The 121,896-nt window shown below is 40.2% G+C and overlaps 1 protein-coding gene across 5 annotated transcripts; it reads right to left on the bottom strand.

Annotated features, from left to right (window-relative positions):
• Positions 1-1,468: 1,468 nt before the first annotated feature.
• On the bottom strand, positions 1,469-97,932 carry TUBGCP5 (tubulin gamma complex associated protein 5). 5 transcript variants are annotated; one of them, XM_038532555.1, is made up of 23 exons: positions 97,696-97,932; positions 96,212-96,265; positions 95,995-96,103; positions 84,459-84,555; positions 83,806-83,885; positions 83,033-83,168; positions 70,448-70,562; positions 69,826-69,915; positions 68,570-68,663; positions 67,589-67,835; positions 65,005-65,207; positions 62,983-63,098; positions 61,668-61,939; positions 60,414-60,612; positions 59,641-59,829; positions 58,458-58,640; positions 52,878-52,962; positions 52,654-52,774; positions 51,901-52,079; positions 50,045-50,170; positions 49,382-49,470; positions 40,828-40,928; positions 1,469-1,713 (listed from the first exon to the last, which is right to left on the bottom strand). In XM_038532555.1, exons 1-23 carry the CDS (start codon positions 97,839-97,841, stop codon positions 1,517-1,519), a joined length of 3,228 nt encoding a protein of 1,075 aa, XP_038388483.1. In that variant the 5' UTR covers positions 97,842-97,932; the 3' UTR covers positions 1,469-1,516. The 5 variants fall into 5 exon arrangements, with proteins under 5 accessions (XP_038388483.1, XP_038388482.1, XP_038388484.1 ...); XM_038532554.1 differs by having other exon boundaries at positions 1,471-1,713; positions 61,671-61,939; positions 70,448-70,565; positions 97,696-97,931; XM_038532556.1 differs by having other exon boundaries at positions 1,471-1,713; positions 61,671-61,939; positions 97,696-97,931.
• Positions 97,933-121,896: the final 23,964 nt, after the last annotated feature.

The raw sequence follows: 121,896 nt of genomic DNA, 5'->3' as shown, positions 1-121,896 counted from the left end.
GGGTAAAGTATTCTTGGCAGCACATTTTCCCCATTTAGCATGTTAAATATATCATGCCAGCACTTTCTGTCCTGCCAGCTCTCTGTGGAAAGGTCTGCTGCCAGCCTTATGTGTCTACTCTTGTAGGTAAAGACTTCTTGTCCTGAGTGGCTTCCAGGATTTTCTCTTCATCTCTGAAATTTGGAAGCTTCACCATTGTATATTGAGATGTCCTATTTTTATTGGTTGGGGGGTTCTCTATGCCTCCTGGACTTGAATGCCTGTTTCCTTCCCCAGATTGGGGAAGTTCTTAGCTATGATTTGTTCAAATAACTCTTCTGCCCCGCCTCCCTTCATCTTCTGGGAGCCCTATATCTGGTTGTTATTTCAATTTATGGAATTGCTCATTTCTTGAAGTCTCCGTTCATGATACAGTAGTTGTTCTTTTATTTCTATAATAAGGGATTCTCTAATGTCTTCTATGCTTTTTCAAGCCCCACTAGTATCTTTATAATCATTGTTTTATTTTTTTAAGATTTTTATTTATTTATTCATGACAATACACATAGAGGAGAGAGAGAGGCAGAGACACAGGCAGAGGGAGAAGCAGGCTCTATGCAGGGAGCCTGACATGGGACTCGATCCCAGGTCTCTAGGATCATGCCCTGGGCTGAAAGCGGTGCTAAACCGCTGAGCCACCCGGGGCTGCCCTAATCATTGTTTTAAATTCTAGTTCAGTCATCCTATTTATATCCAAATTGATTAAATCCCTGGCAGAGTGTGCTCTCTCCTGTTCTTTCTTTGTGGTGAGCATATGGGGAATTTAAGAAACAAAACAGATAAACATAGAGAAAAGGACGAAAAAATAAAATAAGATGAAATAGAGATGGTAACAAACCATAAGAGATTCCTAAATATAGGAAACAAACAAGGTTGCTGGAGGGATAGTGGGTGGAGTGTGGTGTAACTAGGCGAGGAGCTTTAAGGAGAACACTTGAGGGAGTATATAAGAATCTGGCAGATACAAAAGAAAAGGGATGGTTTAAAAATTACCCGCACATCCTTGGACACTTGTCCCACTGGGGGTGAAGTTTAGTTTCCTTCTCCGTGAATATGAGACCTCAGTGACCTGCTCATGATGAAGGAAATGCAGGGAAGTGATACTCTGTGACTTCCGTGGCTGGCTTTCTGCTGTCTCTCTTGGGACACGTATCCTGGGAGCCCTGGGCCACTACCTGAGAAACCAGGCACTGCGAAGGCACCGTGCTGCAGAGACCGCGTAGAGGCCGCTATGCCTTGTGTCTCCCCAGCCCAGATGTCGGGCACGTGGACGAGCCTTCAGATGCATCCTGCCCCAGCTTCCAAAGGCTGAAGCCTAAAGCAGGGGGAGGCAGAGACAATCCTTGCCCCACCCCAGCCCTGCCCAGGAGATTGCGTCCTCAGAAACATAACAAATATTTTATTGTTGTTGTTTCAAGCCACTGAGTACTGCAGCGGGGAATCTGCAGTCCCCGTATTGGACCTCAGGGGAGTGTCATTAAATCAGCAAAGGTGCAGGGACGTGTTGGGATGATGAACCCTGATTCGAGATGATTTGGGTTTTTGTAGAGGTTCTGACATACTTCCACAGCTGACAGCAAGACTCTGGGGAAAAAAAAATATTACATGGCTTGTCCTTTTTTTCCCGGAATTTAAATATTATGTAGAACTTCAGAGAATAACATATTCCAGCACCTGGGGGGGGAAAAAAAGGAGAACACTTGAAGTAATGAACATTTGGTGTTATGCAACTGGTGAATCACTAAATTCTACCTCTGAAACTAACAATACAGTATATGTTAATTAAATTGAATTAACTTCTAGAAAATATTTTATTTATAATGGGCAGCCTCGGTGGCTCAGCGGTTTAGCACCACCTTTGGCCCAGGGTGTGATCCTGGAGACCCGAGATGGAGTCCCACATCGGGCTCCCGGCATGGAGCCTGCTTCTCCCTCTGCCTGTGTCTCTGCCTCTCTCTGTGTGTGTGTGTGTCTGTCATGAATAAATAAATGAAATCTTAGAAAAAGAAAATATTTTATTTATATATTTTAGAGACAAAGAGTGAGAAAGAGTATGAGTTGGGGGTGGTGAGGGAAGTCAGTGGAAGAGGGAGAAGCAGATCCTCACTGAGGAGGGAGCCTGGTGTGGGACTTTATCCCAGGACCTGAGGTCATGACCCAAACCAAAGGCAGTGGCTTAACCAACTGAGCCACCCACATGCCCCAATGAAATTGAATTTAAGTCAAAAAATTAAAAAAACCTCAATTGAGGAATGGGCAAAGGAGTTGAATAAATATTCTCCAAAAAAAAAGATCTGCAAATGCATAATATGCACAGGAAAAGATGTTCAACATCACTAATCATTAGTGAGATGCAAATCAAAGCAACAATGAAATTACACCTTACACCCATTACCAAAATAACCACCTGCTCTTCCCACTCCATAACCCATAAAAAGAGAAAATAACAAGTTTTGTGAGGATGTGGAGAAATTGGAACTCTTGTGCACCATACGTGGGGATGTAAAATGGTGCAAACACTGTAAAAACAATACGGAGGCTCTTCAAAAAATGAGTCATAAAATCATCATATGATCTAGCAATTTCACTTCTGTACATATATGCAAAATAATCGAAAACAGCGTCTCAAAGGGATAGTTGTACAACCACGTTTATATTAGCTTTTTTTTTTTTTAACCATAGTCAAAAGGTGGAACTAACCCAACTATCCATTGACAGATGGATAAACAAAATGTGGTATGTATATACCATGGAATAATATTCATCCTTAAAAAGAAATGTGAATTCTGACACATGCTATGTGGATGAACCAGGAAGACAAAATTCTACATGAAATAAGCCAATCACAAAAAGACAAATATTGTATGATTCCACTTTCATGAGTTATCTAGAGTAGTCAAATCCATAGAGCTAGGAAGTAGAAGGGTGGGATAAATGGGATTTATCCTAGGAATGCAAATATTTAAACATACAAAAATCAACTAACATCACTATTGATAGATTAATACAAAAAATCACACAACCAACTCAATGATACAGAAAAAACATTTGATCAAGCCCAATAACCTTTCATGATAAAAAACATTTAACAAACTATGAATAGAAGTGAACTTCCTCAACACAATGAAAGGCATCTATAGACATCCCCATACAGACTGGATACTTTCCCTGTAAGATCACTTCTATTCAACATTGTACTTAAATTCTACCTAAGACAATTAGAAAAAAAGAAAAGGAATTCACATTGGAAAGGAAAAAATAAAAACCATCTCTCTTAGCAAATGACATAATCTTGTGCGTAGAAAATCTTAAAGACTCCACTAAAAAAATTACTAGAACTAGTAAATGAATTTAGCAAGGTTGCAAGATACAAAATCTGTATCTAAAAATTAATTGCATTTATATACGCTTGCAATGAACGATCTGGAAAGGAAGTGAAGAAAACAATTCCATTCACAATAGCATCAAAAAGAATAAAATACTTAGGAGTAAATGTAACCAAAGAGGTTAAAGACTTGTACACTGAAAAGTTTAAAATGTTGATGAAATGAATTAAAAATAATCTAAGTAAATTCTATCAAGGCATCTGCTCTAGGATGATGGGCAACATGATAGAATCAGTTAAACCTATGAGCACAGGCACATTTTGTTTTTGTTGTTGTTCTAAAGTGAGTTCCTTGATCAGAAAGAATGCTGTGTGTAATACCATAATGTCAGATAAGGTGTGTCTATTGTGGAAAACTTTGGAAAAAAGACAATTTGCATCCAGAAAACATTTTCCTTATTGAAATATTTTTGCATCCTTTCCTTCTATTTCTCTTGGCCAGACCTGTGTCAAACTTACTCTTGTATATTTCTGTCTTGCAGGCACTGGACTCAAACATTCTTTAAAACTGTTTTCACCTCTGCCTCCCAAGCTCCAAATCTGCTCAGCCACTTTTATCACCATCTCATGGAAGGGTACCACTCTTCATCCAGTTGCTAAAGCCATATAATGAGGTCTTGTTCTTCTTCTTTTTTAAATGAAGACACATTCTTGACTCCTCTCCTCATCCTCCATTTGTAATCAAATTCTGCTGAGATTTGAGTCTAGTATATAGGTTTAGATGGAAAGAGCAGTTTGGGGGTGTAAGTCCTGACAAAGATCATCAGTGCCTCTCAACGCAACTATCTCAGGGGGGGACTATTACAGATGTCCCTTTGGCTCATTCTTTACTTTACTTTCCTCAATTTCTCTGTGCAGTTAGGAGCAATCATTTAACTCCATTTTATTCTTTATTTTTATTGAAATATTCTAACAAGCACTTGGGCACCTAGAAACTCACCTCCTAATGTTATTCAATTATAGATATCCAGCAGTGAAATTTGAGTAACTGTCCTGCCACATGATTCTATGGATTACAGAGTCATAATCAGGGTTATCAGTGCCTTTAAATCTAACCAGTGGATTGCCTGGGTGGCTCACTGGTTGAATGGTTGCCTTTGGCTCAGGGCATGATCCCGGGATCCGGAATCGAGTCCTGCATCAGGCTTCCTGCATGGAGTCTGCTTCTCCCTCTGCCTATGTCTCTGCCTCTCTCTCTCTCTGTGTCTCTCATGAATAAATAAATAAAATCTTTTAAAAAATCTAACCAGAGAACCAATTCCAGATAACCCAGAAAACAATTCAGAGAATTTAATCTTAAGATTCTGTTTCTTTGGAGCCATGTTTAGTATCAAAATATGTATCAATCAGAGTTAAATCAGAAAGGCAGAAACACTAGGAGATATATGTGCATATATAACACCTAGATTAAAAGATTCATTACAAGGAATTTGCTTACCTAATTGTTCAGACTGGAGCTAAACAAGTCCAAAATGTGTAGGACAGGCCATCAGGAGGGGAAGTTAGCTGGGAATTCTTGGGCATGGGCCAATGCTGTTGTTCACATACTGTCAGAAAGAGATGATTACAAGCAGACAAAAGCTGAATTTGGTGTTCACAGGTAATTGGCAAAGGAAGTGACAGCTAAGTAAGGGAGAACAAGTGCAGAGTTACATGCTAAGAGTCTAGTTCAGACACAGGGGAAGGGAAAATAACATAAGATGAAATCAGATAGAGACAAGCCTCAAGAGACTCATAACTATAGGGAACAAACTGAGGGTTGCTGTGGGGGAGGTGGGTGGGTGGTGGGGTAACTGGGTGATGGGCATTAAGGAGGGTACTTGATGTAATGACCCTGGGTGTTATATGCAAGTGATGAATCACTAAACTCTAATTCTGAAACTAATAATACACTATATGTTAATCAAATTTTATTTTATTATTTATTTATGTATTTTAAATATTTTATTTATTTATTCATGAGAGACACAGAGAGAGGCAGAGACACAGGCAGAGGGAGGAGAAGCAGGCTCCATGCAGGAAGCTCGATGTGGGACTCTATCCTGGGACTCTGGGATCACACCCTGAGCTGAAGGCAGACGCTCAACCACTGAGCCACCCAGGCGTCCCTCAAATTGAATTTTATATACAAAACTAACAAAAAGAGTCTAGGTCAGAGAATGTCTAAGCGTCTTTTACAGGTCTCCCTCTGATTAAGTAACGCCCACAAAGATATTCTCCTTTACTTACAGTCAACTAACTAGGAACTTTAATTACATCTGCAAAATTATTTTCATCAAAATAAATTATTTACATCAAAACTCATCATACTAAAATACCCAGACTTGGGACCTTGGATTCAGCAACAGTAGAAAGGCTGAGCTCAAAGTTGAAAGGCACGGGCAAATTTTATTGGGGCAACAGCTACAGGTAAGGGGTGAGGCATAATCAGGACAGAGGTGTCAGACTCGCTCCTCCAAAAATAGCCACAGAAAGTTTTAAAGGGGCTGAGGTGGGAAAGGAGTGGTGTGTAAGCATGTAGGGGTGGGGAATACAGGAATTGGGCATACAGTTGTAGTTGACAGAACATGCTTCTTCATAAATTGTAGGTTTCATTTGCATGTTAACTCTCCACCTTTGGGTGTGATTTTTAACATTAAAATGAGAGGAAAATATCAGAAAGGGAGACAGAACATGAGAGACTCCTAACTCTGGGAAATGAACTAGGGGTGGTGGAAGGGGAGGAGGGCGGGGGGTGGGGGTGAATGGGTGATGGGCACTGAGGTGGGCACTTGACGGGATGAGCACTGGGTGTTATTCTATATGTTCGCAAATTGAACACCAATAAAAAATAAATTTATAAAAAATAAAGAAGAAAATAGAAATAGCCTATAATTCTATCACCCAATGCTAATCACTGTCAATGTTTTGATTTGGTATTATTTCATAACCATTTCTCTACTATATGTAAATGCTTTTCAAATATTTGGATCAAACTTGAAAAAAAAATGAGAGGAAAAATCAAAGAAACGTCAGATTTGGTGACCATCCTGTCTCAGATCACATAGAACTTGTCTGGGCTTGTTTCTTGGTTCCAGCTCTGCTCTGCCAGAAAAGCAGTAACAGCCAGCAGGGAATGCCCTGGGTATATAGAGGCTTGTTCTCAAGGTCCTTGACTATATCATTACCATCGTCAAAGTCTTTATTTCTTCATTCCAATCTCCATAACTGGAATAATCAGCTACATGAAATTTCTGTCTCTCCTTTTCATTAATTCTGCATGCTACTCCCAGATTAATCTTTCTGAAATGTTGCATTTCTGTGACTGTAGTTACAAGTCAAATTTCAATTTGAGATGTATAGACAATGAATAATGTAGCTTAAATATAAATATGCTTGGAAAATATTAATGAAAAAAATCAGAACTATCAATTAATAGAGCAGTTTTCTAAAACTTTGAATTAGTACTTTTTAAAATTTAGGATCAGTTTTTTTTAATTGGGTTGAAATTCACACAACATAAAATTTTTATCAAGAAAGAATGCTGTATTTTGTCAAATGCTTTTTCTGCATCTATTGAGAAGATTATATGGTTTTTATCTTTTCTTTTATTAATGTCGGTTATCACATTGATTGATTTATAGATGTCGAACCACCCCTGTGGCCCCAGGAATAAATCCCACTTGGTTGTGGTGGATAATCCTTTTAATGTTGGATCCAATTAACTTGTATCTTGGTGAGAATTTTTGCATCTAAGTTCATCAGAGATATTGGTCTGTAATTCTCCATGTTGGTGGACTCTTTGGTTTTGGGATCAAGGTAATGCTGGTCTCAGAGAATGACTTTGGAATTTTTCTTTCCGTTTCTATTTTAAAAAATATTTTCAAAAGAATAGGTATTAATTCTTCTTTACAAGTTTGGTAGAATTCCTGTGGGAAGCCATTTGGCCCTGGACTCTTGTTTGTTTGGAAATAGTTGAGTACTGATTCAATTTATTTGCTGATTATGGGTCTGTTCAGGTTTTATACTTTTTTTAGGGTGAAATGCACTGTTTCAATTTTGCTAGTTTGTAAGTTTCTAGGAATTTGTCCATTTCTTCCAGATTGTTAATTTGTTGGTATATAACTGCTCATAATATTCTCTCAAAATTGTTTCTTTTTCTTCAGGGTTGGTTGTGATTTCTATTCTTTTATTCATGATTTTTTACTTGGGTCCTTTCTCTTTTATTTTTGATAAGTTTGGCTAGGGGTTTATCAATCTTGTTAATTCCTTCAAAGAACCAGCTCCTAGTTTCATTGCTTTGTCTTATTGTTTTTTGTTTTTATATCATTGATTTCTGCTCTAATCTTTATTATTTCTCTTCTCCTGCTGGATTTAGGTTTTATTTACTGTTCTTTTTTCACCTCTTTTAAGTGTAAGATTAGGTTGTATATTTGAGACCTTTCTTATTTCTTGAGGAAAACCAGGATTACTACATACTTCTATCTTAGGATGGTCTTTGTTGCTTCCCAAAGGTTTTGGACTGTTATGTTTTCATTCTCATCTGCTTCCATGTATTTTAAAAATTCTTCTTTAGTTTCTTGGTTAACCCATTAATTCCTTAGTAGGATGTTCTTTAGCCTCCATATATTTGTGGTCTTTCCAAATTTTTTCTTATGGTTGACTTCAAGTTTCATAGTGCTGTGGTCTGAAAATATGTGTGGTATGATCTCAATCTTTTTGTATCAGTTGAATCCTGATTAGGTAACCCAGTTGTGATCTATTCTGAAGAATGTTCCATGTGCACTTGAGAAGAATGTGGCTTCTGCTGCTTTAGAGTGAAATGCACTGAATATGTCTGTGAAGCCTTCTGGTCTAATGTGTCATTCAAAGCCTTTGTTTCCCTGTAGATCTGCTTAGATGGTTTGTTTGGAAGATCTGTCCATTGTTATGAGTAAGGTGTTAAAAGATTATCAGAGTATTATTGTATTATTATCAATGTGTTTCTTTAATCTTATTATTAGTTGGTTTACATATTTGGGTGCTCCCAAGTTAGGGCCACAAATAGTTATAGTTCTTTGATCTTCTTGCTGGAGAGTCCCTTTTATTATGAAATAGTGTCCTTCTTTATTTCTTATTACACTCTTTGGTTTGAAATCTAGTTTGTCTAAGGATGGCTATTCTTTCTTTTGATGTCCATTAGCAAGGTAGATGGTTGTCCAACCCTCACTTTCAATCTGGAGGTGTTATTGGATCTAAAATGAGTCTTTTGTAAGCAGCATATTGATGGGCCTTTTTTTTTAATCCATTCTAATACCCTCTGTCTTTTTATTGGGACATTGAGTTCGTTTACATTCAGAGTAATTAATAAAAGATATGAATTTACTGCCATTGTATTACCTGTAAATTCATTGTTCCTAGAGATTGTCTCTCTTTTGGTCTTTGCTCCTTTTTGTCTCTTTCTGCTCAAAGGGTCCCCTTTTATATTTCTTGCAGGGCTGGGTTAGTGTTCAGGAATATCTTTATTTTTTGTTTGTCCTGGAAACTCTTTATCTCTCCTATTCTGAATGACAGACTTGCTAGATAAAATATTCTTGGCTGTATAAATTTCTCATTTAGCACATTGACTATATCATGCTAGTCTTCTCTGGCCTTCCAGGCCTCTGTGGACTGGCCTGCCACCAGCCTTACATGTCTACCCTTGTAGGTTAAGGACCTCTTGTATTAACCTTCTTTCTGAATTTTCTCTTTATCTTTGTGATTTCCAAGTTTCACTATTATATGTTGTGGCATCCAAGTTTCACTGTTATATGTTGTTAATTTTTAGGGGAGTTCTCTGTGCTTTTTGGACTTAAATGCTTGTCTCCTTTTCCAGATTAGGTAAGTTCTCAGCTATATAATTTGTTTAAGTAAAATTTCTGCCCTCTTTCCTCCACTCTATTTTTTCTGGGACTCCTATAATATGGATATAGTTTTGCTTTATGGATTCACTGAGTTCCCACATCTACCTTCATGATCTAATAGTTTTCTTTCCTTCTTCTTTTCAGCATTATTTTCCATATTTTTATCTTCTATGTCAGTGATTCACTCTTCTGCTTCATTCATTTTATGGCCTCCACTTGAGACTGCATCTCAATTATAGCATTTTAAATTTTGGCCTGACTAGATTTTCATTCTCTAAGCTCTATAGTAAGGGATTCTCTAGTGTCTTTTATGCTTTTTTTTCCAAGCCCAGCTAATATCTGTATAATCAATTGTTTAAATTATTGTTCAGACATCTTACTTATATCTGTATTGATTAAATCCCTGGCAGTGAGTACTACGTCCTATTTCTTCTTTTGAGGTGAATTTCTCCATATTCTCAGTTTGTTCAGAAATTAAAAGAGGAGAGAAAAAAACAACAACTAAAACAAGAAGAAGAACAACAACAAAACACACATAGAAAAAGCTGGATCCTTGGGTATGTCTTGGTATGCTTGTTAAACAAAACTGGATATCATAAAGAAGATATAGATAGATAGATAGATAGATAGATAGATAGATAGATAGATATAATATTGCTTAGCCATTGAAAAGAATGAAATCTTTCCATTTGCAATGGATATGATGGAACCAGAGGATATTATGATAAGCGAAATAAGTCAGAGAGAGACAAATACCATATGTTTTCAGTCATAGTGGAATTTAAGAACAAAACAGATGAATACAGTGGAAATGAAAGAAAAATAAAATAATAGGAAGACAGAAAGGGAGGCAAACCATAAGAGAATCTTAACTATAGGAAACAAACCAAGGGTTGCTGGAGGGGAAGTGGGTGGCAAGATAGTGTAATTGGGTGATGAGCATTAAGGAGGGCACTTGAAGTAATGAACACTGGGTTTTGTATGAACTGATGAACCACTGAATTCTACCTCTGAAACTAATAATACAGTATATGTTAATTAAATGGGATTTGAATAAAAAATTAAAAGAAAAACTGAATCCCAAAATAAGAAAGAAAACTATATCTACATCTATATATAAAGAAAGAACAATGAAAGGAGACAAAATAGTAATAATGTATAAAGTATATATAAAATAAAAATTAAAAAAGAATAAAAAATGGATGAAATAAGAAAATAACTGAAATAATAATAAATGACTAAAGAATAAAAATACAAAGAATGCTAGATGCTGTTTCTCCCTAGAGCTGAATGTTTGCAAGCCTCTATGATCAGTAAACTCACTGGAAGTGAGTTGTTTGTGCTGGTCTGCTAGGAGAAGGGCCTGTTGTGCTGATTCTTGGGTGGCAGTGCACCTCCAGGTTGCAGGGAGGCATGACTTGGTGTAGGCAGCTCCAGATACCACTAGATAGTGATATTTTGCTCCCTGAAGGCTTTCAGCACTGATAGGTGAGATGAATCTAGTGGCACCTGCTTTCTAGCCCTGGAGTTGAAAATTTGCACTGCCCACTGTTCAGTGAACCCTCACAGAAGACCAGTCAATAACTCTTGTCTCCCCAGTTGCCATCAGAACTCTATGTTCACCCTGCATGTGTCTGAGCATTTTTATCTCAGGCATGCCACTGAGGTTCAAAACTCCAAGTTTTAGAGACTCTTCTGGCCAGTCCTGCACTGTTCCTTCTGGGGAAGTTCTTGCCATGCTTCTGCCTTTTGCTGGAGCCATCCATGTAAAACAGTCATGGGACCGTGCAGCAGTTCACAATTTATGGCAACATGGAGCAGAAAGCAGGCACCTAGACTTGCTGTTCTCAGCTGGCTTCTATGATCCTATGCTTGAGAACTGTGATGCACTTAGGCATCACCCTCTTCTTTCTGGCACCCAGGGAATCCTGAGACCACGCTGCCATACCTGGGATTTCACCACTCGAGCACCTTTAAGCCAGTCATCTCTCCTATTGTAGCAGACTTCTAAAAGTTCTGATTTTGTGCTCCATTGATTATAATACTTTGTGGTAGCCTCCTTAAGCAGTCCCCTTCCCCACCACTGTATCCTCAGCTGTATCACACTGGATTCAAGTCTCTGCACCTCCTGCCTTCCAAATGGTGATCACTTTTCTACTTGTAGACTTGCAACATTTTTCTGAAGCCTCTGATTTATCAGGTATTCAGAATGATTTGATAACTGGTTGTATTCAAAGGATGAATAAATGGATGGGTAAACTTATGGTCCCCCTATCCCTCCACCATCTAACTCCTACCCCTGTAAGTTAAGGACCTTTTGTCCCTAGCTGCTTACAGAATCCTCTCTTTATCTTTGTATTTTGCAATTTTCACTATGATATGTAATGGTGTTGATCTCTTTTTATTGGTTTTGAGAGGAGTTTTCTGTGCCTCTTGGACTTGAATGCCTGTTTCCTTTTCCAGATTAAGGACGTTTTCAGCTATAATTTATTGAAATGAACGTTTTTCAAGCCCAGCTAGTAGTCTCATGACTGTTGATCTGAATTCTTGGTTCAGATATGTTGCTTATATATGTTTTCAGCAAGTCCCTGGCTGTGATTTCTTCTTGACCTTTCATTTGGGGGAGAGTTCTTCCATCTTGTCATTTTGGCTAAATTTCTGTCTTTTGCTTGTCATGAAAACTTGTTACCTGCATCTGAGAGTAATACTATATTAAAATGGGGTTCGAGTATCTGAGTGGCTCCGTCTGTTAAGTGTCTGACTCTTGATTTCTGCTCAGATCATGATTTCAAGATCATGGGATTGAGCCACACGTTGGGCTCCCAGTGGGGAGTGTGCTCAAGATTTTCTCTCTCCTTTTGTCTCTCCCTCCTCTCTCTCTCTCAAATAAATCAATCAAACTTTTTAATAAGGGGGAATGGTGTCATACACTGTCCAGGGCCTGGTACTTTAGGAATTTCTGGTGTATGCTGCAAGCACTCTGCTGTTGCATTTTGGCTGTTATTTCTCACTGGTCAATACTCTGCATAGTTTCCCCTTGCTTGCACTGTGGAGTTTTTGGAATTTTAACTAGGTGTGCTTTATTTGTTGAAATAAGCCTGGAAAAAGAAAAGAAGGAAAAAAGCCTGATCCAAGAGAGAGAGAGAGAAAGGGAAAAGGAACAGCAGCAGCAGCAGCAGTAACAGTAACAACAACAACAACAACAAACCCTAAACTGACAATCAAAAAATAGCCTGATTCCAAGGAAAAAGAAATCTGATCCCTTATATATATGGTAATATATATATATATATATATATTCTCTCTCTAGAAAGAGAGAGAGAAGGAAATGTAAAACTAACAAACAAAAAACTATAGCCTTATTTCAAAGCAAAAAAAAAAAAAAATACAGCTTGGTCCCACCAGAACTGCAGGTGATGATTTGAAGCACTGTATGATCAGTAGACTTGGTGCATGCAGGTTGCTGCCTGTGATGGTATTCTGAGGGAGAGGCCCACTTGCTGGTTCAGAGTTAGTCCTGCTCCAGTAAATATGCACTTTCCAGGCACTGGGGGATGAGGTTTGGTATAAGGAGCTCCCACTTCTATGGGGAGACACTGTGTAGTTCTCTATATTTGGACCATGTTGGTTGGGAGGGGAAAATGGTGCCACCCCACTCTTGTCCCTGGACCAGGGATCTCACACCTCTCTGCTGTACAGGAAGCCCTCCCAGAAAAGTGAATGCTGTTAGTGTACCTGGTGCCACACCTCTCGTGTGTTTTATCTTTAGCACGTTGTTGGATTCAAAACTCCAAGTCTTAAAGGACTGGCCACTTTGCAGATTTGCTCCTTTCTCTGGAGAACAGCTTCCCTGCCATGCTGTGTCTAGTGTCCTTTGTCCCAGAAAAACAGTCCCATGCCTGCATAATGCACAGAATGTATGTTGTAGCACTGCAAAAAGCATTGACCAGATTAGCCACCCTCTACGCACACCTCTGTCCACTGCCAATGAAAGGCTGTTTGCTGGCACCTGCGGGGTCTTTTGTCCTTGGAGGGGCAATATACCCTCTTCCAAATGTATTCCAGGAGGGGGAATGTTCTCTACTATGCAACTCAGGAGATCCCTGCATCACTTTGTGCAGGAGCCACAGCTCTGTTCCAGCAAAAGTTTAACACTTCCAAAATTCCAAAGTCTGAGCTCTACACACTATTTGCAAAAACCCTGTGACACTCAGTTCTTACCAGTTGGTGGTACAGACAGGTTTCCTCCTTATGTGGACCCAGTGCCATACTGTCTCAACTACTCTTTCTCTCCCTTTTCTCTCTGTGGAAAGGGCCCCATCCCTTCCATGGTGTGGCCGTTTTTCTCCACCTCAATTCACTTCTACATATCTCACACCTGTCACACTGTCTCCCTCCCACCAAGGAAATCTTTCTTCCAATCCTCAGAGTTATTTTCTGGGTGTTCCAAGTGATCTGACCTCAACACAGCTTTGTTCAAGGGGCAAGGAAAACCCAGGGTCCCCCTACTTCTCCACCATTGTAACTCCTCTCTCTTAAATAAAGTTTTACATGCTGTCTTCCCTAAAGGTTGACAGATTAGGCTGTCTGAAAAATGGATTTTTACGTACCTGGGAAGTTTAAAAATGGAAAATAACTTTAACCAATATCAATAAGTATAAAGTCAGATTTGACCTAGGTCAATTGTTGGTACATAACATTAGTTGACATTTCTGAGCAATTTTTGTGAGCTAGCCAGTAATATCTTAAGTAAAATTATGCTTCCTCTTTAAAATTTCCAAATTTTCTTTGTAGACTTCTTGGCATGTTTCTAGTACTAGTGACTCAACACTATTTATACCACTTACTTTTAAAAGAAACCATCGGACCCCCAAGTAAACTCAGAGCTGAGAACTAGGATTCCTGCCTACCTAAGATACAATCTCAGTCATCTCACAGCATCAGTATTTTCAGCATGCAGACAGCAAAGCCTGGGAACAACTCCTCCTGGGAGTCAACTAAGATATGGGGCTTTATTTACCCTGAGGTTTTGGAAGAAATTTGGTGGTGGTGGGGGGGGACCTCAGATGTCACAGAATGAACAACTACTTCCAGGTCTCAAGAAAATACTTCGTATAGCCTAGCAACTGTAAGGTATGTGAAGTTTCTTATGATCTGGTCCTATTAAGTAAAAATCTTCCATTTAGCAGTCATGATGGATTTGAGTTTTAAACGATGATAGGCTGACTCTTCCGGTAAAGTTCTTTTTATTATTTATTTATTTATTTATTTATTTATTTATTCATGAGAGAGAGAGAGAGAGATGCAGAGACACAGGCAGAGGGAGAAACAGGCTCCATGCTATGCAAGGAGCCTGATGTGGGACTCGATTCCTGGTCTCCAGGATCACACCTTGGGCTGCAGGTGGCGCTAAACCACTGCGCCACCGGGGCTGCCCCTGGTAAAGTTCTTTATACAGACAAACCTCATAGATAATCACAGGTTTGGTTCAGTCCACAGCAATAAAGCAAATTTTGCAATAAAGCAAGGCAAATTAATTTTTATTTCCTAGTGAACATAAAAGTTATGTTTATACTATCCTGTATCTTTTAAGTGTGTAATAGTAATAGGATTGAGTCTAAAAAACCCAGTATAGAATATAAATAATAGTGAAAGGGAATATAAGGGAAGGGAGAAGAAATGTGTGGGAAATATCAGAAAGGGAGACAGAACATGAAGACTCCTAACTCTGGGAAACGAACTAGGGGTGGTGGAAGGGGAGGAGGGCGGGGGGTGGGGGTGAATGGGTGACGGGCACTGAGGGGGGCACTTGACGGGAGGAGCACTGGGTGTTATTCTGTATATTGGTAAATTGAACACCAATAAAAAATAAATTTATTAAAAAAATAAAAATAAAAAACCCAGTATATATGTTAAATTTATTTAATTTTAAAATTTAAGTTAAATTAATTAACATATAGTGTATTGTTAGTTTCAGTGTTAGAAGTCATTGTAAGAAGTCAGTGATTCATCAGTCTTATATAACACCCATGCTCATTACATACATGCCCTCCTTAATGTCCACCACCCAGTTACTCCTCTCCCCTCCATCAATACTCAATTGTTTCCTACTATTAAGAGTATCTTATAGTTTGCCTCCTTTTCGGATTTCATCTTGTTTTATTTTTTCCTCTCTCCCCCTATGATTGTTTTGTTACTTAAATTCCACATATGAGTGAGTGATTTCACATGATAATTGTTTTTCTCTGATTGACTTATTTCACTCTAATACCCTGTAGTTCTATCCACATCATTGCAAATGGCAAGATTTGATTTTTTTGATGTCTGAGTATTCCATTGTACATATATAACATATCTTCATTATCCATTCATCTGTTGATGGACATCTAGGCTTTGTCCATCATTGCTGCTATAAACATTGGGGTGCAGGTGTTCCTATGGAGCACGACATTTGTATCTTTGGGGTAAATACCCAGTTGTGCAATTGCTGGGTCATAGGGTAGCTCTATTTTCAACTTTTTGAGGAACCTCCAAAGTGGCTGTACCAGCTTGCACTCCCACCAACAGTGCACGAGGGTTCCCATCTCTGCATACTTACCCACAACTATTGTTTTCTGTCTTGTTAATTTTAGTCATTCTGATTGATGTGAGGTGTTATCTTATTTTTTTTTTATTTGTATTTCCCTGATGCTGAGTGATGTAGAGCATAATTCATGGATCTGGTGGCCATTTCCATGTCTTTTTTGGAGAAATATCTGTCCATATCTTTTTTTTTAAATTTTTATTTATTTATGATAGTCACAGAGAGAGAGAGAGAGAGAGAGAGAGGCAGAGACACAGGCAGAGGGAGAAGCAGGCTCCATGCACCGGGAGCCCGACGTGGGACTCGATCCCGGGCCTCCAGGATCGTGCCCTGGGCCAAAGGCAGGCGCTAAACCGCTGCGCCACCCAGGGATCCCATCTGTCCATATCTTATGCCCATTTCATGACCGGATTGCTTGTTCTTTGGGTGTTGACCTTGATTACTTCTTTATACATTTTGGATACCAACCTTTTATCTGATATGTCATTTGCAAATATCTTCTCCCATTCAGTAAGTTGAATTTTAGTTTTGTTTACTGTTTCCTTTGCTGTGCAGAAGCTTTTTATCTTGATGAAGTCCCAATAGTTCATTTTTGCTTTTGTTTCCCTTGCCTTTACAAACTTGTCTCACAAAAAGTTACTATGACTGAAGTTGGAGAGGTTGCTGCCTCTGTTCTCTTCTAAGATTTTGATGGATTCCTGTTGTAGTTAGGCTTTTCATCCATTTAGAGTTTATTTTTGTGTATGGTGTAAGAGAATGGTCTAGTTTCATTCTTCTGCACGTGGCTGTCCAATTTTCCCAGCACTGTTTATTGAAGAGACTGTCCTTTTTTCCAGTGGATATTCTTTCCTGCTTTGTTGAAGATTAGTTGACCATAGAGTTGAGGGTCCATTTCTGGGTTCTCTCTTCTGTTCCATTGATCTATGTGTCTGTTTTTGTGCCAGTACCACACCGTCTTGATGATCACAGCTTTGTAATACAGCTTGAAATCCGGCATTGTGATGCCCTCAGTTTGGTTTTCTTTTTCAACATTCCTCTGGCTATTCGGGGTCTTTTCTGGTTCCATACAAACTTTACTATTATTATTATTATTATTATTATTATTATTAGTTCCACCTCTGTGAAAATATCAATGGTATTTTGATAGGAATTGCATGGAACATGTAAATTGCCCTGGGTAGCATAGGCATTTCCACCATATTTATTCTTCCAATATGGATTGGAAGCATGGGATGTTTTTCCATCTTGCGTCTTCCTCGATTTCTTTCATAATTATTTTATAATTTTTAGTATACAGATCCTTTACTTCTTTGGCTAGGCTTATTCCTAGGTATCTTATGGTTTTGAGTGCAATTGTAAATGGGATTGATTCCTTAATTTCTCTTTCTTCTGTCTCATTGTTAGTGTTTAGAAATGCCACTGATTTCTGGGCATTGATTTTGTATCCTGCCACATTGCTGAATTGCTGTATGAGTTCTAGCAATCTTGAGGTGGAGTCTTTTGGGTTCTCCACATAAAATATCATGTCATCTGTGAAGAGGGAGAGTTTGACTTCTTTGCCGATTTGAATGCCTTTTATTTCTTTTTGTTTTCTGATTGTTGAGGCTAGGAACACAGGGGTGAGAATGGACGTCCCTGGAGTGTTCCTGATCTTAAGGGAAATGCTCTCAGTTTTTCTCCCTTGAGAATGACATTCGCTGTCGACTTTTCAGAAATGGCTTTTATCATACTGGGAAATTTTCCCTCTAACCCTACACTTTGAAAAGTTTTAATCAGGAATGCATGTTGTATTTTGTCAAATGCTTTCTTTGTACCTACTGAGAGGATCATATGGTTCTTGTCTTTTTTTTTATTGATGTCATCTATCATGTTGATTGTTTTATGAATGTTGAACCACCCTTGCACCCTTGCATAGGGTTGTGATGAATAATTCTCGTAATGTACTGTTGATCCTATTGGCTAGTGTCTTGGTGAGAATTTTTGCATCCATGTTCATCAGGGTCTGTAATTCTCCTTTTGTGGTGGGGCCTTTATCTGGTTTTGAGATCAAGGTAATCTTGATCTCTTGAGAGAGAAAGAGAGAGACAGAGACAGAGACATAGGCAGAGCGTGAAGCAAGCTCCCTGCGGGTAGCCTGATTCAGGACTCGATCCCAAGACCCCCAGATGAAGACCTGAGCCAAAGGCAAATGCTCAAAAACTGAGCCACCCAAGTGCCCCAGTAGAATAGGTATTATTTCTTCTTTAAATGTTTGGCAAATTCCCCTGGGATGCCATTGGGCCCTGGACTTCTGTTTCTTGGGAGTTTTTTGATGAATGCTTCAATTTCCTTGCTGGTTACTGGTCTGTTCAGGTTTTCTATTTCTTCCTGTTACAGTTGTGGTAATTTGTATGTTTACAGGAATGCGTCCATTCTTTCAGATTACCTAATTTGTTGGCATATAGTTGTTCATAATACATTTTAAAAATCATTTGCATTTCTTTGGTATTGCTTGTGATCTTTCCTCTTTCATTCATGATTTAGTTAATTTGAGTCTTTTCTATTTTTAATAAATCTGGCTAGGGGTTTATCTATCCTATTAATTCCTTCAAAGAACCAACTCCTGTTTTCATTGATCTGCTCTACAGTTCTTCTGATCTCTATTTCATTGAGTTCTGCTCTAATATTATTATCTCTCTTCTGCTGGGTTGAGGCTTTATTTGCTCTTTACTCTGATTCCTTTAGGTGCGAGGTTAGCTTGTGTATTTGAGATTTTTCTAATTTTTTGCTTGTAATATATTTCCCACTTGGACCACCTTTGCTGTATCTCAAAGATTTTGAACAGCTGTGCTTTCCTTAGTTTCCATGAATCTTTTTAATTCTTCTCTAATTTCCTTGTTGACCCATTCATCTTTTAGTAGGATGCACTTTAACCTCCAGGTGTTTGAATTTCTTCCAAATTTCTTCTTGTGATTTGAGTTCTAGGTTCAAAGCATTGTGGTCTGAAAATATGCAGGGGACAATTCCAAACTTTGGTATTGATTGAGACCTGATTTGTGACCCCATATGTGTTCTATTCTGGAGAAAAGTTCCATGTGCACTTGAGAAGAATGTGTATTCTGCTGCATTAGGATGGAATGTTCTGCATATATCTGTGAAATCTATTTGGTCCAGTATGTCATTCAAAGCCCATGTTTCATTGGTGATGTTCTGCTTAGAAGATCTGTCCTTTGCTGGGTGTGCCTGCTGAGTGTGTTGAAGTCTCCTACTATTAATGTATTATTACCTATGTGTTTCTTTACTTTGGTTATTAATTGATTAATATACTTACTTGGCAGGTCCTACATTAGGGGATATATATTCATAATTTTTAGGTCTTCTTGTTGGATAGACCCTTTAAGTAAGATATAGTGGCCCTCTTCATCTTTTACCACAGTCTTTGGCTTAAAATATAATTTATCTGATATGAGGATTGCTACCCCAGCTTTCTTTTGAGGACCATTTACATGGTAAATGGTTCTCCACTCCCTCATTTTCAATCTGAAGGTGTCCTTAGGCCTAAAGTGAGTCTCTTGTAGACAGCAAATAGATGGGTCTTACTTTTTTGTCCATTTTAATACTTTGTGTCTTTTGATTAGATCATTCACATTCAGAGTAACTATTGAAATATATGAATTTAGTGCCATGGTATTACCTTATACAGTCCCTGTTTCTGCAGATTGTTTCTTTGGGCTCCCTTCTTCTCTTATAGGGTCCCCCCTTAATATTTCTTGCAGAGCTGGTTTGGTGGTCACATATGCTTTCAGTTTCTGTCTATCCTGGAAGCTTGTTATCTCTCCTATTCTGAATGAGTCTTGCTGGATAGAGTGTTCTTGGTTGCATTTTTTGTTTTGTTTTGTTTTAGGACCCTGAATGTATCATGTCAGCCCTTTCTGGTCTGCCACGTCTCTGTGAAGAGGTCTGCTGTTAATCTGATATTTTTCCCCATATAAGTTAGGAATCTCCTGTCTCAAGGTACTTTTAGGATTTTCTCTTTATCTTTGAAATTTGTGAGCTTCACTCTTATATGTTGGGGTGTTGATTGGTTTTTGATTTTGTGGGGGGCTCCTCTCTCTCTCTTGGATATGAATGTCTGTTTCCTTCCATTGATTATGATTTGTTCACATATACCTTGTGATCCTCTCTCTTTCTTTACCTCGTCTGGAATCCCAATAAGACGAATATTAATCCTTCTCAAGCTATCCTTTATTTCCTGAAGCCTTTCCTCATGGGTTATTAATCGTTTTTCTCTCTCAGTCATTTTTGAGAGACACAGACTGAGAGAGAGAGAGAGAGAGGCAGAGACATAAGCAGAGGGAGAAGCAGGCTCCTCACAGGGAGCCTGATGCAGGACTCAATCCTGGATCCTGAGATGATGACCTGAGCCAAAGACAGGCACCCAACTGCTGAGCCACCCACCCAAATAAAATCTTAAAAAAAAAATCAACCATGACTTAAGTAAACTATAACCTAGACAATTCTATAGGGGCCAGGGACAAGAAAATTAAAAAAATGAAAAAAAAAAAAAAAGACCATGAAAGTGAAAAACAAATTTTAAAAAAATAGTAGAAATTAATTTAAAAAAGGGTGGGGAGGAAGTGCTAGGGGAGAGAGAATATAGTCTCACAGAGTGGAACAAGGAGGTGATCCTCTTGATTCTGAGTGTATTTGGTTCTGTATGTTGGAAGGTGCTAAATTCCAAATTTATATAACCAGTAAGACTTACCTAGAGACACAACAGCAACCCTGAAACAGAAACAAGATAAAAGTGGGGGATGGAAATGGAAGGAAGAGAGAATATAATCTCACTGAATGGACCAATGTTGTGCTCCACTTGGTTCTGAGTGTAGTTTGGTCCATATGTTAGAAGATACTAAATTCCAGAATTATAAAACAACACAAGACAACCCCCCATAATTTATATATTTAGAAAAATTAGATTGAATACATTGATAGGAATCCAAAAATGAAGAATATATCTAAGACACGTAATTGGAAATTATGGAAGTCAAAAAGGAAAAAATTTAAAACTGAAGAGTTGATAAAATACTATAGTTATGGCAGGCAAAGAGAAAAAATATTGGAAAATTTTAACCTGAAATATAAATGAAAAATAAGGAAAAAAAACTGGAGTTCTATATACTATTTTCCCTCAGTCCTGGAGCTTTCCAGTGCTGCTCAGTCAAGAACTTGCTCTTCCCCTGTCCTTCCAGCTCGTCTTCTGGGGAAGGGGCCTGCTGTGCTGATTCTCAGGTGTGTGTACCTGGAGATGCCCCGCCCCCTGCTGAGTGCCGGGCTCAGTGGGAGCTGTTTACTCCATGAGGCCCCTGTTCCCTGGTGGCCCTGCCTCTCCCAGGTGAAAAGAGAGAAGAAAGAAAATTAAAATGACTGTGGCCAGATCTCCAGCCTGGGAGCCAAGAGGTCCCTGCACGCACCAAACTGCAGTCTGTCAGTGCACACTGGCCTAGATCCTCCTGGGGGTGGGCACGGGGCATTGATCTGTACAGACTGAAGGGTGCCGAGCGGCATAACTTTCACTGTCTTGTGCCCTCCCTAGTTCCACCTGTCTCGGAGGGAACAGAGGGTAGTCCGCTTCTGGTCACTCTCTCTCTTGGGTAAAGAGAGCTCAGCTGCTGGCCCTCGAACCCAGCACACTTCTCCCAGATGCCCTGACGGGGTTGCCGTGTTTGAGCTCTTTAGGGAGATCTGACTGTGTTTTCCAGTGTGCTGTCTTCCTGGTGCCTCTATTCTTACTGTGTCTCTGGGAACATTGAAACCTCACTGCCCCTCCTAAGATTCTGCCCTATTTCCTCACTGAGCACTTTTCAGTCAGAAGACTTTCTTAGGTGCAGGTTTCTAAAGGTCCTGCTTGTGTGCTGCACTGCTTTCCTAGGTTCCCTCTTCCGCCATTTATCTTCTGATATATCCCCTCTGTTCCTCTTCTCCACCTTCCTACCCTGTCAGAAGCGATCACTCTTCTCTGTCGCATTCCAGCTGTTCTCTCTTTACATCTCAGATTGAATTTGTAGGTGTTTAGGATGGTTTGAAAGTTAAGAGGTAAGTTTGGGGGACCAGGTGAAACGAGGACCCTACTCCTCCACCATTTTGCCTCCATCTCTCTACCTCCTTTAGATGTAATGTTAGTTTGTGGTTTTGAGACCTTTCTTGTTTCTTGAGAAAGTCTTATATTGCTCTATTCTTCTCTCTTAGGACCTTTGCTATATCCCAAAAGTTTTGGACAGTTTTTTTTTTTTTTTTGACAGTTTTGTTTTTCATTTGTTTCCATGAATTTTTTAAAAAAAATCTTTAATTGGCTTTGTTGACCCATTCATTCTTCAGTAGAATGCTCTTTAACCTCCATGTACTTGAGTTTTTTTCTCAGGTCTGCTGCCAGTCTAATATTTCTATCCTTGTGTGCAATAGACATCTTGTCCCAAGCTGCTTTCAGGATTTTCTCTTTGTCTCTGAGACTTGCAGGTTTCACTATTATCCTTCAGGGTGTTCGCTTATTTTTATTGATTTTGAGGGAGGATTCTTGGTACCTCCTGGATTTGGATACCTGTTTCCTTTCCCAGATGAGGTAAATTCTCTGCTATAATTTGCTCCACTATACCTTCTGCCCCCATCTCTCTTTCCTCTTCTTTTGTGGTTTCAATTATCCTAATAACGTTTTCCTTTATGGCATCACTTAATCCTTCGAATTCTTCCATGATCCAGTAGTTATCTTTTTCTCAGCTTCTTTATTCTCCATCATTTTATTTTCTATATCACCCAGAATCATACATTACAGAGAAAACATTTTAAATTTTTTAATAAATTTATTTTTTATTGGTGTTCAATTTGCCAACATACAGAATAACACCAAGTGCTCATTCCGTCAAGTGCCCTCCTCAGTGGCCGTCACCCATTCACCCCCACCCCCCGCCCTCCTCCCCTTCTACCACCCCTGGTTCGTTTCCCAGAGTTAGGAGTCTTCATGTTCTGTCTCCCTTTCTGATATTTCCTACCCATTTCTTCTCCCTTCCCTTCTATTCCCTTTCACTATTATTTATATTCCTCAAATAAATGAGACCATATAATGAAAACATATTAATTTTAAAAGATTTTATTGCTGGGCAGCCCGGGTGGCCCAGTGGTTTAGCGTTACCTTCAGCCCAAAGCCTGATCCTGGGTTTTCTCTCTGGCCAGTCTACCTTTCCCCTCTTTCCACTGGTAGTCTGCATGTCTAACTCCATCTTGGAGGCTGCTTCCCAGAGAAACTAAGTGGTGATGGTTACGGTGTATTCTTCTAGTTTTATTTTTAAAAATATTTGTATTTATTTGAGAGAAAGAGAACATGTGCATGAGTATGAGCAGGGGAGGAACAGACGGAAAGGAAGAGGGACAAGCAGACTCCCTGATGATTGGGGAGCCTGATTCAGGGCTTGATCCCAGGGCCCTGAGATCATGACCTGAGCTAAAGTCAGACACTTAACCAACTGTGCCACACAGATACCCCTTTTTCTCCAATTTAAACTTGCTAATATTTCCTTGGAAACTCTTAAAATCATAAGAATAGGTCAAATATTACAAGTTTTGTAACAGACCAAAATCCATTTCTGTGAAGAAAGTAGTATATAGTGCAGAGATCAGAGGGTCGTTCAGGGTGGATCAACACCATGATGTTGTTCAGAATGCAGGTTCCTTATGGCTTGTCCTGCCACTGCCTTTGATGCTGCCTTGTTTCCATGATCAAACCTGGGTGGCGGGTCTGCCCACAGGAGGGAAGAAGAGAAGAGGCAGAGGGCAAGCAAATTTCTTACATGGTCATATCATAATCTAGTTGTTAAGAGGCTGAGAACTTGGTTAAGGTATTTGCAGTTCTAGCCTTTTTGAAATGCTGAGGTATAATATATCTACAATTACTCACTTAAAAAAATGATTTTATTTGAGAATGAGTGAGCCAGCATCGTGGGTGGGTGGGGGGGGGGTGGGGAGGACAAGGGCAGAGGGAGAAGCAGGCTTCCTGTTCAGCAGGGACCCCTATAAGGGCCTCATTCTCAGGACCCTGGGATCATGACCTCAGCAGAAGGCAGATGCTTAAGCAACTGAGCTACCCAGGTGTCCTAGAATTACTTATTTTTATCAGAGATTTGTCTGAGACTTGATTCAAATTCTATCTAAGAAAAATTTCTACATTACTTCTCTACTTTGGGTTAGGATACAAAAGACACTAAAGACCTTCACTCCTGTGGTTACAAGAAAATACAAAATACAATTTATATTTTTCTGTGGGATTAGTGCAGACTGTCCATACAGAAAACTTGAACTGAATTCCAGAGAGAAATAAGTCCTTTATAAGAAAGTGAAAGGCTTTGCAACTTCCATACCCTAGGATGGATGAATGGTGAATGTGTGGGTTGGCAGTAGGACCTAGTCTGCCATCGGTGCAGGGAATATACTGGGATGAGAAGAAATCAGTTGAGCCTCTGACAAGCAATGTGTTCTGCTAGGATGGATTAGAATGTGAAAATTGCAAATACAAAATCAATCACTTGTTCCAACAATTCCACCCCACTCCCCCAATCCTCCCCAAATTTTGCTAAGGTGGCAGTAAATAGAAACCTGGGACTATAGTCCTGTGTGTTCTCAGAGTGATTGCATTCTGGAGCCCTAACAAACCTAAATCCAAAGGTTAACCAAAAGCATCTGAAAATGCAGCTTAATCCTTCCTACTTCAATTACTCATGAGATAAAAAGGTAGTGATAGTGGAGGTTAGAGTCTGGAAATCCAGGTCAATTCAATATAATTAAAGCTGAAGTCCAGCTGCAATTCAACCCAAGTCTAGAAGGAATCTGAGGAATCCTTTCCTGTCACAAACTACAGGATTCAGATTCTATATTCCAATTCTGATGTGTAAGTGTTTTTTCCCTAAATTAAGTAATTCTCCAACACCAGCTGGCTGCCCCCCAGTTCAATTCTGACACTATTTATCTGCAAGTAGTTTTTGTGGGGACTAAACCCCACAAGAATGCCTCCCCACTCCCACTTCAGACACCAATTGCAAGTCCAGATTGTCACTTCTTCTGACTCACCAGATATAGATCAGAAGTTCCAAAAACCCCCTCCCTATCTGGGTTTGGTTAGTTTGCTAGAGCAGCTCACGGAACTCAAGAGAAACATTTTCCTTTAGTAGGTTACCAATTTATTATGAAAGGATATAATTCCTCAACAGCCAGATGGAAGAGAGCACAAAAGATATATGGGACGGGGCAGAGTTTCTGTACCCTCTGGGCACTCCACATTCCTAGCACCTCCATATGTTCACCAACCCAAAAGCTCTCTCCGAACCCTGTTGGTTTTAGGTATTTAAGAAGGCTTTGTTACATAAGCATGATTGATTAAATCTTGGCCATTGGTATTTGAACTCAATATTCAGCCCCTCCCCCTGCCCAGAACTGGGAGGTGAGACTAAAAGTTCCAACCCTCTAATCACACCAGTTCCTAGGTAACTTACCTGGTTCCTCATCCTTAGGTAAGTTACCCAGGAACTTTACAAAAGTAATCTCATTAACATAACAAAAGACACATTTATTGCTCACATTACAGGAAATCCCAAGGGTTTTAGGACCTCTGTGCCAGGGATAGGACAAAGACCAAATATATGTATTTCTTGTTATAAATCACAATATTGCAAGGACAGACTTGTATTCTCTGGGAAAACAATCTTATACTACAGTGTCCAATGTTCTTTTATAGACATCTAGAATAAAATCTCAAAACCTAAAGACATGTAAGTATGACACATATAAAAAAAATGTCATAATTGAGGAAAAATAGCCAATAGAAGAAAACCAATAGTTGATTCAGAGTTAGCAGACAAGTACTTTGAAATAATTATAGGTGTGTTAGGACGCCTGGGTGGCTCAGCAGTTGAGCATCTGCCTTAGGCCTAGGACATGATCCTGGAAGTCCTGGGATTGAGTCCCACATAGGGCTCCCTGCATGAAGCCTGCTTCTCTCTCAGCCTATGTCTCTGCCTCTCTTTGTCTCTCATGAATAAATAAATAAAATTTATTTAAAAAAATTATAGGTGGGTTGAAGAATTTTCAGGAATAGATGGCATACATGGCAAAGAAAACAGTTATTTCAGGGGCATCTGAGTGGCTTGGTTGGTTAAGTGCCTGCCTTTGGCTCAGGTCATGATCCTGGGATCCTGGGATTGAGGACTGCACAGGGCTTCCTGCTCGGGCCTTCTCTACTCGCTTCTTCTACTCACTTTCTCAAATAAATAAACAAAATAGGTATTTCAGGACAGATATGAGAAATAAAAAAAAAAAGGAACCTTTAGAACTGCAAAAGAAATTCTAAAATTTAAAGCACCATTCTGACTAAAGGTTAATAAACTTGAAGACACGTTACTATAGACATGTTACTATAGACTTATAGTCTATACTATAGACTATAAGAAGAGAGAGACTGTAAATGAAAAAGTATCCATAGCATAGAGGATAAGTTGGTCTAAGGTATGTGTAACTGATAACCAGAAAGATAGGACAGAGTGAATGTGCCAGAAAAAATATCTTAAAAATAGTGGCCTAACCTCTGGGGCATGGGTTCTCAGTCCAAGCAAAGGGAAGACTCATCCAATAGAGAGTTAGTAACTGTAGAGCTTTTGCTACTGCTTTATTACTAAGGACCTGCTCAGGTTGGGTATGGGGAGGAGGACCATAATAAGGGCTGATCAGTGAGAAGCCAGAGAGCCTATTTGTATTCCCAGGAGCCAATCCTGTACTGTTTTGTAGTCAGGTGACTGTCAGGGGTGGAGGGGTGGGGGCTCTATTCACTCCACTGGAAGATGAATGTAACCTACATGGTAATAAAAACAATCATTTCCCCTCTGATCCCAGAAGAGCTGGCTCCAGAAAACTGGGATCATTCTGAATGGAAAATATGTTATGAGTCCAGCATAATGCTGATAACAGAAATTTATAGGGGATTGCAAGAAAATAAAATTACAGAAAAACATCTCTCATAAGATAGACCCCAATTCCCTAATGAAATCAAGTCTTTAAGTAAATTGAATTCACCACAGATTTATCCCAGATTTATCTATCTGGGATAGATAAATATCTATCTGGGATATTTATCCCAGATTTATTTATCTGATTTATCCCAGAAAAGCAGGTTTGGTTCAACATTTGAAAATCAGTTTAATCAACATATTAACAATGGACAAAAACCATCTAGTTGTCTCAATAGATGTAGTATATGAAAAAAAGCCAACGACCATTCACAATAAAAGCTCTCAACAAACTAGCAATAGAAAAGTACTTTCTCAACCTAATAAAAAACATCTTTAAAAAATCATACTTAATGGTAAAAGATCAAATGCTTTACCCCTAAGGTCAAGAACAAGGCAAACCTGTCTGCTCCCAACACTTCAATGCAATATTATACTGGAGGTTCCAGCCAGTGCATTAAACAGGAAAAAGAAATAAAAGACACAATGATTGGAAAATAAGAAGTAAAATGTATTTATTCCTAAGTGACATAATTGTGTATATTGTAGATACAAAGGAATCTCAAACTAGTAAAACTAATAGATGAATTTAATAAGTTCACAAGATTCAAGGTCAATATAAAAAGTATTTATTAGAAAAACAAACTGAAAAATTTTAATTAAGCAAATATAATAAAGTGGTTTATTTGTAGGATAAAACTAGGTGGTGGGTTCATTATAAAATTCTTTGAACTTTCCTGCATGTTTGAAATTTTATAGTATTAGAAGATAAAAGACCATAAAATATAACATTGAAAATATTAAAGGAATGCATTTAATACAAGATACATAAGACCTTTATATCGAAAACTATAAAGCATTGCTCAGAGAGATTAAGGGCCAAAATGAAGATATACCATATATATGAATTAGAAGAGTCTATGTGAATGTCAGTTCTTCCCACCTGACCTATAAAATCAGCACAACCCAAATTAATTCCAGCAGGCATTCTATGACAGGCTGATTCTAAAATTTATAGGAATATAAAAAGGGCCTAGAATAATCAAAGCGATCTTGAAAGACAATATTATAGGACTTTCATTACCTGATTTCAAGACTTTCTATAAAGCCACAGTCATCAAGATTAGTGTGGTACTAGCAAAAAGTACTGGCAAAAAGATAGACAAATAGATTAATGCTATAGAAGAGTCCAGAAATAGACTTATATTGTCTATTTTTTAAAAAACTAAAATATCAAAAAATGTAATGGGGAAAGGAAAGTTTTTAAACAAATGGTGTGAGAACAACTGGATGATTCGAACTATATGACATTCTGGAAAAGGCAAAACTGTGGAGACAATAAAAAGATTTGGGGTTGGAGAGAGGGGAATGAATAGATGGAACACTGGATTTTTAGGGCAGTGACACTATTCTGTAGGACCCTGTAATGGTGGGTACAAGTCATTAATACATTTGTCAAAAACCACAGAATGTATAACACCTAAAGTGAGGACGCCTGGGTGGCTCAATGGTTGAGCGTCTGCCTTTGGCTCAGATCATGATCCCAGAGTCCCAGAATTGAGTCCAACATCGGGCTCCCTGCATGGAGCCTGCTTCTCCTTCTGCCTGTGTCTCTGCCTCTCTCTGTGTGTCTCTCATGAATAAATAAATAAAATCTTAAAAACAAAACAAAACACCAAAAGTGAACCCTAATGTAAAGAATGGATTTTGGGTGGTAATATGTTAATACAAGTTCATCAACTATAGTAAATGTACATAGCTCTGTACATGATGTACAGATGTTGATAGTAGGGGAGAATGTGCATGTGTAGGGCCAGGGAGTATATGGGAAATCTCTGTACCTTCCTTAGTGAATTTTGCTGTGAACCCAAAACAGCCCTAAAAAATAAAAGTCCATTTTTTAAAAAGTAACACATTGCTGACACACATAATAAGCATTTCAAGATCTTTATGTTGAAAAAAAAGAAGCCAGACTTAAAAGGATTCATGATATATGATTCCATTTATATACAGTTAACAACAAACAATTAATGTATATTGATGACTGGAACGGTGGATGCCTCAGGCAGGCATAGTGCCTGAAAAGGGTAAGGGAGAGCTTTCTGGGGTAATGGAAATGTTCTGTAGCTTTTTTTGTTACACAAGTATCTACATTTGTCAAAACATATATAGCTTTAAGATCTGTGCAATTTACTGTGTAAATTATACCTCAATTCTAAAAAGTAAATATTTTAAAAAGTTCAACACAATTAGGGGCACTTGCTTGGCTCAGTTGGAATAGCATGTAACTCTTGATCTCAGGGTTGTGAGTTTGAGCTATACACCAAGTGTAGAGATTACTAAAAAACATTAATTTAAATTCAGCACAATTACATACCATTTGCACACTTATTAAAACAGCAAAATAAAACAAGAAAGTGATAATATTAAAACCTGACATAGATGTAAAGCAACTGGAATTTTCATACTTTGCTGGTGGGAATACAGAATGGTATAACCACTTTGGAAAAAGATTTTGTTGTCTTCTTTTTTATATAATATTATAAATATACTTTACATGGCCTAGCAATTCCAGCTCTAGCATTTACCCAAGAGAAATGAAATTATGTTCACACAAAAACCTGTACACAAATGTTTATAGCAGCTTTATTTGTAAAGGCCAAAAACAAGAGACACATGTCTATCACCTGGTCTATGAATTAACAGCGCCAATTCAAACAAGGAAATACTGTTCAGCAATGAAAAGACATAAACTTGTAACAACCTAGATGGATCTCAAAAACAGTGTTAGGTTAATCCATCCCTAAATGGCTACATATGTATGGTTCCTTATATTCTGGAAAATCAACATAATATGACAGAGAACAGATAAGGTGTTGCCAAGGGCTGGGGCTCAGGGAGGAGACTGACACAAAGGGGCCTGCATGAACTTCTGGAGATGACAAAATGGTTCTCTATTTTGAGGGAGTGGTGGGTACATCAGGATTCATAGACCTGCATATCTAAAAAGAATAACTTTTTTAAAATTACGTTTATTTATTTATCTATTTATTTAACTTATTTGAGAGAGAGAGAGAGAGAGCGCACAAATAGGAGGGAGGGGCGGAGTAGGATGGAGAAACGGACTCCCTGCTGAGCAGGGAGCCTGATGTGGGATTCAATTCCAGAACCCCCGGATCATGACCTGAGCTGAAAGTAGATGCTTAAACGACTGAGCCACCCAGGCATCCCTAAAAAGAATAACTTTTACCCCAAGTTTTACCTCAATAAATTTGACTTTAAAAATAGAAAGTAGGAAGCTCAGGGGGGCAAGATGGCAGAAGAGTAGGATCCCCAAGTCACCTGTCCCCACCAACTTACCTAGGTAACTTTCAAATCATCTTGCAAACTTACGAACTCGGCCTGGGATTTAAAAGAGAACAGCTGGAATGCTACAGTGAGAAGAGTTCACGCTTCTATCAAGGTAGGAAGACAGAAAAAAAATAAATAAAAAAAGCATCCAGCGGGGGAGGGGCACTCGCAAGGACCCGGGCTAAGGCTGCAGGGCAAGAGCCCCCAGGACTAGAAAGCCCAGGCCTGGAGAAGCAGGAATTTTACCAAACTTCCCGGATGGAAAGGCGCTCGCAGAGATCTAGGTAAGGATCCCAGGAGGGGCAGTGGAGCCCCTAGGTTCCCAGGGTCACTAACAGAGGACCTGCGTCCTGGGGGAAAGCGCACCACACACTGAGGGCCGAGATCCATAAAGGGATGGAGCGCGCACCCGGCGGGGTCTTGGGAGCAGCTCACGTGGTGGCTCCTGCGGAAGAGGCTGCATAGTCCTGAGAGTAGTTCAGGCTGCGGCTACGCATGGAGGGGGCTATGCGGCCCCAGGAGCAGGATTCCAGCAGCACAGGCCCCAGAGCCCAAGGTACCGGGGGACACAGCCCAGGATCTGGCGCTCCCCTTGGGACAGGCAGAGGCCAGGAGGACACAGGACAGCAAGGACTCTCCTGCCACGGGCACCCTAAGTAAGCTGTGCAGGCCAGTGCCCTCCACCCCCAGGGGCATCCAGGCCAGTGTGGACTGGGAGCTGCAGTAGTTACTGCAGGAGCTGACTCCGAACTGGAGAGCTGGCAGCCACCAGTGTTGTTATTCCTCCTGGGTCACCCTGTGCCTGGGAGGAGCAAGGCCACCAGGGAGCAGGGGCCTCACAGGCTAAACAGCTCCTACTGAACCTGGCAGGGGCGGGGCAGCTCCCCCAAGTGCACACACCTGAGAATTTGGCTGGAAGGACAGGGGAAGAGCAAGTTCTTAACCAAGCAGCGCTGGAAAGCTCCAGGGGAAGTCAAGGGACTTACAGTATCTAGAATCAGAGGATACCCCTCCTTGTTTTTTTTCCCCCTTTTTCCTTCCTTTTTCCAGTACAACTTGTTTCTAGCCATTCTGCCCTGAGGAAAATGACTAGAAAGAACTCACCACAAAAGAAGGAATCAGAAACAGCACTCTCTCCTATAGAGTTACAGAATTTCAATTACAATTCGATGTCAGAAAGCCAATTCAGAACCACAATTATAAAGCTACTGGTGGCTCTGGTAAAAGCATAAAGGATTCAAGAGACTTCACGATTGCAGAATTTAGATCTAACCAGGCCGAAATTAAAAATCAATTAAATGAGATGCAATCCAACCTGGAGGTCCTAACGTCGAGGGTTAATGAGATAGAAGAACGAGTGAATAACATAGAAGACAAGTTGATGGCTAGGAAGGAAGCTGAGGAAAAAAGAGAAAAAGAATTAAAAGACCATGAGAAAAGGTTAAGGGAATTGAATGACAGCCTCAGAAGGAAAAATCTACGTTTAATTGGGGTTCCAGAGGATGCCGAAAGAGACCGAGGATTAGAAAGTGTATTTGAACAAATCATAGCTGGGAACTTCCCTAATTTGGGGAGGGAAACAGGCATTCAGATCCAGAAGATAGAGAGATTTCCCCCCACCCCCATGAATGAAATAGAGACCAGAAGAACTGTGGAACAGATAAACAAAAACAGGAATTGGTTCTCTGAAAGAATTAATAAGATAGATAAACCATTAGCCAGCCTTATTAAAAGACAGAAAAGAGTCAAATTAATAAAATCACGAATGGAAAAGGAGAGATCACTACCAATACCGAGGAAATACAAACGATTTTAAAAACATATTATGAGCAGATATATATATATATATATATATATATATATATATATATATATATATATAAAAATTAGGCAATCTAGAAGAAATGGACGCATTTCTGGAAAACCACAAACTACCAAAACTGAACAGGAAGAAACAGAAAACTAGAACAGGCTAATAATCAACAAAGAAATTGAAGCAGTCATCAAAAACTTCCCAAGACACAACAGTCCAGGGCCAATTGGCTTCCCAGGGGAATTCTATTAAACGTTTAAAGAAAAACCATACCTATTCTACTAAAACTGTTCCGAAGGATAGAAAGGGAGAGAATACTTCCAAACTTGTTCTTTTTTTTAAAAATAATTTATTTTTTATTGGTGTTCAATTTGCCAACATAAGAATAACACCCAGTGCTCATCCCGTCAAGTGCCCCCCTCAGTGCCTGTCACCCATTCACCCCCACCCCCCGCCCTCCTCCCCTTCCACCACCCCTAGTTCGTTTCCCAGAGTTAGGAGTCTTTATGTTCTGTCTCCCTTTCTGATATTTCCTACCCATTTCTTTTCCCTTCCCTTCTATTCCCTTTCACTATTATTTATATTCCCCAAATGAATGAGACCATATAATGTTTGTCCTTCTCTGATTGACTTATTTCACTCAGCATAATACCCTCCAGTTCCATCCACGTTGAAGCAAATGGGGGGTATTTGTCATTTCTAATGGCTGAGTAATATTCCATTGTATACTTAAACCACATCTTTATCGATTCATCTTTCGATGGACACCAAGGCTCCTTCCACAGTTTGGCTATTGTGGACATTGCTGCTATAAACATCGGGGTGCAGGGGTCCTGGCGTTTCATTGCATCTGCATCTTTGGGGTAAATCCCCAGCGGTGCAATTGCTGGGTCGTAAGGCAGGTCTATTTTTAACTCTTTGAGGAACCTCCACACAGTTTTCCAGAGTGGCTGCACCATTTCACATTCCACCAACAGTGTAAAAGGGTTCCCCTTTCTCCGCATACTCTCCATTTGTGGTTTCCTCTCTTGTTAATTTTCCCCATTCTCACTCGTGTGAGGTGGTATCTCATTGTGCTTTGAAAGAATTAGTAAGATACATAAACCATTAGCCAGCCTTATTAAAAAGAAGAGAGAGAAAATTTCAAACTTGTTCTATGAGGCCAGTATCACCTTCATTCCAAAACCAAAGATCCCACCAAAAATGGAGAATTACAGCCCAATATCCCTGATGCAAAAATTCTCAACAAGATACTAGCCAATAGGATCCAACAGTACATTAAGAAGATGATCCACCATGACTAAGTGGGATTTATCCTCGGGATGCAAGGCTGGTTCAATATTTGTAAAGCAATCAATGTGATAGCTCATATCAACAAGAGAAAAAACAAGAACGATATGATCCTCTTAATAGATCAGAGAAGGCCTTTGACAAAATACAACATCCCTTCCTAATGAAAACTCTTCAGAGTGTAGGGATAGGGCAAACATTCCTCAGCATCTTAAAAGCCATCTAGGAAAAGCCCATAGCAAGTATCATTCTCAACAGGGAAACATTGGGAACCTTTCTCCTAAGATTCGGAACAAAACAGGGATGTCTACTCTCACCTCTGCTATTCAACATAGTACTAGAAGTCCTAGCCTCAGCAATCAGGCAACAAAAAGAAATGACAGGCATTCAAATTGGCAAAGAAGAAGTCAAACTCTCCCTCTTCACAGATGACATGATACTGTACATCGAAAACCCAAAAGACTCCACCCCAAGATTGCTAGAAGTCATATAGCAATTTGGCAGTGTGGCAGGATACAAAACCAATGCCCAGAAGTCAGTGGCATTTCTATACACTAACAATGAGACTGAAGAAAGAGGAATTAAGGAGTCACTCGCATTTACAATTGCATCCAAAAGTATAAGATACCTAGAAATAAACCTAACCAAAGAGGTAAAGGATCTATACCCTCAAAACTATAGAACACTTCTGAAAGAAATTGAGGAAGACACAAGAGATGGAAAAATATTCCATGATCATGGATTGGCAGAATTAATATTGTGAAAATGTCAATGTTACCCAGGGCAATATACACGTTTAATGCAATCCCTATCAAAATACCATGGACTTTCTTCAGAGAGTTAGAACAAATTATTTTAAGAATTGTGTAGAATCAGAAAAGACCCCGAATAGCCAGGGGAATATTAAAAAAGAAAACCATAGCTGGGGGCATCACAATGCCAGATTTCAGGTTGTATACAAAGCTGTGGTCATCAAGACAGTGTGGTACTGGCACAAAAACAGACACACAGATCAATGGAACAGAATAGAGAATCCAGAAGTGGACCCTGAACTTTATGGTCAACTAATATTCGATAAAAGAGGAAAGACTATCCACTGGAAGAAAGACAGCCTCTTCAATAAATGGTGCTGGGAAAATTGGACATCCACATGCAGAAGAATGAAACTACACCACTCTCTTGCACCATACACAAAGATTAACTCAAAATGGATGAAAGATCTAAATGTGAGACAAGAGTCCATCAACATCCTAGAGGAGAACACAGGCAACACCCTTTTTGAACTCGGCCACAGTAACTTCTTACAAGATACATCCACAAAGACAAAAGAAACAAAAGCAAAAATGAACTATTGGGACTTCATCAAGATAAGAAGCTTTTGTACAGCAAGGGATACAGTCAACAAAACTCAAAGACAATCTACAGAATGGGAGAAGATATTTGCAAATGACGTATCAGATAAAGGGCTAGTTTCCAAGATCCATAAAGAACTTATTAAACTCAACAGCAAAGAAACAAACAATCCAATCATGAAATGGGCAAAAGACATGAAGAGAAATCTCACAGAGGAAGACATAGACATGGCCTGCATCAGGCCATGAGAAAATGCTCTGCATCACTTGCCATCAGGGAAATACAAATCAAAACCACAATGAGATACCACCTCACACCAGTGAGAATGGGGAAAATTAACAATACAGGGAACCACAAATGTTGGAGAGGATGCGGAGAAAAGGGAACCCTCTTACACTGTTGGTGGGAATGTGAACTGGTGCAACCACTCTGGAAAACTGTGTGGAGGTTCCTCAAAGAGTTAAAAATAGACCTGCCCTACGACCCAGCAATTGCACTGCTAGGGATTTACCCCAAAGATACAGATGCAATGAAATGCCAAGACACCTGCACCCCGATGTTTCTAGCAGCAATGTCCACAATCGCCAAACTGTGGAAGGAGCCTCGGTGTCCATCGAAAGATGAATGGATAAAGAAGATGTGGTCTATGTATTCAATGGAATGTTACTGAGCCATTAGAAACAACAAATACCCACCATTTGCTTCGACATGGATGGAACTGGAGTGTATTTTGCTGAGTGAAATAAGTCAATCGGAGAAGGACAAACATTATATGGTCTCATTCATTTGGGGAATATAAAATTAGTTAAAGGGAATAAAGGAAAGGAGAAAAAAATGAGTGGGAAATATCAGAATGGGAGACAGAACATGAGAGACTCCTAACTCTGGGAAACGAAATAGGGGTGGTAGAAAGGGAGACAGGCGGAGGGTGGGGGTGACTGGGTGATGTGCACTGAGGGGGCCACTGGATGGGATGAGCACTGCGTGTTATTCTGTATGTTGGCAAATTGAACTCCAATTAAAAAAAAAGTAAAATAAATAAAAACAAAAATAGAAATATGGATGCCTATCTGGCTCAGTTGGTACAGCATGTGGCTCTTGCTTTCAGGGTTTTGAGTTTGAGTCCCACATTGGGTGTAGAGATTACTTAAAATTAAAATTAAAAAAAAATAAAAAGAGAAAGTCAATTTACAAGCCAGTAAATGGAAAACTTAATTTAAATTTAAGTTCAACATATGTCCTAATTCAATGCAAAGAAGCTGACTGACTTGTAAAAGCCAACATACAAAAACAAGGGCATAACTGCACTTCTTCTCATATGCTGGAATACAACATGGAACTCTGATCCTGGTTTATATGCAGATGTATAGGTTCATGACACAGATAATCTATTTTTCATTATGCTAGGTACTCACTCATTCAACAAACACTGAGCACCTACTGTACACCTTGCCCCATGACAGATGCTGACCATAACGTGGTCATATACAGACGTGCTCCCAAGGATCTCACAGTGCAGTGAAGAGCACAAATAAGAAACAAATACATCATTAAAAGGGCATAATTATCAATAAATTAATTACACCTTGTCATCTTCACTATCAGACATAGGAATGTCCATGTTTATCATAATACATCCTAGGGATCCCTGGGTGGCGCAGCGGTTTAGCGCCTGCCTATAGCCCAGGGCGCGATCCTGGAGACCTGGGATCGAATCCCACGTCGGGGTCCAGGTGCATGGAGCCTGCTTCTCCCTCTCTCTCTGCCTGTGTCTCTGCCTCTCTCTCTCTCTCTATCATAAATAAATAAAAATTAAAAAAAAAAAAATAATACATCCTAAATGGCATTTGATTATCTGAAGCCCTATCCTTTGTGTATTTCCTTTATTTTAGACAGCTTGCTTCTCCCTCTGCCTAGGTCTCTCATGAATAAATAAAAATATTAGAAAAGAAAATCCCTTTGCAGAGAGGAGTTAAGATGGTGGAGGAGTGGGGTGGGGAGCTAGACTTGCCTTATCTCTCGAACACAATTAGATAAATATAAAATCATTTAACATTTATTTATTTAAAATAAATAAAGATTATATTTATTTACTCATGAGAGACACAGAGAGAGGCAGAGACACAGGCAGAGGGAGAAACAGGGTCCCTGCAGGGAGTCCGATGCAGGACTCAATCCCAGGACCCTGGGATCATGACCTGATCCAAAGGCAGAGGCCCAACCACTGAGCCACCCAGGCATCCTGAACACCCAAGAAATTGATCTGAGGAGTGAGAGAGCCAAACTGCACTAGGGGTAGAAAAAAACAAAAATCATAGAAGGTAGGAGCTGTGGAGAGTTGACTTGGGGGAGAAAAGAACTACAGGTGCTGCAATGGGAGGGGGGGCCTGATCATGGAGACTGGAGAGAGAGAGAGAGACAGAGACAGAGAGAAACAGTGATCAGCATGCATGGCATTGCACAAGAAAAACTCTTCCCCTAAACCATTGTGGGAGGAAAAGGAAAGGGGCTGACTACCACAAGTACTATTAAGCAGTAGAGCACAAACTCTAAAGTTTTGGATGTCTGTTACATTACCAGGGTTGTTCCTTATGGGTGGGAAGGAGGGTGGAGGCTTGGGAGCAGGCACCATGGTCTCAGGACTCAATTTCCCACTTCAATGCATTTGGGAGAGCGGGTACAACTGCTCCAAGGGCACCACTGGCTGTGCTATTCCCTTGCATGGGAACAAAGGCTGAGGGCAGCAAGCCATGGTGCTATCTATTTGCTGATCTTTACCATAAACTCCAAATGGCTGTGCTGTCACAACTGATTTCTGGGACAAACCGGCAGATGGCAAAAGTATGGGGAGACCCTTCTCCAGAGGAACAATGTGGGTCTGCACCTCAGGGATCTTTAAAGTTGGTGGAGTTTTGAAACCCAGCTCCATGCCTGAAATAAAATACAGAAGTGTTGTGCAACCTGGCAGGCAGACAGCTTGGATGCTGGCAGGGTGGAGCCAGGGATCTGATGGAAGCTGGGGACAGAAGAGAGGTGACTCTTTGCTCTTCTGTGAGAGCTTCCTCAGGAGTGGTGGGTGTGAACTCCCTGCTCAGGGATAGAGGGAGCAGGGCAACACCATTCTGCCCACTGTCCTCCTTTACCCCCGTACATCAGCACTGAATTCATATCGTTCAACAATCATTCTGAATGTAAAATGGACTAAATGCTCCAATCAAAAGACACAAGTATCAAAATGGATAAAAAACAAGACCCATCGATATGCTGTGTGGAAGAGACTAATTTTGGATCTAAAGATACCTCCAGATTGAAACTGAGGGGATGAAGAACCAACTGATCATACTAACAGATCTCAAAAGAAAGCCAGGGGTAGCCATGCTTACATCAGACAAACTACATTTTACTTTTTTTTTCAAACTACATTTTAAAACAAAGACAGTAAAAGCAGCCTTAAGAGGTAAGTACACTGTAATACAGGCCTTTCTCAAAAAGCAAGGAAGGTCTCAAATATACAACCTAATCCTAGAAAAGGATCAGCATATAAAGCATAAAGCCAGCAGAAGAGAATATAGAGCAGAAAGAAATGGTATAGAGGAGTGCATGGGTGGCACAGTTAAGCCAAAACTCTTGTTTTAGGCTAAGGTCCTGATCTCAGGGTCTTGAGATTGAGCCCTACATCAAGCTCCATGCTCAGTGCAGAGTCAGCTTAAGACTCTTTCTCTCTCTCTGCTCCTCCCCACTGTACTTTCTCTCTCAGATAAATACATAAATGTCTGGAAAAAAAGATATAGAAACAACAATAAAAACCAGTAGAACTGATCAATAAAACTAAAAGCTGGTCAGAATGGGTAAAATCAACAACTCAGGAAACAACATGTGTGGGCGAGGATGTGGAGAAAGGGGAACCCTCTTACACTTCTAGTGGGAATGCAAACTGGCGCAGCCAAATGTATAAAAACATGGCGTGTGTGTGTGCGCACACACGCACACATACTGGAATATTACTCAGCCATCAAAAAGAATGGCATCTTGCTATTTGCACCAATGTGGATAGAACTAGAAGGTATTATGCTGAGTGAAGTCAGTCAAAGAAAGACAAATACTATAAGATTTCACTTGTGGAATTTAAGAAACAAAAGCAAATAAACATAGGGGAAGGGAAGGAAAAATAAATAAGAGGGAAACAGAGAGGGAGGCAAACCATAAGAGACTCTTAACTATAGGGAACAAACTGAGGGTTGCTGGAGGGGAGGTAGTTGAGGGGGTTGGATAAGAGCTATTAGAAATGACAAATACCCACCATTTGCTTCAACGTGGATGGAACTGGAGGGTATTATGCTGAGTGAAGTAAGTCAGTCAGAGAAGGACAAACATTATATGTTCTCATTCATTTGGGGAATATAAATAATAGTGAAAGGGAAAATAAGGGAAGGGAGAAGAAATGTGTGGGAAATATCAGAAAGGGAGACAGAACATAAAGACTGCTAACTCTGGGAAACGAACTAGGGGTGGTAGAAGGGGAGGAGGGCGGGGGGTGGGAGTGAATGGGTGACGGGCACTGGGTGTTATTCTGTATGTTAGTAAATTGAACACCAATAAAAAAATAAATTAAAAAAAAAAAAAAAAAGAGCATGATAGGTATTGAGGAGGGCACATGATGGAATGAGCCCTGGGTGTTAGAAGCAAGTGATACTATTTAGTCCTCTGTTTCTACAGATCAAACAGCTACCTTCTCCCTTTGATTTAGCCCATAAAACGTCTGTCTGCCTCACATGGTATTTTGAACTGTTACACCTGCACTTTCCTGGAAGCTTTTGAAATTGCTAAAAAACTCTATCCTCTGATAAGGAAGAGTTACAAAAGCTACACATAATAGTAGGGTATGACTGAGATCTATTCTGCCATCTACTTTACTTAATAATAGTTCTAAATTCTACTCCTGAGACTAGTAATACACTGTATGTTAACTAACTTGAATTTAAATAAGACGTAAAAAAATAACAGAAACAAAGAAAAACTATGTAAGAATTTCTGCAACCAAGCAAAAGGAGAATAGATTTTAAAATGTCCTCTTTTTAATAGCAGTAATTGCAAATGACATAATTCACATTTAAAGGTAAGATACCAACAATGTATCTTACAGTAGGAAATATATAAGTATAAACAGCTTATATACACTTTGCTTTATTGATAAAATTTTATATACATAACCTTGTATACTATCCAATAATTTCCAAAGAAAACATCTGCAAATCTACTTGTCTAGACAGTAGAGAATAGTTTTTAAAATGAATCAGAACAGAGATTCTGATTCCTCAGCTGCATGTGGTGGAATTATATTTGTATAAAGATCAATCTTAGGTATTTACTACATTAAAGATATTTAACTTTGTTCCATTCCAGCCATGAGTGACAGTGCAAGAGATTCCACTGTGGAAATAATACAAAATAAGGTTACAAAATAGGTTTAAATATTTGAAAATAAGGCTTATTAAATACAAATTGAAAAAGTAAGGTTTACTTCATTTTTAAGATTTTAATGCTGAAAACAAAACATCTTGCATTTCACTGAACAAATCACGATTGTCTCCTGTGTCATAGAATCTGGAGTCAGCTCATACAAAATGCTATGTTCTAACCTATGAATGGATCCTCTTTGTGAAACAATCACCCAATGCAAAATGGACAAATAGGTTAATGTTTGCTCTAACACGTGTTTTTAAAAATGTTCAGCTACTCTTAATTAGTACATCACAATTAGAATACACAAAAAAAGGGAAGAGATTAAACCCATACGTTTCTGGAAAAAAAAAAGCTGTGCAAAGATACTACTTAGTCCTGTTTCTACAGATGAAACGTACTACACATAATAGTAGGGTATGACTGAGATCTATTCTGGTTTACTTAATAATAGTTCTAAACCTTTAAAAAAATAAAAGCATCTGATATTCACTTACCACATTGTAATTCTGAAAAAATAAGTCAAAGCATGGCACAACTGCTGAGGGACTTTCCAAGTTTGAATAGATAAAAATTTCTAATTCTTCATGAGATTAGTACCAAAATAATAACATGCAGACTTAGCTACAAGAAAATACAAAAGTAGTAATAATTTAACATGGTATACTCACAATGGGGAAAGGATCCTCTACAGACAGCTTTGTTTAAAATGGTTACAAGAAACATATGGCAGTTTTTAAAATCAGACTCCATTTTCTCTATAGATTCCATTCTAGGAAAGAAAGTAAATTTCAATTTAAGTATATAAAGGGTTAATGAGTAGGTTACAAAATATCTTTAGAGGAATTCCAGATGTACTTCAGTTTAATTGCAAAAGTCTAAAGAAATACAAAATTTCCTGCCCAACCTTAAAATACAAGCTTTCCAAATGTTTGAAGAAAAAGTCATTAGGACATAAAGCTTCCTTTTAGGTGGTACTGAGTTCTGAAGCTGAGATGACTGGGGATGTTCCCTTTCCCATTACACATTTCTTTATTTTCATTTACATACCTTCTTTTGAAACAAAGACTACATTAAAGATATAAAACCCTACAAAAACGGGAGGGAAAAATAAGATAATCAGAGAGGGAGACAAACCATTAAGAGACAAACTGAGGGATGCTGGGGGGGGGATGGGGTCACTGGGTGCTGGGCATTAAGGAGGGCATGTGATATAATGAGCACTGAGTGTTATAGAGGATAATGAGTCACTAAATTCTACCACTGAAACTAATAATACACTATATGTTAATTGAATTTAAATAAAATAAATCATAAAGAATAAAATCTTTAAATTAAATAACAAAACTTTATTATGGGCAATATGCAACATACATAGAAAGAGAGCCCAGAGGACATTCACACATCCACATCCAGCTTCAGCAGGCATGTACCACCTAGGAGTTCTATGCACAGCCAGCCCTACCACACTTAGAAGCAAATTTGAGGCATGACAGCATACTGACGTAAATATTTCAGTGTGTATACATTAAAGATAAAACCCTTTTTCAAACATAGCCACAATATCATTTGCTTGAAAATCCTTAATATTTTAATATAATTTTATATTTTATATATATTATATACATTTTAATATAATCAAAAAACCAGTCAGTACTCAAATTTCAAGTTGCTTTTGAAATTTTTCATTCTTTTGCTTTAAGTCTGTAAGTTAATTTCCATAAACTATAATGGCAAATAATGCTTCTTAAGCCCTCCTAACTCCTGTTATTTTTCTAACAATTTACTTTTGAAGAAATTGAAACAGTTCAATTTTAGACAAGCATATGCAGCAGTGTTATTTTCTCCTTTATCTCACAGTGATATGGAGAGAAAAAGGTGCTTTACACACTATGAGACAGTCATAACAAAGCAAGTAAGACTTTTATTTTTGCTGCAATTATGAATTTTATTATTTATTTATTTTTAAAAAAGATTTATTTACTTATTTATTTATGATAGACATAGAGAGAGAGAGAGAGAGAGAGAGGCAGAGACACAGGAGGAGGAGAAGCAGGCTCCATGCCGGGAGCCCGACGTGGGTCCCGGGATTCCAGGATTGCGCCCTGGGCCAAAGGCAGGCACTAAAACGCTGAGCCACTCAGGGATCCCCTATTTGTTTAAAAAAGGATGAATCTTTATTTAGACTCAGAGGGTTTAGTCCACTACAATACAGAAACATACGGCATTTAACAGTTATTTTGTAAAGGTATAAAATAGACCAATTCTATCTTTTAATTAGATTGTATTTATATTTTAATTGATGTCAATTTAAACTTATTTTGCTAACAAAGGCCTGAGTTTTCATTCTAAGTCCACGAGTACATATTAGAGATCCCATCCTCTTTTTTTTTTAATATATATATATATATTTTTTCTTAATTTTATTTATTTATTCATGACAGATACAGAGAGAGAGGGGCAGAGACACAGGCAGAGGAAGAAGCAGGCTCCACGCAGGAAGCCTGACGTGGGACTCGATCCCGGGTCTCCAGGATCACACCCCAGGCCGAAGGCGGCTCTAAACCGCTGGGCCACTGGGGCTGCCCGTCCCATCCTCTTATTTATTTTTTTATTGGAGTTCAATTTGCCAACATATAGCATAACACCGAGTGCTCATCCCATCAAGTGTCCCCCTTAGTGCCGGTCACCCAGTCACCCCAATGCTCCGCCCACCTCCCTTTTCACCATCCCTTGTTCATTTCCCAGAGTTAGGTGTCTCTCATGTTCTGTCACCCTCACTGATAATTCCCACTCTTTCTCTCCTATCCCCTTTACTCCCTTCTATTTTTTTATATTCCCTAAATGAATGAGTCCATATGTTTGTTCATCTCCGATTGACTTATTTCACTCAGTGAAATAAGTATTTCACTTAATAACCTCCAGTTCCATCCATGTTGAAGCAAATGGTGGGTATTTATCATTTCTAATGGCTGAGTAATATTCCTTTTTTTAAAATTCCTTATTTACTTTTTAATAATAAGTTTATTTTTTATTGGTGTTCAATTTGCCAACATAAAGAATAACAGCCAGTGCTCATCCCATCAAGTGCCCCCCTCAGCGCCTGTCACCCATTCCCCCCACCCTGCCCTCCTCCCCTTCCACCACCCCTAGTTCGTTTCCCAGAGTTAGGAGTCTTTACGTTCTGTCTCCCTTTCTGATATTTTCCAAACATTTCTTCTCCCTTCCCTTCTATTCCCTTGCACTATTATTTATATTCCCCAAATGAATGAGAACATATGTTTGTCCTTCTCCGATTGACTTATTTCACTCAGCATAATACCCTCCAGTTCTATCCACGTTGAACCAAATGGTGGGTATCTGTCATTTCTAATGGCTGAGGAATATTCCATTGTATACATAAAACACATCTTCTTTATCCATTCCTCTTTCGATGGGCACCGAGGCTCCGTCCACATTTCGGCTACTGTGGACATTGCTGCTAGAAACATCAGGGTGCAGGTGTCCCGGCGTTTCATTGCATCTGCATCTTTGGGGTAAATCCCCAGCAGTGCAATTGCTGGGTCGTAGGGCAGGTCTATTTTTAACTCTTTGAGGAACCTCCACACAGTTTTCCAGAGTGGCTGCACCAGTTCACATTCCCACCAACAGTGTAAGAGGGTTCCCTTTTCTCCACATCCTCTCCAACATTTGTGGTTTCCTGCCTTGTTAATTTTTCCCATTCTCACTGGTGTGAGGTGGTATCTCATTGTGGTTTTGATTTGTATTTCCCTGATGGCAAGTGATGCAGAGCATTTTCTGATATGCATGTTGGCCATGTCTATGTCTTCCTCTGTGAGATTTCTCTTCATGTCTTTTGCCCATTTCATGATTGGTTTGTTTCTTTGGTGTTGAGTTGAATAAGTTCTTTATGGATCTTGGAAACTAGCCCTTTATCAGATACGTCATTTGCAAATATCTTCTCCCATTCTGTAGGTTGTCTTTGAGTTTTGTTGACTGTATCCTTTGCTGTGCAAAAGCTTCTTATCTTGATGAAGTCCCAATAGTTCATTTTTGCTTTTGTTTCTTTTGCCTTCGTGGATGTATCTTGCAAGAAGTTACTGTGGCTGAGTTCAAAAAGGGTGTTGCCTGTGTTCTCCTCTAGGATGTTGATGGAATCTTGTGTCACATTTAGATCTTTCATCCATTTTGAGTTTATCTTTGTGTATGGTGCAAGAGAGTGGTCTAGTTTCATTCTTCTGCATGTGGATGTCCAATTTTCCCAGCACCATTTATTGAAGAGGCTGTCTTTCTTCCAGTGGATAGTCTTTCCTCTTTTATCGAATATTAGTTGACCATAAAGTTGAGAGTCTACTTCTGGATTCTCTATTGTGTTCCATTGATCTATGTGTCTGTTTTTGTGCCAGTACCACACTGTCTTGATGACCACAGCTTTGTAGTACAACCTTAAATCTGGCATTGTGATGCTCCCAGCTATGGTTTTCTTTTTTTTTTTTTTAATTTATTTATTTATGATAGTCACACAGAGAGAGAGAGAGAGAGAGAGAGAGAGGCAGAGACATAGGCAGAGGGAGAAGCAGGCTCCATGCACCGGAAGCCCGACGTGGGATTCGATCCCGGGTCTCCAGGATCGCGCCCTGGGCCAAAGGCAAGCGCTAAACCGCTGCGCCACCCAGGGATCCCTTTTTTTTTTTATGGTTTTCTTTTTTAAAATTCCCCTGGCTATTCGGGGTCTTTTCTGATTCCACACAGATCTTAAAATAATTTGCTCTAACTCTCTGAATAAAGCCCATGGTATTTTGATAGGGATTGTATTAAACGTGTAAATTGCCCTGGGTAACATTGACATTTTCACAATATTAATTCTGCCAATCCATCAGCATGCAATATTTTTCCACCTCTTTGTGTCTTCCTCAATTTCTTTCAGAAGTGTTCTATAGTTTTTAGGGTATATCCTTTACCTCTTTGGTTAAGTTTATTCCTAGGTATCTTATGCTTTTGGGTGCAATTGTAAATGGGATGGACTCTTTAATTTCTCTTTCTTCAGTCTCATTGTTAGTGTATAGAAATGCCACTGACTTCGGGGCATTGGTTTTGTATCCTGCCACACTGCCAAACTGCTGTATGAGTTCTAGCAATCTTGGGTGGAGTCTTGGGTTTTCTATGTAGTGTATCATGTCATCGGCGAAGAGGGAGAGTTTGACTTCTTTGCCAATTTGAATGCCTTTCATTTCTTTTTGTTGTCTGATTGCTGAAGCTAGGACTTCTAGTACTATGTTGAATAGCAGGGGTGAGAGTGGACATCCCTGTCTTGTTCCTGGTCTTAGGGGAAAGGCTCCCAGTGCTTCCTCATTGAGAATTATATTTGCTGTGGGCTTTTGGTAGATGGCATTAAGATGTTGAGGAATGTTCCCTCTATCCCTACGGTCTGAAGAGTTTTCATCAGGAATGGATGCTGTATTTTGTCAAATGCTTTCTCTGCATCTAATGAGAGGATCATATGGTGCTTGGTTTTTCTCTTGCTGATATGATGAATCACATTGATTGTTTTACGATTGTTGAACCAGCCTTGTGTCCCGGGGATAAATCATACTTGGTCATGGTGTATAATCTTAATGTACTATTGGATCCTATTGGCTAGTATCTTGTTGAGAGTTTTTGCAAGATTGGAAGTTTTCATTTTAAATTTCTGAAATAGCTTCAGAATATGTATTAATTCTTCTTTAAATGTTTGGTAGAATTTTGCTGGGAGGCTTACCTCTTATTTGTTAGACTCTTGTTTGTTGGGAGATTTTTGATTACTACTTCAATTTCTTTCCTGGTTGTGGATCTGTTCAGTTTTCTATTTCTTTCTGTTTCAGTTTTGGTAGTTTATATGTTTCTAGGCATGCATCCATTTCTTCCAGATTGCCCAATATGTTGGCATATAGTTGCTCATAATATTCTCTTATAATTGCTTGTATTTCTTCAGTGTTGGTTAAGATTTCTCCTCTTTCATTCACGATTTTATTAATTTGGGTCCTTTCTCTTTCTATAATCTGGTTAGGTGTTTATCAATATTAATTCAAAGAACCAGCTCCTAGTTTCGTTGATGTGTTCTAATATGGTTTTTTAAAAAAACCTATAGATCATTGATTTCTGTTCTAATCTTTATTCTCTTCTGCTGGATTTACACTTTATTTGCTGTGCTTTCTCCAGTTCCTTTAGGTCTAAGTTTAGGTTGTGTATTGGAGACTTTTCTTGATTCTTGAGTACTGTCTTGCTATATACTTTCCTGTTATAATTATCTTTGTTTCATCCCAAAAGTTTTGAACTATCATGTTTTCATTTTCTTCCATGTTTAAAAAAAAATTCTTTAATTTCCTGGTTGACCCAGTTCTTTCTTAGTAGCAATGCCCCTTATCCTCCATGTATTTGTGTCACTTCCAAATTTTCTCTTGTGATGGAGTTCACGTTTTAAAGTCGTCTGAAAATAGGCATAGTATAGTCTTAATCTTTTGGTACCAGTTGATATTTAATTTGTGACCCAGTATGTGATCTATTCTGGAGAATGTTCCATGTGTACTTGAGTAGAATGTGTATTCTTTTGCCTCAGGATGAAATGCTCTGGATATAAACTGAAATCCATCTGGTCCAGTGTGTCATTTCAAAGCCCCTATTTTCTTGTTTGATCTTCTTAGATGATCTGTCCATTGCTGTGAGCAGGGTGTTAAAGTCCCCTACTATTATTGTATTATCAATGTGTTTAATACTGTTATTATTAACAGTATACTGTTTATATAATTGTCTGCTCCATAGTTAGGGGCATAAATATTTACAATTGTTAGATCTTGTTGGATAGACCCTTTAATTATGATATATAGTGTACCAATTCTTTTATTGAAGTCTTTGGTTTAAAATCTAGTTTGTTTGATAAAAGGATGGTTACTTCAGGTTTCTTTTTTTATGTCCACTGGCATGATAAATGGTTCTCCATGTTCACACTTTAAATCAGGAGGTATCTTTGGGTCTACAATAAGTCTCTCTTATAAGCAGCATATTGATGGGACTTATTTTTTTATCCATTCTGATACCATATGTCTTTTCATTGAAACATTTAGTTCATTTACATTCAGAATAATTACTGAAAGATTTGAACTTAATGCCACTGTATTACCTGTAAAGTCATTGTCCCTGTAGATTGTCTGTTCTTTTCTGGTCTTTGTTACCTTGGGGCTCTCTGCTCAAAGGATTCCCTTTAATATTTCTTCCAGGGCTGGTTTAGTGTTCACAAATTACTTTTGTTTGTTCTTTAAACTTTTTTTTTTTTAAGTTTTATACATTTGACAGAAAAAGAGAGAACAAGCACAAGTAGGTGAAGTGGCAGGCAGAGGGGGAGGGAGAAGAGGCTCCCTGCTGAGCAGAGCCTCATGTGGAGCTCAATCCTAGGACCCCAATATTATGGTTGAATTGAAGGTAGATACTTAACCAACTGAACCACCCTGGTGCCCCCTTCCTGAAAACTCTTTTATCTCTCCTTCTATTCTGAATGACAAACCTTGAAGTACTCTTAGCTGCATAGTTTTCCAATTTAGAACCCTGAATATATCATGACAGTCCTTTCTAGACTGCCAGGTCTTTGACCAGGTCTGTTGCCAGCCTTCTGTGTTTACCCTTGTAGATTAAGGACCTCTTATCCCAAATGGCTTTCAGGATTTTTATCTTTATCTCTGAAAGTTGCAAGCTTCACTATTTTACGTTGAAGTATTTGATATCTGACCTAATTTTATTGATTGGGGGGGGAGTTCCTCTGTGCTTCCTGGATTAGGGAAGTTCTTAGCTAGAATTTGTTCAAATATACCTTCTGTCTGCCCCCCCTTATCTTCTGGGACCCCTATTATCTGGATGTTATGTTGCTTTATGGAATTGCTGAGTTCTCAAAGTCTCCCTTCATGATCCGGTAGCTTTCTCTCTTCTTTTCAGCTTTATTCTCCATCATTTTGTCTTCTGTGTCACTGACTTCTCTGGCTCATTCATCCTTGCTGTTAGAGCTCTATTTTTTACTGCATTTCAGTAATAGCATTTTAAGTTGGGCTGTTAGATTTTCACTTTTATTTCTCCATACAGGATTCCTGAATATCTTCTATAGTTTTTTCAAGCCCTGCTGGTATCTTTATAATCATTTTAAATTCTAGTTCAGTTATCCTATACTTATATTCATATTGATTAAATCCCTGGTAGTGAGTGGTATCCCCTGTTCTTTCTTTTGTGGTGAATTTCTCCATTTGATCATTATGTCCAGAAAAGAAGAAAACACAATACCAGAAAAACAATAAGAAAAATAACAAACCAGAAGAAAACAAAAAGAAGGCAAAATATGAAAAAAAATCATCAAACCAGACACAAACTGAACAAAACAAAATACTATCTCCTGGGATTATTTTGGTCTGCTTGTTAAAAGAAACTAGATCCTGGGCAGCCCGGGTGGCTCAGCGGTTTAGCGCCGCCTTCAGCCCAGGGTGTGATCCTGGAGACTCGGGATCGAGTCCCACATCAGGCTCCCTGCATAGAGCCTGCTTCTCCCTCTGCCTATGTCTCTGTGTCTCTTTCTCTCTGTGTCTTTCATGAATAAATAAATAAAATCTTTAAAAAACACAAAATGAAAAGAAACTAGATCCCAACATAAGAAACAAAAATGTATGTATATGAAAATAAAGTAAAATATACAATGAATGGAAAGCAAAGATAAAAAATATATACATATATAATGTATGTATAAAAAAAGAATTGAAAAAATAAGAAAATAGCTGTAAAAAAACAGAAAGACTAAATAAATAAAAAAATCACCAATGCTATATAGTGATTTCTCCAAGAGCTGAATTTTGTAGATCTCTATGGTTGGTGGACTCAGTGTTAACTGCTTGTTTCTGCTGCTTCTCTGGTGGAGCCACCTGCTATGCTGATGTTGAGGTGCCCTTATGGTGGTGGAATTCCACCTCTCTTGCCAGTGGGTTGAGATCAGGGTTAGGGGCTCCAGACGCCACCGGGTGGCGCTGTTTTGCTCCCTGAAGGCTTTCAGCCCTGATGAGGAGAATGAAAATGGCCAGGCCCCAGTCTCTAGCCCCAGATCTAAAGGATTGTGACCCCACTCTTCAGTGAGCCCTCATAGACAAGCAGTCATCATAAAGCCTGTTTTAAAAGGAAAGCTGAAATAGTCACAGTGCAGAGGTTCCACAAGCTACTTACTGCCACGTCCCCAGACCTGCTTGCCAACCATCTGCAAACATGAGAGCCAAATTCAATACCTTCATGATGGCTTCTTTCACAAAACTGACCTGGAGATGAAAACCACAGACAAAATACAGGCTCTATAACTATGTTTGGACATGGACACCAACACTTTCATTTAATCTACATGAGTCACAGAAAAAGCTCATCAGTGCAATGACAGCCTTCAGTATAATATGGAAGGGTGCCAGACTATGAATAAGTGCACTTGGAATCAGATACAGGGAATATTAGCAACAGAGCTGACCAATAGAGCAAGAGACCATTTCCTGGGATGGCCATTTAAGTTCATCCACAAAAGGGAGCAAGTAATCCAATGGACTTATCCCATATATTCTTGCTAGCTGGATGCACTTCCTGACTAAAGCACTGTATCATTCCACAACTGCAGACAGAATTTTCCAATTGAATACAAGCGCAGTGTGCAGATGATCACAATGCAGTTCTCATCTGCTTCTCTCAGACACAATTTCTAGTAATATGGCACAAATTTGTAACAAATTTGAAACTCTGCAGAACAGAGGCTTAGTAAGTGTTAAATTCCGAAGCAGATAGACAACTTCCCTTGGCCAGCTTCACTCCTGCCTCAGTGGCCAAATCTGCAGATGACATCTCACTTACCTTTTCTCTTAGCAAACATCGATCATGGATGGTTGACAAGTATCTATAGTGAATCTTAATCAATTGATCTAAATCCTTGGCTTCTTCAACTTGATGCTGAAACTCCAGTCCTGTACTGTGAAGAATCTTGAAAAGAAAGATGAAGTTTAATCAGCAGACTTCTTTGAGGACTTGTGTGCTAGACACAAAACTGTTTATCAACCTCTTCTACTCCTCTCAAATTTTCTTCAATAGTTACATCTGTAAAATTTACAAAGTACCTTTTTTAAAAAAGATTTTATTTATTAATTTGTGAGAGACAGAGAGAGAGAGGCAGAGACATAGGCAGAGGGAGAAGCAGGCTCCCTGTGGGGAGCCCAATGTGGGACCCCCTCCCAGAACCCTAGGTTCACAACCTGATCCAAATTCAGTTCAAACACTGAGCCACGCAGGTGCTCCGAAGTACCTTCTTTAAAGGCTGGCATTCTTATCCTAGAATAATGGTGGAGGTCAGTTCTTTAGGAAATCCACTTGTACAGTAAATGAATGCCTTAGTTTGTACTAACAGGTTGCTCCTGGTGGCCAGGGGCAAGTACATCAAACCACATACAAAATGCATTGACTTTTTAAAAAACAATTATCAGGTAAATTAAACTTATGTGTTTTTTTTTAAATTTTTATTTATTTATGATAGTCACACACAGAGAGAGAGGGAGGCAAAAACATAGGCAGAGGGAGAAGCAGGCTCCATGCACCAGGAGCCCAACGTGGGATTCGATTCCGGGTCTCCAGGATTGCGCCCTGGGTCAAAGGCAGGTGCCAAACCGCTGCGCCACCCAGGGATCCCCAACTTATGTGTTTTTTTAAGTTCCACTGTTTTTATAATGATCTTTCTTTAAAAGGAAGATAGATGTTTAATGAGAAAACAAGAAACAAGTAAAAACTTAAAAACTCCTACCATTTACTCTCAGTAATTAAGGGTTTAAGGCTGCCTCTGAAGGCCAATATGTGGTAAGCAGAAAGCACCTCTGCCATATGCATCATGTCTAAAACACAGGCTTCAAAGCCTCACTTCTTCCAAATAAGTTGAATTTTCAGAACTTACGTTCAAATGAGTTTTTTTTTTTTAAAGCAGCCATTTTAAATCCCAAATAAGTACTGTCTTCCAAAATACTGCTATTGTTCAAATATCTGAACTCCTATTCCAAACTTCCTCTAGACCTGTTTTTAAGATGTATAAGGAAAGCAGTTTCAGGGGCAACTGGGTGGCTTAGTGGTTGAAAAGTCTGCCTTTGGCTCAGGTCATGATCCCGGGATCCTGGGATCGAATCCTACATCAGGCTCCCCGCAGGGAACCTGCTTCTCCCTTAGCCTATATCTCTGCCTCTCTCTTTCTGTTTCTCATGAATAAATAAATTAAAAATCTTGGGGAAAAAAAGGGAAGAAAGAAAAGCAGCTTCATTTACTTCATAATCAGTTGCTTCTTTTTTTAAAGAAAAAATACATAATCTGGCTGCATCTTCCTCTTTATACACCATACTAGCCTGACAGATTTTTGGCTGTTACTAAAATTTGAAGCCATTTTCCAGGGACAGATCTGTCACCACTGATAAAGCTTAAAAGGCTATATATTTCAAGTTCTGAAGATAATTACAAAAGAGGAGCTCTGGATATACCTGTCCCAAGAGGCTACTGGACAACATGGACAGGAGTCTCTGGTTACACATGTTGTGGCATGTTTAAAAAAAACATTTCCCCCCACTGCCTTGTTATTTTATGATCAAATATTTTATATGTGCTATTTTCTTACTTAAAGTCTACAAGTATTCTCTGGGCTCTTTACTTATAAATATATCACAAGTAGTCCAGGTACAAACCCTGGTCATGATGTAGTTGTGTAAGCTGTTCACAAAGTGCATGAGCTTCACTCTCAAGAGGAACATACGATGAATTTGCTGTCTTACTGGCTCCTTTTGTGGTGCAAACCGAGCAGTTGTATCTTGTTCACATAAAAGTCCTTCTCTAAGTTGTGGTTTTCCAGCAGTACTTGCCAGTTCTATATAGGATTGAAAGAGCAGAGAAGGTGGCAAGAACATCTACTCAAGGCCCACCTGTGCCATTGCACAGGGATGGGACTTCTGATATGGTCACCAACCTGCAAAGGGCACTCTATAGGAGGCACACTAGTGTCTCTGGAAGGTAGGTAAGACAGTGAAAAGTTCCCCTTATCATCCTGATTACCACTGTCATTAAAATGTAAATGCAAAGTCCCAATATCTGGTCATTTTAAAGATTTTTGTATAATTAAAGAGTATTTATTCTAGCTAAATTCCTTTTTTTTTTTAATTTATTTTTTATTGGTGTTCAATTTGCCAACATATAGAATAACACCCAGTGCTCATCCCAATTCTAGCTAAATTCCTAATCAAGCTGTTATAATTCAGATGGACTGTAGTATAATTCTCTGGTATTTCATTCAGGGAAGTTAATCTTGACATCTATAAAACTGTTGCTGTAAATGCTTGTGATTTGGGCACTTATGTATACATAAAAAATGACCAAAGATCACCCCCTTCTTTATTTCAGGGTTAAAATTCAATTATAACTTATCTGTTGAAAACAAATCTTACCACCAAATAGTAAAACATCCAGACTATATTTTGCCCACTTTATTTGCAATAAGAGAAGGAACACCTGATTATAAATTTTTTGACATTCCAAACTTATAACAATATCCACAGGCCATGGGATCTATGAAAACAAAAACAAAAAATTAGAGTAGAAAGTAATCTATTACTTGCATGTTGTAATTTCAACAGAAAACAATGTTCTTATAAAGTGTATCAGCACATACCTTATAGCTCAGGGTCAGACCATCTAAGATATGAACAGGGAGTTTCTTCTTAGTTGTGTCAACATTTTCATAAGATATAGACAGACTAGAAAAAGAGATTTCAGCTTTAGTTTGTGAAAGTACTATGCTCAAATAAAAATACTCTTTAAAAACCATTAGCATTTTAACATTCACAGCAATTTCAAAGAAGACTCATTTCATAAAAGGAATGCAAATATTTCAATAAAGGTTTTCTAGCATATATTCCAGAATAGGAATTTGGTTTTAGAAGAGGAGCAAAGTTTTTAAATAATGTGTTTAGCTACGAAAGAGAAGAGACACTTAGATGTAGTAAGTTATTTAGGAAAAAGATGAAGTCAGGGAAGAAGATATAATGGTAATATGCTGGCTGGGTGCTTAATTTTTTAAAAGATTTTATTTATTTATTCATGAGAGACACAGAGAGAGAGAGATGCAGAGACACTGGCAGAGAGAGAAGTAGGCTCCACATAGGGAGCCTGATGTGGGACTCGACCCTGGGGGCTCAAGGATCAGGCCCTGGGCTGAAGGCGGTGCTAAATCGCTGAGCCACCCAGGATGCCCTGGGTGCTTAATTCTGATAAAATTCAGGCAACAGGCTCAGAAGATAGACTCTTTGCTGAGGGCAGTGGAGGCAGACTGCTCTCCTTGCCCTGGAGAGTGTATATACAAGTCTATTGATAGGAATGGGGTCTGTTTCTAAAGCAAAGATATATACACACTGTTTCATCCACTGTTTCCTAACATTGGTTTGAATGTGACTCTCAACTGAAAGCAACAAATGTACATGGAAATGTCCTTGCACCAGGCACCACATGGGCACTTAAGTGCCCTTACTCATTAAATCCTCAGAGTAGTTCTCTCAGTGGACTGGGAAATGATGCAACACTCCCACAATTACAGAGGCATCAGGTGATGAAACAAGGATGCAGACCATGGAAGGTTTAAGTGTAATACAGATGGGGAGGCAGCCTTACAACCAGAGATGGCAAGCACAGCGTGTGACTTATAAATTAGGCAATTCATTCCATGTCATAGGCACTAGTTAGAATTTTTTTTAGCTTTTAAGTCTATTACATGTGCATCCACTAAGTACTTAGTAGGCACTTACTGGATACCTTGACAGTCACCATGCCAAGCATGTGAAAGAAAAGTCAATCCCTTCCCTTCTACAGGCTCATAGCCCAGAGCAAATCCAGAGCAGACACAGGGTCAGGGTGCTACACCAATCCAGGCCAAGCAGGACTACGTAGAACAGGCCACTGCCAAGCCATGCAAATGGAAGAGCTCATAACTGGAGGAAGCTGTGAAGCAGGGAGAGTATACAGCTCTTTGGCAAACCAGAAATATTCTAAATCCCTGAAATGTATTGGAGATACATACATGGTAGTGTATGGAGAGAGGTAGGAGAGAGAACATGATGTGTCTATATGGGTACATGTAACTAGAAATGGGGTTAGGAAATGAGCCAGGTAGTAAAAGCTTGCCCTCTTATGAGAAGCTCAGCCCATCTGTTATGAGGCACCAATAAGGAGACTGAACATAACTGGTGGAGGGAACTGCTGGTTTACTGTAGTCACTCTGGTGACCCTGTTGGGGTTAAATGGAAGGGAGTGAAGCTTAGACACAGATAGTCAGGAGGTGTCAGAGAGGAGCTCTTGAGTGAGCACCCAGAGGTAAGGGGGAACGTTATCTAAGAGGCAGGACTGAACAATTAGGAAGCTGTAGGAGTTTTAGGAAAGAGGAAGGAATCTAGAGCAAGCCACACACTTCCTTTGGGCACTGGAATGAACAATGGTGCTCAACTAGAAGAGACAAGAGATGATTTGGGATGAGACAATGAAGTGCTCCGTTTTGGACACCAGACATTTGAGTGGAGTCACAAGCAGACACTTGAGCTAAAGGTACTGATCTGCAGGTCATAAGGCATTGCTGAAACCATTAAGAGGGACTGGAATTGCCCCTGGCAGGAGTGCTGAGGCAGTAGAGAAAGAAGCTATGCCAAGGACATGTGGAAAGCAAGGGGCCCAAGGGAGATTATAGAAAGAGTAGCAGTGATGTGTGAGAGTTGTAAGACAGAGGCACTGTGCAGGGCAGGGGAGTAGCACTGGCAATGACGCTGGAATTGAGAAGGAGACTCAGCAAGCCTGAGGAGGCAGACAGCTGCCTAGAACACATGGAAGCTTGGAAGCCATAGCAAAAGAGGTCCCCCAGGTGGCTCATTCCTCCTGAGTTAATCTATGACTAGAATGCAATCTCTTTATATTTGATATAAAAATACCATCAAATATTTTGTTTTGGTGGAGCTAGACAAGTTGATGATAAAGTACATTTGGGAAAACAAGCAAACAAGAATAGCCAGGAAAGCCTTTATTATTAAAACAGGATGCTATTAGCACATGATTAAATAGAACAAAGAAACAGAATGGAAAATCTAGAAAGATACTCAAGTACATATGAAAATTTAATGATAAAGGGCATGTCAAATAAATGTAGGAAAGATGGATTTTTTTTAATAACTGATGGGAACAAATTAATCATTTGGAAAAAGATAAAACTAGACCTATTTCTCATGTGTTTAGGGGGATAAATTCCAAATGGATCAATATCTAAATGTAAAAAAATCTAAGTATTAGGAGAAAAGATGGGTGATTTTCTTTGTAATCTGGAAAAAGTAAAACTTATCCTCTCAACTCAAAATCTAAAAGTAGGAAAAGACTGATAAATAATAAAACTAAAAAAAATCTACCTGACAAAACAATAATAAAAAAATTATTATAAATGTAAGCAGAATGAAAAGACAAATGTCATTTGGGAAACATATGTAATATGTTTCTAAAAATGGAGAGAATTAGAGACCAATAATCTGATACTAACAGAAATGGTGGGAAAAGATATATACAGTTTTTGTTTAAAAAAATTACAAACAGGGGATCCCTGGGTGGCTCAATGGTTTAGCACGTGCCTTTGGCCCAGGGTGTGATCCTGGAGTCCCAGGGATCGAGTCCCACATCAGGCTCCTTGCATGGGGCCTGCTTCTCCCTCTGCCTGTGTCTCTGCCTTTCTCTCTCTCTCTCTCTCTCTCTCTCTCTCTCTCTCTCTGTGTGTCTCTCATGAATAAATAAATAAAATCTTTAAAAAAAATTACAAATAAATATACGGAAAAATGATAAAAGTCACTCATAATTAGAAAAATGTAAATTAAAACTATACGGAGATACCATTTCTCATCAGATCAGCAAAATTCTAAAACTCTGGCAGCATAGTCTGTTGGAGAGGCTGTGGAGAAAGCTACTCTACATATTGCTGGTGGGAATCAGAAAAAATACAGCCCATATGAAGAGAAATTTGGAATAGCTAGCAGAATTGCACACACATTTACCCTTTTACCCAGCAATTCCATTCTAGGAATATACTCCAAAGTTACACTGGCAAAAATATGAAGCAAGATGTACAAGACTTGTTAGTCATTGCATATACGTACAGCAGAACAGAAACCCAAATGCCCACCAACAGGACAAATGACAGAATACAGTGGAAAGCCAGACAGCTGTAAAGGAGTAAAGACAAGCTCTCTAGCTTATAAATGGAGTGTATGTGAGACACATTAGTAACAGAAGAAAAATAAACCAGATGCCAGAGTGGGCAATGCATGCTACCTTTTGTATAGTAGGCAATGAGGAAATGGAATACAGACACATGTTTTTGATTCCAAAAAATAAATACCTGAAGGATAAAACAAAATCTAATAAAAACAGTTACTTAAAGGAAAGGGAGAAAAAGGGTGGGAACAGGACTAGAAGACAGTTCTCCCTAGAAGTGCACTGTACCAGTGATTTTAACTTAAGACATATACAGCTGTTTACATAATTAAGAAACAAAAGCCAATCAAGAAAAAAACAAAGCAATTCCTAAAAGTAGGAAATAAATGAAAACAAATGAACTTGAGAACTTGACCCTATATTAAGCTGGTGGCATAATCATATGAAGAATTATTCCAAGTGGCCTTGAAATACAGTATTCTGATGACAGTACAGGAAGAAAAGAATCACAAACCTTAATTTAAGCTCTCAGTGGGCTATTATTACTTTGGAACTATTACTTATTATAGAATTAAAAAACCATTCGTTACATCAATGTGTTAGTAAGCACTCAAGAGACGAAGTACAAAGGAAAACCAAAGAGTTGAAAACTAATCTTTAATATAAATTGGAAATATCAATATGAAATTATGATTAGTTTTTTTCTTCCTACATATTTCATCGCTCTGTCCACTGAAAAACCCCAGAAGTACTAACAATCCAATACTGATGAATACTCTGGCACCCAGATAAAGGTGTTTTTAAGCTACCAAATAGATGGGCCCAGTGCTTCTGGGAGAGGTGCACAAGCCTAAGGCAGGAGGTGCACAGGACCAGCCTGCACATCCAATTAGCTCTGAAAGTAAAGATACTCTCTCAGATTACTAGGGTCATATGAAGGGGTGCCTTTGGGTAAAAAATGGGAGTCTGAGCAACAAAAAAAGAAAAGCTGCAATAGACTGTGACTTTAAATATAACAAATTTATGAGTTTCTGCTAATAGTGAAAAACAACTTTCCCTGTTTTCCATGGGGGTTGCTGGGCACATAACTCACGAAAATTGTTTTTATGGAGGAATTAAAGGTAATAAAAAAGAATGACACAAAAATAAAAGAAATTAGAATAATCTACTAAGTAGTAGCTTGGTAATCTAGCACGGCTATGAGGAAATGACATGTAATGTTAATTATTATGACTGCTATTCGTGAAGGACCTCTGAGGATGCGAAGAAAAGAAGCTAAGTAAGAGAACCGAGCAGGGATGTGGAAGAGAAAAAAGACTACCAAGCAGTGTATTAGATTCACAAAGATTTGGTGGTACCAACCCACAGACCTGGGTGAGCTGAACGTTCAGCAGACAGACCAAGAGGCACTGAGACAGGCTTGATCAGATCTACAGTTGAGGGTAAGAGAGAGCCGAATCTTAACCACTAGACCACCAGGGTTGCCATAACAGTTTGAAAACATGCAACTGTCTATTAAGTGGTAGAAACCATTTCCCAACCCTGAACGCAGGCTGACCCGTGACTAGGTTTGACCAACAGCCTGTGGTGGAAGTGAAAGTCTGTGATGCCTGAAGCTCAGGCGTCGGCAGGTCTCAGAACATCACCAAAGACTCCTGTGTAAGGAGGCCAAGCACAGCTGGCTGGAAAGTCTGTGATGCCTGGAGCTCGGGCGTCGGCAGGTCTCAGAACATCACCTAAGACTCCTGTGTAAGGAGGCCAAGCACAGCTGGCTGGAGGACAAGGACTTCAGGCCTGTGAGTGTAGGCCACCAGACTGACAGCCTACCTGGCTCCATCTCATCGTCTCCTTCTTAGTGGGCAAGTCATTTAGCTACCTTCTGCCTCAGTTTTCTAATATGAAAAATAATATTCATAAAATTCATAGCGTGAGGATTAAATAACATACCTAAGAATTCACAGCAGAAGTGTTGCACATGGATTATTTTATATTATTTAGACTAACAGGTCTTATGTTTTACCGTAAACTATCTTCAGGATAACGTTGTCCTACTGCTTCTTGAAGCTGCACATTAAGGAAAGACACATTCTGCCAGGTCTCCTTTTCTCTTATTTTATCAAAAATTGATGTGTAGAAGTCATACATGGTATCTCCACCTTCCATTAAGAAAAAATTTCTCATGGCTTGTAAGTATTCAACCAACCTAAACAGAAAATAAGCACACAAAGATCTTGCACTCCTGAGACTGAATTCTGGATTAGGACCAGGCTTTGTACACTACTAATTTTAAAACAGGTTTACAAAACCTACATTTACAAAAAATAGAAATGTTAACACCTTTTAAAGACTTTTTAAGTAACAAAAATAGTATATGTTTGTTTTTAATAGAAAGAAATAAATTACTTTCCTATTACATTGTAGAAAGATGGGAAAAGTCAAAAAACTGTAACAAACTGAAGTTAGTCCAAATCCTGCTATTCATAGTGAATTTCTACTGTTAATTCTTGGGGTATTTCTTTCTAGCTCTTTTTTCTATGCGTTAAAAAAATATACTTCCCATCATATTATATATCCTGCATTTTAAGCTTTAAGAACATTTTATATTATTTCAAACTCTGGACAAACATAATTCTTTTTTAAAGATTTTATTTATTTATTTAAGACACACAAAGAGAGGCAGAGACAGAGGCAGATGGAGAAGCAGGCTCTCTGTGGGGAGCCCAATGTGGGACTTGATCTTGAGACTCTAGGATCATGACCTAAGCCAAAGGCAGACACTCAACCACTGAGCCACTCAGGCATCCCTGAACAAACATAATTTGTATGAAACAAAGTTTATATTTGACATGGATATGCCATAGTTTATACGGCTATATCATATTTATGGATGTACCATTATTTAAAGAACTAATCATCCATTACTAAGTAATTTCATGTTCTTCTCTCTGACAGCAAAATTTTCTGATGGGCATTTTTGTGCAACAAGCTTTTTCTGTATTTCTTTCAGGACAGAGTCTCAGATACAAAGAATTAAATTTTGCAATATAATGGTATGAAACACTGATAGTTGATTCTCTCAGAAGAAAACTGTTTATCACGTACCCGTTAGTTACTCTATTAACTTGAAATACAGATTTCAAAATAATTTCAACTGTTTTAAAGTACAATAACCTATTTCCAACACAAAACTACTCCCTTAATACCTGTAATCCTTTTTTAGAGTTCGCATGAGGTTTCCACAGCACTCTAGATATTGCTTATCAATATGAGGATAGAGGCAAGATCTCAGCGTTAACTCAAAAGTCTGGCACGTCACAGATTCTGATGATCTATCCACACAAATATCTCCACCAGCAAACTTCTCATGAAAGTCACTCTGTTCCAAATATAACCTTTAAGATAAAAATGTGAATCTCTTTTTATGAGCTGTTGTCAACAGAATTCCCTTAATCAAAACTCCAGAGTCCCATTTTTACCTTTAAAGTTACCAAATATTACAGAAAGAAACTTCCCCCCAAAATATTCTTTACACAAAAACAGTTTTTTAGCCATTTCAACCCTTCTTCCTTAAGGGTCAAGTACTGAGTAGATCTTTTTAATCACTGGGCTGCAGGCAGTGAAAAATGGCCATTAGACAACAGGGTGCTAAAAATACATAAGGGTCAAGATGCATTTTAAGCAGGGTATGTGTGTGTGTGTTTGTGTCTGATGCCTGCACATGACCCAGACGTTCAGAAGTATCTTCTGTATGAGTGATGGCAACTCCCCATGGATACAGGGCACATCGAAAAGCCTGTGGACTTTCATAAACAAGGAGGCCAAACTGAATACAATGTCCTTTTGCATTTCAGTCATTAGAAAAGATGAGCTACAAAGGTTTTTAAGGGTGGAAAGCCCCACCTTGCAGAAATAAATGGTTACTAAATATTGCACAGATTCTATTTAAATCATCCAAAATCTTGCAGGTATGTATCACCTTGCAAAGTTAATTGCCAGCAGTGGATCGTGAACATCATCCAGTTCCAGATGCCTTTCAGCAATGGACTGCATCTTAATTAGGTTCTCTTTGGTTGCCTGCTGCTCAGTGAAGACCTGTGTAGTAGAATCTTCTCCATGTCGAAGGCGTGACTGTACAGATTCCAGAAACAGGGTATACAAGCTTTTTCTTTCTGCATCTGAAACATGAAGAAAGATGTATGGTGAACTATGTTCTGGTAAATGATAGTAACATTAAGAAATACTAAATAGTTCTATCCTTTTTTTTTTAAACATTTTATTTATTTATTCATGAGACAGAGTGAGGGAGGCAGACTCCCCACGGAGCAGGAAACCCAATGCAGGACTCGATTCCAGGACCTGAGCCAAAGGCAGATTCTTAACCAACTGAGCCACCTAGGGGCCCTAAATAGTTTTATCTTAATATAGCTTGGTATTTTTCCTTTGGCTTATGAGAGTCTATCCCTGTTTCTTTACTTCTACAGTATGGTAGAACTAAATAATTTTATATTCTATTAGACAACCGCAAAGCTCAGAAACATTCAAAGCAGAAGCTAATTTTTTCTGAAAGAGCAATACCATAAGCTGGATGCTTAACAGTTAAGTTAACCACCATAGTGGATAGCACTATGATAATACTAATTGGAGTCATAATTTCTTTGGGGAAAACACTTCTGACAGTGACCCTAGAAGCTCATTACATTTTATTATTGAGTCAAAAAGGAAATGTTCCACAAAGTGAAATATTACTTAAGTACAATAATACAAAGAAATGTAAAACTAAGATAATTTACAAACAATTAAGGTCACATACATACTTTCAAGTCTTTTTAAGTCAGTTGATAAAACCTGAAGTATTTCATTACTTAAATTATAAAAAAAAAAAAAAAAAAAGGCCATAAATATATCAAGATTTTCTCAAGATCTATGATCATGTCTGAACCACTAAACCAGCAAATTCCTATCCACCGGGGTTTATATTTATGGTTTTCAACAGCTAAATGCTACACTGTATTAAGAAATGGAAGAAAATTAGAAACACAATGCTGAAAATTTCCATTGAGGATATTCTTCAATCAGGAGTAGTAATTTGATCAAAGTGGTAATTTCCACAAAAGTAAAAGGCTTTGATAATTTTCAAACTACAAAATAATTACATATCTATCTCAGGATGACAAGAGTGAAGAGAGAAGAGCTGCCTGAATGCTGAAAGATATATGAAGAAGGAAACTGCTACCTCTGGCTGTGTCCTGGCATGTGGTGCTCTCCACACACTGCAGGTTCTTCAGCAGCTGCATTGACTTGCCAGCCATAATTATCTGCTTAAGGACAGGTTTGAGGAAGGACACCATGGTATGCTGCCTGCTGGAGGGCCCCTGGTCACTTCCAGAACTTGCACTAGCATTATCACTCATTTTTTCTTCATTTTCTGTCTTTTCCGATACGCTGTATAGTGTATAAGTGGCATACCAAAAATCTCTGTGATTTACCGGAACGTTTTTGTTTCTATAGAGATTCAAAAGAATTTTAAATTTCAACTTTTCAGCCTTAAAAACAAGAGTATATCTATTCTAGCTTAGGCATGTTTTCCAGACATTCCAAAACAGTTTTATCAATTATTAGTAAAATGAAGCACAAAATGGGGCAGAGGTTTATCCGACTTCAGTTTAACATAGAAAAGTAGATAAATACTCTTAATGGCATAGGTAAAATTTAACTAACTAGAAAGTTTCTTAAATTGGAATGCAATGGTCAGTCACTCATCACCCTCTAAGAACAGCCAGAATCCTATTTTCGCAAAATTATCATGCAAGATCAATGAAAAAACAAAATGACAGACGTGACTTAGTTAGAGAAGTTCTGCTTATTTATATGAGCACTGCATAAACAAGGTTACCTTTTCAGAGCTGTAAGAACTTAATGCTCTCCTTCTTGATGAGTTAAATGGATAGCTATCCATAAAAATCATACATCTAAACAGAGTGCATTAATTTAAAACTGAGTTAAGAGAGTTGTATATAGCAGTGTGTATGATTCTGTTCAGAAAAATCAATTAACTGAGGGAAATCGTAACAAGTGACTTATGATTTTCCTTGCTTTATTAAATATTATATGAAGGAGGGTAATCAAAGAAACCCCTAGCTAATTTGGATAAATACCATATTAGAGGCATATTCTGTAATATTTTCATATCTTTTATCCTACAGATAATTTATAATGGGAATTAATTGAAGCCATTTGATATTACCTAAATTCATTTTATGGGAAGCAATGTGCCTTTTACAGTATCAGCCAATCATAAGCACTATCATTTAAAAAACAGAATTTGCTAAGAAAAGGTATAAATTTACATAAAACTTGGAACTTTTTTTGGGTACCTAACATCTACAAAAATGCAAAAGAACTTGTTTATGATAAAAACATAGCTCTGTCACTTGCACTAGTCTCCCTCAGCATCACCTGAACCAACAAAAGTGTATGATTTTCCTGTGAGAGAAAAGAGGTGCAAGCATTTCCCCACATCTCCCGAGCTGTGTGGAGGACCTGACCTTTGGATGATGAACTCCCTAGCACCGTCACATAGATGTCCATGCACGATCCACTCATCCACAATCTGCAGGTAGGGTCGTACTGTTTCAACCCAGAGAGAGAACAGAAGCGAGACCTGAGGGCAGAGTGTACAGTCAATTCTCAGAACTTCCTTGTCCCTGGATAAAATGAAGTTTAAATATTTCTAATACTTTTCTTTTTCTTTTCTAGAAAGGGAAAGAGAGTGCACACACAAGGGTGGGTCCAGGGAGAGAGGGGAGAGAGAATCTTTAGCTACCTCCACACCCAGCATAGAGCTCAACGTGGGGCTTGATCTCATGATCTTGAGATCATGATCTGAGCTGAAATCAAGTCACATGCTTAACCAACTAAACCACCCAGGCACCCCTCTGAAATACCTTTTAAAAAGTGATGGGATTTCTGCTTTTTGACAGAAATTAAGAAATTAAAAATCTAAAACATACTTTATAAAAATCCTTATGAAAACTCACCTAAAGATAAGATGACCATATCATCTGTAGTCCATACCAGGACTCTCTTGGGAATTAAAGTTACAAGAGGGTTACAAGAGCAGTCTTAAGTTGGATAGTACAAACTGAGGAACAGCTACCCTATCTAAAACATATTAGCAAAATGTCCATTAAGAATGAAGAAATGAGGGATGCCTGGGTGGCTCCGCGTTCGGCTCAGGGCATGATTCTGGAGTTCCGGAATTGAGTCCCACTTCAGGCTCCCTGCAGGGAGCCTGTTTCTCCCTCTACCTATGTTTCTGCCTCTGTCTCTGTGTCTCTCATGAATAAATAAATAAAAATCTTAAAAAAAAAAAAAAAAGAATGAAGAAATGATTTCATTCTACTATACTTCCCAGTAGGAAAAAAATTGCATAGCTGAAAGAAATAAAACTTTTATACTGAACTGCAGGACCAAAATGGTGAGAAAACAAAGTTACATCAATGTACTAGGAAACAACACCTAAAATGTGTATCCAAAGAAATCTGCAGCTTTCTAAACTATAGTTTCCGTTAGATTTGTATTTTTTTAAGTTGTATTTTTTAAAATTTAAAAAAATTTTAAAATGGTATGTATTAAAATTTTAAATTAAAAAAATTTTAAATTAAAACATGTAACACAAAAAATACTATCTTAGGCATTTTTGAAAGGCTTTATTTATTTGAGAGAGAGAGAGCACTAGAGAGACAGAGCAAGGACAAGGTGGGAGGCAGAGGGAAAAGGAGAAGCAGACTCCCCTGAGTAGGGAGCCCAACCCAGGGCTCATGACCTGAGCTGAAGGCAGATAATCAACTGCTACTCAGGTGCCCCTGTCTTAAGCATTTTTAAGTGTACAGTTCAGTAGTGTTAAATATATTCATATTGTTGTGAATGTTTTTCTTGGGTATGCTGCGGAACTGAAACTCTGCACCCATTAAACATCTTCCCGCTTCTCCCTTCCCAGTTTGTGGCAACCACCATTCTGTTTTGTTTCTATGAATTTGACTACTCTAGATACCTTATATAATCTGTATTTTTATTGAAGAGTAATTGCAAATATCTATATAAGTCAGCTAGATGTTTTTCACATCTTGCTTTTTACGTTTTGCTTTCTCCTTGCCGCATCCTCCCCATAATCTCTGTGATTAAAGCCAAGAAGCCAGTTTCCTGTAGCGCTGATTTTAGAAGCTTATTTAAAAACTCTGAACAGGGACGTCTGGGTCTGGGTGGCTCAGTGGTTTAGCACCTGCCTTTGGCCCAGGGCGTGATCTTGGAGTCCCGGGATTGAGTCCCACATCAGGCTCCCTGCATAGAGCCTGCTTCTCCTTCTGCCTGTGTCTCTGCCTATCTCTCTCTCTGTGTCTCTCATGAATAAATCTTTAAAACAAAACAAAACAAAACAAAACTCTGAACAACTGTATGACACACCATGATTTAAGCAGTATTTTTACAAAGAGCTATGACAGGCTATCTACCACTACTTTGGCTGAACAGAAGGGAGTCACACAACTTAGGATAAAGGTCTTACATACAGTTTGCTCAGAGGCTTCTCCAACATTGTCATATTCAAGAATGGCCTTGTACAGGGTGTTGAGCAGATGAGATGCCCGAACAACATTTCGAGTGTCAGGTGGAACTTCTGCTACTCCAGTACTAAATACTTTGTGAAGAACTTTGAGTTGAGCCAGTCGAGGTGACAACTTGTCCACCACTATTGCAAGAGTTATTGTAGTGTCTGCAAAATATCAAAAACTCAAACCCTTTAGCAAGGAAGAATATCTGCATTCAGAAAAGGATATAAATGCTAAGTCACTTATGGAAAGACATGGCAAACTAGGGCATGGTGGATTTTTTTTTTTTTTTTAAAGAAAGCACTTTATTTTTTTTAAGATTTTCTTTTTTAATCTATTCATGAGAGACACACAGAGAGGCAGAGGCACAGGCAGAGGGAGAAGCAGGTTCCATGCAGGGAGCCCGACGTGGGACTCAATCCTGGGACCCCAGGATCACACCCTGGGCCGAAGGCGGCACTAAACCGCTGAGCCACTGGGGCTGCCCGGGCGTGGTGGATTTTAATCTCCCATCATAAGGAGCTAATTTCTCTAAAGAAAGAAAACTCAGAAGATAAATAATATATAAAGGAACTCACAGTTCAAGGGAAAGGAAAGGAAATAAAAGTGATTCCTAAATATATAGAGATATTCAACCTCAATTATAACAAAAGAATACAAATTAAAACTACACTGGGCAAATAAAAAAGACTTCAGTGGGCTATTATATTAATGAGGAGATGGTTCCTACGAAGGGGAGCAAGAATAAGTTTTTTCATGGAGATGGAAGAGCTCTGTATCCTGAAGATGGAAGTGGATTTACAAATATATGTGATATTTGTCACATGTGATAAAGTGTCACAGAACTATACACGAAGATACCACTCCCTTCCCCACAAAATAGCAAGTGCCTGCAAAACTGCTGAAACTCATGCCAGGTCTGCAGAACAATAAATGTATTGTTCCAATGTCAATTTCCTAGTTTTGATAATTATTATAATTATCATATATATATAATATATATAATTATCATATACATATCATATATATAATTATCATATCATATTATAATTATTATAATTATTATATACCATTATTATGGTAAGGTGGGAATTATTGGAGGAAGTTGGGTGATGGGAACCTGGGATGTCTGGGTACTATATTTTTGCAGTAGTTGAAAATAAAAGTAGAGGGTGGGGGGGGAAGCTAAAAATGCTGGTTACCATTTTAAATCTGTTTGATAACACACTGTTGATAACACACTGTTAACAAGACTGTGAGGACACAGATACTCATATATATTGCTCGTTTAACAACACACTGTTGGCAAGGGTAATCATACATTGCAGGCAACCATGTGGAATACGTATCAAAATCACATATGCCATCACATTCTCTTTAACCTAGGAATTCCATTAAGAATTTATGCTACAGGGATGCCTCAGTAGTTGAGCATTTATTTGCCTTTGGCTCAGTAGTTGAGCATTTATTTGCCTTTGGCTCAGGTATGATCCCGTGGTACTGGGATTGAGTTCTGCATTAGGGTCCCTGTGGGAAGTCTGCTTCTCCCTCTGCCTATGTCTCTGCCTCTCTGTCTCTCATGAATAAATAAAATCTTAAAAAAAAAATTTATACTATAGCTTGCTTCATATTAAGTAAGCAGTTATCACTATAGCACTATTGACAATAGCAGATCAGAAACAACCTAAATGTATATTCACACAACTAAATACTCAATTTGTAAAAAAGAATGAGGAAGCTCTTCACATTTTTGTATGGTATAATCCTCAAAACCCAAATTAGGAAACAATTTGAAGAGAGGGACGCCTGGGTGGCTCAGTGGTTGAGCGTCTGCCTTCATGCCCAGGGCATGATCCTGGAGTCCCTGATCGAGTTCTACATCGGGCTCCCTGCATGGAGCCTGCTTCTCCCTCTGCCTAGGTCTCTGCCTCTCTCTCTGTGTCTCTCATGAATAAATAAATTAAAAAAAAAATCTAAAAAAAAGAAAAAATAATAATTTGAAGGGAGAAGTTAACAGACTAGTAGGTATGTATATATGAATATGTATTGCTTGCATGTATTTAAATTATTTCTGGGGATGCCTGGGTGGCTCAGTGGTTGAGAGCCTGCCTTCAGCCCAGGGCATGATCTTGGAATCCCAGGATGGAGTCCCACATCGGGCTCCCTACATGGAGCCTGCTTCTCCCTCTCCCTGTGTCTCTGTCTCTCTCTCTGTGTCTCTCATGATAAATAAATAAAATCTCAAAAAATATATATTATTTCTGGAAGAATGCAAAAGAAACCTATGACTTGGTTGTCTCTGGGGAAGGGAACTGAGTACTTGGCTAGAGAACTTGCACAGGAAGAATAATTTTCACTGTAAACTTTCTGTACTATTTGGATTTTTAGAGAATGAATGGTTTAATACAAATTTAAAATGATTTAAAATGATCATGAATATTACTTGTCATAGAATTTACAAACTTTGTAATAATTTAATAACCTAGATGGCATTCTAAATATGACTTATGTGTCTTAGAAGTAAAAAGGAAGGATATTTAAATACCATTATTGATGATGTACTTCTCAATGTCTGTAAGTTCCTTTTTGAAACTAATGAAGTATTTGTATAGGGCCCACATGAAAGCCTGGTATGTCCTAAAGGGAGCTTCAGTCAACTTCTTGGGAAGAGAACCATTTCCAGGTAACATGCCTTCGGAGCTATGCCCCATGACTTCATCGATGAACTCTTGGAGTCGAAATACAACCTGGCCATATGCTGCTATTTGTTCTAGCACTGATCGTAAACAACTCTATAATAGAAGCAAACCGCAAACATTTGAAGTCCTTAATAAACATTCAAATACATATTCGTTCACTAAAATATTTATTTCACGACTGGTTTTTTTGGGTCACTGTTTTAAACAGTGTGCTTAGTAGACAACAATGAATAACAAAATGAATAACAATGTAAGCATTAATTTCTACAGAATACAGAATTGTGGCTTACACTTTTTAAAAACACATATAATGTAAGTAAATGTACTACAAATAAAAAATTTATAGTACACAGCTTCCCAATACAGAATTGACAGAAATAAAAAGGAGAAAACATAAATTGAAACTAAATGTGAATATAACAAACTATTAAAGAATTCTCTAGCACTGTAAACATGCACAATTTAATTTTGCCTTTTGGATCTCAAGTACATTTAATAATTAATTTTGATACTGCAAAATGGTTTAAAGTTACAGAACTATGGTTTACATAAACTCTATTATTTGGGCAGCCCGGGTGGCTCAGTGGTTTAGTGCCGCCTTCAGCCCAGGGCATAATCCTGGAGACCGGGGATCAAGTCCCACGTCAGGCTCCCTGCATGGAGCCTGCTTCTCTCTCTGCCTGTGTCTCTGTCTCTCTCTCCTCTCTGCCTATGTCTCTGCCCCTCTCTCTCTCTGTCTCTCATGAATAAATAAATTTTAAAAATCTTAAAAAAAAGATTTAAATCCTATTATTTAATTTTAATTACAATAAATACAAATAACTTACATGTGTCAAATGAGTTACTGTAACACTGTTTCTCACAGTTACTTTTCCATCTATCAACTGAAATATAAAGAGCTTTTTCACCCCTGAAAGTAACCTAAAATGAAATAAAAGAGATAAGCCTACAAAAATATTCATTACAGTAATGCCTAAAAAAATATTTTCTTCTAAATTTTTATTTAAATTTTAATTAGCTGACATATAGTATAATATTGGTTTCAGGAGTAAAATTTAGTGATTCATTACTTGCATATAATAACCAGCACTCATCATAACAAGTGCCTTCCTTATTAGCCCATCCCCACCCACATCCCTCCATCAATCCTGTTTGTTCTCTACTGTTAAGAATTCTTTTGGTTTGCCTCCCCCTTTCTCCTTCTCTTATTTTCTCACTTCCCACACATTCATCTGTTTTGTTTCCTAAATTTCCCCAAATGAATGACATCATATGGTATTTGTCTTTCTCTGACTGACTTACTCACTTAGCCTAATACACTCGAGCTCCATCCTTGTCATTGCAAACACTGCTTAAAAAATTTTAATGAAAGATTCAGAATTGGGGGTTTGGGGCAAAGAGAGCAGATAATTAGAAAACAGAAGGCATCAATCTTTTTATCTGATTACCATAAGACTCAAGATATTTCAACATCATCTTAGAAGTCAAGACAGCGTTGTCAAAGCATTTCCTCATCTGTGTGATGGCCTAAATAAGTCTTCCCATTTTTAAGAATGTCAATATTATACTTTGTGGCAGAGGATCAAAACCTGAAAATCTCAGTAGTATCAGCACTACATGCTGCATTTCTCATTTTCATTTTTATGGGAACACAATCTAAATTCTTTTTTTTTTCCACAATCTAAATTCTTAGGTTCCTGGTTTCCAGGTAGAAGAAACAGGATCTCACTGACATACTCTGCCTATTAAGAGCAGTTAGCAGCAAACTAGGAGCCTTTCTTTGAACTCAGTAATTAAAAAAAGACGGTTTAATCTAATTAAATAGCATACTAAATGATTTAAGATAAAAAAAAAAAAAACATATCAAATTCCCACAATCTCCACAATCAAATTTGAAGTTTGGGTTTCCTGAGTCCCCCCATTTACACTTAGGTGCCTCCTAGAAACAGTTTTGGGTTAAACCTAATGGCCTGTTTCTAGTATGAATGTGAAAAAAACCATGAATACTTTTCCTTAAAAAACCAAAATTCTGCTTCTCAGTAACAAAGTCTTCTACACTATTAATTAGTTTAATAGGTCTTACCATAAGGTTTCCCGAATAACCTGTGTCTCAGTAACAAAAACTCTGTCATCTGGAACATATAACGGGTCACTGCTATACAAGTGTTGGTCCCTATTAGATAGCAAACATCAAATGTTAATGTAAACGTTTCTCATGAAGTAAAATTATGTTTAGTAACATATGCATTAGGTGGTAATTTAACCAGTAATCAATAAACAAAAAACATGCTTTAAATGCCCTCCATACTCATTTCTACATGTCAATTATAATTCTTTCATAAGTATTTTCAGAACAATTCCAATTATTATATTCATTATTGATTTAACCAAGTGTTTAAAACTATGCACTGTTTTAGAAAAATAGTAACTGTACTTTTGCAATAAGTGCATTAAAACAGAAATCAAATGGGCTAATTCATACCAATCCATTAGCTTTGAAAATAAATAAAAAAAACCAGACTATAATTAAATAATAACTTCATTTTTAAAATAAATAACTGAAAACTATGTTCAATTAGAATTGTTAAAAAAAAACAAGTTTAAATTTCAGGGAAGTATTTGATATAAACCACAAATCAACAGCAAATATTAAAAAATCAAAGTTTCTCCAATTAACACATTAAGTGAAAAACTTAGCTTCTTACCAGACAGCGGCTAAATTGGAGTACAAATGTAAACTATGAGGAAATCTTGAGGATCTGGCTGTCCAGTATTGATGAACCACATGCTGTTCCAGCCAACTCTGGCCATCTATCTCATCTACTAGAAGAATATTTAATAAGTTTAAGTTATGAGAGTTAACAAAAAATACTTGAGCAGCTATCCCAAAATTCTGGATTTACGACTCCATTCAAATATGCAGTTTAAAAAAGCCCTTTAACTTACCAAACTCAACACCCAAAAAACCAAATAATCCAGTTAAGAAATGGGCAGAAGACATGAATAGACACATTTCCACAAAAAAACACATCCAGACAGCTAACAGCCTCATGAAAAGATGCTCAACGTCACTCACCATCAGGGAAATACAAATCAAAACCACAACACAATACCACCTCACACCTGTCAGAATGGCTAAAATTAACAAAACAAGAAACAACAGGTGTTGATGAGGATGCAGAGAAAGGGGAACCCTGCTACACTGTTGGTGGGAATGCAAACTGGTGCAACCACTCTGGAGAACAGTATGGAGGTTCCTCAAAAAGTTAAAAACAGAACTACTCTCTGATCCAGCAATTGCACTATTAGGTATTTGACCAAAGGATATAAAAATACAGATTCAAAGGGATAGATATACTCCAGTGTTTATAGCAGCATTATCAACAACAGCCAAACCATGGAGAGGGCCCGAATGTCCATCGACTGATGAACAGATAAAGAAGATATGGTATACATACACAATGGAGTATTACTCAGTAATCAAAAAGAATGAAACCTTGTCATTTGCAGCCACATAAATGGAGCCAGAGTGCATTATGCTGAGTGAAATAAATCAGAGAAAGACAAATATCATATGATCTCACTCTTATGAAGCAAAACAGATGAGCATATGGGAAGGGGGAAAAGAAAAAAAGGAGAGAGGGGAAACAAGCCATAAGAGACTTAATGATAGAGAATAAACTGAGGACTGATGAAAGGAGTTGGGGATGGGCTCTATAGAAGGGTGATGGGTATTAAAAAGGGCACTCGTGATGAGCACTGGGTGTTGTATGTAAGTAATGAATCACTGAATTCTACTCCTGAAACCAATATTGCACTGTATGTTAACAAAAGTTAAATTAAAAGAATCCTTAAGAACAGAAAAAAGCTCTTTAGAATGTGTGTGTATACACACACACACATAAAATGTATATTCAAAATTTAAATATCATTGGCTATAAAGAAAAAATTACTCTATTTTAAATGATCTATGAATAAGAAAACACAGACAGTATATTCAAGTAGTTCAATAATCATTAAAGAAATTGAAATGGTAATCAAAGATGTTCTCATGAATCCCCCCAAACCCTTAGGACTGGGACGAAGCTTTAAAGAACTAAATGAATTATAAAGCTAATATAAATTTGCTTCTAAACCAGATAAGAAGCAGTAATAAATGACATAAAAATGAAAAATCCTAAATTAAAAACAGCTAACCTAGGGGCACCTGACTGGCTCAGTTTGTTGATCATGTGACTCTCGATCTCAGGGTCGTGAGTTCGCACGAGCCCTACATTAAGCATAGAGCTTATTTTTTTTAAAAAAGAAGTTTTTACTACTTTAATAAGAGAATCATTAATTCATTAATCATTAATAAGAGAATCATTATTCAGGAATTCAAAGATGATTCACTATCACAAAATCTATCAATGTAGAAATAGAACAAAAAAGAAAAAGTATAGGATTATCTCACAGAGAAGAATATATGATAAAGTTTAATATTCATGACTAAAGACTCTTGGAAAAACAGGAATAGAACTGTCTTAACTCAATAAAGGCCACATACCCAGAACCTATAACAAAACCCATCACACTTAATGGAGGAATTTCAGGTGTAACCCTCTCAGAAGAACAAATCCAGGAAACCTGCTCTCACTGCTGATGCTTTCTCTTCAGACTAAAGGCCTGGCCAGAACAGACACTATTAATGTGTTGCGAAGAAAATACAAGATACAAGAATTGACAGGACTGGGATGCCTGGGTAGCTCAGCAGTTGAGCATCTGCCATCCGCTCAGCATGTGATCCCAGGATCTGAGATAGAATCCCACAATGGGCTCCCTGCAGGGAGCCTGCTTCTTCCTCTGCCTGTATCTCCTCTCTGTGTCTCTCATGAATACATAAATAACTCTTAAAAAAAAAAAAATTTGACAGGAGATAAAACTGTTTGCAAATAATGATCATCTATATAAATAAGAAGCTTTTGCACAGCAAAGGATACAGTCAACAAAACTAAAAGACCTACAGAATGGGAGAAGATATTTGCAAATGACATATCAGATAAAGGGCTAGTTTCCAAGATCTATAAAGAACTTATTAAACTCAACACCAAAGAAACAATCCAATCATGAAATGGGAAAAAGACATGAACAGAAATCTCACAGAGGAAGACATGGACATGGCCAACACGCACGTGAGAAAATGCTCCGCATCACTTGCCATCAGGGAGATACAAATCAAAACCACAATGATACCACCTCACACCAGTGAGAATGGGGAAAATTAAGGCAGGAAACCACAAATATTGGAGAGGATGCGGAGAAAAGGGAACCCTCTTACACTGTTGGTGGGAATGTGAACTGGTGCAGCCACTCTGGAAAACTGTGTGGAGGTTCCTCAAAGAGTTAAAAATAGACCTGCCCTACAGCCCAGCATTGCACTGCTGGGGATTTACCCCAAAGATGCAGATGCAATGAAACGCCGGGACACCTGCACCCCGATGTTTTTAGCAGCAATGTCCACAATAGCCAAACTGTGGAAGGAGCCTCGGTGTCCACTGAAAGATGAATGGATAAAGAAGATGTGGTTTATGTATACAATGGAATATTCCTCAGCCATTAGAAATGACAAATACCCACCATTTGCTTCAACGTGGATGGAACTGGAGGGTATTATGCTGAGTGAAATAAGTCAATCGGAGATGGACAAACATTATATGTTGTCATTCATTTGGGGAATATAAATAATAGTGAAAGGGAATAGAAGGGAAGGGAGAAGAAATGGGTAGGAAATATCAGAAAGGGAGACAGAACATGAAGACTCCTAACTCTGGGAAACGAATTAGGGGTGGTGGAAGGGGAGGAGGGCGGGGGTTGGGGGTGACTGGGTGACAGGCACTGAGGGGGGCACTTGACGGGATGAGCACTGGGTGTTATTCTGTATGTTGGCAAATTGAACACCAATAAAAAATAAATTTATTATTAAAAAAAAAAAAACTAAAGGGGAGAGGCATCCAAGATGGTGGTATAGGATGACTCTGAACTTCCCTCCTCCCACAAACACACCAAAAGTACACCTACATATGGAGCACTTCCTCCTGACAAACAACTGAGGGCTGACTGAACAACAAACAACAGAGGAACCATACAGAGAGGGGTAGGAGAGACAGAAACATGGTCATGACAGGAACCTGACTCCAAATGCTGTGCAGTGGGGAGACAGAGTACTGAGGGACCAATTTGGTCCCTCAAGATTTGCCAGCCGTAGGACACAGAAAAAAGCTGCAGATACAAGGACAACTAGACTAAAATTGATGGAAACCCATTCACTACCCTAGAAGGTCCACCAAATGGCAGAGGAATACCTAAAACTCCCTCCAGGTCAGAGGTGTTGCTGAATACCATTGTTTTTTTGTTTGTTTTTTTAATTTTTTAATTGGAGTTCAATTTGCCAACATACTGCATAATACCCAGTGCTTATCTCGTCAAGTGGCCCCCTCAGTGCCAGTCACCCAGTCACCACAACCCACCACCCACCTCCTTTTCTACAACCCCCTGCTCGTTTCTCAGAGTTAGGTGTCTCTCATGTTGTCACCCTCACTGATGTTTTCACTCATTTTCTCTCCTTCCCCTTTATTCCCTTTCACTATTTTTTATATTCTCCAAATGAGTAAGACCATGTTTTCCTTTTCCAACTGACTTACTCCACTGGAATACCCTCCAGTTCCATCCACACTGAAGCAAAAGGAGAGTATTTATATTTTTTCTTTTTTTTTTATAAATTTATATTTTATTGGTGTTCAATTTGCCTACATATAGAATAACACCCAGTGCTCATCCCATCAAGTGCCCCCCTCAGTGCCTGTCACCCAGTCACCCCCAACCCCCACCCACCTCCCTTTCTACCACCCCTAGTTCATTTTCCAGAGTTAGGAGTCTCTCATGTTCTGTCTCCCTTTCTGATATTTCCCACTCATTTTTTTCTCCTTTCCCCTTTATTCCGTTTCGCTATTTTTTATATTCCCCAAATGAATAAAACCATATGTTTTCCTTATCCGATTGACTTATTTCACTCAGAATAATCCCCTCCAGTTCCATCCACACTGAAGCAAATGGAGAGTATTTATCTTTTCTAATGGCTCAGTAATAGTCCATTGTATACATAGACCACATCTCTTTTTTTAAGATTCTTTATATATATATATATTTTTTTATTGGATTTCACTTTACCAACATATAGCATAACACCCAGTGCTCATCCCATCATGTGTCCCCCTCAGTCCTGACACCCAGTAACCCCCACCCCCTGCCCACTTCCCTTTCCACAACCCCTTGTTCCCTTCCCAGAGTTAGGAGTCTCTCATGTTTCGTCTCCCTCTCTGATATTTCCTACTCATTTTCTCTCCTTTCCCCTTTATTCCCTTTCACTATTTTTTATATTCCCAAAATGAATGAGACCATATAATGTTTGCCCTTCTCCGACTGACTTATTTCACTCAGCATAATACTCTCCAGTTCCATCCACGTTGAAACAAATAGTGCGTATTTGTCGTTTCTAATGGCTGAGTAATATTCCATTGTATACACAGACCACAGCTTTTTTTTTGTAATAAATTTATTTTTTATTGGTATTCAATGCTTGCCAACATACAGAATAACACCCAGGGCTCATGCCGTCAAGTGCCCCCCTCAGTGCCTGTCACCCATTCACCCCCACCCCCTACCCTCCTCCCCTTCCACTGCCCCTAGTTCATTTCCCAGAGTTAGGCGTCTTCATGTTCTGTCTCCCTTTCTGATATTTCCCACACATTTCTTCTCCCTTCCCTTATAATTATTTTCACTATTATTTATATTCCCCAAATGAATGAGAACATACAATGTTTGTCCTTCTCCGATTGACTTACTTCACTCAGCATAATACCCTCCAGTTCCATCCACGTTGAAGCAAATGGTGGGTATTTGTGTATTTGTCATTTCTAATGGCTGAGTAATATTCCATTGTCCACATCTTCTTTATTCATTCATCTTTGGATAGACACTGAGGCTCCTTCCACAGTTTGGCTATTGTGGACAGTGCTGCTAGAAACATCGGGGTGCAGGGGTCCCCACGTTTCACTGCATCTGTATCTTTGGGGTAAATCCCCAGCAGTGCAATTGCTGGGTCATAGGGTAGATCTATTTTTAACTCTTTGAGGAACCTCCACACAGTTTTCCAGAGTGGCTGCACCAGTTCACATTCCCACCAACAGTGCAAGAGGGTTCCCCTTTCTCCACATCCTCTCCAACATTTGTGGTTTCCTGCCTTGTTACTTTGCCCCATTCTCACTGGTGTGAGGTGGTATCTCATTGTGGTTTTGGTTGTATTTTCCTCAGGGCCAGTGATGTGGAGAATTTTCTCCTGTGCTTCTTGGCCATGTCTAAGTCTTCCTGTGTGAGATTTCTATTCATGTCTTTTGCCAACTTCAGGATTGGAATGTTTGTTTCTTTGGTGTTCAGTTTTATAAGTTCTTTATAGATCTTGGAAACTAGCCCTTTAGCTTATACATCATTTGCAAATATCTTCTCCCATTCTGTATGTTGTCTTTTAGTTTTGTTGACTGTATCTTTTGCTGTGCAAAAGCTTCTCATCTTGATGAAGTCCCGATAGTTCATTTTTGCTTTTGTTTCTCTTGCCTTCATGGATATTTCTTCAAGAAGTTACTGTGGCCAAGTTCAAAAAGGGTGTTACCTATGTTCTCCTCTAGGACTTTGATGGAATCTTGCCTCACATTTAGATCTTTCATCCACTTTGACTTTATCTTTGTGTATGGTGTAACAGAATGGTCCAGTTTCATTCTTCTGCATGTGGATGTCCAATTTTCCCAGAACCATTTATTGAAGAGACTGTCTTTTTTCCCGTGGATAGTCTTTCCTGATTTGTCAAACATTAGTTGGCCATAAAGTTGTGGGTCCACTTCTGAATTCTCTATTCTGTTTCATTGGTCTATGTGTCTGTTTTTGTGCCAGTACCACACATGACCACAGCTTTGTAGTACAACTTGAAATCTGGCATTGTGATAACCCCAGCTACGGTTTTCTTTTTTAATATTCCCCCTGACTATTCGGGATCTTTTATGATTCCACACCAATCTTTTTTTGTGTGTGTGTGCATATAAGAATAGTTTTTTTTTTTTTCCATGAAACAAATTATCAAGTGAGACACTGCATTGGTACACACAGAATCTGGTGTGAACAGAGGCCCCCTGAGCACTGGGTGATATATGTTGCCAAATTGAACTGCAATAAAAATATAATCCAAAAAATAGAGGCTCCCTGGGGGAAACTGCTCGATGTAGAGGAAACCCAGGCCCTGACAGAAAACATGCCCAGAACTTCCATCTGCACTTGCTCCTGGGCCTTCAAGACAGAAGTGATGAGTGTGCATGCCCTGGTGGTCCTGATCCCCTTCTACACGGAGGTTTGTTCTGGGCTCACACTGAGGTCGCCTCACTGTGTCACTTGCACAGTAATACACGGCCGTGTCCTCGGCTCTCAGGCTGTTCATCTGCAGATACAGTGTGTTCTTGGCATTGTCTCTGGAGATGGTGTGATTCCAAACCAATCTTAAGATAATTTGTTCCAAATATCTGAAGAGGGTCCATGGTATTTTGATAGGGATTGCATGAAATGTGTAAATTGTCCTGGGTAACATTGACATTTTCACCATATTCATTCTTCCAAATGATGAGCACGGAATATTTTTCCATCTCTTTGTGTCTTCCACAATTTCATTCAGAAGTGTTCTGTAATTTTTAGGGTATAGATCCTTTACCTCTTTGATGAGGTTTATTCCTAGGTATCTTATGCATTTGAGTGTAATTGTAAATGGGACTGACTCCTTAATTTCTCTTTCTTCAGTCTCATTGTTAGGGTATAGAAATGCCACTGACTTCTGGGCATTGATTTTGTATCCTGCCACACTGCCGAATAGCTATATGAGTTCTAGCAATCTTGGGGTGGAGGCTTTTGGGTTTTCTATGTAGAGTATCATGTCATCAGCGAAGAGGGAGAGTTTGACTTCTTTGCCAATTCGAATGCCTTTAATGTCTTTTTGTTGTCTGATTACTGAGGCTAGGACTTCCAGTACTATGTTGAATAGCAGTGGTGAGAGTGGACATCCCTGTCTTGTTCCTGATCTTAGGGGAAAGGCTCCCAGTGCTTCCCCATTGAGAATGATATTTGCTGTGGGCTTTTCGTAGATGCCTTTTAAGATGTCAAGGAATGTTCCCTCTAACCCTACACTCTGAAGAGTTTTGATCAGGAATGGATGCTGTATTTTGTCAAATGCTTTCTCTGCATCTAATGAGAGGATCATATGGTTCTTGGTTTTTCTCTTGCTGATATGATGAATCACACAGATTGTTTTACGAGTGTTGAACCAGCCTTGTGTCCCGGGGATAAATCCTACTTGGTCATGGTGAATAATTTTCTTAATGTATTGTTGGATCCTATTGGTTAGTTTCTTGTTGAGAATTTTTCCATCCATGTTCATCAGGGATATTGGTCTATAATTCTCCTTTTTGGTGGGGTCTTTGTCTGGTTTTGTAATTAAGGTGATGCTGGCCTCATAGAACAAGTTTGGAAGTATTCTGTCTCTTTCTATCTTGCCAAACACCTTAGTAGAATAGGTATGGTTTCTTTTTTAAATGTTTGACAGAATTCCCCTGAGAAGCCATCTGGCCCTGGACTGTTGTTTTGGGGGGTTTTTGATGACTGCTGCAATTTCCTCCCTGGTTATTGCCTGTTCAGGTTTTCTATCTCTTCCTGTTCCAGTTTCGGTAGTTTGTGGTTTTCCAGAAATGCGTCCATTTCTTCTAGATTGCCTAATTTATTGGCGTAAAGCTGCTCATAATAAGTTTTTAAGATCATTTGTATTTCTTTGGTATTCGTGGTGATCTGTCCTTTCTCATTCATGATTTTATTACTTTGAGACTTTTCTCTCTTCTTTTTAATAAGGCTGGCTAATGGTTTATCTATCTTATTAATTCTTTCAAAGAACTAACTCCTGGTTTTGTTGAACTGTTCCACAGTTCTTCTGGTCTGTATTTCATTGAGTTCTGCTCAAATATTTATTAACTCTCTTCTTATGCTGGGTGTAAGATCTATTTGCTGTTTTTTCTCCAGCTCCTTTAGGTGCAAGGTTAGCTTGTGTATTGGAGTTCTTTTAGTTTTTCGATGAATGCTTGTATTGCGATCTATTTCACCCTCAGGACTGCTTTTGCGGCATCCCAAAGATTCTGAACAGTTGTATCTTTATTCTCATTAGTTTCCATGAATCTTTTTAATTCTTCTCTAATTTCATGGTTGACCCTGTCATCTTTTAGCAGGATGGTCCTTAACCTCCACGTGCTTGAAATCCTTCCAAACTTCTTCTTGTAATTTAGTTCTAATTTCAAAGCTTTATGGCCTGAGAATATGCAGGGGATGATCCCAATCTTTTGGTATCAATTAAGACCTGATTTGTGTCCCAGTATGTGGTCTATTCTGGAGAAAGTTCCATGTGCACTTGAGAAGAATGTGTATTCAGTTGCGTTTGGATGTAAAGTTCTGTAAATATCTGTGAAATCTGTCTGGTCCAGTGTATGACTGAAAGCTCTTATTTCTTTGGAGGTGTTTTGCTTAGAAGATCTGTCGATTGCAGAAAGCGCTACATTCAAGTCACCAAGTACATGTGTATTATTATCTAAGAATGTCTTAACTTTCGCTATTAATTGACTGATATACTTGGCAGCTCCAACATTCAAGGTATAAATATTGATGATTGTTAGGTCCTATTGTTGGATAGATCCTTTAGGTATGATATGGTGCCCCTCTTCATGTCTCAGTACAGTCTTCGGGATAAACTTTAATTTATCTGATATAAGGAAGGCTACCCTGGCTTTCTTTTGAGGACCATTTGAATGGTAAATGGTTCTCCAACCTTTTATTTTCAGGCTTAGGTTTAAAATGAGTCTCTTGTAGACAGCAAATAGATGGGTCTTGCTTTTTTATCCAGTCTGAAACCCTGCGCCTTTTGATGGGGTCATTAAGCACATTCACGTTCAGAGTTACTATTGAGAGGTGTGAATTTAGTGTCCTCATGATACCTATTCAGTCCCTGTTTTTGTGGATTGTTCCCTTGGACTTCTTCTTTCTGTTACAGAATCCTCCTTAATATTTCTTGCAGAGCTGGCTTGGTGGTCACATATTCTTTCAGTTTCTGCCTATCTTGGAAGCTCTTTATCTCTTCTATTCTGAATGAGAGCCTTGCTGGATAAAGTATTCTTGGCTACAGGTTCTTCTCATTTAGGACCCTGACTATATCCTGCCAGCCCTTTTTGGCCTGCCAGGTCTCTGTGGAGAGGTCTGCTGTTAATCTAATAGTTCTCCCCATAAGAGTTAGAGATTTCTTGTCTCTTGCTGCCTTAAGGATCCTCTTTTTATCTTTGGAATTTGCAAGTTTCACTATTAAATGTCGAGGTGTTGAGTGTTTTTTATTGATTTTATGGGGGGAATCTATTTCCTGGATCTGAATGCCTGTTTCCCTCCCCAAAGTAGGGAAGTCTCAGCTATGACTTGTTTAAATACATTTTCTGGCCCTCTGTCTTTCTTGGTGATTCTGGAACACCAATTATATGTAGATTCTTCCTTCTGAGACTATCATTTATTTCCCTAAGCCTTTCCTCATGAGCTCTTAGTAGTTTTTCTCTTTTTTCCTCTGCTTCCTTCCGTTCCATCAACTTGTCTTCTATGTCGCTCACTCTTTCTTCCACCTCATTAACCCTATTCGTTAGGACATCCAGTTTGGATTGCATCTCATTTAATCTATTTTTAATTTTGGCCTGATTAGATCTAATTTCTGCAGTAACAAAGTCTCTAGAGTCCTTTATGCTTTTTTCCAGAGCCACCAGTAGCTTTATAATTGTGCTTCTAAATTGGCTTTCTGACATCGAATCATATTCTATAGCTCTATGGCAAAGAGTACTGTTTCCAGTTCTTTCTTTTGTGGTGAATTCTTCCTTCTAGTCATTTTGCTCAGTGCAGACTGGCTGTATGAGTGAGCTGAGTCAAGAAAATCAACCATGACCTAAGTAAATTTCACCCTAGATGATTCTAACGAGGTCAGAGACCCGAAAAAGAAAACAAAGACCAGAACCAAATAAAACAAAAGGACCACTAAGGTGAAAAACAAATTTTAAAACAATGTAGTAAAAAACAATATGCCAAAAATCCCAAAGAACAGAAAAAAAAAAAAAGATAATTAAAAAGGAAAAAGAGAGAAAGAAAAATAAAGAGAATAAAAAACGAAGGGGGGTACTGGGAATTTGTGGTATTTAAGTTGTAGTGGACGGAGAATGTAGTCTACTGAGGTGATCCTCTTGGTTCTGAGTGTATTAAGTTCTGTATGTCCAAAGATGTTCAGTCCCAAATTTGTATAAACCAGCAATACTTGTAGAAAGGCCCAACATTGACCACCAACACAGAAACAATATATGTGAGAGGGGCAGAAGAGGAATTAAGAGAGAATATAATCTCACAGAATGAACCAGCACGGTATTCCACTTGGTTCTGGGTGCATGCTGGTCATGGTTTAGAAGGTATTAACTTCCACTATTGTAGAACAAAATGAGGCAAAGAAAACAAAAAACACAAAACAAAATCGTATCTTGTATATCTCCCAAAATTAAATTGAATATGTTGAAGGGAATCTGGAAGTGAAAAATACATCTAAGACATGTTATTGTAGAAACATGAAAGTCAGAAAGGAAGAAACTTAGAAATGAAAAGATGGTAAAATATTGTAGTTAAGGTAGGAAAAGAGAAAAAATACTGGAAAATTTTAGTCTGATATAAAAACGAGTTCTACTAGAAAAAATAAGGAAAAAAAAAAAAAAAAGAAGGTACCCTCTACTTTATATACTATAAATCCCTCGACTTCCCCAGGAGCTTTCCAGTGCTGCTTGGTCAAGAACGTGCTCTTCCCCAGTCCTTCCAGGTGGTTTTTGAGGTGGGGCCTGCTGTGCTGACTCTCAGGTGTGTGCACCTGGGGCAGATGTCCTGCCTCCAGCTGGGTGCTGGGCTCAGTGGGAGCGGTTTACCTCCTGAGGTCTCTGTTCCCTGGTGGCCCCACCTCTCCCGGGCACAAGGTGACACCGGGAAGAACAATAACACTGGCGGTGGCCAGGTCTCCAGTTCTGGAGTCAGCTCCCCACAGTAACTACCGCAGTCCCAGTCCGCACTGGCCTAGATGCTCCTGGGGCGGGGGGCGGGGGGGGGGGGGGCGCTGACCTACACAGCTTGGGGGCTCCTGCTATCCTATGCCCTCCCCAGCAACCTGAGATCTGGGGCCTGTTCTGTTGGGATTGCACTCCTGGGCCGCAGCTCTTGAAAGCAGCAGGGCACAGACCCCTCCGTCCAGAGCTGCCACCTGACCCAATAGCTTTTCCCCGAGGCCCCACCGGCTGCGTACTCCAGCCCTTTACCGAGATTGGCCTCGGTGTGCAGTGCTCTCTATTAGTGACTCTGGGAGAATGGAGGCATCCCTGGCCCTCCTGCGGTTCTGCCCAATTTCCCTGCTGAGGACTTCTCCGTCTGGGAAGAATTTGGTGAGGATTTTTAAGATTCCCGCTTCTCCAGGGCTGGACTTTCCTGTCTCAGTTGTAATCGCCGCCCAGCCTTAGCCCGGCTCCTGGTGGGGCCCCTCCCCGTGATTCTTTTTTTTTCCCCCCACCTCCCTACCTTGTTAGAAGCAAATACCCTTTTCTCTGTAGGGTTCCAGCCATTCTCTCTTTAAATCTGAGGTCGAATTCGTAGGTGTTCAGGATGGTTTGAAAGTTATCCAGGTAAGTTGGTGGGGCCAGGTGAGGTGAGGACTCCTACTCTTCCACCATCTTGCCTCTAAACTGCGTCCAGTCCTTTCTAGAGTCTACTCATTCATAGTCTTCACTAAAACTTAAGCATTTCAATTTAAAATTCAATCATATAGATCTTTTTTCCTTTTATTTAGCTAACTTTAGCAAAGTCAACCCTTTTCCAATAAAAAACAAACTGAAACATTTAGGGCTACTAAAGTTCTTAGAACTATAAAAAAGAGAACAGATTTTACTCTAAATCTCTTTTCATATTAATTCTGTAGTATCATAGTATCACTTCTTAGACACTATAGGTCTACTAATGGTTTAAAGATTATGAGGATGGCAGAACTTACCAATACCTTAAATTACATAGAACTGATTCCCAAAATGAGCCTATCCTACTACAAGAAAATGATGCCAACATCTGAGAATACACAGTACCTTTCCAGCTGATATGAGGCCCCAGTTTTCTGTTTTGATCTTGTTCTTCTAACGGTGTCCTGTCCACCTGAATCCCAGAGTCTTCTCTACTTAATGGCTGTTGATCATCTTCGTCTTCACTTTCTTCAGACCAATTCTGATACAAAATGGAAATATATTTTACCCTTACGAGTGTACGGTGACTAGAACTATTTAGATGAAAAGATTATCTGTCTCTGTATCTCTCATAAATAAATAAAATCTTAAAAAAAAAAAAAAAGGATGCCTGGGTGGCTCACTGGTTGAGCATCTGCCTTCGGCTCAGGGCGTGATCCTGGGGTCCTGGGATCGAGTCCCACATCGGGCTCCCTGCATGGAGCCTGCTCCTCTCTCTGCCTGTGTCTCTGCCTCTCTGTGTCTCTCATGAATAAATAAAATCTTAAAAAAAAAAAATAAGAAAAGATTAAGAAAACTTCCAAAGAAGAGCAAAAAGTATATCTAATGACACTTTTTTCTAAATGTCTTCAAAGTTACTATTATAACATGAAATTATTTTTGATGGCAAAACCCCCAAGATTCACAGCTCTATAAAGGATACTTAACATTCATTCTATTCAACTTCCTAGTACTATTGACTCACTGCAAAATCTCAATAAATCTTTGAATATAAACTACTCTCATTTAGTGAACAGTGTTCTTGTTTTGGTTAAGTTGCTCTAAGGTGAAAGGAATCATAAAAAACGTATCACTTGACATATATGCATATTTTCAATAGTAAAACTATTGCCACTTACTGGTGTGTCTACATTTGGACCAAGGTCAATTTCTTCACCTTCCATCAAGTATTTTCCCCAGTCAAAATCATCTTTCTTTTCTAAAATGTAACAGAAGAATTTAATCAGCTTTATCAAAATTATGTGGGAGAAATCCCCAAAATTATGTGGGAGAAATCCCCAAAACTATAAGAAAAAAGTCTAACAAAACTCAAAATAGGTGGGACGCCTGGGTGGCTCAGCGGTGTAGCATCTGCCTTCAGCTCAGAGTGTGATCCCAGGTCCTGGGATTGAGTCCCACATCAGGCTCCCTGCATGGAGCCTCCTTCTCCCTTGCCTGTGTGTCTCTGCCTCTCTCTGTCTCTCATGAATAAATAAATGAGCTCTTAAAAAAATAATAATAAAATGCACTCAGGAGATGGAAATTCAAAAATACTGAAACACTCAATTAATTGATATTCTAACACATTTTAAAATTTAACTTATTGTCAAAAGTGACTTTTCTCTTTAAATAATTGAAAGTTAACTAAGTCAGAATTTAAATTTTAACAGAGGAATTGCAATTGTATTCAAACCAACAGAAATGTTTTAGTCTCATAGATTTTTACAACTTTTTAAAAATCTTAATGTCACCAATCTTGCTTTTGTTATATATTAAACATTTGGCAACGTACCCACTTCTTTATCTCTTGGTGTTTCCACATAATTGCTGTTTGAAGGTGAATCAGATAGACACAGAAGAAGTGACAGTATGGAATAATGTGCATCTGTCTTGAAAACAAAATATAAATATTATCAATCACTGAGGTTGGTGAGAACTTTCAAAACTAGTTTAAGAAAAGAAAACCCCATGTCAGTTATGTCCCCAATATTTTTTCTAGTTTTAGAAAACATGAATTATATCTAAATATATTCTAATCTCGAAGTCTCTTTTATAGTTCAAATGTGTACGTATAAAGAACTTGTCAAAAATGCATTACCTGAATCATAATGAGGAATTGTCAAAAATACCAAAACTGAGGACAAGTCACCAAATAATTGGCCTGTGCTCTTAAAATATGTCAAGATCAAGGGGGGAGGTTGGGGAGAAGCTGAGGAAGTATTCCAGATTAAAAGAGACTGATTAGTGAACCTGAGCAAAGAATACACTGGAGTTTACTTACTATTCTTCAACTTCTCTTTAAGTTGTTTTTTTTTTTTAATTATATTTAAAAGACCATATTTGTGGTGCCTGGATGGCTTAGTTGGATAAGCATCTGACTCTTGATTTTGGCTCAGGTCATGATCTCAGGGTTGTGGAATCAAGCCCTATATCTGGATCCACATTTGGTACAGAGTCTGCTTGTTCCCCTTGGTCTGCTCTTCTCCCTACTTACACTGTCTCTAAAATAAACACATAAAAATAAAATCTTAAAAAACAAAATAAAACAAAACCATGTTTAAAAGTTACCAAAAAATAAAAACACCCCAAATGGAAAAAACAAAATAAAACAAAACCATGTTTAAAAGTTACCAAAAAATAAAAACACCCCAAATGGGCTGTCATAAACTATGCTGGAAAGAAGAGATGGGTTAAATTCAAGGAGGTAAGTGTCTGATGCTGAAAGACCAGGTGAACTCTTCCTATTCTGCTCTTTTTTTTTTTTCTTTTTCCTATTCTATGTTGTATTCAAGTCTTCTTCCACACTTACAATAGGGTTACATCCCAAGAAAGTCATTGTAAGCTGAAAATATTTTAAGTCCAAAATGTACTTAATATATCTAACTTACTGAACATCATAGCTTGGCCTACACTATTTTTAAGTAATCTCTACACCCAACATGAGGCTTGGATGCAGAACCCCAAGATCAAAAGTCCCATACTCTACCAACAGAGCCAGCCAGGCACCCTTGGCCTATTCTATCATAAACATGCTCATAACACTTATATTAGCCTACTTTTGGGCAAAATCATCTAACACAATGCTTATTTAATAATAAAGTACTGAATATCTCATGTAACTTATTGAATACTGTACTGAAGGTGAAAAACAGAATGGTTGTATAGGTATAAAATGGCTATTAAGTGTATTGGTCATTTACCCTCATGAACACCTGGGTGACTGGGGGCTGTGGCTTGTTATCACTGTCCAGCATTACAAGAGTCCTGGGATCCAGTCCCATGTCAGGCTCCTTGCTTAGTGGGGAGTTTGCTTGTCCCTTTCTCTCTCCCCCTGCATATCACTAACCTGAGAAATGATCAAAATTCAAAATCTGAATTTCTACGGAATGTGAATTGCCTGTATACCACTGAAAGTCAGGGACCATCTGTACCACCTTATATAAGTATCCATAATGTTTATCATAATTAAATAACTATTAAAAAACTATCTGAAAAGATAAATAAATAAAAAATAAAAAACTATCTGGGCAGTGATTATCATGTCCTGTTTATTCTGTATTCCTATCACCTTGTATGATGCCAGGGACACACTAAACACTTGCTAAACTTTCCTAGGAATGTTTAGGAAATATATCACTAATAAGAGTGCAAGGAGTTGCCCTTTTCTTATAATTTCTCACCTGCTTAGATGACTGAAATTTAAAGTTCTTTAACAAAGAACTTTTATTCCACAGAGAAAAGTGGAATAAAAAGTGAAAAGAGAGGGGAGGGCTCAAGATGGTGGAAGAATAGGGGTCCCCAAGTCACCGGTCCGGATCAATTTACCTAGATAACTTTCAAATCATCCTGAAAGCCAATGAATTTGGTCTGAGATTTAAAGAGAGAACAGCTGGAATGCTACAGTGAGAAGAGTTCGCACTCCTATCAAGGTAGGAAGATGGAAAAAAATAAGTTAATTAATTAAAGAGCATCCAAGGGGGAGGGGCCCCGCGAGGAGCCGGGCTAAGGCCGCACTGCGAGTGCTCCCACAGGACAGGAAAGCCCAGGCCCGGAGAAGCAAGAGCTTTACCAACCTTCCCGGGTGGAAAGGTGCTCCCAGGGAGTTGGAGCAGGATCCCAGGAGGGGCGGGGGTGCCCTCAGGCTCCCAGGGGCACTAATAGAGGACCTGTGCCCTCGGGGAGAGTGGACAACACACCGTAGGTCGAGCTCCCTAAAGGGCTGCAGTGCACGCCTGCGGGGTGGCGGGGGACGGGGGGGTGCCGAGAGCGTGATTCCAGTGGCGCAGGCCCAGGAGCCCAGGGCACTGGGGGACACAGCCCAAGGTAAGGTGCTCCAACCTGCAGAGGCCGGGAGGGCCCAGGACAGCAAGGATGCTCCTGCCACCAAGCGGCCTAAGCTGTGTAAATCAGTGGCCCTCACCCCCGGAGCATCCAGGCCCCTGCAGACTGAGAGCTGTGGTAGTTACTGCAGGATCTGACTCCAGGGCTGGAAAGCTGGCCACCGCCACTGTTGTTGTTCCTCCTGGGGCCTCACAAGATAAACAACTCCTACTGAGCCCTGCACCAGGCAGGAACTGAGCAGCTCTCCCAGGTGCTCACACCTGAGAATCAGTACAGCAGGCCCCTCCCCAGGAAGACCAGCTAGACGGACAGGGGAAAAGCAAGTTGTTGACCAAGCAGCACTGGAAAATTCCAGGGGAAGTCGAGGGATTACAGTATATAGAATAAGAGGATACTCCCCCTTGTTTTTTGTTTTCTGTTTGCTTCCCATACTTTTACTTTTTTTTTTTTTTCTCTCTTCTCTCTTTTTCTCCTTCTTCTAGTACAACTTGTTTTTGGCCACTCTGCACTGAGCAAAATGACTAGAAGGAACACCTCACCTCAAAAGAAAGAATCACAAAATCCTCTCTCCCACAGAGTTACAAAATTTGGATTAGAATTCAATGTCAGAAAGCCAATTCAGAAGCACTATTATACAGCTACTGGTGGCTCTAGAAAAAAGCATAAAGGACTCAAGAGACTTCATGACTACAGATTTTAGATCCAATCAGGCAGAAATTAAAAATCAATTGAATGAGATGCAATCCAAACTAGAAAACCTAACGATGAGGGTTAACGAGGTGGAAGAACTAGTGAATGACATAGAAGACAAGTTGATGGCAAAGAGGGAAACTGAGAAAAAAGAGACAATTAAAAGACCATGAAGATAGATAAAGGGAAATAAATGACAGCCTCAGAAGGAAAAATCTACGTTTAATTGGGCTTCCCGGGGGCACCGAAAGGGCCAGAGGTCCAGAATATGTATTTGAACAAATCCTAGCTGAGAACTTTCCTAACCTGGGAAGGGAAACAGGCATTCAGATCCAGGAAATAGAGAGATCCCCCTCTAAAATCAATAAAAACCACTCAACACCTCGACATTTAATAGGGAAACTTGCAATTTCCAAAGATAAAGAGAAGGTCCTTAAGCAGCAAGAGACAAGAAATTTCTAACTCTTATGGGAAGAACTATTAGATTAACAGCAGACCTCTCCACAGAGACCTGGCAGGCCAGAAAGGGCTGGCAGGATATAGTCAGGGTCCTAAATGAGAAGAACCTGTAGCCAAGAATACTTTATCCAGCAAGGCTCTCATTCAGAATAGAAGAGATAAAGAGCTTCCAAGATAGGCAGAAACTGAAAGAATATGTGACCACCAAGCCAGCTCTGCAAGAAATATTAAGGAGGATTCTGTAACAGAAAGAAGAAGTCCAAGGGAACAATCCACAAAAACAGGGACTGAATAGGTATCATGAGGACACTAAATTCACACCTCTCAATAGTAACTCTGAACGTGAATGTGCTTAATGACCCCATCAAAAGGCGCAGGGTTTCAGACTGGATAAAAAAGCAAGACCCATCTATTTGCTGTCTACAAGAGACTCATTTTAAACCTAAGCCTGAAAATAAAAGGTTGGAGAACCATTTACCATTCAAATGGTCCTCAAAAGAAAGCCAGGGTAGCCTTCCTTATATCAGATAAATTAAAGTTTATCCCGAAGACTGTACTGAGACATGAAGAGGGGCACCATATCATACCTAAAGGATCTATCCAACAATAGGACCTAACAATCATCAATATTTATACCTTGAATGTTGGAGCTGCCAAGTATATCAGTCAATTAATAGCGAAAGTTAAGACATTCTTAGATAATAATACACATGTACTTGGTGACTTGAATGTAGCGCTTTCTGCAATCGACAGATCTTCTAAGCAAAACACCTCCAAAGAAATAAGAGCTTTCAGTCATACACTGGACCAGACAGATTTCACAGATATTTACAGAACTTTACATCCAAACGCAACTGAATACACATTCTTCTCAAGTGCACATGGAACTTTCTCCAGAATAGACCACATACTGGGACACAAATCAGGTCTTAATTGATACCAAAAGATTGGGATCATCCCCTGCATATTCTCAGGCCATAAAGCTTTGAAATTAGAACAAAATCACAAGAAGAAGCTTGGAAGAATTTCAAACATGTGGAGGTAAAGGACCATCCTGCTAAAAGATGACAGGGTCAACCATGAAATTAGAGAAGAATTAAAAAGATTCATGGAAACTAATGAGAATGAAGATACAACTGTTCAAAATCTTTGAGATACAGCAAAAGCAGTTCTGAGGGGGAAATACATCTCAATACAAGCATCCATCCAAAAATTGGAAAGAACTCAAATACAAAAGCTAACCTTGCACCTAAAGGAGCTGGAGAAAAAACAGCAAATAAATCCTAACCCAGCAGAAGAAGAGAGTTAATAAAGATTTGAGTAGAACTCAATGAAATACAGACCAGAAGAACTTGGAACAGATCAACAAAAGCAGGAGATCAACAAAACCAGGAAAGAATTAATAAGATAGATAAACCATTAGCCAGCATTATTAAAAAGAAGAGAGAAAAGACTCAAATTAATAAAATCGTGAAGGAGAAAGATCACCACCAATACCAAGGAAATACAAATGATCTTAAAACCTTATTATGAGCAGCTTTACGCCAAAAAATTAGGCAGTCTAGAAGAAATGGATGCATTTCTGGAAAACCACAAACTACCAAAGCTGGAACAGGAAGAAAGAGAAAATCTGAACAGGCCAATACCAGGGAGGAAATTGAAGCAGTCATCAAAAACCTCCCAAGACACAATTGTCCAAGGCCAGACGCCTTGCCAGGGGAATTCTATCAAAGGTTTAAAGAAGAAACCATACCAATTCTACTAAAGCTGTTCGGCAAGACAGAAAGAGACGGAATACTTCCAAACTCGTTCTATGAGGCCAGTATCACCTTAATTCCAAAACCAGACAACAACCCCACCAAAAGGAGAATTACAGACCAACATCCCTGATGAACCTGGATGCAAAAATTCTCAACAAGATACTAGCCAGTAGGATCCAAAAATACATTAAGAAGACTATTCACCATGACCAAGTGGGATTTATTCCCAGGATGCAAGCTGGTTCAACACTCGGTAAAGCAATCAATGTGATTGATCATATCAGCAAGAGAAAAAACAAGAACCATATGATCCTCTCATTCGATGCAGAGAAAGCATTTGACAAAATACAGCATCCATTCCTGATCAAAACTCTTCAGATTGTAGGGATAGTGGGAACTTTCCTCAGCATCTTAAAAGCCATCTACGAAAAGCCCACAGCAAATATCATTCTCAATGGGGGAAACACTGGGAGCCTTTCCCGTAAGATCAGGAACAAGACAGGGATGTCCACCTTCACCCCTCTATTCAACATAGTTCTAGAAGCCCTAGCCTCAGCAATCAGGCAACAAAAAGACATTAAAGGCATTCAAATTGGCAAAGAAGAAACCAAGCTCTCCCTCTTCCCTGATGACATGATACTCTACATAGAAAACCCAAAAGACTCCACCCCAAGATTGCTAGAACTCATATAGCAATTCGGCAGTGTGGCAGGATACAAAATCAATGCCCAAAAGTCAGTGGCATTTCTATACACTAACAATGAGACTGAAGAAAGAGGAATTAAGGAGTCAATCCCGTTTACAATTGCACCCAAAAGCATAAGATACCTAGGAATAAACCTAACCAAAGAGGTAAAGGATCTATACCCTAAAACCTACAGAAAACTTCTGAAAGAAATTGAGGAAGACACAAAGAGATGGAAAAATATTCCATGCTCATGGATTGGAAGAATGAATATGGTGAAAACGTCAATGCTACCCAGGGCAATTTACACATTTAATGCAATCCCTATCAAAATACCATGGACTTTCTTCAGAGAGTTATAAGATTCGTGCGGAATCAGAGAAGATCCCGAATAATCAGGGGAATATTAAAAAAGAAACCATATCTGGGGGCATCACAATGCCAGATTTATTTCAGGTTGTACTACAAAGCTTGGTCAACAAGACAGTGTGGTACTGGCACAAAAACAGACACATAGATCAATGGAACAGAACAGAGAATCCAGAAGTGGATCCTTAACTTTATGTTCAACTAATGTTCGACAAAGCCTTTCCTGCTATCCACTGGAAAAAAGACGGTCTCTTCAAAAAATGGTGCTGGGAAAATTGGACATCCACATACAGAAGAATGAAACTGGACCATTCTCTTACATCATACACAAAGATAAACTCAAAATGGATGAAAGATTTAAATGTGAGACAAGATTCCATCAAAATCCTAGAGAACACAGGCCACATCCTTTTTGAACTTGGCCACAGTAACTTCTTGCAAGATACAACCATGAAGGCTAGAGAAACAAAAGCAAAAATGAATTATTGGGACTTCAAGATAAGAGGCTTCTGTACAGCACAAGAAACAGTCAACAAAACAAAAAGACAACCTACAGAATGGGAGAAGATATTTGCAAATGATTTATCAGAAAAAGGGCTAGTTTCCAAGAACTATAAACAACTTATTCAACTCAACAGCAAAGAAACAAACAATCCAATCCTGAAATGGTCAAAAGACATGAACAGAAAACTCACAGACGAAGACATAGACATGGCCAACAAGCACATGAGAAAATGCTCCGCATCACTTGCCCTCTGGGAAATACAAATGAAAACCATAATGAGATTCCACCTCACACCAGTGAGAATGGGGCAAAGTAACAAGGCAGGAAACCACAAATGTTGGAGAGGATGTGGAGAAAGGGGAACCGTCTTGCACTGTTGGTGGGAATGTGAACTGGTGCAGCCACTCTGGAAAACTGTGTGGAGGTTCCTCGAAGAGTTAAAAATAGATCTGCCCTAAGACCCAGCAATTGCACTGCTAGGGAATGACCCCAAAGATACAGATGCCGTGAAATTCCGGAACACCTGCACCCCGATGTTTATAGCAGGAATGTCCACAATAGCCAAACTGTGGAAGGAGCTTCAGTGTCCATCAAAAGATGAATGGATAAAGAAGCTGTGGTCTATGTATACGATGGAATATTACTCAGCCATTAGAAACGACAAATACCCACCATTTGCTTTGACATGGATCGAACTGGAGGGTATTATGCTGAGTGAATGAAGTCAATCAGAGAATGGCAAACATTATATGGTCTCATTCATTTGGGGAATATAAAAAATAGGGAATGGAATAAAGGGGAAAGGAGAAAAAATGAATGGGAAATATCAGAGAGGGAGACAGAACATGAGAGACTCCTAACTCTGGGAAAGGAACTATGGGGGTTGGAAGGGGAGGTGGGCGGGGGGTGAGGGTGACTCTGTGACGGGCTCTGAGGGGGGCAGTTGATGGGATGAGCGCTGGGTGTTATTCTATATGTTGGCAAAATGAACACCAATAAAAAAATAAATTTTTATATAAAAAATAGTGAAGGTAATAAAGGGGAAAGGAGATAAAATGAGTGGGAAATATCAGAGAGGGAGATAGTGCAGGAGAGACTTCTAAATCTGGGAAACGAACAAGGGGTGGTAAAGGGAGGTGGGCGAAGTGTGGGGGTGACTGGGTGACGGGCAGTGAGGGGGGCACTTGATGGGATGATCACTGGGTGTTATGCTGTATATTGGCAAATTGAACTCCAATAATAACTAACTAAATAAATAAATAAAAGTATAAAAATAAATTTAAAAAGTGGAAAGAAAAATGAAGTCTAAAATATAAATACTTAAAGAAAATATCTCTCAGTATAGAAACCTATTATGTTCAGTAAGAATTGGAAGTATCAGATTATTATCTATTTTGGATTCTGTGTACCTGAATGAGGTGAAAGGTGAATGACGAATAAAGTGTGTACAGGGAAAGGGCACACAATGCACCTTTGCAGACCTCCCTACCTGGCCAAGGTTTATAACTATTGCCCTGTAGCACTGTAGGGATGCACAAAAGCAGCTCTTGGTCATGGGAGGAGGACATGAATGATGCCATTTCCCCACTCCTATACCTTATTCATTTTTTGAGTAACTTCTATAAAGGAGCTTGAGCCTGAGACACTCATCAATTGGGTTATCACTGAACTACAAATCAGCACTAATGGTTTAAACACAGCCTACCAACCAGCTATATACATCATGCTTTGACCAAAATTACTAATTGTAGTAAAGAAAAAGAACACTGCTTAGAGTTAGGATTCTGGCACTTACATTTAGAAGATATGAACAATTTTACTTAACGTTAAAAATATAAGTTGGGATGCCTGGGTAGCTCAGTAGTTGAGTGTCTGCTTTTGGCTCAGGGCGTGATCCCAGGATCCTGGGATTAAGTCCCGCATCAGGCTCCCCACAGGAAGCCTGCTTCTCCATCTGACTATGTCTCTGCCTCTTTGTAGCTCTCATGAATAAATAAATAAAATCTTTTAAAAAAATATATGTTAATTTGATTTTTTATGTCATCTTTTCACATAATTTTTATTTATGTTCAATTTAGTTAACATATAGTGTACTATTAGTTTCAGGGGGTAGAATTTAGTGATTTATTAGTCGCATGTAACACTCAGTGCTCATTATATCACGTGCCCATCACCAAGTTACCTCATCCCCCCACCCATCTCCCCGCCAGCAGCCCTTGGTTTGTTCCCTATAGTTAAGAGTCTTTTATGGTTTATCTCCCTTTCCACTTTTATCTTATTTTACTTTTCCTTCCCTTCTCTTATTTTCACGTTTTCTCTTTCTCTTACTGACTTATTTTGCTTAGCATAATACCCTGTAGTTCCATCCACATCATTACAAGATTTCATTCTTTTTTGATGGTTGAATGATAATCCATTGTATATATACCACATCTTCTATATCTACTCACCTGTCAATGGACATCTGGGCTTTTTCCACAGTATGGCTATTGTGGACATTGCTGCTATTAACAGTGGGGTGCAGGTGCCCCTTCAGATCACTATGTTTGTATCCTTTGGATAAATACCTAGTAGTACACTTGCTAGGTTGTATAGTAATTCTATTTTTAAGTTTTTGAAGAATTTCCATACTGTTTTCCCTAGTGGCTGCACCAGTTTCTTTTGTTGTTGTTGTTGAAGTAGGCTCCATGCCTGGGGCACCTGGTTGGCTCAGTCAGTTAAGCATGACTTCAGCTCAGGTCATGATTCCAAAGTCCTGGGATTGAGCCCCATATCAGGCTCCTTGCTTGTGGAGAGTCTGCTTGTCCCTTTCTCCCCCTATCCATACTCCTGCGGTCTCTCTCTCTCTCTAAAATAAATAAAATCTTAAAAAAATAAAAAGTAGGCTCCATGCCTAGTGTGGAGCCCAACACAGGGCCTGAACCCATGACCCTGAGATCAAGATCTGAGCTGAGATTAAGAGTTGGATGCTTAGGGCAGCCCCAGTGGCTTAGTGGTTTAGCACCGCCTTCCGCCCAGAGCGTGATCCTGGAGACCCGGGATCGAGACCCACATCAGGCACCCTGCATGGAGCCTACTTCTCCCTCTGCCTGTTTCTCTTTCTCTCCCTTAAAAAAAAAAAAAAAAAGAGTCGGATGCTTAATTGACTGAGTCACCGAGGTGCCCTGCCATTGGATCTAGATTATTAAATTCTACAGTCTATACAAGAAGCTATATAAAAAAAAAATCAAGAAAAGATCTAAAAAAAGATTTACTTACTTCCTCTCTTTCAAAATGGTCCTTTCAGGAATAATATACAGAAGTGTGTTTTTAATCCTTAGGGCATGGATTCAAAGTACTGTGGAGCTCTCGTTTCCAGAAATACTTTTTATAGCCTTTCCTTAAATTGATAGTTTCAAAAATTATCTAAAATTCTCTTCCTTATGAGGAAGGAAGCTCTCTTCCTTACCACTTCCCACAGTGTAGATAAAGAGGAAGCCTAACAATTACAGAATATCTCGTAGTGCTTATTGTGAGGGTGAATTAATATATATGTGAAATAAAGGATATACTCAGGAAGCCTGAGTTGCCCAAACTCTAATCATCTCAGACTGGCCCTTTACTAGCTCCTGAGAGAATCTCTGAGCCCTTGGAATATCCTGCTAAGATAGTGTTTCTGTATGCTTTGGGTCATGCAGTATCAGTTTGATTCCTTTGGTCATGTAGTATCAGTTTGATTAGTTAGTTTATGCTAACAATGTGACTTATGGTGAATGCATTTTCTTATGCCTGAGGTCCTTAGTTTGACCTCAGAGGGACTGGAGACTGAAGAACTATGGTCAAGCACATGTGTACTGCACATCCATGTGACTGACCCCCAACTAAATGCTAGACACCAAGGCTCAGGTGAACTTCCTTGGTTTGCAAACACTTTGCATATGTTGTCATACATTGCCACTGTTAGAATTAAGTGCACTCTCATACAATTCCAATAGGAAGGCACACCTGGTTTCTTCTGAACTTTATTCAATGTATCTTTTCCCTCTGTTCATTTTAAATCTGTATCCTTTTACTATAATAAACCTAACAGTGAGGATAGCAGTGTTTTAAAAGTTCTGTGAATCCCTCTAGTGAATCATCAAGTCTATGGGTGATCTTAGAGACCCTCAGCTGAATATATGAATGTGCTTAGAACAGCACCTGGTATCTAATTAGCAATACATAAGTAGCTATTATTACCTAGTGCTGAAAAGCCATTTAAAAGTTTTAAGACAGCCAGACAGTGCTATTATTTGTGCCAGTCGATTTCAATTTCCATAGTAGGTTCAGCTTAGAAGACAAACAAGAACATGCCTTTTCACTGATCACAAGCCTGAGGCACACTGGATTTGATGACAATGCTTAAGTCAATTTCCAGAAGGTTCTGCTCCAATTAGCAGATGATTATAAAACAGAATGTTCAAACAGTAACAGAAACAAGCTGATGATAATAGATTGGAAACAATAAAATATACATGAAATGTCACAATATAAGGCTTACCTTTATTTCCTTTATGCTCAGTAGTGATGCATTTAGAAACTCTTCAGTTAATCTCTTCCAACTAGCAGCTTTGCTGAGATCAGAATGAATGATGAATTTTTCATATATTCTAAAATATAAAGAATAAACTGATAGTTACAATAAAAATATCTACAAGAATATACATAAATTTCTGAATATGTACATATATACACACACATATATGAAACTAACTTACCCTTCTATTGTCTTTTCTACTTTGTGGCTGTTAACATCCAAGAAACGATGAAATCTAAAAGATAAAATGCAATTCTTATATGAATCTTGCCATATACCTAAAGAAGTTTCAGAGCCCTCCATAGCCCTACAGATACCCTATATTCAGCAATATATTTCCAGGACTGCATCCCTGTCAAGTCATCTCTATCATCCAAGCAAATAGCCATTCAGTAGTCTAAGGAGGCTGCTCAAGCACAGGTCAGCCTTAGCCTCTTTTGTCCTCTGATTCCTTCATCTTCCCATAATACTCTAGGGCAGGGTTCCTAATCTTTTTATACCATAGTGAATGAAGCCCAGTGAAATTTAGGGATCTCTTCTCTGAATAACGCTTTTAAACCATAAATTGAAATACAAAGAAAACCAAGTATACTGAAATGTGGTTGTGAATTTTTCTAATGTTTGTGATATAATAAGAGACCTATTTATTAAAGCATTAAATAACAAGATCTAGCAGTGGATCCATAACTCACATTAAAGAATAAAAAATATTTAGAAAAATCTGCCATAACTTTATGATGTAAACTATGTGATTTCTACCTTTGACATAGTCATAGGTAAACCAGTATTGCTTGTTGCTTTCATTTGTAATTTAAGAAAATGCTACTTTTTAGTTAGAGGTTAGTGTAATTTTTTTTCTTGTCCAAATTCTTAACACCTGAATTCTATCTTCAGGCTCTCAGGTTAAAAACTCCTATCCTACATCATATGTAATTAACTTTTGTCTCTTTTCCTTTAGGATAGAGGCTATGTCTCACTGACCTGAATTTCTAGGGCCTAGAACATGGCCACAATTAAAAAAAAAAAAAAAAAAAAAAAGGCAGCAGACATGAATTATTCATTTTTCTGATAAAGTATTATAAAATTGTAGAAGAGCTCACTCAACTCTTGTTTTCCATGTTTTAGTGTCAAAGACAACAATTTGTATTTAAAAGAAATAATTTATGGTACTAAATAATATATCTAATTCTAAATGGCTGAGTAGAACACCAGTTTACCTATTACCATTTAGGTGTTGGGGTAAGAAATGAACAAAACAGACCAAGATCCCTACCCTTGTGGAACTTAGATTGTAGCTGAAAGTAAGGTTAGAGGAAAGAAACAGTCAACAACATAAAAGCTATCCATTATGTATTATGCTGTGCATTTTGGGGAGAGAGAAAAAAAAAGAAGACCAAGGTAAGAGAAATCTGGCTTAGCTCAAGGAGAGAGGAATCCGTAAGAACACTTCTGCCTCACAACCTCACTGCCCTGTCCGGTCCGACACAGCCGCCCTTGCAGGCGTGCGCGTACCAGACGACAGGGAAGCAGAAGGCCTCAGGGCACCAAGCTGCCCCAGCAAAGGGAGCGCCAGAGCTCCGCCGGGGCGGGGACCGGGCCGCGCGCCCCGGGCACTGCGAGACCCCTTCCTGTCGCCGGCCTCGCCCAGGAGCCGCACCCCATTACCTGAAGTTGGACCAAGCAAAGTGCAGGGCCAGCTGGAAGTTGGGGTCTGCCTCGTCCTGAAGGCCTGCCACATGGCGAACGAGCTGGCGAACATCGCGCTCCTGCTGTGCGTCCTGCGGGCCCCATGACAGCGCGGGCCGAGACATACCGCGCAGCCCCAGCGGCAACTCGCCTGGGGAGAGTGAGCCTGCTCTCGCGAGAGTTACACCCGCCGAAACACACCGCTCCAGCTCCGACCACTACCGGTCTTCGCGAGGTTGCGCCGACTCTCGCGAGAGTTCACACTCCCGCGGCTTGACGCTCCCGAGAGGCTCAGGATGCTGTCGCGAGAACTCGCACTCCTGCCACCTTGAGATTCAGAGCCGGTGATTCCTGTGTGTTCCAGGTTGGGTTTTCCTTTCCTTCCTGGGTGCTTTTAGGAGCGTCCTCAGAAACTTAGCCTTTATTGTCTATCACATTAATAACCTCTCCCTGGACGCCTGGGTGGCTCAGTGGTTGAGCGTCTGCCCTCAGCTCAGGTGGTGATCCCGCTGTGCTGGGATCCAGTACCGCCTTGGGCTCTCTGCAGGGAGCCTGCTCCTCGCTCTGCCTCTGTCTTTGCCCCTGTCTCTCTGTCTCTCAGGAATAAATAAATAAAATATTTTAAAAAATACTCTTTGCCTAACTTTGGTTGGTGGTTTAACTTCTGATATTTGGAGAGCACTACTTTTCATCCTCTTTGCACCTGCCTTTTCAGGTACCGTTGACCCCTTATTGTCTATCCTTATCCCAGCTTCAGGTTCTCCTAGAGCTGATCTTAATTATCTCTATTTCACTCTGTCTACCCAGGTCACACTACGCGGTCCACACTGCAGGAAGTGTCAGCAGAGAGGCTTGTCTGGCAGAGGCACACAGGCTGAGCGCTGCTCCTGCTCCTCTCTGGGAACAGCCAAAGGCGGCTTTATAATCCCTGTTGACCAAATGGCGTATTGTCTTTATTATTCATAATTAAATCTGTACCTTTGAACTAACTTTAAAAAAAAAAAGACTTTATTTATTTGACAGAGAATGAGACAGCACAAGCAGAGGGAGCAGCAGAGGGACTGGGAGAAGCAGGCTTTCTCCTACCCAGGGAGCTAGATGTGGGGCTGGATCCCAGAACCCTGGGACAATGACCTGAAGCCAAAGCCAGATGCTTAACTGACTGAGCGACCCAGGCGCTCCTGAACTAACTTTCTGCCTGGTGTTGTATATAACCATTCCAGAAACCTAGATCTCTGTATTTTTCTTTTAGTGATCTGCTAGGTTTTCATGTGGTTTATTACATTGCACTACTGTAGTAATAGCCGATACATCATTGTCAGTCCATTTGGGCAGTTGTAACAAAATACTACAAAACAGATGGCTTCTAAACAACAAAAATTTATTTCTTACAATTCTAGATGCTGAAATTCAAGATGAGGGTGCCAGCATGGGGTTTGTGAAGGGCTTCTTCCTAGAGCAGACTTCGGATTGTGTCCTATATGGTGAAAGGGGCAAGGGAGTTCACTGGGGCCTGTTTTATAAGGGCACTAATCCCATTCATGAGGGCTACCATTTAGTACCTGATCACCTCCCAAGGGCTCAACCTGCTAATACATTGGGGGTTAGGGTTAGGGTTAGGGTTAGGGTTAGTGGTGGGGTAGGGTTATGGTTAGGGCTAGGGTTTGGGTTAGGTTATTGTTAGGGGTGTTAGGGAAGGATTAGGTGCAGGGGTATGGTTAGGGGGTGGCGTAGGGGTACAGGTAGGATTAGGGGTAGGAGTAGGGGCAGGAAAATGGTTAGGGATAGGGTTAGGATAAGGGTTAGGGTTAGGCGTACAGGTAGATATAGGAGTAGGGTTAGGGTAGGGGTAGGTTAGGGCTTGGTGTAGGTGTAGGCATGGGGTAGGGTTAGAGGTAGGGATAGGGGTATGTGTAGTCATAGGGTCAGGTTTAGGGTGACGATTAGGACTGGGGTACGGATAGGGGTAGGGCTAGGGTTAGAGTAGGGTTTCTTTTAGGAATAGGGTTATGATTGGGAAGCGGTAAGGGTAGGGTTAGAGTTAGGATAAGGGCAGATGTAGGAGCATGAGTATGGTTAGGGTTAGTGTTAGGGGTCGGTGTTGGTGTAGGGGTAGGTTTAGGGTTAAGATTAGGTGTAGGGCTTAGGGGAAGGCGTAGGGTAGGATTAGCATTAGGGAATGGGTATGCATAGTGGTAGGGTTAGGGTTATGGTTACATTAGGGTTAGGTTTCGTGTTAGGTTTAGGGGTAGGGATGGGGTAAAGGTATGGTTAGGGTTAGGGGTAGGTGTAGGTATAGGGTTAGTGTTTGGGTTAGGGCTAAGGTTAGGAATAGGATTAGAATTAGTGTTAGTGTTTGGGTATGTTTAGGGGAGAGAGAGGAGTAGCAGTAGAGGGAGGGATGGTGTTAGTTTAGGGTTAATGTTAGGTTAGTGGTAGGGTTAGGGGGGTAGGGACAGGTAAAGGGGTAGGGTTATAGTATTCTTAGGTTTAGGATTATGTTTAGGGTTAGTGTTAGTGTTAGTGGTAGGATTAGGGGTAGGGATAGGTTTAGGATTAGTGTTTGGGGTAGGGGCAGGTGTAGGGTTAGGGATGGGTTAGAGGTTGGGTTTGGGTTAGTATTAGGGTTATAGTTAGGGCTAGATGTAGTGTTAGGAGTAGGGGTAGGGGTAGGGATGTGGTTAGGTTAGGGTTAGTGTTATGTTTAGGGTTGGTTTAGGTAGTGGTAATGTTAAGGTTAGGGAGTAGGGTTAGTGTCAGGGTTAGGGGTAGGGATAGGGGTATTGGTGGGTGTAAAGATATGGGGATGGGTAGGGGTAGGGTTAGGGGTATGTTTAGGTGCAGGTTAGGGTTAGTGTTAGGGGTAGTGGTAGATGTTGGATTAGTAGTAGGGTTAGATTAGGGGTAGGGGTAGAGGTGGTGTAGGAGTAGGATTAGGGTTAGGAGTAGGGATAAGGGTAGGTGTCAGGTTAGGGTTAGGGTTATGGTTAGATTTGGTTTAGTTTAGGGTTGGGTAGGGGTAGGACTAGGGTAGAGTTTGGGTTAGGGATTAGGGTTAGGGTTAGTGGGAGGGTTAGTGGTAGGATTAGGGTAGGGTTATGGGTAGTCATAGGGGTAAGGTTAGGGTTATGGTAAGGTTAAGTTTAGATGTAAGGTTTTTTTTTTAAGATTTTATTTATTTATTCATGAGACACACACACACACACACAGAGAGGCAGAGACACATGCAGGGAGCCTGATGTGGGACTAGATCCCGGGTCTCTAGGATCACGGCCTGGGCTGAAGGCAGTGCTAAACCCCTGATCCACCCGGGCTGCCCTAGGTGTAAATTTTGATGTGTAGTGGGTGTAGGTGTAGGTGTAGGTGTAGGGTTAAGGTTAGGAGTGCAGTAGTGTTAGGGGTAGGAGTAGGGTTATGGGTAGTGGTAGTGCTAGGGTTAGAGATAGGATTAGGGTTGTGGGTACTTTGAGGGGGATGGGGATGGGTAGCTGTTGGGGGAGGGGTGGTGGTAGTTTAGGGTTAGGATTATGTTAGGGGTATGGGTAGAGTTAGGGTTAGGGATAGTGGTACGGTTTTGGTAGCATTAGGGTTAGGATTAGGTTTAGATTTAGGGTTAAGGCTAGGGTTAGGGCTAGGGGTTGGAGTATCAGTGGTGGTGGGTCAAGTGTTAGGTTGGTACAGGTTAGGGGTAGGTATAGCAGTAGGTTACAGTTAGGGAGAAGAGTAGCATTAGGAGTAGGTGTTCAGGTAGGGTTAGGGTTAGTGTTAGGGGTGGGGGTAGTGGTAGGTGTAGGATTAGTGGTAGGGCTAGATTAGGGTTAGGGTTATGGTTAAGGGCAGAGGTTGGTGTAGGGGTAGAATTAGGGTAAGGTTAAGGATAGCTGTAGGGATAGGGGTAGGATTAGTGGTAAAGTTAGTTTAGGGGCAGGGTTAGGGATTATGGGTAGAGTTACAGTTATGGATAGGGTTAGGGTTAGGGGTACGATTACAGTAGTGTTATTGGTAGGCATAGGCATAGGGTTAGGGGTAGGGTTAGGGTTAGAATTAGAGTTAGGAGTAGGGGTAGGAGTAGGTTTAAGTTTAGGGTGAGGGTTAGGGTTGGGGTAGGGGTAGTGTCAGGGTTAGGGTGTGGTTTTGGTTAGGATTAGGATTAGGATAAGGGTAGGGGTAGGTGTAGGGTTAAGGTTAGCAGTAGAGTGGGTTACAGTTAGAATTAAGGGTGAGGTAGTAGTAGGGGTATTGTTGGGGCTAGTGTTAGAGGTAGGGGTAGGATAGGTGTAAGGATAGGTTTAGATTTACATTTTGGGGTAGAGTTAGATGTAGGGGTAGCAGTAGGGGTAGTGTTAGTGTTAGTGTTAGCTGTAGGGTTAGGATTAGGGTTAGGGTTAGGCTTAGAGAATGGGTAGAGGTAGTGTTAGGGTTAGGGTTAGGGTTAGGTATTGGGGTTAGTGTTAAGAGTCTTGGCAGGGGTATCGGTGGTAGGGGTAGGGATAGCTTTAGGGGTAGGATTATGGGTAGGGGGAAGGTGTACAGGTAGAGGTAGGGTTAGTTTTAGGGTCGGGGTAGGGGTAGTGGTATGTGTATGGGTAGTTGTAGCGGTAGGTATGGGGGTAGGTGTACGGGTAATGGTAGGGGTATGTTTAGGGCTAGGCATAGTGTTGGGGAGAGGTAGGACCCAGTGTAGGTGTAGGCTTAGGGGATGGGTTAGTAGGTGTAGGATTAGGGATATGAGTAGGGGTCAGGATAGGTGTAGGGTTAGGGCTATGTGTAGGGTTAGGAAGAGGGTTAGTGTTGGGGTAAGGTTAGGAGTAGGGGTAAGAGTAGGGTTTTGTGTAGGGGTCGGAGTAGGGTTAGTTGTACAGGGAAGGCTAGGGGTAGGGACAGGGTAGGGTTAGGGGTGGGGGATTTGGGGTAGGATTAGGCTTATGGATAGGGGTAGGGGTAGTGTTAGGTGTAGGGCAGTGGTAGGGGTAGAGTTAAGGGTAGGGGTAAGAGTATGGTTAGGGGTAGGTGTAGGGTTAGAGGGACTTATAGGGAGTAGGAGTAAGGATAGATATAGTGTTTGGGGGTAGGGATAGGGGTAATGGTAGAGACAGGAGTAGGAGTTGGTGTAAGGGTAGGGGTAGATGTAGCTGAGGAGTAGGTTAGGAGTAGGGGGTAGAGTTAGGGATAGGGGAAGGGTTAGGGTTAAGGTTAAGGTTAAGGTTAGTGCTAGCTTGAGGGTTGGCATAGGGTTAGGTGTTTGATTAGTGGTAGGGGTATTGGTAGGATGAGGGGTAGGGGTAGGGTTAGGGTTAAGTGTAGAGGTACAGGTAGGTTTAGGGGTAGGGGTAGAAGTATGGGGCAGGGGTAGGTATAGGGTAAGTGTATGGGTGGGGTAAGGCTAGAGGTCCGTGTTAGGGTGGGTGTAGGGCTATGACTATGATTAGTGGTAGGGGTAGCAGTAATAGTAGTAGTGGTTGAGGTAGCAGAAGAGTTAGGAGTAGGTGAAGGGCTGGGGTGGAGGATGGATAGTGGCAGGCATAGGGTTAGGTGTAGGGCCCAGGAGTAGGGGTAGGGTAGATGTTAGGGTAGATTTAGGGGTAGGTAGGGTTAGGTGTAGGAGTAGGGTTAAAGGTAGCTCTGAGAAACAATTATTTCTTTTTTTTTTTTTTTTGGAAACTACTAATTTTATAATAGATTCAGAAAAATCAAGATTAAAAGTATATTCAATGACAAAGCATTGCCTAAATTATGCAGACAGTATTGTGACATATGGTCTTCTTGGCTACTTGGTCCACTTATACACAGTCTGAGTTCTAGTATTTGTTGGTAGATCTGTGAGTTGCATATATCCAACACTGGTCAATCTGTCTCATCCTCCTGGTTCTCACTCCTACTATATTATTTCAATCTCTGGTCACATTTTACTAATTTCAACAATTTATCATTTTCTAGAATTAACCCTGAAAGTCCATTGTTTATAAAGTTTCTGAAGAGATCTTTTAAAAATGAACCTGCCCATGTTCTTTTATTTATTTATTTATTTATTTTTTTATTGGTGTTCAATTTACTAACATACAGAATAACACCCAGTGCCCGTCACCCATTCACTCCCATCCCCCGCCATCCTCCCCTTCTACCACCCCTAGTTCGTTTCCCAGAGTTAGCAGTCTTTATGTTCTGTCTCCCTTTCTGATATTTCCCACACATTTCTTCTCCCTTCCCTTATTTTCCCTTTCACTATTATTTATATTCCCCAAATGAATGAGAACATATAATGTTTGTCCTTCTCTGACTGACTTACTTCACTCAGCATAATACCCTCCAGTTCCATCCACGTTGAAGCAAATGGTGGGTATTTGTCATTTCTAATAGCTGAGTAATATTCCATTGTATACATAAACCACATCTTCTTTATCCATTCATCTTTCGTTGGACACCGAGGCTCCTTCCACAGTTTGGCTATCGTGGCCATTGCTGCTAGAAACATCGGGGTGCAGGTGTCCCGGCGTTTCATTGCATTTGTATCTTTGGGGTAAATCCCCAACAGTGCAATTGCTGGGTCGTAGGGCAGGTATATTTTTAACTGTTTGAGGAACCTCCACACAGTTTTCCAGAGTGGCTGCACCAGTTCACATTCCCACCAACAGTGTAAGAGGGTTCCCTTTTCTCCGCATCCTCTCCAACATTTGTTGTTTCCTGCCTTGTTAATTTTCCCCATTCTCACTGGTGTGAGGTGGTATCTCATTGTAGTTTTCATTTGTATTTCCCTGATGGCAAGTGATGCAGAGCATTTTCTCATATGCATGTTGGCCATGTCTATGTCTTCCTCTGTGAGATTTCTGTTCATGTCTTTTGCCCATTTCATGATTGGATTGTTTGTTTCTTTGGTGTTGAGTTTAATAAGTTCTTTATAGATCTTGGAAACTAGCCCTTTATCTGATATGTCATTTGCAAATATCTTCTCCCATTCTGTAGGTTGTCTTTGAGTTTTGTTGACTGTATCCTTTGCTGTGCAAAAGCTTCTTATCTTGATGAAGTCCCAATAGTTCATTTTTGCTTTTGTTTCTTTTGCCTTCGTGGATGTATCTTGCAAGAAGTTACTATGGCCGAGTTCAAAAAGGGTGTTGCCTGTGTTCTTCTCTAGGATTTTGATGGAATCTTGTCTCACATTTAGATCTTTCATCCATTTTGAGTTTATCTTTGTGTATGGTGAAAGAGAGTGGTCTAGTTTCATTCTTCTGCATGTGGATGTCCAATTTTCCCAGCACCATTTATTGAAGAGACTGTCTTTCTTCCAATGGATAGTCTTTCCTCCTTTATCGAATATTAGTTGCCCATAAAGTTCAGGGTCCACTTCTGGATTCTCTATTCTGTTCCACTGATCTATGTGTCTGTTTTTGTGCCAGTACCACACTGTCTTGATGACCACAGCTTTGTAGTACAACCTGAAATCTGGCATTGTGATGCCCCCAGATATGGTTTTCTTTTTTAAAATTCCCCTGGCTATTCGGGGTCTTTTCTGATTCCACACAAATCTTAAAATAATTTGTTCTAACTCTCTGAAGAAAGTCCATGGTATTTTGATAGGGATTGCATTAAACGTGTATATTGCCCTGGGTAACATTGACATTTTCACAATATTAATTCTGCCAATCCATGAGCATGGAATATTTTTCCATCTCTTTGTGTCTTCCTCAATTTCTTTCAGAAGTGTTCTATAGTTTTGAGGGTATAGATCCTTTACATCTTTGGTGAGGTTTATTCCTAGGTATCTTATGCTTTTGGGTGCAATTGTAAATGGGATTGACTCCTTAATTTCTCTTTCTTCAGTCTCATTGTTAGTGTATAGAAATGCCACTGACTTCTGGGCATTGATTTTGTATCCTGCCACGCTACCGAATTGCTGTATGAGTTCTAGCAATCTTGGGGTGGAGACTTTTGGGTTTTCTATGTAGAGTATCATGTCATCGGCGAAGAGAGAGAGTTTGACTTCTTCTTTGCCAATTTGAATGCCTTTAATGTCTTTTTGTTGTCTGATTGCTGAGGCTAGGACTTCCAGTACTATGTTGAATAGCAGTGGTGAGAATGGACATCCCTGTCTTGTTCCTGATCTTAGGGGAAAGGCTCCCAGTGCTTCCCCATTGAGAATGATATTTGCTGTGGGCTTTTCATAGATGGCTTTTAAGATGTCGAGGAATGTTCCCTCTATCCCTACACTCTGAAGAGTTTTGATCAGGAATGGATGCTGTATTTTGTCAAATGCTTTCTCTGCATCCAATGAGAGGATCATATGGTTCTTGGTTTTTCTCTTGCTGATATGATGAATCACATTGATTGTTTTACGGGTGTTGAACCAGCCTTGTGTCCCAGGGATAAATCCTACTTGGTCATGGTGAATAATTTTCTTAATGTACTGTTGGATCCTATTGGCCAGTATCTTGTTGAGAATTTTTGCATCCATGTTCATCAGGGATATTGGTCTGTAATTCTCCTTTTTGGCGGGGTCTTTGTCTGGCTTTGGAATTAAGGTGATGCTGGCTTCATAGAACGAATTTGGAAGTACTCCATCTCTTTCTATCTTTCCAAACAGCTTTAGGAGAATAGGTATGATTTCTTCTTTAAACGTTTGATAAAATTCTCCTGGGAAGCCATCTGGCCCTGGACTCTTGTGTCTTGGGAGGTTTTTGATGACTGCTTCAATTTCCTCCCTGGTTATTGGCCTGTTCAGGTTTTCTATTTCTTCCTGTTCCAGTTTTGGTAGTTTGTGGCTTTCCAGGAATGCGTCCATTTCTTCTAGATTGCTTAATTTATTGGCGTATAGCTGTTCATAATATGTTTTTAAAATCGTTTGTATTTCCTTGGTGTTGGTAGTGATCTCTCCTTTCTCATTCATGATTTTATTAATTTGAGTCTTCTCTCTCTTCTTTTTAATAAGGCTGGCTAATGGTTTATCTATCTTATTAATTCTTTCAAAGAACCAACTCCTGGTTCTGTTGATCTGTTCCACAGTTCTTCTGGTCTCGATTTCGTTGAGTTCTGCTCGAATCTTTATTAACTCCCTTCTTCTCTTGGGTGTAGGATCTATTTGCTGTTTTTTCTCTAGCTCCTTTATGTGTAAGGTTAGCTTTTGTATTTGAGTTCTTTCCAGTTTTTGAATGGATGCTTGTATTGCGATGTATTTCCCCCTTAGGACTGCTTTTGCTGCATCCCAAAGATTTTGAACGGTTGTATCTTCATTCTCATTAGTTTCCATGAATCTTTTTAATTCTTCCTTAATTTCCTGGTTGACCCTTTTATCTTTTAGCAGGATGGTCCTTAACCTCCATGTGTTTGAGGTCCTTCCAAACTTCTTGTTGTGATTTAGTTCTAATTTCAAGGCATTATGGTCCGAGAATATGCAGGGGACAATCCCAATCTTTTGGTATCGGTTCAGACCCGATTTGTGACCCAATATGTGGTCTATTCTGGAGAAAGTTCCATGTGCGCTTGAGAAGAATGTGTATTCGGTTGAGTTTGGATGTAAAGTTCTGTAGATATCTGTGAAATCCATCTGGTCCAGTGTATCATTTAAAGCTCTCGTTTCTTTGGAGATGTTTTGCTTAGAAGACCTATCGAGTATAGAAAGAGCTAGATTGAAGTCACCAAGTATAAGTGTATTATTATCTAAGTATTTCTTCACTTTGGTTAATAATTGATTTATATATTTGGCAGCTCCCACATTCGGAGCATATATATTGAGGATTGTTAAGTCCTCTTGTTGAATAGATCCTTTAAGTATGATATAGTGTCCCTCTTCATCTCTCACTACAGTCTTTGGGGTAAATTTTAGTTTATCTGATATAAGGATGGCTACCCCTGCTTTCTTTTGAGGACCATTCGAATGGTACATGGTTCTCCAACCTTTTATTTTCAGGCTGTAGGTGTCCTTCTGTCTAAAATGAGTCTCTTGTAGACAGCAAATAGATGGGTCCTGCTTTTTTATCCAGTCTGAAACCCTGCGCCTTTTGATGGGGTCATTAAGCCCGTTCACATTCAGAGTTACTATTGAGAGATATGAGTTTAGTGTCATCATGATATCTATTCAGTCTTTGTTTTTGTGGACTGTTCCACTGAACTTCTTCTTAAAGGGGAATTTTAAGAGTCCCCCTTAAAATTTCTTGCAGAGCTGGTTTGGAGGTCACATATTCTTTTAGTTGCTGCCTGTCTTGGAAGCTCTTTATCTCTCCTTCCATTTTGAATGAGAGCCTTGCTGGATAAAGTATTCTTGGTTGCATGTTCTTCTCATTTAGGACCCTGAATATATCCTGCCAGCCCTTTCTGGCCTGCCAGGTCTCTGTGGAGAGGTCTGCTGTTACCCTAATACTCCTCCCCATAAAAGTCAGGGATTTCTTGTCTCTTGCTGCTTTAAGGATCTTCTCCTTATCTTTGGAATTTGCAAGCTTCACAATTAAATGTCGAGGTGTTGAACGGTTTTTATTGATTTTAGGGGGGGATCTCTCTATTTCCTGGATCTGAATGCCTGTTTCCCTTCCCAGATTAGGAAAGTTTTCAGCTAGAATTTGTTCAAATACATATTCTGGCCCTCTGTCCCTTTCGGCGCCCTCGGGAACCCCAATTAAACGTAGGTTTTTCTTCCTCAGGCTGTCGTTTATTTCCCTTAATCTATCTTCATGTTCTTTTAATTGTTTGTCTCTTTTTTCCTCAGTTTCCCTCATTGCTATCAACTTGTCTTCTATGTCACTCACTCGTTCTTCCACCTCGTTAACCCTCGTCGTTAGGACTTCTAGTTTGGATTGCATCTCATTCAATTGATTTTTAATTTCTGCCTGATTAGCTCTAAATTCTGCAGTCATGAAGTCTCTTGAGTCCTTTATACTTTTTTCTAGAGCCACCAGTAGCTGTATAATAGTGCTTCTGAATTGGCTTTCTGACATTGAATTGTAATCCAGATTTTGTAACTCTGTGGGAGAGAGGACTGTTTCTGATTCTTTCTTTTGAGGTGAGGTTTTCCTTCTAGTCATTTTGCTCAGTGCAGAGTGGCCAAAAGCAAATTGTATTGGGAAAAAGAGAAAAAGAGAGGAGAGAAAGAAGGAAAGAAAAGAGAAAGAGAAAAAAAAAGGGAAGAAAAGAAAAAAAAACGAGAAAAAAAAAAAGAAGAAAAAGAGAAAGAAAAAGAAAGGAGAAAAAAAGGGGGTGGGGGAAGGAAACAAATCAAAAAGCAAAACAAAACAAAAACAAAACAAAAAAAAAGAATCACAGGGGAGTATCTTCTGATTCTGTGTTCTTTAAGTCCCTTGGCTTCTCCTGGAAGTTGTCAGTCTAGCTGATCTTCTGGGGGAGGGGCCTGTTGTGCTGATTTTCAGGTGTTAGCAGTTGGGGGAGCTGCTGTGCCCCTGCCTGGTGCAGGGCTCAGTGGGGGTTGTTTACCCCCTGAGGCCGCAGGAGGAACAGCCCCAGTGGCGGGGCAGCTCTGGAAACCTGGATTCAGCTCCGGAGCTCTCCGTCTGCAGGGCCTGGAGGCTCCGGGGCGGGGCCGCTGATCTGCTCAACTGGGGCAGGAGCTTCCTCGCTGTCCTGGGCCCTCCCGGCCTCTGCCTGTCCCGGGGGAGGCGGGATCCTGGGCTGTGTCCCGGCGCCCTGTGCTCCGGAGCTTGCGCTGGTGGATTCGCGCTCCCGGGCCGCGCAACCCCGTCCGCGGAGCCGCCGCCCGAGCCCCTCCGAGCTGCTCCTGGAACCGCGCAGCCCCCTCCGCACGGAGCCTCTTCCTCTGCCCGAGCCCCTCCGAGCTGCTCCCGGGGCCGTGCAGCCCCCTCCGCGGAGCCGCCGCCCGAGCCCCTTCAGCTGCTCCGGGTCCCGCCGGGTCCCGCCGTGCGCGCTGCAGCCCTTAGGGAGCTCGGCGCACTCTCCTGGGCGCGCAGTTGCTCTGTTACTGTCCCGGGGAGCCCGAGGGTATCCCCGCCCTCCTGGGTCCTGCTCCAACTCCCCGCGAGCCCCTTTCCCCCGGGAAGGTCGGTGCAGCTCCTGCGTCTCCGGGACGGGGCTCTCCTGTCCTGGGGACACTCGCCCCGGCCTCAGCCCGGCTCCTCGCGGGGCCCCTCCCCCGTGGAGGCCTTTGTTTCTTTACTTCTTTTTCCCCGTCTTCCTACCTTGATAGAAGCGCGAACTCTTCTCACTCGAAACAATTATTTCTTGAATGCAGCATTCAAGTAACCTCTCACCTTTCTCAATGGTACAGGTAGAGGCACATTGGGAATGCAAAGTACTGAAGTCTGAGAAACAAGCATTCCTTGAACGCAACATTCAACTACCCTCTCAATAAGGGAGTTAAAACCTACCTCAACAGTCAAGGTGGAGGTACAATGGAATTGAAATGTACTGGGGCAGCCCCGGTGGCTCAGCGGTTTAGCGCTGCCTGCAGCCCAGGGCGTGATCCTGGAGACCCTGGATCGAGTCCCACGTCAGGCTCCCTGCATGGAGCCTGCTTCTCCCTCTGCCTGTGTGTCTCTGCCTCTCTCTCTCTCTGTCTCTATGAATAAATAAATAAAATCTTTAAAAAAAAAGAAATGTACTTAACTCTGAGAACCAAGCTTTCATAGAATGCATCCTTCAAAAGCCTATTACATAAGGGAGATGGAATTTAACTCAATAGCAGGCATAGAGATGCAATGGATGCAATATACTTAACTCCGTGAAACAAGAATTCCTTGAATGCAGTGTTCAACTAGACTGGAATTGAGCTATACTTAATTGTCAGAAGCAAGTGTTCCTATAATGCAGCCTTCAACTAGCCTTTCATATAAGTGAGTTACAACCAATCTCAGAAGTACGTGTGGAGGCCTATTGGAAATGTGCTGTAGGGAACACTGAGAAATAAACTTTCTTTGATTGTGTTTTCAACTAGCACCTCACATAAGGGAAATAGAAACTATTTCAACAGTAGGTGTGGAGGTGTAATGGATATGTGCTATAGTTAACTCTCCGAAACAAGAATTCCATGAATGAAAGCATATGAAACCAGCCTTTCATATAAGTGAGTTAGTACCTACCTCAGAAGGACGTGAGGAGGCCCATTGGAAAGGTGCTTCATGTTACTCTGAGAAACAAGCCTTCCTTGAGAGCAGTGTTCAACTAATTTCTCACATAAGAGAGTTAGACTGTATTAGAGCAGTAGGTGTGGAGGTGCAATGGAAGTGTGATATACATAAATCTGAGAAACCAAATAATGGTGAATGCAGATTTAACTAGCCTCTCACATAAGAGAGTTAGAACCTATCTCAAAAATTGGTGTGGACGTTCAATGGAAATGTGATATTTTGAATTCTGAGAAACAAGCCTTCCTTGAATACAGCTTTCCCCTAAACTCTCTTAGAACCTACCTCAGAAGTAGGTGTGGAAGCCCATTGGAGCTGTGCTCAAAGGAATTCTGAGAAACAAGCCTTCCTTGAATGCAGTTTTTAACTAGCCTCTCATGGAAGGGAGTTAGACTCTATCTGAGCAGTATGTGTGGAGGTGCAATGGAAAGGTGATACACTCAAGTTTGTGTAACAGTTTCCTTGAAGGCAGGTGTAACTAGCCTCTGACTTACACAAAAGAGTTAGAGCCTATCTCCACAGTACTTGTGGAAGTGCTATGGAAATGTAATATACTTAACTCTCTGAAACAAGCATCCTAAACTTAGCTTGCTAACCAGTCTCTCACATAAGAGAGTTAGAACCTCTCTCAACAGTAGGTGTGGATGTTCAATGGATATGTGATATATTGAATTCTGAGAAACAAGTCTTCCTTGAATGCAGCTTTCAACTAGCCTTACACATCAGGGTGTTAGAACCTATCTCAACAGTAGGCATTAACTTTCAATGGAAATTCCATATACTAATCTCTGAGAAACAAGCGATCCCTGAATGCAGCTTTCAACTTGCCTCTATGAAAAAGGAGCTTGAGTCTATCTCAACAGTAGGTGTGGATGCTCAATAGAAGTCAGCTGTACTTAACTCTGAGAAAGAAGCATTCTCTGAATGCAGCTTTCAACTAGCTTCTCATGTGAGGGAGTTAGAAACTATCTCAACAGTAGGTTAATTGGAAATGTCCTGTCTCACCTCTGAGAATCAACCATTCCCTGTCTGCAATTTCAACTAGCCTCTCGCATACTGGTTATGAACTTATCTGAACAAGTAAGTGTGGAGATGCAATGGAAATGAACTGTGCTTAACTCTCATAAACAAGCATTCCTTGAATGCAGCTTTCAACTATCCTGTCACAACTGGGATTTAGAACCCATCTCAACTGTAGGTAAGGAGGTGCAATGGAAATGCTAATGTTAACTCTGAGAAACAAGCGTTCCTTGAATTCAGCTTTCCACTATCATCTCCCATAAGGGAGTTAGGACATATCTCAACAGTCGTCGTGGAATTGCAATGAAAAACTCTGTACCTACCTCTGAGAATCCAGCGTTTCTTGAATGCAGCTTCATAACTAGCCTCTCACATAAAGGAGTTAGAACCAATCTCAACAGTAGGTTTGGAGGTGCAATGGAAACATAAGTGCTGTACTTAACTCTCAGAAACAAGCTTTCCTTGAATGTAACTTTCAACTGCTGAATAGCCTCTCATGTAAACGAGATAGAACCTACCTCAATAGCAAGTGTGGAGGCACAATGGAAATGTGCTGTACTAAACTCTCAGCAACAAACAGTTCTCGAATGCAGCTTTCAACTCGCCTCTCACATAAGGGAGGTAGAACCTATCTCAAAGTAGATGTGGAGACACATTTGAAATGCGCTGTACCTAACCCTCTGTAACAAGCATTCCTTGATTTTTAGTTTTCAACTAAGCTCTCACATACATGAGTTAGAAGCTATCTCAACAGTAGGTGTGGAGTCTCAATGGAAAGGTGATGATCTACTTAACTCCAAGAGAAAAGCATTTTGTGAATGAAGCTTCAACTGGCATCTCACATATGGGATTTATTTTTTTAAAATATTTTTATTTATTCACAAAGACACACACACACACACACAGAGGGGGGGAGCAGAGACACAGGCAGAGGGAGAAGCAGGCACCACACAGGGAGCCCAACATGGGACTCGATCCCAGGTCTCCAGGATCACACTCTGGGCTGCAGGCAGTGCTAAACCACTGTGCCACCGGGGCTGCCCTCCAGTATGGGATTTAGAAGTTATCTCATCTTTAGGTGTGTAGGCACAATGGAAATGTGATGTAGTTAACTCAGAGAAACAAGCATTCCTTGAATGAGGCTTGAAACTAGACTCTCATGTAAGGGAGTTGGAAACCATGTCTAAAGTCAGTGTGGAAGTTAAATGTAAATCCGTTGTACTTATTTGTGAAAAAAATCATGCCTTGAATGAGCTTTACTAGCCTCTCCCATAAGGGAGTTAGAATCTATCTCAACAGTAAGTGTGAAGGCACATTGGAAATGTGATGTTCTTAACTCTGAGAAACAAGCATTCTTTTTTTTCATTTATTTTTTATTGGTGTTCAATTTGCCAACATATAGCATAACACCCAGTGCTCATCCCATCAAGTGCCCCCCTCAGTGCCCGTCACCCAGTCACCCCCACCCCCCATCCACCTCCCTTTCTACCACCCCTTGTTCGTTTCCCAGAGTTAGGAGTATTTCATGTTCTGTCTCCCTTTCTGATATTTCCCACTCATTTTTTATCCTTTCCCCTTTATTACCTTTCACTAAGAAACAAGCATTCTTGAATTCAGCTTTTTTATTTAAGATTTTATTTATTTATTCATGAGAATACACAGAGAAGAGAGAGAGAGAGAGACAGGCAGAGGGAGAAGCAGGCTCAATGCAGGGAGCCCGATGTGGGAATCAATCCCGGGTCTCCAGGATCACACCCTGGGCTGAAGGCAGTGCCAAACCGCTGAGCCACCCGGGCTGCCCTGAATGCAGCTTTCTACTAGGGTCCCACATGAGGGAGTTAGAACCAAGCTCAACAGGAGGTGTGTAGGCACCTTGGAAATGCAATCTACTTACTCTGAGAAACAAGCATTGCTTGAATGCAGCTTTCAACTAGCCTCTCACATAAGGGAGTTAGATACCATGTCACCAGTAGGTGTGACACTAAAATTGAAAAGCGCTATACAGTAGGCATAGTATAGGAGTATTGCCAGGAGTAGGTTTAAAGTTGTGATTAGGGGTAGTGTTACATTTAGGGTTACAGATGGGTTTAGTGATAGGTTTAGAGGTAGGGTTAAGCATAGGGGTATTGGTAGGGATAGGGATAATTGTACAGATAAGGTTAGGTGTAGGGTTACAGATGGTGTAGAAATAGAGGTGGGAGTAAGTTTAGATGTAAGGGTACGGATAGGTCCTGGGGTAGTGGAAGTGGTAGTGGTATGGGTAGGGTTCGAGGTAGGGGTACAGTTAGGTGTAGAGGTAGTTGTAGGGTAAGAGTAGGTTTATGGGTAGATGTAGAGATAGCGGTAGGTGTAGTGGTTGGGTTAAGGGAAGGGGAAGTGTGAGGGTTAGGTGTGGAGGTTGGATCAGCCATAAGGATAAAGTTAGGGTTAGGTTTAGGTGTAGGGGTAGTGTTAGGTGTCAGGGTAGGGCAAGCATAGGGTTAGGGGGTAGGATTAGTAGTATGGTTAGGGGAAGCTGTAGGGTTGTGTTTAGGGGTAGGTCCAGGTGTAGGAGTGAGTTTATGGATTGGGGCAGGGGTTAGGGGTAGGTTTTGGGGTAAGAGTTGGGGTATTGATAGGTGTAGTAGAAGTGGTAGGTGTAGATGTAGGTATTGGGGAGTAGGTGTAGAGGTAGGGCTAAGGGTAGGAGTAGGAGTAGTGATGGGGTAGGGATATACATAGAGTTAGTGGTAGGTGTAGGGGTCAGGGTAGGAGTACAGGTATGGGTAGGGGCAGGGATAGATGTAGGTTTTGGGGGCAGGGTAGAGTTACAGGTAGGGTTAGGGGAAGGGGTAGGGTGGGGGTATGGGTTGGGATAGTATGGGTAGGGTTAAGGTATGGGAAAATGTAGTGTTAGGGGTAGGGGTAGGGCAAGTTGTTAGGAAGGAGTGTGACTGTAGGGGCAAGAGTCGATAAGTCATAAGGGTCATGTAGTGGAAGAAATGGGGTATGTGTAGGAGTATTGCTAGGGGTAGGTGTAGTGGTAGGAGTAGGAGTAGGTATAGGGGTAGGAGTGAGTGTAGGGGAAGGGGTAAGGTTAGTGGTAGGGGTAGGGATGGGGTAAGGGTAGATTAAGGAGTGTGTAGAGGTAGGTGTAGGGTTAGGGGTAGGAGTAGGTTTAGGGATAAGGGTGAAGGAGCAGTAGTTGTACATGTATGGGTAGGGTTAGGGTTATGGATAGGGTTGGGGTACTTTGGGTTAGGGTTGGGGTTAAGGGTACAACTAGCTGTTGGGCTTGAGTAAGGAGTAGAGGTAAGTGTAGCAGAAAGGAATAGTGTAGCAGTAAGTATAAGGGTAGGGGTAGGATTAGCTTTAGGGGTTGGGATAGGGATGGAGGATCCCTAAACATAGGGATAGGGTTTGGGGTAGTTTTAGGTGTTGCAGGAGAGTTGAGTTAGGTGTAGATGTAGGGTTAGGAGTAGGTTTAGGGTTATGCAGAGCTGAAGGTGTAGGGTCAGGGCTTGGGTTAGGGTAAGTGTTAGGTGTACGGGTAGGGGAAGGGGTATGGGTAGGGGTAAGTTAAACCATAATGGTAGGAGTAAGGTTAGGGTAGGGCTATGTGTAGTGCTAAGGGAGGAGTAGGGTGTGTGTACGGGGTAGGGGTAGGGGTATTGGTAGTTGTAGGGTTAGGGATAGTTGTATGCGTTGGTTTGTGGGAGGTGTACGGGAAGAGTTAGCTATAGGAAGATCTACTCCTACAGGGTTAGGGGGAGGGGTAAGTGTGTGGTAAGGGTGGTGTTAGGAGCAGGTATAGAGGTAGGTGTAGGGTTGGGGTAGGTGTAAGTTTAGAATCAGGGGTAGGGGGAGCAGTAGGTGTACTGGTATGAGTAGGGTTGGGAGAGGGTTAGGGTTAGTGGTAAAGCTAGCAGTTTAGTTTGAGGTAGGAGTAGAGGTAAGGATGGGGTAATAAATAATATAGCAGGGGATACCTGGGTGGCTCAGCAGTTTAGTGCCTGCCTTCAGGCCAGGGCATGATCCTAGAGTCCTGGGATTGAGTCCCACATCATGCTCCCTGCATGGAGCCTGTTTCTTCCTCTGCCTCTTCCTCTGCCTCTTTCTCTGCCTCTCTCTCTCTCTCCCTCAGAATAAATGAATAAAATCTTTAAGAAATAGTTTAGCAGTAAGGGTAAGGGTAGGGGTAGGAGTAGGATTAGCTTTAAGTGTAGGGGTAGATGTACGTTTAGGGATAGGATTCAGGGTAGTCGTAAGTGTTGGGGGAGAGTTGAGTTAGGTGTAAAGGTAGGGTTAGGAATAGGTTTAGGTTTATGGGTAGCTGTATGTATAGGGGCAGTGTTAGGGTTAGGTGAACATATAGAGGAAGGGGTAGGGATAGCTTTAGGGGTGTGGATAGGAGTAAGCTTTGGGGTAGGGCTAGGTGTAGTTTTAGGGTAGGAGTAGGTAGTGTGTGTAGGGATAGGAGTAGGGGTAGTGGTAGTTGTAGGGATAAGGGTAGGTGCATGTGTAGGTTTGTGGGAGGTGTAGGGGAAGGGTTAGCTGTAGGAGTACCTACTCCTACAGGTTAACAGGTAGGGTCAGGAGCCAAGGTAGATGATTGATTAGTCCTTCAGCTACTGTTACAGGTAGGGATGTTTTAAGAGTAGTATTAAGGGTAGAGGTAGGAGTAGGGGTGAGTAGGGGTAGGAGAGGTTTTGGAGTAGGGATATGATTAGTGTTAGTGTTAGAGTTACGGTTTGGAGTAGGGTTAGGGGTAGGTTAGGGTAGGTATAGGATTAGGTTATTGGTGGGAGTACATTTAGGACTAGGGGTAAGGCTAAGTGTAGGTGTTGGGTCAGGTGTATAGGTAGGGGTAGGTTTAGGAGTAGATGTAGGAGTAGGGGTAGGGTTGAGGTAGGGCTAGTGATAGGAGTAAGAATGGGATTAAGGGTAAGTGTAATTGTGGAGTTAGGTGATATGGTAGGAGTAGGAGTAGGGTTAAGGTTAAGGATAGGGATGGGGTTAGGTGTAGAAGTAGGAGTAAGGGTAAGGATAGGATTTGGGATAAGGGTAGTTGTAGTTTAGGGTTAGCTTTAATTGTAGTGGTAGGGTTACACGTAGGGTAGGGATAGGGTTAAGGAATGAAGTAGTGGTAGGGGTAAGCTTAGGGGTAGGGATAGCACTTAGTGTATGGGTGGGGTGGGGAAAGGGATGTGGGTAGTGTTAGGGATTGGGGTAGGAGTAGGGGTAGGGGTAGGTGGCAGGGTAGTGGTAGGGAAGTTTTATGGGTAGTGTTATGGGTAGGGTTAGGGTTAGGGAGGGGTTTGTGAAGGTTTATGCTTGGCGGTTGGAATGAGGTTAGTGTGTGGGATGGGGGAGGGATGGGTATGTTTAGGGATACAGGTAGGAGTATTTGTAGGGGTAGTCATAAGGTTATTTATAGGGGTTTTTTTTGTTTGAATATTTTTTTATTGGAGTTCAATTTGCCAACATATAGTGTAACACCCAGTGCTCATCCCATCAAGTGCCCCCCTCAGTGACCATCACCCAGTCACCCCATCCCCCCTGCCCACCTCCCCTTCCACTATGTAGGGGTAGTTTTAATGGTAAGGGTATTAGTAGGGGTAAGGGTAGGAGTAGAGTTAAGGGTAGGGGTAGGGGTAGGGGTATAGTTAGGTATAAATTTAGGGGTAGTATTTGGAGTACGTTAGAGGTAGGGATAAGGTTAGGTTTATGGGTTGGTGTAGGAGTAGGGTTAGGTGTAGGTGTTAGGGTAAGGGTAGTCATAGGGATACAAATAGGGGTAGGGGTAAACATATATATAGTGGTAGGGGTGGGATTAGGATTAGGTGTAGGGGTAGTTTTAGCCATAGGGGCATGGCTACATAGGTGTAGCGGAAGGGATAGTGTAGGGTTATGGGTAAAAGTAGTTATAGAGTTAGAGTGATGGGTATGGGAAGTAGTAGGGTTAGGGTTATGGGTAAGGGTAGACATGGGGATAAGGTTAGGGGTAGTTGTAGAGCTAGGGATAAGTTAGGTATAGAGTTAGGGGTAGGGTTTGGAGTACCATTAGGGGTAGGTATAGGGTTAAGTTTAGGGGTAAGGTTAGGAGTAGGGTTGGGGGTAGTTGCTGGGGTAAGAGTAGTCAAAGGGTTATGTTTAGGTGTACAGTTATGGGTATGGTAGTGGTGGTGGTGGTGGTGGTGGTAAGAGTAGGTGTAGATTAAGATGTAGGGGTAGTTTTAGGGGTAGGGGTATGTCCAGGTTTATGGGTAGGGGAAGGGGAAGTGTAGGGTTATGGGTAGAAATAGTTGTAGAGTTAAAGCTAGGGGTATGGGAGGTGGTAGGGTTAGGGTTAGAGGTAGGGTAGGTACAGTGGTAAGGTTGGGGTAGGAATAGGGGTAGGTATAGTACTAGGGATAGGGGGGATGATAGGGTTGTTGTAGGATTAGGATTAGCAGTATAGAGTTATTGATAGGGGTAGGCATAGGGATAGGCATAGGGTTAGGGGTAGGTGTAGGAGTAGGGGCACAGGTAGGGCTATGGATAGAGGTATTGTTAAGGATAGATCTAGGGTTGGGGTAGTGGCAGGGGTTAGGGCTAGGACAATGGGTATGTTAGAGGTAGGGAAAGGGTTAAGTGTAGGGCTAAGGTTACTGGTGGGTTAGGGGTATGGTTAAGGGTAGAAGTATAGATATGTGTAGGGTTCAGGGTAGAAATAGAGGTTGTGGTATGGTGATGAGCAGGGTTAGGGGAATGTATAGGTGTAGTGTTAGGAGTAGGGGGATGGGCAAGGGTAGGGATAGATGGTGGATTAGGATGTAGTAGAAGGTGTAGGGACAGGGTTATGGGTAAGGTTAGTGGTATGGAAAGGACAGTGTATGGTTAGGGGTAGGGGTAGTTGTAGGAATAGTGTTGAGGTTAAGGATGGGGAAAGGATAAGGATAGGGTTAGGTGTAGGGATACTGGTAGCAATAGGGATAGTGGTAGGCATCAGGTTATGTGTAGGGTTAGGTTTAAGGATACGGGTAGGGTTAGGGTTAGGAGTAGGGGTAGGGGTAGGATCTATGTTAGTTTTAGTTATAAGGAGAGGGGTAGGGTTATGAGTTCCATCGGGTAGGTATAGGTGTAGTGGTAGGGGTAGGGATTGGAAAGAGTAGGGGTAGTGGTAGGTTAGGGTTATGGTTATGGAGGGGTAGATGTAGGTGTAAGGATCAAGTAGAGGTTTAAGGGTATGGATAGGGGTAGGGATAGTTTAGGTGCAATGCTATGGGTAGGTGTAGGAGTGAATTTACGGTGGTGTAGGGATAGGATTATTGCTTAGTGTATGGGTAGGCATAGGGATAGCAATAGTTGTAGGTTAGGTTAGGGGTTTGAGGGTGAAGGATTAGGGGAAGGGTTATGGGTAGGTGTAGGGCTAGGGGTTGGAGTAGGGTTAGGAGTAGGGGTAGAGCTACAGGTAGTGGTTGGGTTATGAGTAGATTTAAGGGTATGGGCATTAGGGGTAGCATTAGGGGTAGGTGATGAGGTAAGGTTAGAGGTAGCCATTGGAGTAGGTTATGGTGAGGGTACTGGTAAGGTTAGTCTTATACTTAGGAGTACTGTTAGGGGTAGGGGTAGTAGGAGGGTTAAGGGTAAAAGTAAAGGTAGGGATACTGTTAGGTAAGAGTAGGGTTAGTGATACATAAGGGTAGGAGTAGGGATGGGTGTAGGGGTAGGAGTACTTAGGGGTACTGTTAGGGTAAGTCATAGGATTATGTTTAAATGTAGGGGCAGGTAAATTTTATGGGTAGGTGCAGGAGTAGTTAGGGGTACTGTTAGGGTTAGCCATAGGAGTAAGTTGAAGAGTAGGGGTAGGGTTAAGGTTAAAGGTAGGGGTGGGAGTAGGTTTAGGGTTAGCTATAAGGGTAGTGGTAGGGATAGGTTTAGGAATATGGTTAGGGGGATCCCTGGGTGGCGCAGCGGTTTGGCGCCTGCCTTTGGCCCAGGGCGCGATCCTGGAGACCCGGGATCGAATCCCACGTCGGGCTCCCGGTGCATGGAGCCTGCTTCTCCCTCTGCCTATGTCTCTGCCTCTCTCTCTCTCTCTCTCTCTCTCTGTGTGACTATCATAAATAAATAAAAATTAAAAAAAAAAAGGAATATGGTTAGGGCTAGGATTAGGGGTAGATGTGGGAGTAAGGGTATGAATATAAGTACGGGTAGAGTTAGAGTTATGGGTTAGGGTTATGGGTATGGTTGGGGTAGGATTAGGGTTAGATTAGGGCTAGTAGTTGGGTTAGAGGTAGGAGTAGAAGGGTAGGAGTAAGGTATAGTGTAGCTGTAAGTGTAACCGCAAGGGTAGGAGCTGGATAAGCTTTAGGGTAGGGGTAAGTGCATAAGTATGTTTAGGGGTAGGGGTTAGTGTAGTAGTAGGTGTTGGGGGAGGGTTTAGAGGTACAGGTAGGAGTAGTTGTAGTGGTAGGCATAATGTTGGGTGTAGGGGTGGGTTTAATCATATTGGTGGGGTAAGGGTAGGAGGAGGGTTAGGCGTAGGTATAGGTCTAAGGGTACAGTTAGATATAGAGTTAGGGGTAGAGTTCGGAATATCATTAGGGGTAGGGGTAGGGATAGGGGTTGAGTTAGGAGTAGGATTAGGGTTAGGTTTTGGGGTTAGAGTAGTGGTAGGGGTATGTGTAGGGGTAGGGATAGATGTATGGTTAGTGGTAGGGGTAGGATTTGGTTTAGGTGTAGGTGTAGTTTTACGGATAGGGGTATGGCTAGTTTTAGGTACAGGGGAAGGGGCAGTGTAGGGTTACGGGTAGAAGTATTTGTAGAGTTAGAGCTATGGGTTAGAGCTATGGGTATGGAAAGCAGCAGGGTTAGGGTATGGGTAAGTGTAGACATAGGGATAGGTTAGGGGTAGGTTTAAGGTTAGAGGTAGGGTTAGTGTTACAGGTAGGTGCTTGTGTAGAGGTAGGTTTAGGATAGGGTTAGGGGTAAGGAAAGGGCTGTGTATGTTTAGAGGTAGGGGAAATTGTAGGTATATGGTTAGGGTTAGAGATAAAGGAGATGTTAGTGATTGGGTTAGCTGAAGGTGTATGGGTAGGAGTAGCCATACGTATAGGCCTAGGGTTATGTGTAGGGATAATTTTAAGGGTAATGGTAGGGTTAGGGCTTAGAGTAGGGTTAGAGGTAGGGTTAGGACAGGTATAGGGGTAGGCTTAGGTGGTAGGTGTAGTGGTAGTGGTAGTGGTAGTGGTAGAGATATTGTAAGAGTAGAAGTAGTGGTTATTAGGGTTAGAGATGCAGAGGGGTAGACATAAGTGTAAGGATCAGATAGGGATCGATGTAGAGTTAGGTAAGGGGTAAGGTTAGGGTTAGGGGTAGTGGTAGGAATATGGGTATAGGTAATGATATGGGTAGCTGTAGTGGTTTGGGTAGGGGTAGGGTTACAGTAGGTTTAAGGTGGGCTAAGAGTAGTATTATTTCTTGGGTTAAGGGTAAGAGTAAGGATAGGGATAGGTGTAGGTTAGTGTTAGGTGTTGGGGATGTAGTGTTCGTGGTAGGCTCAAGGATAGGTGTAGGGCTATTGTTTGGAGTAGAGGTAGGGTTACAGGTAGCTGTTGAGGTATGGGTCATATGTGGGGTAGCGGGTAGGGATAGGGATAGGCTTAGAGATAAGGGTGGCAGTAAGGTCAGAGGTAGGTGTAGGTGTAGGGTAGGGGTAGGAGTAATATTAGGGTTGGTTAAGGGTTGTTTTATGGTTAGGCTTATATGTAGGGGTACTGGTAAGGATAGGAGTCATTTTAAGGGCAAGAATAAAGCTAGGAATAGTGGAAGGGGTAAAGTGTGGGGGAAGAATGTTTAGTGATAGGTGTATGGTTAGGAGTAGGGATGGAGTAGCAGTATGGGTTGGGGTAGGAGTTTGGATAGGGTTACGGATATGTGTAGAAGTTGGGTTAGATGTTTTATGCGTCAGGGTAGAGTTAGGATTAGGGATACTGTTAGGATTAGCACAGGAGTAGAGTTAGTGGTAGGGTAGGGGTAGGGGTTTGGGTAGGTTAAAATGTAGGGGTAGAATTAGAAGTAGGGGTATGGGTATAGATAGGAATAGGGGTAGGGTAGGGGG

This window comes from Canis lupus, chromosome 3, assembly GCF_011100685.1.
Source record: "Canis lupus familiaris isolate Mischka breed German Shepherd chromosome 3, alternate assembly UU_Cfam_GSD_1.0, whole genome shotgun sequence".
In the NCBI taxonomy this organism is placed as follows: Eukaryota; Metazoa; Chordata; class Mammalia; order Carnivora; family Canidae; genus Canis; species Canis lupus.
Note: the sequence above shows the minus strand (reverse complement) of the source record. Positions and strands in the feature narration are given on the sequence as shown.

Bases quoted from the DNA above. Each gene is read 5' to 3' on its own strand.
- TUBGCP5 (XM_038532555.1), bottom strand. From the start codon at position 97,841: ATGTCTCGGCCCGCGCTGTCATGGGGCCCGCAGGACGCACAGCAGGAG. The intron at 83,886-84,458 runs GTACGTTGCCAA...GTTACATTTTAG, and splicing joins ACCAAGAGATAAAGAAGTGG to AAAAGAAAGATGATTTTGAC. The intron at 52,963-58,457 runs GTAAAACATAAG...CTCTTTTTCTAG, and splicing joins TATCCTGAAGATAGTTTACG to TCTGTCTATATCTTATGAAA.